Here is a 120,356-nt window from a genome sequence, read left to right as displayed (position 1 = left end):
ATTTTTGCGCTACGATGCACGGTTTAGGAGATGCAACCCTATAAAGATTTTTTTTGTTGTTTTTTTTTTCATTGTGTTTTTTGTATATTATTTTGGGGTTCCGTAAAGGGGAACGAAAATTTTGTTATTTTTGCGCTACCACGCACGGTTTAGGAGATATAGCTCTATAAAGATTTTTTCCTGTTTTTTTTTTTTGTTTTTTTTTTTTAAGTATTCATTACGGGTTTCTTAAAGGGTTTTTTTTTTATTATTTTTGCGCTACGATGCACGATTTAGGAGATGCAGCCCTATAAAGATTTTTTTTTGTTTTTTTTTTTCATTGTGTTTTTAAGAGATACAGCCCTATAATGTTTTTTTTTTTAAATTTTGCGTTTTTTTTTAATATAAATTATGGGTTGCATAGAGGGGAACAAAAATTTTATTATTTTTGCGCTACGACGCATGGTTTAGGAGATACAGCCCTATAAAGATTTTTTTTTTTAAATTTTGCGTTTTTTTTTTTAATATAAATTATGGGTTGCATAAAGGAGAACGAAAATTTTATTGTTTTTGCGGTACCACGCACGGTTTAGGAGATACAGCTCTATAAAGTTTTTTTCCTGGTTTTTTTTGTTTTTTTTTTTTAAGTATTAATTACGGGTTTCTTAAAGGGTTTTTTTTTAATTATTTTTGCGCTACGATGCACGGTTTAGGAGATGCAACCCTATAAAGATTTTTTTTGTTCTCGCACTTAAACTATCGTGAGACATATTTCAAAATATTTATCAGTACGGTTTTTACTCACTATTATTTTTAGTCGCTTTTGGCGACATGTTTCGGATTCTTTGGGAATCCATCCTCAGGCACGAGTGTCCGCGGCGGTTGTTCGTCGTGCACTGCCCGCGCCGCAACGCAGCGCAGCAACGAGCGACGAGGCGGGCGGCGCGGGCAGTGCACGACGAACAACCGCCGCGGACACTCGTGCCTGAGGATGGATTCCCAAAGAATCCGAAACATGTCGCCAAAAGCGACTAAAAATAATAGTGAGTAAAAACCGTACTGATAAATATTTTTTTTGTTGTTTTTTTTTTCATTGTGTTTTTTGTATATTATTTTGGGGTTCCGTAAAGGGGAACGAAAATTTTGTTATTTTTGCGCTACCACGCACGGTTTAGGAGATATAGCTCTATAAAGATTTTTTCCTGTTTTTTTTTTTGTTTTTTTTTTAAGTATTCATTAAGGGTTTCTTAAAGGGGAACGAAAAATTGATTATTTTTGCGCTACGATGCACGATTTAGTAGATGCAGCCCTATAAAGATTTTTTTTTTGTTTTTTTTTTTTTCATTGTGTTTTTTGTATATTAGTTTGGGGTTCCACAAAGGGGAACGAAAATGTGATTATTTTTGCGCTACGACTTTTAGGAGATACAGCCCTATAAAGTTTTTTTTGTTTTTTTTTTTTTTCATTGTGTTTTTTGTATATTACTTTGGGGTTCCGTAAAGGGGAACGAAAATATTATTATTTTTGCGCTACGACGCACGGTTTAGGAGATACAGCCCTAAAATGATTTTTTCCCTCTTTTTCTTTTTTGCGTTTTTCAATCTTAATTAGGGGTTTCTTAAAGGGGTTTTTTTAATTATTTTTGCGCTACGACGCATGGTTTAAGAGATACAGCCCTATAATGTTTTTTTTTTTAAATTTTGCGTTTTTTTTTAATATAAATTATGGGTTGCATAAAGGGGAACAAAAATTTTATTATTTTTGCGCTACGACGCATGGTTTAGGATACAGCCCTATAAAGATTTTTTTTTTAAATTTTGCGTTTTTTTTAAAATATAAATTATGGGTTGCATAAAGGAGAACGAAAATTTTATTGTTTTTGCGGTACCACGCACGGTTTAGGAGATACAGCTCTATAAAGTTTTTTTTCCTGGTTTTTTTTTGTTTTTTTTTTAAGTATTAAGTACGGGTTTTTTAAAGGGTTTTTTTTTTATTATTTTTGCGCTACGATGCACGGTTTAGGAGATGCAACCCTATAAAGATTTTTTTTGTTGTTTTTTTTTTTTTTCATTGTGTTTTTTGTATATTATTTTGGGGTTCCGTAAAGGGGAACGAAAATTTTGTTATTTTTGCGCTACCACGCACGGTTTAGGAGATATAGCTCTATAAAGATTTTTTCCTGTTTTTTTTTTTGTTTTTTTTTTAAGTATTAATTAAGGGTTTCTTAAAGGGGAACGAAAAATTGATTATTTTTGCGCTACGATGCACGATTTAGGAGATGCAGCCCTATAAAGATTTTTTTTTTTTTTCATTGTGTTTTTTGTAGTGATGTACCGACTATTGATTTGGCCGACTAGCCGACTAGCCGACTATTTGGCGCTCGGATGGCCGATTAGTCGGCCGACTAGTCGGCTAGTCGGCCAAATTCATAAATCATTATTTCTCTTTAAAGTTTACATTCAGATGGTCACTGCAGCAGCTTTGTCTAAGTTAGGATGCATTTGTAAAACAATTTTCTAGCTCCTTTCGTCGTTTTAGCTTTTTGCGCGTAATTTAATGCATTTTATTTCACATTTTAAGCAATTAAATTACAATTTAACCAAGGAAATGCATATGCTACAAGATATTACGGCATTTAATATTCTAATAAAAATGCATAAAGTTTGTATTTGAAGGAAAAATACAAAATTTATGCATGAATAAGCCAATTGCCATTTGAGCATTTTGAGCAAAATAGACTTTTCTTAAGAGACTCGCGTTTTGTGAGGTTGTTCAAGTAATTTAATTGAAGACGCCTCAAATAATAAAAATTACATAGGCACTGTAATAAAACGTTTGTAGTTGTCATTGAATGACAATATTCCATGCCATTGAATGACAATATTCGTATGCACCCTTAACAGGTATAAAGTATAATTAATTTAATTGAATAAAATGGAAATTTTATCAAATGTATTTGCTGTTTAATTAGTTTATGACCTGTTTTTCTGTAACTAATAAAAGGCCGACTAATCGGCCATTTTGGCCGACTAGTCGCCGACTAATCGCCGACTACAAATGTGGCCGGATAGTCGGCTTTCCCGACTAGTCGGCGACTAGTCGGTACATCCCTAGTTTTTTGTATATTAGTTTGGGGTTCCACAAAGGGGAACGAAAATGTGATTATTTTTGCGCTACGTCTTTTAGGAGATACAGCCCTATAAAGTTTTTTTTGTTTTTTTTTTTTTTTTTTCATTGTGTTTTTTGTATATTACTTTGGGGTTCCGTAAAGGGGAACGAAAATTTTATTATTTTTGCGCTACGACGCACGGTTTAGGAGATACAGCCTTAAAATGATTTTTTCCCTCTTTTTCTTTTTTGCGTTTTTCAATCTTAATTAGGGGTTTCTTAAAGGGGTTTTTTTTATTTTTTTTTGCGCTACGATGCACGGTGTAGGAGATACAGCCCTATAAAGTTTTTTTATTTTTTTTCTTTTTTTTCATTGTGTTTTTAGTATATTACTTTGGGGCTTCATAAAGGGGAACGAAAATTTTATTATTTTTGCGCTACGACGCATGGTTTAAGAGATACAGCCCTATAATGATTTTTTTTTGCGTTTTTTTTTAAATATAAATTATGGGTTGCATAAAGAGGAACGAAACTTGTATTATTTTTGCGCCACCACGCACGGTTTAGGAGATATTATATCTATATATATAGCTATAATAGCTCTATAAAGTTTTTTTCCTGTTTTTTTTTTTAAGTTTCAATTAAGGGTTTCTTAAGAGGAACGAAAATTTGATTATTTTTGTGCTACGATGCACGGTTTAGGAGATGCAGCCTTATAAAGATTTTTTTGTTGTTTTTTTTTTCATTGTGTTTTTTGTATATTACTTTGGGGTTCCGTATAGGGGAACGAGTTTTGTTATTTTTGCGCTACCACGCACGGTTTAGGAGATATAGCTCTATAAAGATTTTTCCTGTTTTTTTTTTAGTATTAATTAAGGGTTTCTTAAAGGGGAACGAAAAATTGATTATTTTTGCGCTACGATGCACGTTTCAGGAGATGTAGCCCTATAAAGATTTTTTTTTGTTTTTTTTTTCATTGTGTTTTTTGTATATTAGTTTGGGGTTCCATAAAGGGGAACGAAAATTTGATTATTTTTGCGCTACGATGGTTTAGGAGATACAGCCCTATAAAGTTTTTTTTTTGTTTTTTTTGTTGCATTGTTTTTAAATATAAATTAATGGTTACATAAACGGGACCGAAACGTTTATTTTTGCGCTACGACGCACGGTTTAGGAGATACAGCCCTATAAAGATTTTTTCCTCTTTTTTTCTTTTTTGCGTTTTTAAATCTTAATTAGGGGCTTCTTAAAGGGGAGCGAAAATTTTATTATTTTTGCGCTACGACGCATGGTTTAGGAGATACAGTCCTATATTTTTTTTTACAATGCATGTGCTCGAAAAGTGCGTTTCCTACGGAGCCATATCGTGCGGAAAGTACTGCTTTTCCGCACTAGTGCTTTTTGTTTTCAATTTTTTTTTACAGTACATATGGTGCTACTTTCTCGCACTAGTGCGGAAAAGAGCACTTACCGTGCATATGTCGAAAGTTTAAAGGGCCATATGTACTGTAAAACGTACGATACACGTGCGAATAGGTAATTCGCAACTCGTGTCGATTTAAAACACTCCTTATAATAATTAAACTTATTTGCCATGATATGTTTTTTTATTTACTCGCACAATGCATAGTAAAACATTGTATGATACACGTGCGTAAAGATGATTTCCGCACTTGTTGCATAAATAGCAATTTTTTTTATCAAAGAATGAAAGAAAGTCACGGTATTAATAACCAAATTTTACTTTAGTGGTACCTTTTCCCTATCACTGTCACAAATGTATGTGGCGTTCACGTAAACGCGATATTTTTAAGATTTCCCTGCGCAATGTTGCCAGCTCGCTCGCAAATCAAACATGTACTTACAGTTCTTTTGCATAATGGTGACATTGTACAATATCTATAAGTTTTAAATAGGTAAAAAGATAATTCGACGCATTCTTTGCTTGCTTGTTGCTTGTTGTTGTGTTGTTTGCGTAACTTCTTTGAATAAGTTGCGTTAATTTGGCGCACAGGCGAAGTAAACATGCGTTGCGTACGGCAAGGTCACGCCGCGGCCCCACCCTGCACGGCCTCCGTTGCCCATTCAGACCGCCCGCTAGCTTCGTTCGAACGCAAATAATATTTTTGTAATATTTGTTTAAGCAGTGGATGCAAGTGACACAAATTCATACATCTTATTTATCCCGCATTTCAAATTAATAAGATGTAAACTCTAATATCTTTAATATTTTTTTGTAACGGTGACAGCCTGTTACATAAAAATCATCAAATATCTTATGAAGCTATGCCTTAATAAGACACAAAATCATTTAATGGACCTATTTAAACGATGAAATTCGACCTAAGTATTTTTTTTTAACTCTAATTTTTTTTTGTGTCATTTAGAATATTATGACATAGTATCAGATTGCAGTGGACGTAATTGACACAAACTATGTTTTCACACTAAAAACACTATCCTAAATGCAACACAGTTACATGTTTTCTCTCGAATATTTTTTTCTCCAAAATAATTCAAAATAAAAAATAATTACCACAAAATAACAAATTACTAGAAAAGCAAATTATATATATGACACAAAACAAAATGTAAGATTTACATCTTAACAAAGTATTCATAAGCGAAAACAGAATTGACTTTAATATTTTTATAACCTAGGGGTCAAAATATAGCCAGCGGTACAGGTCTATGTCTCATTTTAAACATAGACTGAGAGAATCATACTATCTTTGTCTTACACTAGTACTAGCACCCAATAGAAAAGGATGAGTATAGTTTTCTTTGTCCTTATTTACTGACAAGATTTGCTTGACCAACTATAATTAGTTAACAACTTAAAAACGTCAGTCGACAAGTGACAGCTGACAAGTTATGCGTTGACGGTGTACGTGTTGTGCTGAAAATTTATTTAGCAAAAAACGTAGATTTTGTTAAATAATTGATATAGAAAATAATTTGTCTTCAAAATGAAGACTCGTTTTAATACCTACGATATAATATGCATGGTCACCGAACTACAAAAGTAAGTTATCTTCGTCTTTACAAAAAAAAAATACCTTATCAATAAAACATTACTCTGCTGCAATTTTAATGAAATACTTAACTGTTATCTTAAGTATTATACAGTAGTTATAATATAAACACTTTTCAGGCTACTTTTTCTTCGTATAACAGTTATTTTTATGCATTATATTGCTTTGAAAACTTATGTTTGAATTTGTTGTTGACTACGTTTTTTTGGCAAGGCTGGTGGGCATGCGAGTAAATCAGGTGTACGACATAGACAACAAGTCGTACCTGATCCGCCTGCAGCGCTCCGAGGAGAAGGCTGTGCTGTTACTGGAGTCGGCAAACAGGTTCCACACAACTCAGTTTGAATGGCCAAAGAATGTAGCACCTTCGGGGTTTACTATGAAGGTTAGTGATTTTATTTTAGGACTGCACATACAATTAAAATACAATGTACTTTTTAATAATGTAAAGGTAGTGGAGAAATAAAACTCCTAAATTTACCAATAATATGTGTTTTCAAGCAAAAGGTACCATATTGTCGCTTGTCATAAGGACGCTCTGGCAGGTCTTTCGTATAAAGATAAAAGCAATTTTCGTCGTTATGGTAAGCGACAATGTGGTACCTTTTGATTGAAATGGGATGAAATGTTTTTTTAAAGACGATTAAACATGACATGTGGTGCAGCAATACCCAGGAGCTTTTAGAGATAAATTTGAAAACATGATGAAAACAAATAACCTGGCCTTATTGTGTAGGTACCTTATATTTACCTCTTCATCTTTACGGAAAAAGCTTATTAAAAGATATCTTTACATAACAAAAACTCCCATATCTATAATATAACTACTGAACTTATCTTTCTTTCCAATGATTTGTTTAAGTTAAATATACAAAGGAGATTATTAAAGTGACTCAGTAATAAGCAATAAAGTTACCTTTACGCTTAATATTGTTGGTCGTTTTTAGGGTTCCATACCCAAAGGGTAAAAACGGGACCCTATTACTAAGACTCCGCTGTCCGTCTGTCACCAGGCTGTATCTCATGAATCGTGATAGCTAGACAGTTGAAATTTTCACAGATGATGTATTTCTGTTGCCGCTATAACAACAAATACTAAAAAGTACGGAACCCTCGGAGCACGAGTTCGACTCGCACTTGGCCTGTTTTTTAGTATAGATTTGTATCTCCAGTAATAACTATTACTAACTATTATTTTCCAGCTCCGCAAACATCTGAAGAATAAGCGCCTAGAGAAGCTCACCCAGCTGGGTATAGACCGTATCATAGACCTACAGTTTGGGAGCGGAGAAGCAGCCTATCATGTCATACTGGAATTGTATGATAGGGGAAATATAGTGCTGACGGACTATGAGTGGACGATACTCAATGTGCTGCGGCCTCATGTGGAAGGGGATAAAGTTAGGTTAGTAGAACATTATTTAAGTAATTTAGCTAAATGTTTTATGTTAGCTCTATCACTTCATATTGCTTGTGTTACTTCAAAACAATGATGTAAATTCAAGTATAAATAACCAAAAAAAAAAATTTGCTTAGAAATATTTTTTTGAGTCAAACATATTGCCCAGTTAGTCCTGTGTATTTGTAGGTATTATATAAATTTACTCTTTAATGCTACCATATACTACTATTAATTTCAAGGATAATTGTTTTAATAAGTTGTAGTGACTAGTGAATAACTTTGTCAAAAGTTAGTTATTAATTTTGTTTGTTTGTTTTACAGATTTGCAGTAAAAGAAAAATATCCCCTAGATAGAGCAAAGTCTAACTTTGATCCTCCAGACGCAGAGGGCTTGAAGAAAATACTGGCCAACAGCAAACCAGGGGACAATCTCAAGAAAATACTCAACCCTAACCTAGGTAAGTAAGTAATGTAATAGGGTGCAAACTTATTAACATTCTTAACTGACCTTAGTCACAAAATTGGTGGATCATTACAAATATTACAATTTGACGAATTGTCAGTTAATAGCATGCACGATGGATTCACATCAAACACGTCAAATGAACCTTCTATCTATTTAGTAATTACCACAGAATAAGTTAGTATTATCATACAGAACGGCCACGCACCGCCCCGCCTCAAATCGAATTACCTCGCCCTGTGACACCAGATTAACGAGCTTTTGGCGAATGCTCAGTTCGGTTTTTAAGCAAATTACTCACTCCATTACGCATTACGCGTGTACATACGTGCCGTTTAGACATAGAAACGCAAATGATTTTTGATGTATGGCGTGTCCGCCCTGTTCGATATTTAAGTGGCAGCGCCGGACCACGCTGTGCATCCAAAAAAATTTGTCACCGTTTATATAGTGCAAAAAAAGATATTATAAATGAAGTAAATTCGAAACCAATGGTAAATTACATCAGAAATTATCTGCCTTACTTTTTTTGTATTAAACACTTTCTTTGGTTGTGGTATTTCCAAGAATTAAATCACATAATGACTGCCTCTTATCATTAAAACTTACAGCATTAAAATAACAGAACTAAAGAAAGTGAGAGGATTATTATTACCAACAGCATCCTAGCCACAGTCGCAGACAGGATAGATGGCGCTTTCTGGCAATATTGGAATAGCCTACATGCGTGTGATAGAATAAGTTACATAAGTCATATAACATAGTTAATAGTATCACTAACATAGGTTAAACATTTTAGTAATAAGCTACTAATACATTATGGAAATTTATATTCCGTATATCATATTATATATAATATCATATTATATATAATACCGTATATCCGTATATATAATATCATATTAAAATTTAATTTAATTTAATTGTCTCATTCTATCTATATTTTATTACCACAGAATATGGTCCAGCAATTATAGACCATGTTCTCCTGGAGTCTGGCCTGACGGGCAACATGAAGATCAGCACGGAACCTGGCAAGGGTTTCTTTGTAGAACGGGATTTGGACAAGCTGCTAGAAGCCGTGAAGAAGGCAGAGGCGTTGATGGAGACAGCCAGGCGGGAAGTGGCAAAGGTAACCCTATTTTGCTTGTGGTACCTAAGCCTAAAATTTGCCTAATATAACACCTTTTTTTTATACCTATATACCTATAGTCACAATAAATATATTATGATTATGATTATGAATGTGTGACTTTCTACCAAAAAGGTACCACATTGTCGGTTATCGATAAGGTGGATTTCAAATTGAAGCCATATGGAATTAGCGCCTTAGTGACAACAAAAGAGGATATAATAAGATAGAGCGGTACTGTCATAGTTAATTTTGTAACCACTGTAAATTCACTGCCACCTATCGACATACTTTAAAACTAAAAATGAAGATTTATAAAAGTACGTTAAAATGTATTTAAATATGGAAAAATGATTTTTTTATTTGCATTAATTATTTTTATATGATTTTGACCCATGTTCTTTAACTGATATGCGTTAAAATTATAAATAACAAACGAAACCGTCAACACCCTCTATACGAGAGTAGGCCAAAGCTAGTGGCGCCATCTGATCGAGAATCAAATTTTCGTGATTTTCGAAGCACGTTTTTTCCTTAGACTGTATCCATCTATTACGGAGTTATATCTATCTTTGTTGACAACCGACAATAAGTACCGTTTTACTTGAGAATGGCACATATCGTAATCGTCTCTTATGCGCTTTGCGATAAAAGCTTTTTCACGACAAGGGAAGGGGGGAAAGGGGTGGGAAAGGGCTATAAATTAAAACAAAGGGCATTTCCTACTTTTATCGCATATCAGCCCAAACACGTTTACTGCTGGTTAATATTCCAAGTATATCTGTCACACCCGCTCTGCTCGATCTAACAGTAACAGCTGCAATCTCTAAAGTCCGCAAGGACAAAAGTTATACTGATTATGATATTTATCTTTTTTGTACCAGGGTTTCATCACCCAGAAGAAAGAGGAACGTCCCCAGCCCCAGCCTGGCGAGGATGCCTTTCTCCTCACCAACGTGGAGTTCCACCCGATGTTATACGCGCAGCACAGAGCGCAGCCCTATGCAGAGTATGACACCTTTGACAGAGCCGTGGACGAGTTCTGCTCGGCTTTGGAGGGACAGAAGATTGACTTAAAAGTAAATACTCCCTTCCCGTATAGCAAATAAAGTAAAGTAAACCTAAAGGGTAAAAACGGGACCCTATTACTAAGACTCCGCTGTCCGTCCGTCTGTCACCAGGCTGTATCTCATGAACCGTGATAGCTAGACAGTTGAAATTTTCACAGATGATGTATTTCTGTTGCCGCTATAACAAATACCAAAAACAGAATAAAATAAATATTTAAGTGGGGTTCCCATACAACAAACGTGTTTTTTTGCCGTTTTTTGCGTAATGGTACGGAAACCTTCGTGCGCGAGTCCGACTCGCAGTTGGCCGGTTTTTTATTAACAAATGCGGAGTTTGACCCGATGTACGATACTTTTGATAGGGCTGAGGATTAGTTATTTTCGTTGTTGGACAGAATATCGACTTAGAAATACGTTTATTAGTATTTAAAACTTAGTAGTCACTTTAAGCTATCTCTGCACCGATTTGACAAGCGACAGAGTATTCTTTATCACTGCATATTGTCATTTAATTATACTACAAACTAAAATGCAACAAATAAATTTAGATGTCTCAATAATATATCCATCTCCTTCCAGACAATCCAAGTAGAGCGAGAAGCCATGAAGAAGCTTCAAAACGTCCGCAAAGACCACGAAAAGCGAGTGAACGAGTTGGAAGACCTGCAAGTAACTGACCGGCAAGCTGCTGAACTTATATCAAGGAACGAGCCGCTTGTGGAACAAGCGAGACTCGCTATACAAGCAGCCATCGCCAACCAGGTGAGATAGATATATACTAGTGAGAGAGACAGCAAAGACCACGAGAAGCGAGTGAACGAGTTGGAAGAACTGCAAGTAACTGACCGACAAGCTGCTGAAGTTATATCAAGAAACGAGCCGCTTGTGGAGCAAGCGAGGCTCCCTATACAAGGTGCCATCGCCAACCAGGTGCGTTAGATATAGTAGTGAGAGAGACAGCAAGACCACGAGAAGCGAGTGAACGAGTTGGAAGAACTGCAAGTAACTGACCGACAAGCTGCTGAACTTGTTTCAAGGAACGAGCCACTTGTGGAACAAGCGAGACTCGCTATACAAGCTGCCATCGCCAACCAGGTGAGACAGATATACAAGTGAGAGAGACAGCAAGACCACGAGAAGCGAGTGAACGAGTTGGGAGAACGGCAAGTAACTGACCGACAAGCTGCTGAAGTTATTTTGAAGGAACGAGCCACTTGTAGAGCAAGCGAGGCTCCGTATACAAGGTGCCATCGCCAACCAGGTGAATTAGATATAGTAGTGAGAGAGACAGCAAGACCACGAGAAGCGAGTGAACGAGTTGGAAGAACTGCAAGTAACTGACCGACAAGCTGCTGAACTTGTTTCAAGGAACGAGCCACTTGTGGAACAAGCGAGACTCGCTATACAAGCTGCCATCGCCAACCAGGTGAGACAGATATACTAGTGAGAGAGACAGCAAGACCACGAGAAGCGAGTGAACGAGTTGGAAGACCTGCAAGTAACTGACCGGCAAGCTGCTGAACTTATATCAAGGAACGAGCCGCTTGTGGAACAAGCGAGACTCGCTATACAAGCAGCCATCGCCAACCAGGTGAGATAGATATATACTAGTGAGAGAGACAGCAAAGACCACGAGAAGCGAGTGAACGAGTTGGAAGAACTGCAAGTAACTGACCGACAAGCTGCTGAAGTTATATCAAGAAACGAGCCGCTTGTGGAGCAAGCGAGGCTCCCTATACAAGGTGCCATCGCCAACCAGGTGCGTTAGATATAGTAGTGAGAGAGACAGCAAGACCACGAGAAGCGAGTGAACGAGTTGGAAGAACTGCAAGTAACTGACCGACAAGCTGCTGAACTTGTTTCAAGGAACGAGCCACTTGTGGAACAAGCGAGACTCGCTATACAAGCTGCCATCGCCAACCAGGTGAGACAGATATACAAGTGAGAGAGACAGCAAGACCACGAGAAGCGAGTGAACGAGTTGGGAGAACGGCAAGTAACTGACCGACAAGCTGCTGAAGTTATTTTGAAGGAACGAGCCACTTGTAGAGCAAGCGAGGCTCCGTATACAAGGTGCCATCGCCAACCAGGTGAATTAGATATAGTAGTGAGAGAGACAGCAAGACCACGAGAAGCGAGTGAACGAGTTGGAAGAACTGCAAGTAACTGACCGACAAGCTGCTGAACTTGTTTCAAGGAACGAGCCACTTGTGGAACAAGCGAGACTCGCTATACAAGCTGCCATCGCCAACCAGGTGAGACAGATATACTAGTGAGAGAGACAGCAAGACCACGAGAAGCGAGTGAACGATTTGGAAGAACGGCAAGTAACTGACCGACAAGCTGCTGAAGTTATTTTGAAGGAACGAGCTGCTTGTGGAGCAAGCGAGACTCGCTATACAAGCAGCCATTGCCAATCAGGTTAGTTGTGGATACAAAAAAAACCTCAACCTACCATCTATAATAAGATTAATAAGTTCAAAATAGTAACTTCGTCTATGCCAACGGATTCACATTTACTCGTAAAGGCACCATGAACCACCTGAAGGGGTGCGGTGCCAATAGCACAATCAAATCATTTAATTAGTAATTTCGTGTATTATTCTTCTTCCTCGCGTTATCCCGGCATTTTGCCACGGTTCATGGGAGCCCGGGGTCCGCTTGACAACTAATCCCAAGAATTGACATGGGCACTAGTTTTTACGAAAGCGACTGCTATCTGACCTTCTAACCCAGAGGGGAAACTAGGCCTTATTGGGATTAGTCCGGTTTCCTCACGATGTTTTCCTTCACCGAGAAGCAACTGGTAAATATTCAATGATATTTCGTACATAAGTTCCGAAAAACTCATTGGTACGAGCCGGGGTTTGAACCCGCGACCTCCGGATTGAAAACGCTCTTACCGCTAGGCCACCAGCGCTTTGCTGTGTATAAATATCATATGTATTCATTTATTTACTTTTCTCTGTCAGTTACTAATTTTTAGGGTTCCGTACTCAAAGGGTAAAAACGAGACCCTATTACTAAGACTCCGCTGTCTGTCTGTCCGTCTGTCATCAGGCTGTATATCATGAACCGTGATAGCTAGACAGTTGAAATAAATTTTCACAGATGATGTATTTCTGTTGCCGCTATAACAACAAATACTAAAAACAGAATAAAATAAATATTTAAGTGGGGGTTCCATACAACAAACGTGATTTTTTTTGCCGTTTTTTGCGTAATGGTACGGAACCCTTAGTGCGCGAGTCCGACTCGCACTTGGACGGTTTTTTGCATTGGTGGATAACTTTTCCGTTAAGTATAGTATAATTAGTATATGGTTATAAAAATAGTTATAATAATTTTCGTACAGATGTCCTGGGACGACATAACGCTTCTCGTAAAGACGGCCCAAGAAAACGACGACCCGATCGCCTCCTGCATAAAACATTTGAAGCTCAACACCAACCACATAACGCTATCCCTCTCTGACCCGTATGAGGATGAGGTGCCGCCTATGTGTGTCGACATCGACCTGTCTTTGACTGCCTTCGCTAATGCTAGGAAGTAAGTTATCATTATCAAACACATCTCAACACGAACCACATCTCTGTCCCTCTCTGACCCTTATGAGGATGAGGTGCCGCCTATGTGTGTCGACATCGACCTGTCTTTGACTGCCTTCGCTAATGCTAGGAAGTAAGTCATCAAACACATCTCAACACGAACCACATAACGCTATCCCTCTCTGACCCGTATGAGGATGAGGTGCCGCCTATGTGTGTCGACATCGACCTGTCTTTGACTGCCTTCGCTAATGCTAGGAAGTAAGTCATCAAACACATCTCAACACGAACCACATAACGCTGTCCCTCTCTGACCCGTATGAGGATGAGGTGCCGCCTATGTGTGTCGACATCGACCTGTCTTTGACTGCCTTCGCTAATGCTAGGAAGTAAGTCATCAAACACATCTCAACACGAACCACATAACGCTGTCCCTCTCTGACCCTTATGAGGATGAGGTGCCGCCTATGTGTGTCGACATCGACCTGTCTTTGACTGCCTTCGCTAATGCTAGGAAGTAAGTCATCAAACACATCTCAACACGAACCACATAACGCTATCCCTCTCTGACCCGTATGAGGATGAGGTGCCGCCTATGTGTGTCGACATCGACCTGTCTTTGACTGCCTTCGCTAATGCTAGGAAGTAAGTCATCAAACACATCTCAACACGAACCACATAACGCTGTCCCTCTCTGACCCTTATGAGGATGAGGTGCCGCCTATGTGTGTCGACATCGACCTGTCTTTGACTGCCTTCGCTAATGCTAGGAAGTAAGTCATCAAACACATCTCAACACGAACCACATAACGCTATCCCTCTCTGACCCGTATGAGGATGAGGTGCCGCCTATGTGTGTCGACATCGACCTGTCTTTGACTGCCTTCGCTAATGCTAGGAAGTAAGTCATCAAACACATCTCAACACGAACCACAACGCTGTCCCTCTCTGACCCGTATGAGGATGAGGTGCCGCCTATGTGTGTCGACATCGACCTGTCTTTGACAGCTTTTGCTAACGCTAGAAAGTAAGTATAGTGTGTAAGAGTAGGGGGTAAAAATTACAGGTAGCAATTCTCAATCGATTTTCGTGTTTTTTTTTAGCAAGTTTCTATAATTATTGTTTGCTTAAACAAGACTTAGAGCCAGTTGCGTGAACTACAATTGATAATTCAATTTTTCCCCATACAATACAATTTAGTTTCTTGCGACCCTTAAGGATTTTCCACACTGGATGCGTTCTGCGGTCAGCGGTCAGTTCAAACCCGCATTATGTATGAACAACATTGACAGCCTTTGAAGTTGAAGTTTGACCTGATCGCTGCCCGCAGAACGCATCCAGTGTGGCAATTCCTTTAATCTCGTATAAATAAGCTTATTAAAAATTTAATATCATATGGACTCATTTGGTAAATTCAGTTTTTTTTTAATGGCTGACGGAGCTATGGTGGTTCTTGGTCACAAAGCCACTAGTTGTCTACCTTGTTTAATAATTTGAAAGTTTAAATTACAAGCATCACAAACTGGCGTAACCAGGGGGGGGGGGGGGGGCAGAGGGGGCAAGTGCCCCGGGCGCCATCCAAGGGGGGGGGGGGGGGCAAAAGGCAGGGAAACTTTTGTCAGTCGTCAGGGGGCACAAATTTAGTGACTGTCCCGGGCGCCATATCCTCTAGCTACGCCCCTGATCACAAATAAACTTTGAAATACCTGTGTTTACCAGATACTACGACATGAAACGCAACGCAGCAAAAAAGCAACAAAAGACCTTGGAGTCAGCAGACAAAGCCCTCAAGAGCGCCGAGCGGAAGACCAAACAGACCTTGAAGGAAGCGCAGACCATCAGCTCCATCAGTAAAGCCAGGAGGACCTACTGGTTTGAGAAGTTCTTCTGGTTCATATCCTCGGATAACTACTTGGTGAGTTGACAAAGACCAAACAAGACTTCAACTATTTGAGCTAAGGGGATCCCATGCCCCAATGACCTTCGATCTGAATCCCTGTGACGTCATTGTGTCATGTTTCATATAAATTAGTTCCAAAAAACCGGCCAAGTGCGAGTCGGACTCGCGTTCCAAGGGTTCCGTACATTACACAAATTTTAACAATGTACCTATTTTTTATGTGCAACGTGAGATGTCTTTAAATAATCCGTAGGGGTCGGATCAAAAACTAAGTAATTAAGTCCGACTCACGCTTGACTGCACATTTCTAATAGGTTTTCCTGTGATCTATAAGGTTAAGAGCTATTTTGTATATTTTTTTCAAAATAGTTTCGGAGCTCGGAGAATAATTGATGTGTAACACTTAAAAACTTTATTTTTTAATTTTCTCATTTACCTCCCAAAAGTGGCCCCCATGTTTAAAATTCATTTGTTTACGTTACATGTCCGTCTTTGGGTCACAACCTTTCGTATGTGTACCAAATTTCAACTTAATTGGTCCAGTAGTTTCGGAGAAAATAGGCTGTGACAGACGGACAGACAGACAGACAGATGCAGGAGTGACCCTATAAGGGTTCCGTTTTTTTCCTTTTGAGGTACGGAACCCTAAAAAGAAACTGATTTGACCAGTAGGAGAATACTTTATTGTCTGCAATATCTGTACATAAACAATTGTTCAGGTGATCGGCGGTCGCGACCAACAGCAGAACGAGCTTCTCGTGAAGCGCTACATGCGCTCCGCGGACGTGTACGTACACGCGGACGTGTCCGGAGCCTCCTCCATCATCATCAAGAACCCGGGCGGGCCCGTGCCGCCGAAGACACTGGGCGAAGCGGGCCAGGCTGCTGTAGCCTACAGGTATAGTTACCTCAATTGGTCGCTAGATGTCGCTGTACGGATAGAGGTGATGTCTGCATCGCGCTAACGATGTGTCGACGTAGAATCCATATGTAGCGAAAATGATTTTAGTAATGGGCTGGATTTATCTAGTCGGATTTCGAGGTTACAGGAACAGATTTCCATCACCAAAAGAAACCCCGGCCATAACTGGTAAGTCTGGTAAAGTGGCTATGGGCGATGTGTAATGAACCCTCATGGACGTCGGCTGCCGCTCCGTTGGTGGGTTGACGAACGGCAACCACCCAAACACGTAAAAAATGTTGATTGAAACTTTGTCAGTTTAAAAATGTCAGCCGGTGGAAAGACCGTCAGCTGATGCCCTGAAGGGTGTAACACAAAAGCCAGGCGTCAGGTCAGGTCCCTATTTGATCCCCAAAACATGTTCTTGTTGACAGTGTGGCGTGGGAAGCGAAAGTCCTGACAAGCGCGTGGTGGGTGCACGCGCACCAAGTGTCCAAGTCGGCGCCCACCGGCGAGTACCTCACCACCGGCTCCTTCATGATCCGCGGCAAGAAGAACTACCTGCTGCCGCAGCACCTGCAGCTGGGCTTCAGCTTCCTGTTCAGGGTAAGGTTCTTTATATCTAGCCTAGGAAGTGTGCAGATTAATTTTTCACCGACAGTCACATCATTTAAAAATTAACGTATTAAGTAAAGAGAAACTGATAAAAGCCTCCAGTACTAGAGGCAAGATTCGACCGCGACGTTTTAAGTATTTGCGACTGATAGTCATAGTCATAGTCATTTATTCATATAACAATATACATTGCGTTTGAATTTTACATTATATCACAATTACAATCCCTCTCAATCATCAATCTTGATGGCTTAAATCCTAGGCGGGTGGCATACGGTGACCCTCGTCCCAATATTCCCAATTTCCTGAAATACCCTGTAAATCCTGTGTCCCTTTCTAGAGTTCCAAAGGGTAAAAACGAGACCCTATTACTGAGACTCCGCTGTCCGTCTGTTTGTCACCAGATCTCATGAACCGTGATAGCTAGACAGTTGAAATTTTCAGATGATGTATTTCTGTTGCCGCTATAACAACAAATACTAAAAAGTACGGAACCCTCAGTGGAAGAGTCCGACTCGCACTTGTCCAGTTTTTTGTCTCAAACGTCTGATCTTATAACCAGTTTTTGAGAGCTGCGTCTACCCGTCCGCTACTATCTTTCCTAAAAGTCCTTTCCGACTACGTTAGCAGTAATTCTAATTACCCACTTTTCGTATACAGTTAGAAGACAGTTGTATTGAACGGCACAAGGGCGAGCGCAAATCGACAGTGCCTGAGGACGACGTCTCATCTATCGTGTCAGAAGCCACCACGGCTTTGACGATGGACGAGGGGGACGAGGAGATCGCAGTCTCAGAAGATGGTAAGATTCAATAAAGATATATTTTAGGTTAGATTACTGGCGCAGTCGGTAGGATGAATCGGGTGCCGCATCTTGCGTGTCGGAAGCCACCACGACTCTGACGATAGACGATGAGGATGAGGAGATTGCAGTCTCAGAAGATGGTAAGATTCAATAAGGATATAGATTGCAGTCGGTAGGATGTACCGGACGCCGCATCTATCGTGTCGGAAGCCACCACGGCTTTGACGATAGACGAGGGGGACGAGGAAGTTGCAGTCTCAGAAGATGGTAAGATTCAATAAAGATAGCTTTTAGGTTAGATTACTGGCGCAGTCTGTAGAATGTATCGGACGCCGCATCTATCGTGTCGAAAACCACCACGGCTCTGACGATAGACGAGGTGGATGAGGAAATTGCAGTCTCAGATGGTAAAATTCAGTAAATCAGTAAGTTAAGCATTTTTAAAGCAGAGAAAATATATATCTCACAATGATTTTGAGCTTTATTTCAAAGCAATGGGGTTCAATTTAGAGACCCGTTAAAGGGTTAAAAAAAATTCGTATCAGTGTTACTGGCACAGTCGGTAGGATGGTAAAGTACCTTTATATTTTACTAGCTTCTGCCGGCGACTTCGTCTTCGTAGAATGATGATGATGAACGGCAAAAACTATTCCATGTCCTTTCCCGAACCTTAAACTTTCTCCATACCAAAATTTCATTTAAACCCATATAACGGTTTAAGTGTGTAGGTTAAATCAGTATTAGTATGGATTAGCATAGTCAGTTACACGGACACAGAGTTACCTAATCCCGAATATGATTTAAAACTACTACGAAGATAGTAGCTTTGAAACCGTCTTCAAGGGAACGCAGTGTCAGAAGCATTTAAATATTTTCATTGGCAAAGTAATAGTGATCAAATTTGATCGAACCAATTGATTATGTTGAACAATATATGTGTTGTAGAAGGATCAGATGAAGACGACAAATCGCAAGAGAAAGAGGAGAGCTGTGAGAAAGAGCCGCCAAGCGATAAGCCCGCCTTAGACGACATAGAAGAGGACAGCGAAAGCGATGACGAAACTTTCCCTGACACGCATATCAAGGTAAACTGAGACGGAAGCATGATGGAAATAAACTAGAAATACCATTCGGTAATATCAATCGGTTCTGTTAGTATCCGTATTTTATATAATAATATATTATTGAAATTTAAGCACTACTTATAAAAACGTGTATGTAAAAAATAGTTCTCCATCTTGCACTAACTCTTTTGTCGATGTTAGAAGCTATTTGTCAGATGAATCTTCAAAGCTAACCAATTATGGTTTACGAGAAGAAACCCATTAAAATTTTATTATGAGGTCGATATTACCCAGCCAAAAAACCACTATGAAATTTTAAATTTATATTTAAACAAGCTGTTGCCCACGACTTCGCTCGCGTGGATTTTTTTCCCGATCCACACTTTGAACCTCGTTTTAACCCTATGAGGGGATGAATTTACAAAAGCACGATTTTATTTCTTACTTTCTTATATGTGTTTTCCTACGAAGTTCAGGTCCCTACTCAATTCGCCTCTGGTAAAAAATTTCAACTTCGCTGTAATAAGCTTTCATCTGTTTTAATAAAATAGCTATTTACGAAATTTCAAGCTCCTATCTTAAAATAAAACTTGAAGCCCATAGCCCATACAAATTTTCATCCCCTTTTTGACTCCCTTAGGCCCTTAGGGGTTGAGTTTCTCAAAATGTACACATTATAAATGTAAATGTAATTTCAACATTCTAGCTTTTGTAGATTCGGCTCTGCGTTGATGAGTCAGTCAGTCAGTTCAGGACACATGTATTAGCTTGACCTCCTACCTATAGTACTTCTTCAGTTCGATGAAATTTTAATCATATTCAATTGGAACAGTCGTTTTTGCTTTGTTTTGTTCAGTTTTCAAACAACGCCAAATTGAACTCTGTTTCCTACACTATAGGTTGAAATTTCAGTGGCAAATTTTGGATTTTACATTTCTTTGGCTCGAGCCTTAGGAGAATAAATTATTTTTCTTCCTGTCACAGGTCGATCACGGAACAGGAGAAGTTATAATGCAGTCGAAAACACGGACCATATCAGAAGTATCAAACAACAGTGAGTATCTAGTATAACTGGATCGGTCATGACGGGTGGGGGAAGTTACCGAACGGGATAATCTCATGTATCTTTCAGTAGGAGTAGCAGAGAAAGCACTGTTATTGTTTGTCCTTGTCACAGGCTCACATTTTTTTATTCCCCACCGTAAATTTAGTATGATTTATGGTGGGCTACAAATCCACTCGATCAATCATATAGCACGCGTATAGCTGATCTATGTAATGCTAGGGACTTTAACAGATTTACCAATAGGAAGCTGTTTATTGATCGTGGATGAAGAGCGGAAAGGGAACCCACAAATACTTAACGAACAAATATCTAACACGAGAATGTTTTATTATTCTTATCTTGTTATGTTTGAAACACATCAAACGTGAATTATTTATGCATTCAATCTAAAGTCGCACCAAAGTCAACAAGTTATTGTGAAATTAATACAACTATATCATGCATGTCGCTTAGTGAACGTTTTCAGGCAAAACGTACAATGTAATTTGACAATAAAGACGATATATGTGAATTTAAGTATCTTGCGTTTCAATAATGTGATATTATTGAAAAACGATAATGTACCTTTTGTCAAAAAAGACCCAAATTATTGTTTCTTACTAGGCGACGACAAGCCACTTTCATTCCCGTCCCTACCAAAGAAGACCGGCAAGAAGACACACAAAGAACAGCAGAAGAAAGAAGATAAAAAGGAGGAAAAGAAGGAGCCGGGCATGAAGCGCGGGCAGCGCAGCAAACTGAAGAAGATCAAGGAGAAATACAAGGATCAGGATGAGGAGGATCGCGCGCTCAGGATGAGCATACTGCAGGTGTAGTGATAACCAGGGTGCCTAGCCAAGGTGACTTGCGCTACGATAACGAAACGCTTTGTGTCTCTCTACCACTCTTCCATATTAGTGCGACAGTAACAGTTGCGTTTCATTCGCTACGGAGCGTAATTGATTGGCATGTTGGCTACGCACCCAGGGCCCGTACATTTCATGCCGTTGACGCAAAAATGACGTAATTTAACATAAGACAGGGAGTTTTTATAAGAACACTACAAGATTTAGGTAATCTGTTGACGCGTAGAAAAATAAATACTTGATACGTGTTGTTACTTAAAATCGAAGAGGATATAATAAGATAGAGCGGTACTGTCATAATAAATTTTGTAACCACTGTAAATTCACTGCCATCTATCGACATATTTTAAAACTAAAAATGAAGATTTATAAAAATACGTTAAAATGTATTTAAATATGGATAAATGATTTTTTTATTTGCATTAATTATTTTTATATGATTTTGACCCATGTTCTTTCACTGATATGCGTTAAAATTATAAATAACAAACGAAACCGTCAACGCTCTCTATACTATACTATAGAGTAGGCCAAAACTAGTGGTGCAATCTGATCGAGAATCAAATTTTCGTGATTTTCGAGGCACGTTTTTTCCTTAGACTGTATCCATCTATTACGGAATTATATCTATCTTTGCTTAAAATACATTTAAAAATTAAAAATATGTTTTTAATAACCTAAAAATATATTAGGTATTTAGTTGAGTGACAATAAAATGAAAGTCAGGCGTTTCTGTACCGATTGTCAAGAATCTGATATGAAGGAGGTTGACAAATTGTTAATTATTACGAAAATACTAATTGTAATCATACTCTATGTATAGTCCTCCTCAACGGTTTCGATGACGGCGACCTCAGCAATTATGGATTACGCCTATTATGGGCTCGAATGTGGCTGGCCAGGCCGAACCTGGTCTTAAAGACTCTATTGCAGGTGCTACAATAGTAGCGTATGTATGTAGATTGATTTCTGTGCCACTTCGTGCTTTGTCACAGTAACAATCAACTTTGCATAGGCATAAAGTGGCACAAAAATCAAATTCCTTGACCGTCAGAGCAGAATAATCAAATGTCGTATCGACTTGTCAAATCAAGTCATTTGGGTGTGTTCTTTGCTACATGTAATTAAAAGCGTTTTTAGGGTTCCGTACCCAAAGGGTAAAAACGGGACCCTATTACTAAGACTCCGCTGTCCGTTTGTCTGTCTGTCACCAGGCTGTATCTCATGAACCGTGATAGCTAGACAGTTGAAATTTTCACAGATGGTGTATTTCTGTTGCCGCCATAACAAGAAATACTAAAAACAGAATAAAACAAATACAATACTTTTTTTTCGTAATGGTACGGAACCCTTCCTGCGCGAGTCCGACTCGCACTTGGCCGGTTTTTTAATGTACTTTTCGATACCGTCGCGATCACAATTTAAAATTTATATATTATTTTTTTATATTCTCTTCTCCGTGAATTTAATATACTTTATTTTCCTACAGTCAGCAAACACCCTAAAAGACACGAAGAAAAGCCAAAAGAAGGCAGCAGCCAAGAGCGGCAAGCCCGGCAAGACGAAGGGACCGAAGATACCCCAGCCCGCTCCGCAGATCTTGGAAGCGGAGGACGAGGAGCCGGAGGAGCCTGAAGCGGATGCTGAGGTTTGATTTGTTTTTTTTTGTTTCTACATAATGTTGCAAGCAAAATTTGAACTATACCCAGAAACAAAAAACTGGTAAAAACATTTTTACATATCCCGAATTTTGTCTCGGAAGTTTCGGGTTTCGTAATCCGTCCAAAATAAGTCTTTAACGCGGTGTTTCGTTGTATTGTGACGTTTTCAACCAAAAGGTACCGCATTGTCGATAAGGTTCATTTCAAATTGAAGCTATATGGAAATAGCACCTTATTGACAACTGACAGTAAGAAATCTTTTGGTTGAAAATGGAATGTATGATCCTAACATATTTGGGGCATTTTCTATGAAAAGGGACCTTATTGTCGATGGCGCTTACGCCGCACAGCGTCACGCGGCGTTGTATTTATATCGGAGCATCGTTTATAATGGCGTAAGCGCCATCGACAATAAGGTCCCTTTTTATAGAAAATACCTCATTTGTTAAATGTTTAGCCGGAGCAACAAGGCGCGGATGTGGAGATATTGGACCAGCTGACCGGCTCTCCACTATCCGAGGACGAGCTGCTGTTCGCCATGCCCGTCGTGGCGCCCTACTCAGCTCTGCACAACTACAAGTAAGATGTTATTCTATATCAGGGCAACACTGCTTTCGTATGTCCGGCTGTTCTCTACAAGCCGCATTTTTGCAACTGGCCCCGTAGCCAACATGCCAATCGCTAACGCTACGTAGCGAACGAAATGCAACTGTCCCTGTCACACTAATATGGAAGAGTGATAGAGAGACAAAGCGATTCGATGGCGAATAATGATTTATTATGAACATTTTGTGCAGGTTTGATAATTTTATAGAATTTTATTGTCGATTTAGTTGTTGAAAATATTTTCAAAGACGGAGCTATGGGGGTTCGGGAGATCTACAGCCCACAGAGCCACCACTGGTTTTTGCCACTCAGTCTCAAGCATAGACCAGGGGTGTGGCATACGCGTTGCAAACCCTTAAAAAAAAGTACACGTTTTTTAAGAACCCCACACTGCAGTCCTTTGGAAAAACCGCTGCAAAGCTAATTCCACAGCCGGAGCGTCTACGGGAGGAGAGTCCTCTTCAACCGCACAGTGCGCGACCATTTAGGGTCCAGGGTGCGAGAATGAACACCCAGCCGACAGCGAACAGTACAGCCTCCGCCATGTTCATTCTAGAGCTAAATGAAGTTTAACACATTTCAACGTTTCAGGTTCAAAGTGAAACTAACCCCAGGTAACAGCAAGCGGGGCAAAGCGGCCAAGACCGCCGTCGTGGTGTTCACGCGCGACAAGACCTGCACCCCGCGAGAACGAGACCTGCTCAAGGCAGTGAAGGAGGAAAACGTCGCGAGGAACTTCCCCGGCAAGGTCAAACTGTCGGCGCCGCAGTTGCATAAGCATAAGAAATAAGGGAGGATGCTATTATGATCAGAACTCTTAGTCTTATGTCGCCCTAGTACTTTTATAACAGTCATCAGTGTTTTAAGCAATGTTTACGGTGTTTAATCCATCAACCAACTACAGTCTCTTACAGTTTTTCGGCTTTTCTCGTATACCTAAGTATATTTGAATACCACATTTGACATAAACCTTCTGAATTAATTCATACATTTTGAGTCTACAAAGCGATCTAAACCGCCGTCGTAGTTCACGCGCGACAAGACCTGCACGCCGAGGGAACGTCGTGAGAAACTTCCCCGGCAAGTTTAAACTGTTGGCGCCGCAGTTACATAAGCACAAGAAGTAGGAAAAAAATAGCCACAACCGAATACAGAACCTCCTTCTTCTATGAAATTGAAGTCGGTTAATAACGATCACGTAACTCTTATAAGCAATCTCTAGTAGGTACTTTTATAAGCAATACCTAACCTAACACAGTTTTAACGAAATTTAGCGTTTTTTATTTCATCAGCTCCAACTTATCCAATACACTCCCAAAACTTTATAAAGAGGAGCAGTTCTCAGAACTTTATTCTTTGAATTATTGTAATTACAATGTCCATAATTTCATCCTACATTATACGTATTGAAAAAATTAAACCAAAAAAGGGTAATACAATCAAATTTTAAGAATTTCGTTAATAGAGAAGCGAATCTGGTTTACGTATCCCAGAAGAAAACTTAAAGACAAATGATCTATTGATGAGTGAGATAGTAGATATAAACAACGCGCAACACGCGCAGAGATATTACATATCTCTGGTGTTACAGGCGTCCATAGGCTACGGTGACTGCTATCCATCAGGCGGGCCGTATGCTTGATTGCCACCGACGTGGTATAAAAATAAACAATTTTGATATTTGACGTAAATCTCGTTATCTCTATTTTAATAGATTTTTCACTATGTTATTGATATGATCATCCAATTATATGTTTTTCCTACAGCACTTTTTACACGTTTGATATGTCTCTACAATATCAATTCAATAGTTCTTATTTATGTATGGATTACAATACAATAATAAAATACTGATGATATCGATGTTTTTGTTGATAAGTTAAAATATAATGTTGTTTGAAAAAATTGTTTTATTTTAATAATACTGCACATTATTGAAACGAAGAATCACACAAATAAAAGTAAATAAATAATGGCAAGGGTCTCCAACGCCCGTTCCGGCCCGTGAGCCCTTAGTGTTGGCCTGCGGAATGGAACCCAACAGAAAGCCTACCGTCAACATCGAACATCGAAATCTCTGTCTTGCTATTGCCTAATGTCCAATGGGAGATGGAAAACCTCTGCCTCTATTGATCATGCATAATATGAGCGATATATAGACTCAGAGGAGGGTGTTCCATGTTTGCTTGCGAATAAACTTGGACGTGGCCATCGGGCCAAGTTTCGAGACGCCTGGCAAAGATAATTATAGACAAAGGAATACGAAGACTTATAAACACATTATTAGTCTTCCTCTTCATCGCCCTCCTCGCCGTAGCCCTCGCCAGCGCCCTCTCCCGGCAGCTCGGGGATCGGCGGCGGCAGCCGCGCGATGCGGTACGCCTGCACAAAACATTACTAATTAGGGTACCCAATCTTTATATCGGCTTTTTAGGGCCAAATTTTTTATTGCGATTTCGGCATTGGTCCCATAATAAAAGTTGTTCAGTATGACCCCTAGTCACTACGCAGTATGGCTGGTGGTAAAAATTTCACCAAGTTATACAGTGTAAGTACACTACGTAGGAAAAATAGCACTGGCGCAGTCGGTAGGCAACGAATCAGTTATATTGGGTTTTGTATAAATAAAACCGGCCAAGTGCGAGTCGGACTCGCGCACCGAGGGTTCCGTACTTTATAGTATTTGTTGTTATAGCGGCAACAGAAATACATCATCTGTGAAAATTCACTATCACGGTTCATGAGATACAGCCTGGTGACAGACAGACGGAGAGCGGAGTCTTAGTATTAGGGTCCCGTTTTTACCCTTTGGGTACGGAACCCTAAAAAACTGTGGTGTCTACTAACACAATAACAATTTAAAAAAAAGTATGTGTATTGACTGTGTCCGCGACGGTGGTGCGAATGTCATCTCTGCCGATCATCGTTTTAAGCCTACTAATACTATCACGTACTTCATACATAGCCTAATCACAAATTGCAGTGAACTTTAAAATGTACTGACCTCCTCGTCAGCAAAGGAGGGGTCCTGCATCTCCATGACCTCGGGCCCGACGGGGTACTCGTCCTGCGGCCGCGGCAGCTGCAGCGGGGAGAAGTTCGGCGGCTGGAACTTCAGCCCCCAGCCGATGTACATGCACTCCGAGTTCCTGGGAACAAACCCATAAATAAATGTAGACCCAGAGCCCAGGGCCCTACTACTGATCTCGTACTAATATTACGCGAAACTCTGCGTAGGCGCCACCACCCCAATCTAAGGGTCTATCGCGAAACAAGAAAATCGAAATTTCGTTATCTAACATCTCTGTCACCCTTGCATATTCGAGCGATAAAGAGGCAGATGGCGAAATTCCGGATTCGCGTTTCCCGGTAGGTCCTTTGTAAACAAACCAACTTTGATGCATCAATGTCATATTTTATTATCTCTGAAAACTTGTCAAAAATCTGTTAAAGGTACAGTATATATAAGTTTTAATAACAAAACTTCCGTGAGACACAGACATATTAAATATATTAATAACGGGTCACTCACGTGTTTTAAGTCGAAAACGCTCAACATGTTTCACTCCGTACCCCGTCGACGCAAGCTCCTGATGACGCTCCTCGGTACGGAGTGAAACATGTCGAGCGTAACTAAAAAATAACTTGGCCACTAGACTATCATGATCTTTTTAAAACTGAAGACGACAGTAGGTACTCTTGAAGGAGGAGTGTAGAAAACTTGTCCCCCTGTGTGAAACTGAGCTTATTTTTACTGAACTTACTTCCCGTCAGTGGCATAAGCGACAGCTCCGGGCCACACGTTGCTGCGCATAGTGACCACCGCCCGCTCGGGCGCCAGCAAAGTGCTCTTCCGTGCGGTCCACGCGCGCAGCCCTTCAACACGCCCGTCTTCTGACAGTGGGGACATGAGAGTGGGACCGGTCTCGGGCGCTACGGGAGGCGGCCCTTCGTCGTCCTCTTCTTCTAGAGCTTCGTCCTAAAAAGGTGGTAATACCTTGTATTGAGTATCAAAACGGCCCAGAATTATTAAATTTTTTGAACGCGCTAGGAAGCCGGCTTTTGGCTTTCATTATGAACAAAAATTCGACTGCTTAGAAAAAATAGCATTTGATAGAAACTCTCGCGGTAGAATGCATAGCTTTTGAGGTACACAGGGTGGATTTTTGAGATGGGGCACTAAAGGCAGTTACAAACTGGGCCAAAATGGCCTTAGGAGAAATTTTGGAAAAAAAATACAATCAGCGACAGCGACAAAATTGTTAATTTTGTCCTTTTTTTACGCCAATCAATTCTAATTTTGTCCAGGATCTTAGAAACCATGGTTTGATTGCAATCAAGGGTTAGGGCACTAGAAAACTCACCATCCCCGCGTTGGGGTTCCACCAAATAGTCCGTCCCTGCTGTAAGATGTGGCGGCCGTGGTGCACCCAGTACGTCATGTCCGGGTCCAGGAGGTCCTTAATGGTGTGCCCTCGGTAGAAGGGGTTCGGGTTGAACGCCATGTCTCCTAAAACAGTGACATGGGGTTATCATGATCAGATTTGGTACCTATATAATAAGAAACCGGTTGCTTCTCTGACTCGTCGGAATGATTGTTCAGGAATTCTTCCAGGATCTATTTTATTGTAAAAGTTTTTCCGAAGACCCGTATACGATGCTGTACTTGTACTTAGGTATATTGCCTTTGTATACAACTATACAAGGACATAGAAAAGGAAAGTTATCACTTAATTTCTAAGAGCCACTTGCACCTTCAATAACCTGGGTTTAACCGGTTAAACCCGGAGTTACCTTGGTTACCAGTACAATTTGACACTGGGTTAACCGGTTAACCCTGGGTTAGTGGAATGGTGCAAGTGGCGCTAACGAAGTTAATCAGATCTTGGTCACCTCATAATAGTGCCTAAAAATAGAAGTGTGTGATTTATATCGCCGCTATACTTACTCAACCTCGTATCTGCAACACTCATTTGATGACAAAAACATCCGTATTCCGAATGAAAGAAAAGCGACATTGCCATCAAATGATTGTTGCAGATATGAGGTTGAGTAGGTATAGCGACGATATATCAAACGTGGTTTAGATAAATACAATTCGACAATACAAAAAAGTTCGAGCATTAGGATGGCTTTGAGGACATGGACAACGAGTTAGGCTCTGTTCGGGGCGAAGTACTAGTTAAATATACGTACGGACACATATATGTATAGCTAAAGATGTTGATGAGGATAAGGAAATCAATTTACCCATGCCCTCTTCCATATCAATGTCCTCCTCCTCTTCACCAGATCCGAAGGTGTAGAAGCCCTGCGGGGAGATCGAGGTGGAAGCTTGGATGCGAGCAATTTGGGCGCGCAGGTAGTTACGCTCAGTACCCTCAAACGGCGGAAATGTTTGGATCTGCATGGGAACTCAGAGTTATTGCAAACTATGTAAGTACCTAGGTACCACCAAAGATAGATATAACTCTGTAATAGATGGATACAGTCTAAGGAAAAAACGTGCCTCGAAAATCACACAATTTCACCACTAGATGGCAGCGCAACTATCTATTTCAGCGCCATCTACTGACAGTAAAGCAAACTATTTAGGGTTTCGTTTCACTACATTCAAAGTTGCAAACTAGTTCGACATTACACCAATAGATGTCGCTATCACATATTATTTAACTACTGACCGCTAGATGTCAATACTAGAATTAATTTTACCGACAAATTCAATAAATTGGTTTCACCATTGGATTTAATAAATATTGTTCTACCACAGAAAATTGTCAACTTACGTGAGTTTAATACTATGTACGTACGTACGGTATGTATGTACCAAAGAAAGATATAACTCCGTAATAGATAGATACAGTCTAAGGAAAAAACGTGCCTCGAAAATCAAGAAAATTTGATTCTCGTTGAGAGGGCGCTACTAGTTTTGGCCTACAGTCGAATAGATGGCGTTGACGGTTTCGTTTGTTATTTAACAATTTTAACGCATATCAGTGAAAGAACATGGGTCAAAATCATAAAAATAATTAATGCAAATAAAAAAAATCATTTATCTATATTTAAATACATTCTATCGTATTTTTATAAATCTTCATTTTTAGTTTTAAAGTGTGTCGACAGATGGCAGTGAATTTACTGGGGTTACAAAATTTACTATGACAGTACCGCTCTAGTATAAGTTACTCTATGGTCTACAAACCACAAATCAGCAGGTGCTGCGTTCGAATAATGACCCTGCGACCTGCGACGTATACTGTAACTGTGGAACAATTTCCCCATTTTCGTCTTGGATCTGCTACTTTATGAACATTATATACTTATGTTGTAGCGAGTACTGCGCCACCCGGATCTAGTCCGGCGTCATGGTCGTCCGCGATACTACTGTAGTCACGTGATAGCTGCTGTACCTCCGTCTCCAGGTCCCCGGTCATGCAGCGCACAGTCAGCCGCGCCACCCGGATCTGGTCGGGCGTCACGTCCGGCAGACACGTCCATGCCTCTCCTGGAACGTTGCAGACCCAGTACACCTGTAATCGTATAAAGAGTAAACTCATCAAAAACAATATTAGCTTAGCACCCCTGCGTACATATTTGTATAAAAAAAGTACTTGACAAACAAAGCACCCATCACATTTCCAGTCTTCCAACGAACACCAAGAGATTTTCAACTCTTTAGAAACGCGTAGGAGTGTACCCTGTGTACCGTACTACAAACATTTTGACTATTCTCGTAATGATGACTCGATACGTATGACTCGTAATTCAATCGAATTACGGATGTTTAGGCACTGAAACGTACTGTAAATAAAGTAGCTAACGCCGCTCTGAGGATTCAATTTATCGGAACAGTCGAACGGATATACCTACCATCTGCGTCCTTGTATCGTCTACCAGTGATCAGTCATGTGAAGTACCTTCTTTTTTACACCTTGGCCAGGCCTCTCGACCGAGGGAGGGGGAGGGGCTGCCACGTAGGCTCAGGAATGAGCGTCAGTGGTGCCGGCTGCTTGCCTTTAACCAATTGTAGACCTTATTGAGAAGAGATAAAGTCTACCAGAGGTCAAATAAGTGAAGTACCTTCTTATTGACGCCTTGGCCGGGCCTTTCCACCGGGATGGGCGGTGGGGGTTGCCACGTGGGCTCAGGAACGGGCGGCAGTTTCGGAGGCACCGGCTCCTTGTTCTTGTCTTCAACAGCTTCGCCTTCGCCCTCTGGAGAGGAATTTTACAGGTTTTGCACATTATTTATTAAGTAGGAAGTTTGTGAGTAGCAATTACATGCAAAATCTTATTTTGCCCTCCGGTCGGAAAGCGTCAAGTTTCGGCCCGCTGCGCTAAACGAAGTTGCCGCTCTCCGGATCCGTCGAACAGAAAAATAGTGTACACACCTCCGCTAGTAAACAATAAAGCCTCAGAAATTTTTGTCACAATTACATGTGATTTGAAACAATTCTTACTTTATCGAGCGGGATATTGACCGTGATTAGGTGCCTTTTGTATTCTTTTCGAGCTCCCGATATTTCGATGCAGTTACGCATGCACCTTTTTCACGGGTAACAGAAGATAGCGAGTGCAATTTTGCTGCATCGAAAAATCAGGAGTTGGAAAATAATACAAAAGGTAATCACGGTCGATGTGTCTAGTGAAACTAACCGTGAATCATTCAAAACTGTTATTTCTTAGGTACTTTACTGCCCTAGGTAAGGTATGGTAATATACTATTACCCAATTCCTTGTGTTCGTCTGCGCCTTCCTCTTTATCTTCCATGTCCTCACCTTCCCCTGGCATATCTTTCATTTCGAATTCCTACACAAAGGTAAGATTAGATTATCCGTGCACGTAAGTCACTAAACTCAGACTGATTCAATTTTCCACCCCCTTAGCCTAAGACAAACTTGACAAGATCAAGACCAATTAAGTGCCTATGGGAAGTGCAAAGAAACCAATACCAATCTTCGCACTCAGTCCTTGCGAGACCAAGAAAGTAACTAAACGTCATGTTCGTAGGTCGGTAACCAGACTAAACTAAGTCTTCTTTGTCGTCACACTCTTGCCAGAATAGTCAAACTTAATAGGTGTACTTACGCTATCAAGAATCATTCAGTCAGTCTCGTATTAAAACGAAAGTTTCCTCCCTAGATATTAACATTGTTGAAAATATTTTGACACAATTTGTTGTATATCAACCACAGCTATAATGACCCTATGTTTGATTTTTACCGAATTTTTAATTATTATAAAAGTTAGGAGCATTTAAAAATTTGTATGAAATCCGTTTTTCGCTCCAAATTTTTGCTATAATCACAAAATCGAAAAAAGTCAAACGTAGGGGCAAAGATAGATATAACTCCGTAATACAGTCTAAGGAAAAAACGTGCCTCGAAAATCACGAAAATTTGATTCTCGATCAGATGTCGCTACTACCTTTGGCCTACTCTCGTATAGAGGGCGTTGACGGTTTGGTTTGTTATTTAACAATTTTAACGCATATCAGTGAAAGAACATGGGTCAAAATAATAACTAATAAATTATCCATATTTAAATACATTTTATCGTATTTTTATGAATCTTCATTTTTAGTTTTAAAGTGTGTCGATAGATGGCAGTGAAATGGTAGGGGCAATAGCTATGGTTAATATACATCAAATTATATATGTAAAAATATTTTCCATAATGTCAATATCCAGAGAAGAAAATGGGGACAACGTTTGTATGGAGAAGCGGTCATTCCCTTTCCTTTTAAAAATAGTAAAATAGTAAAGTATTCTTCAGCTTTATCCATTATGATTGTGGAAAGTAAGAGTGTCCTATAAAAACTTGCTCACTCTTATTCTTCGATCCAGCTCTTCTAAAGTGAGGTCCGTTTCTGCGACATAGTAGTTCTGTTTCGTGCCAAATATTTTACCGAAAAACCTGTTTCAAACATCAAACATTTATTCAGCAAATAGGCCACAGGGGCACTTTTACATGTCAATTTTTACAAACAATAAAATTAACCCAAAATTACAAAAAAACAATTACATAAATATAAATGTTAAATTACACAAGGAAAAAAACTAATAAAAACTATACAAATAACAGAAGTACTAAAATTGTTTAGAGATGTAAAAGTCTCTAGGTGTCAGAGATAAAATGTATGTAATAATAAAAAAGATCATCAAATTATCCAGAGATGTAAAGGGTCTCCAAGACTTCAATTGTTATTTAATTGAAAAAGACTGGAATTGTTGAAAAAATATTACCTATATGAATGAGAAAAACGCAACTTACAGTCTGGCAAAAAAGAGTAGAAATTGAAAATTGGCAACACTGTAGTGTCGTCCCGTTTTTTCTTAGATTGATTTGAACGGGACGACACTACAGTGTTGCCACGTTTTAATTTCTACTCTTTTTTGCCAGACTGTAAGTACTCTTTATGCTATGGACAGTTAGTGTGATCAAAAAGATTTAAGGGTCCCCGGCAAGCTCGGTTCTTGATACAAACGTAGTTCCGCTCACATGTTAAAACGACTAGCTAGATTGCTCTGAAATTTTGTACCTACAATAGGATAAGGTGTATCTATGTATGTAATTAGTTTATGTAGCTTCAGATACCATAATTAAAAAAATACAGCGAATTTAAGTTTTTCATACAAAACTTGTTTTTGCTCTATTTCGTTTGTTTTATAAACTGAAGCTATATAAACTAATTTCAGACCTAGATATACCTCATGTCATTGTATGTGCAAAGTTTCATTACAATCGATCACGTAGTTTTAAAATGAGGCGGAACTAAATAAATAAACTTCTTTGATAATGATATTTGAAAACTCAAAAAAAAAAGGTGGACAGATGGAACACCTGTCTGGTTGTAGATTACGATATTTTTTTTATACCACGACGGTGGCAAACAAGCATACGGCCCGCCTGATGGTAAGCAGTCACCGTAGCCTATGGACGCCTGCAACACCAGAGATATTACATGCGCGTTGCCGACCCTTTAAAAACCTGTACACTCCTTTTTTGAAGAACCCCATACTGTAGCCCCCTAATACTACTCTTTGGTAGCCCCTCGGGAAACCTGACACTGGACATTGTACCTGACATTGGACACGGGCTCCTTTATTCCCAGCATCTTCAACGCTATGAACAGAGCGAAGCACTCGCTAGCCGGCAGACCGTACCCGCCCTGTCAATAACGCCATTTTATTATACTCATAATTATAATTATAATTCATAATAATAATTCGCACCAATCTATAATATCATTTTGGTCGAATCTGCAACAGGCAACAAAAAATAAAATATTTTTTTTATATAATATTTTGGTGATGCATAAACTATTTAGATTTTTCATTTTTTTTATTGGAAAAGGTAAGCATTTGACCACAATTTCTCCACTAGATGGCAGCGCAACTATTTATTTCAGCGCCATCTACTGACAGTAAAGCAAACTATTTGGGGTTTCGTTTCACTACATGCAAAGTTGCAAACTAGTTCGACATTACACCAATAGATGTCGCTATCACATATTATTCAACTACTGACCGCTAGATGTCAATACTACAATTAATTTTACCGACAAATTCAATAAATTGGTTTCACCATTGGATTGAATAAAATTAGAAAATTGACCAACTTACGTGAGTTATATAGTACGTTACGAATGTTACGATACAAGTGCGGAAAAAAATAGGCTCAACGACTGGCGATAAATGGGGTTGGCCGGTCGAAATATTTAGCAGATGGCGCCAGCATAGCTTGCCCGGTCAATCTCTAGAATTGTCAAATTTTCGTTTTTTTTAAAGGAATTTTATGCCCTGGATGCCAGCCCTTTAAGTCATAGAAAAAGGGGCAAGCTATGATGGCGCCATCTATGCAAACGTTGCCAACCCCATTAAAACAAGACCAAAGGGAGTGTTTTAAATCGACACGAGTTTCGAACTATACCTACGTCTTTCTTATTAGAACGATAATTATTATACTTATGTACCTCTCGGAAATAATAATTGTGCTCGACGAGATCTGCGATGCGAGCTTTCCCTCCCTCCTCCTCCATATCCAACTCCTGCTCCTCCTCGTCCATCGCGTCCATATTCTCGGACTTGCTCGCCACCAGCTGAAGTAACGCCATTTTAATAAGTAATAAATAAACTAGTAAGTAAGGCTTGTGCATAAAAGCTTTATCAGTAAAAAAGGCGACAAATTTGAAAATGTACAAAGCTGGCTTGCGAGGATTTACATTTATGAATACTTGTCTTAACCACTATATAACGAATCCAGTCCGTCTTTTTGCGCGGACATCTCCGCCGCATGTAGCTCCCATTGTTTGATGTTATAGTGTTCGAGAAAGAGATATCGCTTTTTTGCTCTTACCTATAGATGCGTCGCACAATGACCTTGGTGGTGCGGTGCGACGGTGTGTTACGGCCTTTAGACTAATATAGGTAAATACTATACTATACATAAAACAGCGGTATTTATACCCGGTACATCTCCTCTTGCAACCGCACGGTGGCAAGTTGCGGCGGTGCGAGATACACGTCATTCAGCAAATCGAAGTTTGGCCGGAACTTGTCTAACTTCACCCCCCACGAGTACTGCTCGAAGTTATCCACGACGTCCGGTGGCTTTGTGGTCAGAATCTTATGCACGAGGTCTACCATGTGATCGTACCTGAAAAAATACGGTATGGAACCATGCGGAAGGTGGCGAGTTCCTTTAAATATGTACTCAGTACAGAAAACTTGGTTAAAACTATAAAGGGGTTGATTTAAACTCATGATTTTTACTCATTATTATTCAGGACGACGGGACTTTAAGCACGCTCCAGACTACGCGGCGCGAAGCCGCGAACGCGAGTGTAGAGTCAATTTCGCTAATTAGCGCCGCGATTCGCGCACGAGTGTGGAGGTGGCTTTATGTTTACGTGATTAAAGGTGCTTTGGCCAACGTTATCACAACGACGGGACCTATGGCCGTGACACACCATCGCACCGCACCAAGGTCATTGTGCGACTCACCCATAAGTAAGAGCGAGAAAGAGATATCGCTATCTCGCTCTTACTTATGGATTCGTCGCACAATGACCTTGGTGCGGTGCGACGGTGTGTTACGGTATAGGTCCCGTCGTTGTGAATAATAATGTATAAAGGGGTTGGCATCGATAGAGAACCGCTCTTTGTTAGTGAGGCCATAACTTGACCAGTTAAGCTGCTGAATGCCTAGAATAGTTATTGATCAAGGCCAAAGCACCTATCATAATAAATACTTACAAAGAGTCTCCTGTAGCTGCGCTCTGTTGTTTGAGGAAGTTCTTAGCTAGAATTAAATCGTTGTTAAGGTCTGGGAGGATATTTTCTGTGGCAGCTATCAGCTCCGGCTCGCACATATAAGGCTGAGTCATATTTGGATAGTTAATAAAACAGCTTTAATAGTTAAAAATACAACCCTTATTCTATTATTTCATTTAGAAATACGTTGGAATTATAACAACAACGGTATGAAAAAATATTAATGAAATTCAATACAATTATTGAAGTGTGTCACGGATGACGATTAAATTATTTGTTTTAATGTTTCAAATCAAAAAATAAGGTGGTTTAAAATAATCCGAATGAAAATAACGAGGTTGATTTCGAACGTTCACTGTAGTCCAATTCTGATAAGTTTCCGATCAACCCCTCGGAAACAGCTGATTGTCAATGTCAAATACATATGAATGAACTTCTTAAATTTTTGGCACGATTTTCGCGATATTTTTACCATTTACGAACAGTGTACATGTTTAAAATTACGTAATTAGCTAACATAATCTTAAACAGTATACTAAGTTCATGTCGTGCTGTGTTTCGGTAATGATTACTTGATTCCAGTGTTCAAATCCACATAACCTCAAAATCAAAACAAATCGAAATGGCAACAAAATTCAACCCCGCAGCGTACAATTTTCGCAAAAAATGCCCTTTCGTGAGCAAGGACCTCCTCCGCTGGTTCCCGGGGCATATGAACAAGGGCTTGAAACAAATGCAGAGGAAGTTAAAGTCGGTCGATTGTGTGATTGAAGTTCACGACGCAAGGATACCCTTTACAGGCCGGAATCCTATATTTACGAATACTTTAACGGGTGCTAAGCCTCACATACTAGTTCTTAATAAGAAAGACTTGACTGTAAGTTCATTAATACCCAGAATAAAGGAGCAGCTGAAGGCAGAAGAGGGAGTGCAAAATATAGTGTTTACAAACAGTAAAGACCAAAGTTGTCGCGGTTTGAAGACCTTAAGGCCGCTGATGGTTGATCTCATCAAAGATTCAAATAGGTAATTCTATATATATATATATATATATATTTTTATTAACTGATTGGTGATTGGCCCTAGTCAGTTAGTCACACCTGATGGAAAGTGATGACAGGGCCTAAGATGAAGCTCACCGGCTCAGTAAAAGCCTATACACTCGTGTTTAAAGATAAAGATGTCATATTAATCAGGGAATACAGATGGCAGGAGCGCATTCCATTCCTTAGCCGTCCATACCAAAAAGGAGGAGGCAAAACATAATTTATTGTAAAACATAGCCTTTCTTAGTAAAATATGTTTTTCGTAAGTAGTTTGAAATATTAATTTTGTTTCTCAAAGTTGTACTTACAGAGACTTTGTGAATGCAACATTATCAGTGCAAGTTTCAGTGATTTTATATTTCAAAATTTAAAATCTTAGCTTTCCAAAACTTCTCGTTTGATTGTAATTTCTTATATGCATGCCTTTGACCAAACTGATGACTACATAAGGGTAAAACTACAGAAACGAAATCTTTATAGGTATTTCTAACATACCTTTAATCTTCATAACTGAATAATATTGTTTATTAGGTACAACCGAAGCGAAGAGTCCGACTACAATGTAATGATCATCGGGGTCCCAAACGTGGGTAAATCATCCTTGATCAACATGCTGCGCTCAAGGAACATGGGCATCGGGCATGCGTTGCCTGTCGGTGCGGTGGCCGGAGTCACCCGCAGCGTCTTGATGAAGATAAGGATCAACAATAATCCTAATATATTCATGTTGGACACTCCTGGTGAGTCACAATAATATCCTGAAATATACAATACATTTCAATGCTTTTTTCTTAAACACTGTACAGAGTAGGCCAAATGGTTCCCTATTGTGTGTGTGTCGCCTTCTGAGTTATATCACTTAAGTATGATTCCAGAAGCTTAAGTTCTAGACCTCTAACTCCATAGTGGCGTAGTTTCCTGATCAGGGTGTCGTGATGTACACAGTCGAATGCTTTGGATAAGTCAAAGAAAACGCCTAGCGCAATCTGTGACCCCTCCCAAGCATTAATAATATGTAAAATACAACTAGAGAATTCACAAATCATACTGTTTCTCTATAATACACTATCTCTTTCTTGCTTGCCAGTCTAGGCCTTAATTACAATAATTACACTACATTACACAACACTCATACAGGAACTAGATAGTTGGATACATGCTGCAAGTGCGTATGATAGCCCTAATTAGAAGTGGTTGTAGTAATTATAGCTTTTAGTCTTCTGTAAGATTTGCCCCACTCAATAATCTACTCTACAGTTCCATTTAATAGAATCTGTTCTGTCATTTCAGGCATCCTAGAGCCCTCAGTGACGGACATAGAAATGGGTTTAAAGCTGGCCCTGTGTGGCAATCTCCAAGATCACCTGGTAGGTGAAGAAGCCATCGCCGACTACCTGCTGTACTGGCTCAACAAGCACGGCTGCTTCAGCTATGTAGACTACATGGGACTGCTGGAGCCCTGTGACGATATTAATAAGGTCAGTGTTATAGTACTATAACCCAAAACAGAATAGGAAAGAAAATTAAACGATTAAAAACGATTACCGTTCCAAAAACTTGCTATTTAACTGTACAGTGAATAAAATAATTTAAATAAGTTAAAGTGACGATACAAAGTTTGTGACTCCCCCCCCACTTGTCAAAACATGTCACATTTTCTTGACCTCCTCCCCCCTAAACGTAATGATGTAATTAATGGATGACCCCTTACATGTTCGTTTAACATGTAAATTAATTAAAAAAAAACATATTCAACAGGTACTAATCTCAGGTGCAGTGAAGTTCAACAGAATCCGTCGAACGCGGGACTACGACGGCACAATGCGTGACGTGCCGGATTTCCTCGAGGTCGCTCGGACTATGATTAAGGCGTTCCGCACCGGGGAGCTCGGCAGGACGCTTCTGGACATCGAGCTGCTGAAAGACTATAAGAAGAAAGAGGACCTTATGGCGTAGGAGTTAGAGTGGAGGTTTGAGCAATGAGCAACCAGACTTTGTTCAGTAGATCGTTTAGAAAGATTTCAAAATAATCGATTTTAATAGCCGTAACACACTACCGCACCGCAATTTTAATAGCCGTATTTACCGCACCGCACCAAGGTCACGGAGTGCCCCACCCGTAAGTGAGACCGAGAAAGAGATATCTGTTTCTCGCTCTCACTTATGGGTGCGACTCACCAAGGTCGCGGTGCGGTGCGGTAGTGTGTTACAACTTTAACATGAGCAGTGCGCTGCTAAATATTGACCTTGCAGGTAATACAAAAATGATTCAATGAACCTTATGGATTGAACGATAGAGTTGTTTCTTATCGGCGACACTTCTTGTTCTAAAGATTTGAATTAAGCTGCTTCAAATTTTTAATTTTTGACTAAGAGGTTTACGGGTTTTTCGAAAACCTTTTATTCAGATCAGAGTATGTTACAATTTTTCGAAAAAAGTAAGTTTCTTGCCTGATGCTAGTGATGCTGTTTTTTTTAAAGCGCGTTTTAATACAATTTTTGTTTAACGTGTGTTCAAATAAAATTGGATTAGGTACATAGAGATTTCGTGTAAGTAGTTGTCACATTTAAACATTACATATGTTTCCGAGTAAGTTTAATGTACATAAATATAGGTAATTTACTTTTAATATTGGTTGTTTTAGTTTATCGCTAATGTTACCACACGTGCATAATCATATATGTTAACAAACGGTAGTAGCCTGATTAATTTAATTATATATGCTTGGTTAATCTTAATCGTTACGATAAAGTACTTATGTAAAAACCACGCTTTTATAAATGCACGTAGTGCAAACACGACTATGATACGATATTCCATCATGGAATGCCAGTGCCTATCTTCCGGCTTCATCATCAGACCTTGCAACCTATCGTGGTCAAAGTTCATTACAAGACTTTTCTAACAAATCCAAACACTGCTATGATACGATGTTCCATCATGAAGTTCCAGTTCATATCTTCCGGCTCCATCATCAGATCAGTTCGACAGTACCATATTAATGTATTGTCATCAGAACTACATACAGCTGCCAACTTTCATGACGCTACGATCCTTGGAAGATGGTTAAATTAGTTACCTTAGATTCCATTACATAGTTACATACAGGTCGACCTAATAAAAGCGTGTTAATCAACAACATTCGTTGTCATGTACTTTTACCTTAGATTCCATTACATAGTTACATACAGGTCGACCTAATAAAAGCGTGTTAATCAACAACATTCGTTGTCATGTACTTTTACCTTAGATTCCATTACATAGTTACATACAGGTCGACCTAATAAAAGCGTGTTAATCAACGACATTCGTTGTCATGTACTTTTACCTTAGATTCCATTACATAGTTACATACAGGTCGACCTAATAAAAGCGTGTTAATCAACAACATTCGTTGTCATGTACTTAGGTACCAATCTATGGTCAAGAAGGTGACGGTTTTTCGGCTGCGGCCGCAGAATAATTAACACTACCAAAGACGAGTAAAATATAAAGAATGCTAATCGATTAAAGTAGCGTAACATGTCATCCTTGCTTTGGAATCTTTAGATGGTGTTGACGCAAATACCACGATTTGTATTGAAACCAAGCGTGCCGACTTTTTCATACAAAATTTACGCATAATATAATTTTAAAATTACTTATCTGTGATAGGAAATATGTTCTTGCCTTTGGGTGCTGCAACTTTTGGGCTGTTGCAGTTAATTATCATGCAACGAAGTATATTTTAAGTTTTCACGGACGTCCGGCTGCAACAACTGACGCGTGTAGACTGTAAAGAGCGACGGTCAACCTCGACGCTTGGTCGGGATTCAGAGTAGATCCATTTCCGTCTTCTATGGTATATTTATTTCTGTGGAAGATGCACAGATTCAATATGTGAGATGTCTATTTTACGTTATTTTTTCGTCTCGTTTGACTTAATGGTCAAGTGGTGGAATTTCATCATTGCTTAGTCCATAAAGGACTGCAACGTTTATCTGTGTGATACCTACAGGTGTAGTACTAGCTGTATCTCTCATTGTGTTCACCATGGCGTTTAGGGCCTATCTGAGGTCTAAGTGCTTTGCAAATAGCGTTGAAAAAACCGGGAAAATTGCGGGAAATTTTCAATACGGCTCGTGTTTTTAAAGTTTCTTTCGAAAAAACAATGAATTTTTTTATATACTTAATTAGGAATTTAAATATACCTATAGGTTAAGGTTGCATGTCTAATGTGTTTGTATATGGGACACTGTCATCACTCATCAGTGGCATTGTGTGTGACGTATTAAATTTTTCTGAATAGAACTGGAAAAAAACTATATTTTGTAAATTTTCCGAAAAAACATTTGCTTTTTTCCGAAATTTTCATCCCTATTTGCAAATCGAGGGCCCGAGTCTTCGTTATAAATCTTAATACTCACGGTTTTGTTTGCAGTCCTGCAAGAGCAGGCGGCAGTTACTGTCCGCGCGCCAATTCCGTGCATTCGGAGGTCGAGGAAGTGGGAGGGTGTGTGCCGCGCCCGTACGTACAAAATGACACTACTCGGTCATGACGCCCAACATTACTAACATTCCTCAGCCGTGCACGGAATTCGCGCGCGGACAGTATCTAGTAGAGGAAGTGAGTACAAAAAGGTAGGTATTATCATTACGTTTCCTAATGAATATTACGTACCTATCTAGTATCTTCACCAAATTGTATTTTAAATTTTAATAGACGTGGCATCTACAATAATGATGATTATTGCGCAACAATATAACGCAACATTATATAGATTAACCGTCTTTAATAGTACTAGTCTCTCATAGCAGTGGATCCAGAAACGTGATTAAGTCACGTTTCTTGATGTGCAACTTTTTTCTTCACGAAACTATTGACTCTCTAATTATTACTTGCAATGACGTAATTGTAGGTACCTAGGTAGAAATTACCTAGGTACCTTCGGACAATTTTACGGAAAGTTGAAGTGTCATGAATCCGGGCTCAACCATGGCTCGATTTAAGATTTAATTATTGCATATAATTTGTTTTAGGTCAGCCACGCGACTCTAACAGGATTTGGTTAGTGCACGAATTCAATTTTTAGGGTTCCGTACCCAAAGGGTAAAAACAGGATTCTATTACTAAGACTCCGCTGTCTGTCTGTCCGTATGTCACCAGGCTGTTGAAATTTTCACAGATGATGTATTTCTGTTGCCGCTATAACAACAAATACTAAAATCAGAATAAAATAAATATTTAAGTGGGGCTCCCATACAACCAACGTGACCGTGAACGTCCCATACAAAAAATTTGACAGTTCCGAAAAACTGACAGGCCGATATCGTCGCGGACTGGTAATTAGTAGGACCCTTAAGTATGGAAGGTAGAGGTAAGGAAATGAATCTTCATGTATCAAAAAGTGACCGCAAAACACAGTAAATAGGCGGCGCCACCATACACTGAAGTACCTAGACCATACACCTAGTATTTATATAGATGTGCGACCGTGAGGGACAGAACATACGCAATGCGACAAAATTAAAAACACGTTTTAACATTCCTGACAACATACCAGAAACAACCTACGTAATTTGGTCGGGTTATTTGCTGCCCCTCCCCTCCTTTCATCTCTACATTATTATACCTCTATGGTTCATGATATAGAGTCTCCTATATATTACAATACTCTTTGGTCTCAGAGCCTACCTAGCGCCACCGGAGAGATTAGGAACTATTATTTTAAGCTGAAAGCGGTCACTTTTGCAACAATTCTGCCATAAGAGATTGGCATCCTTTCTATACCATCCATACCTTAAGTATCAAAAAATGCTATTTGTCATAAGTACATACACCATAAACAATTTATTTTAAAACGTCAGTCCAAAGAGTATAATAGTATATGTATAGCGTCAGTCAATAAACTTCAATCAAACCACAACGATAAATATAAAAAAATATAATAAACATGAGGGTTAATAAGCCGCGACGATGCTAAGAATGTTAATACCTACCGAACTACATAAGAGAACCAATTGCCAGTAGAAGCCATTTCAGAATGAATCCTGCTGCGTATCTGCACAGCTTCGTCGTCTCAATCTTAGCGTATCGCTGGCTTCTAATCGTAGCCACAGAAATCTACCCCATCCTAATGATGTCTCGAATCCACACCGCGTAATGTCGTACACCAGATGCAAGTTCACCTACTTACCTAAACAGGACAAGGCGAATCAAACGAGTAAAGATTTTATGACCGTTCAATCCTCCGCGGTTTCAAACGCTACTCTCAGCTCTTATGTATTCGATCACTCAGTTACTGACACATTGGACATTATAGATAGCCCGTGGGTCACTGAATCTTGGAGCTCCACGCGTGAACTCTTTTCTATAGACTCCACAAATACAGGTTATCCAATATCAACAACAACATACGGTATTACTAGCCCATCTATACCGAGCGACATTCAAAAAACGGAACGTATTTGTGCTATTCTGGACGAAGTATCTTTTAATAGCTTGAGTTTGAATTACACTGAGTCTTCTCAGCTCCTGAATGCAAATACCTGGTTAAGCATCAGCTCGTTCCCCGATGACCGGTTCCTGGTGATTTCGAGTTCGTCCATTAGTTCAACCAGCGGAACCAGAAGACCTAGAAGAGCGGCATCGACACCGATCATTCCAACTAGTTTTAAAATACTGGACAGTATGAGTATACAAACGGCTATGTTCTAATTGGGGGTTATTCCCGCTAGTTACCACCAAGTTGTTACCAGTGGTAACTACTGGGATTTTTTTTCCACCTTTTACAACTGGTAACTACTGGGAAAAATAATTCCCAATAGTAACCACCAAACCGTGTGTTGTGTAAAAAAGATGTAACAAGGAAGAAATAATTGAAACATATAATACCTATGCATGTTTTTTCATTAGTCCTGAAGCCAAAAAAATTGTAAAAACACGTAATAACGTGTTGACGCTTACGAATACAATCCATAGTACTCATACTATAAATGCGAAAGTGTATGTCTGTCTGTTACCTTTTCACGCTTAAACCGCTGAACCGATTTAGATGAAATTTGGTACCTATGGACATAGTTTGAGGACCGAGAAAGGACATATGATGATGATTATAAAAACTATCCTAATTATTAGGAGTTTTTATAATCATCATCATCATCATTCCACGCAGACGACGCGGGCAGAAGCTATATAGTGGTTTAGGTATGTTAAGAACACCTCTGGACTGCGAAATTGTAAGGCCTGTAAGGGGCAATATGTGACACATCTATAGTTGCAGGCGCCCATAGGCTACGATAACCGCTTATAATCAGGCGGACTGTATACTGTTTTACCACCCAACGTAATATAAATAACTTTGTAAAACGAACCATCATACCTTCCACGTAAAGTTTAGGTACGTGACCTTCAACTTACCTACCAATGATGTCAATGTGTGCGTTACTTTTTTGGGTGCGACAAATAGCAAACAAAAATTGATATCCTTAACAAAAATGACGTTTTCAACCAAAAGGTACGACATTGTCGGTTGTCGATAAGGTTGATTTCTAATTGAAGCTATATGGAAATAGCGCCTTACTGACAAGCGACAATAAGTACCCTTTTGGTTGAAAATGGCACAAATATTCAAATTGCAATTTAGGTGTTGATCATTTGAACTTGAATCCGCGAGCATAAAACAACAACAAGGATGACGCATTTACAGTCGCCATCAGATATATCGGAGCGGCCGAGGTGATCAAAAATATCTGAACACGCACTAAAACCGTGTCCACCTTTAAAATTCACCTCCGTAAATTCATACTGGCTAAGCAAAAATGCAACACTTAGGCAACCGTGCACACTCAGTCACTCACACACAAATCGCATCGCATACACACTTACATACATACATACACACGAACATTCATAAGACTTAGGTATAGGCTAATCTTAATTAAGTAATTTGATTGTTATTTGTATTTGTTTGTATTTAAGCTTTCTCTTATTTATTTTTTACATTGTGTTCACTAGTCCATCGACTGGGCCTTATTGAAAATCAGCGTCGCGGAGTGTGCCATGTTGGCTCACACCGTGACACCAAGCTGAGTAAGGACCATTTAGCGCAACTTCATCCTGTGTAATTATTTCTAGTTTTAGTCTTATGTTGTGCTAATAAATGCTTTTTCTTTCTTTCTTAACGCCCTGACAATAGAGGCGTGTTCAAATATTTGTGAGCGCCTTGGCCGCTCCCATATATCTTGTGACGTCCTGCCTCTTAGGTAGATATTTGGGGAACAACAATAAACACATCCTATATTGGTTTCGAATGCACAGTTATGCACTCGTCCGTTCGGTGGCAGGGTCGGAGCGAGACTGCCTTTAACCCTACCCACATTATCGGCCGAGTGCTAACCGACATTCCATTTATTATATTATCTCATGACGTCACATCTCTTCCTTTTTATAATGATTTATGTTTATCTTATACTGCTAGGTTAATTTAGATTCTAATTCTGACATACTACTACCGGTTCGGAAAACAGCGTTAAACTCAGACCCGAGAAGAACCGGCGAAAGAAACTCGGCGAGTTGTTGATGTATTCATTTTGCAACAGTTCAACGATAAACATTTTTCAACAGTATCAAACCTTGGAATATTTACAACTATTCAATATATCTCTCTTAATTGCTTAGCGGTTAGCTGGAAGAGATCTCATAAAGAAATAAGTTCGCCTTTGTATACATTTATTGTATTATCTTATTGTTATTTTAATTTTACAATGTCAGTCCTTCTCCTTCTCCTTTTTTGCAGTTTTGAGTCTACTTTCTTTTATTCAAATTTATAAAAACTGAGGTTTCTCTTACAAGTATTAACCTATAGTATGACTACATAGTGCCTTATAATGGCTACACATTTCTAGGTATTTTCATTAGCATACCAGCTACATACATGTTTCACCAAATTAATACCTATTTCGTGAGTTTACAATAAAATTATATCATACAGGTCGCTTTCCAATAACATCTTGTATCTGTACAACAACTGATTGCCTTAGTTTTACTTGGCATATTTGATAATACAGTACATATATGTCTAGATATGATGCAATTTATAATATGCATAAATGGTCCAATGTTAAGTAAGGTAGGAATGTCACACTGCTACCGTTTACCGTACATACCACAACAAGCTGTGTAGTTTTACTTGTGTACAGGTATAATGTTATTTAAACAAACAATGGTATATATAAATAGATTTATATTAATTAGGTATAATGATGAACCTACATATTATGTATTTGACCGTTATTATTATAAATTGCACTGGACATATTATTTAGTTCTATAATTATAATACTTGTTGGATACAATATTGACATCAATTATATTCAAATACGGTATCTCGACTGTAATGTTAATCTAGCAACCTCAATTCACTATTTTTATTTTATTTTGTTGCCTCAACTAGGCACACTGTAATTTGGTGCAATCAAGATCAAGTCTGATCCGAATATTGTTCCTATTTGCTTATGTTTTTATACGTATACTTAATTAAAACCCATCTCTGTCTGGGTAATTGTCCGATATTAGCGCCATGGCTAGGCAGTCTGTTTTACGAACTCGGTTATTATGTACGTATGTGTGTTTTTCACTATTAGGAACAAGTCATATATAAAGTACCTCAGTGGCTTTCTCGCCGTGCAAGGTTTCACGCAACGCCACTGATTTTTACTTTGTTTTTTTATTTATTTTTCAGCATTTACTTTTTACCCAGCGTCTATTTATTTACCTCTGATTATCAATTTATAGAATTACGTGCTCTTTCGACACTAAAACTGATTGGCTTTAGGTAATTTATTCATTCTTGGACTTTTATTTAGTCGGCCCGTCGACTTTTATCGGTACTCTTTTAGTCCTAGTGCAGCTTTGCATTTGGAATTGGTCTTTGCAGACACATTTATCACATGCCGGCACCTTTTATCTTTTAGGGGAAAGGCAGCACCATTATTACAATCCTGTTGACCTGTTCGTTATAACGCGGACAACTAAGACATCATTGTAATACCAAGGAGAATATATATTAGGATAGACTAGACGGTTACTGTCATAGTAAATTTTGTAGTCACAGTAAATTTACTGCCATCTATCGACACACGATTAAAACTAAAAATGAAAATGTATAATAATACCAAAAATACAGATAAATTATTTTTTTATTTGTATTTACTATTTTTATATGATTTTGACCCATATTCTTTTACAGATATGTGTTAAAATTGTTAAATAACAAGCGAAACCGTCAACGCCATCTAGCCTAGAATCAATTTTTCTTGATTTCCGAGGCATGTATTTCCTTGGACTTTATTCATCTTATATGGAATTACATAGGTCTTTGGTAATACTATCCGTAATTAAGCACGGAACATGTGCGTTAGGTAAGTACCTTCTAACTACCGAGTTTCCATACTTAGCGAGTTATCGAAGTTATCTAACGTTTTTAACAACAGAACAGGTAGGCACACATACATAGGATTGGACCCCAAGACATACATTAAAATTCAACGAGTCTATGTGACAATTAGCAGAGTATCACTCCTTATCGTTAATAATAGGGTATTTGACAAATTTTTATTAATGGTATCAGTCGATCAGGTTTATTTTGAAAATCAAATGTCTATGCGACCCGTTGCCATAAGCAATACAATACAAGTCACAAATTATGGTCGAAGTCTGGCACCCGCACTTTACTGACGAAACGCTTCTAACAAAATGGCAATACGTCGTGACGTCACGATGTAACGTCGCTATTGCTTAGAAACCGTTTCGATGTATGGAAAACAAGCGGCGAAATATTGCATTTATGCGCCATACATAAAATGATACCATATTTTCTGTTTGGATGTTTAAAAACTTAAATTTTGAAACTGAGGTGTTTTTTGACTCTTCCCATTATTTTTCAAATTTAATTTTTTTTTTTTTTAATCATAAATTGTTCATTTTCTATCTATTAAACTAGATTTAGATTCAACATGAGTCACCAACCCTATTATCGTCACATAGTTGAAGAACTTATCAATTTCACTACATGGGCCGATATCCCATGCAGTACTCGCGAAGTTTTTCACTCCGATGGTATTTTTTCCGGGCTTATGTTCCACTTACGAAGTTTTCGCTCAAATTGTATTTATCTAAACGGAACTCATCTATTGCATAAACTGTACATTTATAGCTTTGTCTTTTCAGTCTATGAAACTCGACTTTGCTAGTTTTAATATTTATAGGTACTTTTGTGTTAATGTGTAGTTGTTTTAAATACACCACAGTCAGCATTAGCAATCCTGCCCCGCGTACCATAACCTCGGTAGTTGCATTTGAAAACTCGTTTAATTAAGGAGGACAAGGTAGACCATTTCATGAGTTTTCAAACTGCTGGCGTGGCAGAATTATTATAAGCATAACCATACCTTCCCAAGGCCCACGGTCCTACATGTAGTAGGTACCTACTTTTTAAGTTCGATGAAATTTAAAATTTTTACCTCATCTATTCGGAAAAGGGCTTTATTATTATTACTATTTACTCCTTAGACTATATTTTTATTTTTTTTATTTCTCAAATGAAAAGTGGAAAGCAGTATGGGTCACATGGTAGCAAAATTATTTTCACTGGCGTTGTCAACACTTGAATCCCTCACTACGCTCAGTATTCCATTTTAGAATTTCTCGCTTCGTTCAGGATTCAATGCAAGCCCTCGCCGTAACCATGACATTTTGCTACTTTGTGACATCACGTTTCACTAATGTTCAATGGAAGCAGAGTGGCATCTGCTTTGCTTTGTTCTATTTTAAAACAAAATAAAATTAACCCTATTTCCTATATTATCCTCGTGAGTCTAAATGTACATTAAAATGTACATATTCATTGCAATCTAATTTGAACCTTTTGATGAAACAAATAGAGTAGCGTTTCTTTTGTTTTACAGCGTTGTAAAACAAACGAAATTCGTTCCAATTTACTTATAGAATAAAGTTCAAATTAAAAATTTAAAAACTATATGGTGGGTCTTACGAGGTTAAAGGTTTAGATTTCATTAGCAAATTTCGGACTTTTTCCTTGTATGGCTGGGCCCCAGGAGGATCAGTGCAATCTTAACACAACATTAACAACCATAAAGGTATTTCCATGGAGAATAGGTAATTACTTGCTTTAACGACAAATTTCACCGACCGTATCAGTTTGTTTACTTATTTTTCTTTTTTACATTCTAGAAACAAGACTCAGGCAATAATGTGCTGATTTGGTAAACAATTAAAATTGATACCTAAATAGCACATGTTGTGCAGCTGATCAGTTGAGTTTTATTAAGTCTGACGCTAAATAAAGTCTACACTACAATTATGAGACACGTCCATTGTAAAGTGTACACTTATTATTTATTTAGATAACTTCTGGTTAAAACTATTATGTGAACTATTATGAAGCAGTTGTCGTTAATACCACATATTCGTGAGCTACTAATATATTACAGTCATCATTCGCTTGCCCTTGTCCCATTCATATGTCCCATGTATACTACAGTTGTACCTGGATCAACAACCGTTACGCAGACAAAAGCATTTAATAGTATTCAGACTAAATAAGACGTTGAAATATGCTTTATAGTAATCCTATTAGCGCAAAAGTAGTTCTTTTCTCGACCATACTGTAGTTTAAATACCAAAAGTGTACCTTACAAAAATTTTTATGTGCTCAGACTGCTTTGTGGGTAGTCATACCTGCGCTATTTGGGTCATTCTTCTCCTTTCCTTTTATTGAGAAGAATATAAAACTGATAACTTTTTGTCGGCCAGCATCATCTACGGCACCATGCCGCAAGGATATATTATATTTTTATTTATTGGAGTAAATTTCCAATATTTTTGTTTCTAGTTAAATACTGACTAGATTGATGTACACACTTATACTGATTGATACCCATGATTTTTAATCAGTATGGAACTTTCCGCCCTAAATAGGCCTTATGCATGTACATACCTATTTATATATTTTTAAAACAAAAATGAATTGTATATTCGTTACCCTTTCCGTAGTATTAATGTAACCTTTCCGTCCTTCTGGTCATCTATACTAACCACCTTATTAGTCGTAAGCCATAAACTACTGCAAAAATTTCGCCTTTATTACAATAGCTAAAAATTTGTGGAACAAAGATTAAATTTGCATCCATCTGTTCTTGTCAGAATGTGTATTTAAATAGTAACCCAGAAGTTAGAAAATAAGGATTTCGCAATGGCAGACGCCCGATTCGGGTCTCGCCATAGCCGAAAGGCTAATTATTATTGTTAGGTAGGTGTAATAGTACTTACTAGAAAGATAGGCATAGGCCAGCCAAGCCATTCTCAAGTGTTTAGCGAAATATTTCGCTTTTCAAAACTGTTCCGTCACCAAAGTTTAAGAACCGCTGGCATAGGCAATTATAATTTACACAATAGGTTTGATGTCCAGATGCGCCGCCGCAGCCTGGCCCCATACCGAATACGAATTGTTTAGGTATATAAGTAGATTACTTCCGTAACTAATAAACACGGCAGGTCTTTGTTTGTAATATTTAAATGTTTATTTTGAAGGCGTTAACATTTATCGGTAAAAGTTGGGTAACGAATTAACAATTCCTATAACCTTTTTGTGTACGTTTATGTACATCTCGTGGGTTCTTTATTTATTACATCGATATATTTAGCAATAAATAGCTTTAGTGGTGCAACTAGTTAGTAAGCTGCTATTTATATCCCTCTTTCTTATTTTTGAGACAGGATTTTCACTTATTTGGTAACTCGTCGCCACTGTGACGTCCTGCCTCTTAGGTAGATATTTGGGGAACAACAATAAACACATCCTATATTGGTTTCGAATGCACAGTTATGCACTCGTCCGTTCGGTGGCAGGGTCGGAGCGAGACTGCCTTTAACCCTACCCACATTATCGGCCGAGTGCTAACCGACATTCCATTTATTATATTATCTCATGACGTCACATATCTGATGGCGACTGTACAAGTTGGTTATTGACATGGTTTTATTATATTAGAATTTGTACTAATACAAATGGATATCTAGAAGAAACCCGATGAACAGAGGGCTTATTATGTAATTTATGTATGTGTATTACGTTAAGGTTGTGTTGTGATTAGCGTTTTTAAACAATGTGTTAACCTTTGGACGACAATGACCGATATATACGCACCGTAGGTTCAACGCCAAAGACCGATTAATCGGTCATAGACTGCAGAGCAACATAGACCTACGTGCATATGTATAAAGTTCAATTTCAGTTTTGACACTTCTGGATAACAGCTTTTGTGTTTGACACGGCGTCGAGAAGGTTATTCGTACACATTGTCGTTAAAGCATAGACAAAAAGTATTCGCTACATTATTTATCTTGGCACATGAACCCCACGACAGTAGGTAGGTATCTTGCCCGCGGTCTAGACTGTCTTTTTCTAACTGTAGGTGTTAATTAGAGAAGGACGGGTAGTCTCTGTCATGGCGCTCCTATGCTAAGCCTACTGGGGAACTGATAATAATGACAGCGCACACTATGGCATTAACGTGAACTTTGTGGCTATTTGACATTAAGCCAAAGGTCAAACTAATGTCGCCCAGCGAAAATGGACATTTTATTATTTTCCTCTCTGTTGCTTGAAAACACAACAACAATACATTTATATTATTATAGTGATAACATGACAATGTAAGATTATTACTGAATAAATGATATGATATGATATGATTTTTATAGCTCGCGACAAGAACCATAGGTATATTAAATTCATATGGTGCTTGCTCGCGATAAAATTATGATCGAAGTCTAATTAAAGGGTCCACTTTGTCGCTACCATAAGGACGAGATTTGCTTATATCGTTATACGAATAACCTGTCAAAGCGTCCTTGTGGCAAGCGACAAAGTGGGACTTTTTGCTTAGAAACGACACATACAGTCGCCATCAAATATATATCGGAGCGGCCTCTATTAGCAGATATATTTGAGCGCCTCGGCCGCTCTGATATATCTCGGAAATAAAGTATCGGAAATAAACAGAAATAATATTTATTTGAAACATTAAAAGCATTATATACATCTAAAACTAAACTGTATACAAATTTAAATCTTATTTTTACATAACTTTGCATTAGTCCTTGGCAAGACTTTCCGATGACGTCCACAGCCGTCTGTGGCGGTCAAAGGGTTCGTAAACCTAAAAGATATCTAAAAGGTAAAAATAATATTGAAAGACTGGCAAGGGCGTAGCCAGCCAATGAACTAGGGGGGAGGTAAGATGATATCGCCGAGGCATAGGGGGCCGGGGGGGGGGGGGCAGAGGCCGCAGAGGGGCATACATTATATGTAAGATATGAGCTCCAGGGGTGGGCGGTTGCCCCCCCCCCCTGCCTGTACCTACCTACGCCCATGATGACTGGGTAATAATCTAACCAGACAAACAGCATGCCTGCCACATAAAAATTACATCCTAAGCTTTGGGCGCATTGGTGATGCCAATAACAGACTTGTAGTACTTAGGTTCACTCAGGGAGTTTACCAGGAATGCCCCCAGGTCGTACTTGGAGATGGCTCTACCCGGAGACTTCTCCGGGTTCACTTCAACAATGACTTCCCTGCTTGGCTCATCTGTGTACAAACGAAATACAATTTTGAGGCACTTCTACAAATAAAAAAGATAAATATTTGGGGATAATCTTACACAGATTAATCTAACCTGAACAGATCCTTCAGGCAAACTGAATATTTGTCTGATACTTCTCCTACTTGTCTTCCTATCATACCCTAACTCAGCACTGCAGGTCTGGCTGCAGGGTAGCGGGGCTAAATCAACCCTTATATTTATTTATACAAGGAATTCCAACATCTATAAAATATTAGTTTAACTTTTTAAATAACAATACAGAGCCAATTAGAGGAACTCGCAAATAGAAACTGAATATAATAATATGTTACACAGTACACGCTATGATAACATTGCACAGTATGTGATTACAGTATAGGATATATCAAAATTAAAAGATTTTTTTGGGCCCAAGAGAAGGTTCTTGAGGCAATCTGTAATTTTTACAGGTCAGGTCAGGTTAAAGTTAAGTATCTAAATACATATAGTCATGTCCTTGATCAGTGACTTTTGAATTGACAAGTGTTATCACTTCTCAGTTTGAAGAAGTGACATTTTCAATAAAGTTGTACTTAAATAGACACATACAACAAAACCATTACCCAGTGAAATGCCAGGAACCTACGACAGAATACATTGATATTGTAAGTCAACAACATGTTGGTTATGTCCTTCAGCTCTTCCATTATGTAGGCTAAGCATGACAATGATATATCAAGGATAAGATTACATGAGATTAGATACTTAGGAAAGTTTGCCAGCAAACTGCTATACACTATGCAATGACGCAACAAGCAACGTAAAGTTGACCTCGACGCTAAAGTATGTTGAGTGAGGTAGGTGCATGATAATTATAATATAGGCCTTGACTATGATTGTTTAAACTTAGCTTTAGTTGTAAGTTTAGTTTTTTGCATGCCAGATGCTGGTGAAATATGTGATACTTATGTATAATATTGTCTGACCACCTTTTGTACCATATTTCATGCAAAATAAAGTTATTTTCTTTCTTTCTTTCAAACGCGACAAGCTGAAAGCACGCCAACCTGCTTCCATCCACTACCACTATGTGCTGGCTGGTGTGCTCTCAATGTGCGCGGGGGTTCACCTCGAAGATCGGCTACGTCAGTCATATTAGGGCGCAAGAGCGCCGTGCCAACAGTAACTGTTAGCTCTTAGTTACTAGGAGTCAAAGTGGTTGCCATGGTCGTAATCGGCCGGAAGGATCATCATCATACACTATGGCAGATTAGTGTCAATGAATATTTGTAACTTAAAAAAACTCACCAGCAATATGTGGAGGGAACACAGCAACATAGTTCAAACCACTGTCTTTAACCGCCTGGTACATCCTCTTGTGGTCCTCATTCAGATCCACAAACCTCGGGGGCACCTTGTCAGGCTCATAGAACAAGAACGCTGACAGACAGACTGACAAGATCTTCACACCCTTTGCCCGCATAGCTTCAATAATGTTCTTAGTGCCTTCAGACAGGTCCGAGGTAGGTTCTAGTTGGTTGTTAGTCCCCAGGGCTATGACTACTGCGTCCATGTCTTCAACGGCGTCATTGACCGAGTCCGGCTCAAGAACATTGCCTTGGAAGATTTCAACTTTGCCCTTCAGATTTTCTGGGAGTTTGGAAGGCGTGCGGACGAATGCTCGTACTTCTAATCCTAAAAACGTAGTTATGATCATTAAGTTATGATTTGTGAAATATTGAAAAAACAATTTTATTTAAGAAATGAATAGTATTGCATTTTTTTATACTAAAGACAGGTATTTGAAATTTATTTGTACATGACATCATTGTCATCCAATAATATGATGCTTGTAATAATTAATATCTTACCCTTTTTTACAGCAGCTTCCACCGCACAGAGTCCTGTCATTCCCGTGGAGCCGAATATCACAATTTTCTTCACCATGATGATTGCTAGTCACTACAAACAACCAGAAAAACAACTTGTTTTTAAAATAATTGGTTTAGACAGACAACAGGAAACGCTGAATTAAATAACAGGTTAAACTGGTTTAGCACCTAGTCTACGAGTGAAGTACCTTTATCTATATTGATAAATGCAGATAATTCACGACTTGCCCAACAAAAACTCCGATGCTAATGCACACGAAATAATACTGAACTCTAATTGAAATGATTTAGTGACGCACGATGCGCGTAAACGAATATGATTTTGGAATAAATTATTATGTTAATTTATTACCTTACCGGTTTTTAAACGCTTGCTTGAGAATGCAGTTCTGCCCCTCCTAATCTAATTGACTTGTAAATTGGTGTTTAAAACAAATTTCCTCAATTCAATGTAAGTTGTAATATTATATACCCGGCAGCCGGCTGTCAAAATATAACCTGGACAGTTATGTAATGCTGTAGGCATGTAATGAATGGCAAACATTTTTGTATTTTTTCATTTGGTCGGATTATAAGTGTGGCAACTTTTTTATATTTCTACTAAATTAGTAAAAAATTGGGTTATCTATAGTTTGTCAAAGAACTGTCTCATTTCAAACATAGACAGAGAGACTCATACTATCTTTGTCTCACACTAGTACTAGCACCCAAAAGAATAGTTATTTACGATACAAGTGCGGAAAAAAGGAAATTCGAAACGAGTGGCGATAAATTAAAACACGACCGCAGGGAGTGTTTTAAATCGACACGAGTTGCGAATTACCTATTCGCACGTGCATGACGTGTATCGTACAACGTTTTACAGTACATATGGCCCTTTAAACTTTCGACATATGCACGAAAAGTGCTATTTGACGCACTAGTGCGAGAAAGTAGCACCATATGTACTGTAAAAGTCATTTTCATGTGTCAATAATTTATACGGTTTATAATTAATTCATTGAAAGAAATAAACATTTTACAGGCAAACAATTATGAACTAGAGGTTAAAGGTTAGAGGTTGTGAGCAAAGGCTCACAACTCTGAAGCTCGCTCCCGACTACGCGGCGCGAAGCTGCGAACGCGAATGTGGTCGATTTCACTGATTAGCGGACTAGACTCCACACTCGCGTTCGCGGCTTCGCTCCGCGATTCACGGACGAGTGTGGAGAGCCCTATATGATTAAAATACATATTTGACATTTATTTGCAACAGTGCAATAACGAAACGCCATTATAACCTCCAAAGTTCGCGTGTAGTGTATACATCTGTAGAGTACTCATGTAAAATAAATAAAATAACCAATATAAAAATGACCGAAGAATACTTTCCTCGTGGCGGAAAAAAGCCAAATGTGACATATTTTAAGCAAAGCAGTAACGTAAGTACTTAATGCGGTATATATACCATCTCTGTTATGAAAAGATGGGTTTAATTTTCAATACCTTTGCATTAGTTTTTAGGTGCTGCAGAAAAAGGCCAAGGAAAGAAGAAAAAACAAAAGAAAAGACCGGAGAATGATGATGGATACTTGTCTGATGAAGCGGTTAAGGAGGTGGATCAGTCATACAAAATGTGCGCATCTGGGATTGGATATAAGGTAGTATGAATAATTGAATTCTAAGTTTCTTTTACGTATCTTGTTTATGTATACAAGGAAAATTATTAGTCTGACAAACATAATGAGTATCTTTTTAGGGTTCCGTACCCAAAGGGTTAAAACCGGAACCCTATTACTAAGACTCCGCTGTCTGTCTGTCAGCAGACTGCAACTCATGAACCGTGATAGACAGTTGAAATTTTCACAGATGATGTATTTCTGTTGCCGCTATAACAACAAATACTAAAAAGTACGGAACCCTCGGTGGGCACGTCCGACTCGAACTTGGCCGGTTTTTTATAGAAAAAGCCGCCAACTGAAAACGTAATGGAAAAAAAGTAGGAAAGGGAATTTTCTCATAAATGTGTAGTGACTTTCTTATTTTTTTAAGCTCCTATATTATAAACTTTATCTAAACTATTAAAGACATAGGTATATACAAGTATTTTGTTTAATTTGTTGTAAAATTATAATATTTCCAGACACTGAAACCGGGTGTGAATCTGCTGGGCCGAGTATGGAAAGTGCTAGATACAAAGCTGCGCATCACAATGCCTGGCAAGACAGAGGGCAGCGTCATGGCCTGCCATGTCAGTGAGCCCTACAACAAGATGCTGGAGGCTTATGTTAATGATGAGGTATTTAATATAACTCACAGTTTAGGGGTCCAGACACTGGCATGGGTCAGGTTCGCGTTGACAGACTGACTTTTCACAACTACCCCACTTTGTACCCAAATGTCAAAACCTACCCCCATTGTCTATACATAACATACCTCCCCCATTAAGAGAGTTCACTATTTTATAAAGTTCACTAACACTATTACCTAACCCTACACTATGCTACTGTTACACTACTTTAACACTTCAACTATTCTTCCTCCGTCTCTACATTTCTACATTCAGACAGTTCTGACTCACTACCACTATCGCTATCCGCTAGGGCTATTCTCTTATAATCGGGTGAGTCTGGGGGTGTGGTCTGTCTAGCACGTTTGTGGCTGCTGGATGCGGTATTTTGTGGGTTTCCGTGTATCGTGATGTCCTGGGGTCCGGACACCCCTATGATATCCGCCCAACGATGAGGCGAAGGTATCGCAACTCGGGTATCCTCGTCATCGTCATCCGTAGCATCATCGGTTACCTCAGGGACCTTCTGTTGTCCTTCCCCCCGCAACCGAGCATTTGATTGATGTGTCGTACTAACATCTTATCGTTCCATTTCACTAAGTATCTGCAGACCCCTAGCCGCTTTTCCACCGTCCCTTTCAACCAGCGTGGTCCACCGCAGTAGTTCTTTACGTACACTGACTGTCCAGTATTAAACTCCCTGTTCTTTGTCTCACTATTCTTCTCTATTACTTTTTCCTTATCAACACATCTGAAAGACAGGGGGTTTAACCTATCGAACTTAGTTCTAAAACGCCGCTGTTGTTCAGGAGCTCAGCCGGAGTTTTATCATTGACGCTGTTTGGTGTGGTACGTAAACCATACAGTATCGCTGGTAATCTCACTTCCCATGGTCCAGATGTTATTTTCCTTAATTTAGCCTTCACTGTCTGCACCGTTCTTTCCGCTTGACCGTTGGTCGCAGGGTGGTAAGGGGCGGACAGGACTTGTCTGATCCCTTGGGATTCTAAGTATTTACGGAACTCCTCTGAAACAAAACTTCTTCCATTATCACTTACAAGTACATCAGGAAGACCTTGTTCTGCAAAAACATCCCGCAATATTCTTATTAACGTAGAGCTACTCATATCTGGTACGATCTTGACCTCTGGCCACTTAGAATAAGCGTCAATTACAATTAAAAATATCTTTCCTTGAAATGGCCCAGCGTAATCCATATGTAGTCTAGACCATGCTTTATCTGGCTTTATCCAATGATGGGTAACTTTAGATGGCATATTTCGATTTTCTGCACACACGTTACAGCTCTTCACCATGTCTTCAATTTGCTTATCCATCGCAGGCCACCAAAAATAGCTTCTCGCCATAGCCTTTGTGATCACAATACCGTCGTGATTCATATGCAACTCCTCCAGCACTTTTCCTCGCATCTTCTCTGGTATAACCACTCTATTTCCCCATAAAATGCAATCTTTATACATGGAAAACTCGTCTCGCTTTTGCCAGTAAACCTTGTACTCGTCATTACTCTTTCCAGGCCATCCGTTACGTATCCAATATAATATTTTACTGAGACACTTATCCTTTTTTGTCAAGTTGGCCACTTCTATGGCAGAAAACTCCAATTCAATGGGTGTCTCCTCTATTAGTAGAATTCCTAAAAAATCCTCTTCCGGCGTTTGCGTACCTGGTGGACCCGGCCATCGACTGAGGGCATCTGCGTTTCCAATTTTTTTCCCCTGGACATATTGTATTTCATAGTCGTAAGAGTTCAGTAGGAGTGCCCACCGTAACATCCTAGGTGATATAATGTTGGGTATAGGTTTCTTTGAATCGAATATCCCCAACAAAGGCTTATGATCTGTCTTGATAATCACTCTTCGACCACTTATAAACTGATGAAATTTCTTCAAGCCAAATATTATAGCAGCTGCTTCCTTGTCTATTTGTGCATAATTACGTTCATGTGTGTTCATGGTTCTCGAGGCAAACATTACGGGTCTGATACTTCCATCAGCCATCTCGTGTTCTAACACTGCTCCCAGTCCGTACTGTGACGCGTCACAAGATAAAATAAGTTTCTTTTTTATGTCATAATGCACCAGAGTATCTTTACTGGAAAGCATTTTCCTTAGCTTCTCAAATGAATTTTGATGTTCTTTTCCCCATTTCCATTTCGCGTCTTTGTCAAGTAATCTGTACAATGGCTCAGAAATCGACGCTTTGTGTGGCAAAAATCTATCATAAAAATTTATCAGCCCCAGGAATGCTTGAAGCTCTTTCACATTACGAGGTGCAGGCGTCTTTTCAATCTCATTAATCTTCTCCTCGCAAGGATGAATACCAAATTCGTCAATCATAAAACCTAAAAACTGCACACTCCTGGCAGCAAATTTACATTTGTTTTTATTCACTCGCAATCCCGCTTCCTGTAACTTATGAAGCACCGCCTCGAGCCTCCTATTGTGTTCTTGCACTCCATTGCCAGTCACCACAATATCGTCTAACAGTACGGCTACCCCAGGGATACCAGCCAATAGCGTCGACATGAGTCGTTGGAATATGCCAGGACAAGCCTTTACCCCGAAAGGTAATCTCTTCATTTTATATAACCCCTTAGGGGTATTAATAGTTAGCAAATTCGCTGTCTCCTCATCTACCATAACCTGGGTGTACGCCCGTTCCAAATCTATCTTTGTAAATAAAACTCCCCCTTGTAATTCCGCAAAAGCTTCACTGAGGGTAGGTAAGGGGTAAGTGTCAGTATCCGTCACGGCATTCACTGTCGCCCTATAATCCCCGCACAGACGTACCTTGCCATCTTGCTTAAGTACTGGAACTATAGGTGTGGCCCATTCGGAATGTGACGTCGCCTCCAAAACGCCTTCGGCTTCTAGCCTATCCAACTCTTCGTAAATTCGGCCTTTTATTGCGAACGGCACCGGTCTGCTCTTAAAAAATACTGGCTTTGCTCCTTCTTTTGGCCTAATACACACTACATGCCCCGTATATTTCCCTAATCCTTCCTGAAAAACTCCTACATAGCGTTTCTGTATTCCATTTAGTGTTGTGGCCACTTCATCGCTGTCAACCTTTAAACTATTTACTCCTTGGACATGTATCCCTAAATCCCGGAACCAATTCCGACCGATCAAGCTTGGCCCGTTGCCCTTAGCCACAACTAAGGATAAGTTTTTCTTTATCTTCTTATTCTGAACCAAAACTGTCACTTTACCCATTATACATAGTCTGTTCTGTGTCCATGTCTTTAAAGAAACCCCAATATCATCAAATACTGGGAGCGAGCCCTGCCAAACTATCCTAGCGGTCTGCTCACTTATGAGACTGAAAGCGCACCCGGAGTCTACTTCCATATCTATTCTAACTCCATTCAGCATTATTTCCATCATATATGCTGGTACTGCACTATCTTGTCTCATATTATTAACTGCAATTTCTTCATATAATCCATTAAAATCAGATTTTGGTGTATTATTTCCTTTTAACTTCAAACCACAAACTGCCTCGATATGGCCCGTCTTGCCACAGCCATGACATTTGGTCCATCTAAACCTGCAGGGGCCTCTATGGGGTCTACCACAACGCACACATGACATCCTTTCTGTCTGCCTTTCATTCCTTTTGTTAGTCAATTTATTTACTTCCATTGGTACTTCTAAATCACCAGAAACTTGACCAGAAGAAGCCGGAACAATAATACTTGAATCAATCCCTGCCGCCTCATGAGATAAAGCAATCTGACAAGCTTGATCAAATGTCAATGTACTCTGTTGTAACAACTTCTTCTGTACTTCTTTGTCCCTTATACCACACACTAAGCGATCCCGCAGCGTTCGATCCAAATCTGTAAAGTTACAGTCGATGCTCAATTTCCTCAATTGTGCTATGAAATCCCTAATCTTTTCCCCCTCCTCTTGATACTTAGTATGAAATTTATAAGACTGGATAATTTCATTTGGCTTCGGGTGGAAATGATTGTTCAACTTACCCACAATTGTTGTAAAAGTAACCTCACTTATTTGAGTTGGTGCTATCAGTGATATAATCAGATCATACAAGTCGGAACCACACACAGCTAATAAATTAGCTTTCTTTTTACTATCATCTTCAATATCACCTGCCTGCAGACAAAAAGTAAACCGCTCTATGTAATTTTTCCAGCAGCCAAGCGCCACATCAAACTCCCCAAACTTGATGCCCATTTTGCACAGTGATACCTACTTTTATGCGTTTTTCACTCAAATCACACACTTTACACTGTAATTGCACACTATTGTCCTAGTTTTTCTCGTCGCCACTAATATAACTCACAGTTTAGGGGTCCAGACACTGGCATGGGTCAGGTTCGCGTTGACAGACTGACTTTTCACAACTACCCCACTTTGTACCCAAATGTCAAAACCTACCCCCATTGTCTATACATAACAGTATTGCTTTCTTACCATTAGTAAAAAACATTAAATCAAATGATTTATTTATTTATTCGTATGGCATAATTGTGACATTTTCAATCAAAAGGTACCACATTGGCGCTTACCATAAGGACGAAAATTACTTGTATCTTTATACAAAAAACCTGTCAGAGCATCCTTATGGCAAGCGACAATGTGGTACCTTTTGCTTGAAAACGACACAATTGTTCAGTCGTTGTAAGGTTCTCTATCCATAGGATTACGTCACTGTCGAGGGTAAACAAGTCTGCAGGGTTTCCGTTCCGTCGTATTTGTTAAGTGGGCAGTACTGAATGATGTGCTCGATGTCCTGCACAGGAGCCCCACAATCGCACTTTGGAGATTATCCATCCACATTTGTGCAGGAATGCTCGCTGCTCAACCTATTCAGTTGGCACCCTTCTTTTTTACGCAATGAGAAGCCAGGTGGTTTTACTGTAGGGCTGATAGTAATCCCAATATTCCCAATCGTTTTGGGGGGGTTATCATGTGATGTAAATAATCAATACTATAAATAGCTATACATCATCTAAGATTTAGTGTATGGCAATTCTGATAAACGTGTAGACTTGGCTTCAATAGCCGGGTCTACACATAGCGAGCATACGCGCGAGGCAATTTCCTCGCGCACAAAACGGTCAGTGTAGACGTGCTTCAGCCGAGGCGGCGCGCGCGAGGCACGTCTAAAATGTCGATACAACACGCGCGCCTCTGCCGAGGCATGTCTACACTGGCCGTTTTGTGCGCGAGGAAATTGCCTCGCGCGTATGCTCGCTATGTGTGGACCCGGCTAATCACATCACATCACCAACCTATAAATTACCCACTGTTGGGCACATGTCTCACATTTTACACAAACTCTTTTTTGTGAGTTAGCCCATGCTGCTCTAAATTCGGGTTTGGGACTTCAGGTTGAACAAAAACATTCTGAGTAAAATTACTAATATACATATTGGAAAATAGAAATTAGAAAAATGTTGAGAATGTCTCTTTGCCTGTAAAGTTTTCAAGCTTCCTTTCATGGTTGTCACTGCATATGTTTCCTTTCACCAGACAGAGAAAATGCGAGAATTATCAGAGATATTCAGCCCGGGACAATATGTGGCAGTCCATGTTTTAGAGGCAAATGGGGGCAGCGAAGGTGTCATGCTGTCCATGATGCCACAGCATATAAACTCGGGACGGTCACACTCTGACCTGCTGAAAGGTGTGTTACATAGAATTAGAGATAGAACTTAACTTTAAATGAAAAAAAATGTGATAGAACTTAAAACTATAGTAATTTTACAGTTTGACTCACCAATTTTTAGTCACTAAGCACAATTTCAATCAGTCATAGTCAAAAGCATTTATTTCAAACATATTACCCCATACTAATATTATAAATGCGAAAGTGCTTAAAGATACTTTACAGTACATATGGTGCTACTTTCTCGCACTGGTGCGTAAAAGAGTACTTTTCGTGCATATGTCGAAAGTTTAAAGGGCCCCATATGTACTGTAAAACGTTGTACGATACACGTGCGAATAGGTAATTCGCAACTCGGGTCGATTTAAAACACTCCCTGCGGTCGTGTTTTAATTTATCGCCACTCGTTTCGAATTTCCTCTTTTCCGCACTTGTATCGTAAATAACTATTTTATATTTCAATCCGATTTATTAAATAGAAATTGTGTTTAAAAGTAACTGCTATCTATGTTTTTGTAATAATTATCTGGTGTACATAATATTGTCTTCGGTTACCGCGATAGTTACTCATAAAATAAAACTATGAAAACGGATTATATCGCGTATATTGAATTTATAATACATCCCGACGTTTCGAACCCTTTACAAAGTCGGGATGTATTATAAATTCAATATACGCGATAAGTAAGTAGAGGGCACATCCCTATGCTGCTTAATTAATTTAATCCATAAGGCTGAAACTTGACCGGCAGCTTGATCTATCTATCTAGCCCTATTATTCTGAGTTAGAGTATGTCTCGTAGGTCAGTGTGCCGCTTGGCAAAGGCCTCCTCTAGCTCTTTCCATTGAGGTCTGTCATGGGCCACTCTTCTCCAGTTCGACCCCGCTGTGAGTTTGAGTTCATCCTCCCATCTTGTTCGAAGTCTCCTCTGGCTCCGTGTACAACCTCTTGGATACCAATCCGTTACTATTTTGCTCCATTTTTCCCGCCTGTCTCTCAACATGTGACCACCGGCAGCTTGATACTAATTAACATTTTTACAGGTGACATTCTTCAGGCAGCAGTGTCATCCGTGGAGGATCATGGTTACGTGATGGATATCGGTGTGGCCAACACCAGAGCTTTCCTACCTAAAGCTGAAGCCAACCCTGAGATTGAGCTTGGTGAGTGACATTGGATTTATACTTTTAGTTGTTACATGGGATCACACCGTTGCGTAAGATGCTTCTGACCTAAAGTTTGCTGCATTATAATTGAAAAAGCATCATTAATAGGCTATTACTTAAGATATTTTTATTTTGTGGGAAGGTAAACAAAATAAATTTGTAATAAGCTTACTTCAAATTATGATTAAAAACCGCGATAGTTTTCAATGTTTAGATAATTTTGTTAAATATTCCACTACTGTAAATATCTATAAATCAAGAAAGTAACGCCCTGTAGCCAGCCCACTTAATATTACTAGCTGTTAAGCCTTTGATTTTAATGTCTAAACTATCTCCTTATTCATAAACCTTAAGATTCCTCTTATATTATCTCTTTCCAACAAACAAATGACTTAGGATGATATTCTATGTCAATGTGTATTTGCATCTCACATTTTGCTTAATAAGTGAGTGAGACGCAATACACATTGTACAAAGAAATTAGACAGGTGAAAAACCACCTTAAGCAAATTATAAGGAAAAACTTTCTACAGCACACATCCATTATGACACAAAAATGTTCATTCACCCACTTATCCTCTTTTTAGACACGGGAATGTTGATCTGGACTAGCGTGAAGTCAGTAACTACGTCAGCAGACAACAGTATAGTCTCGCTGAGCGCTACTCCGGGAGCGCTACAGAAGATGCTGCGCCGTAAGAAGCCATCAAACCTTGAGAAGTGCTTGCTGCCCGGCACCGCCTTAGAGTTCATCGTCGACAAGGTGTGTGTATTGTATAGTAACATCAACAGTATAGTCTCGCTGAGCTACTCCGGCGCTACAGAAAGCGCCGTAAGAAGCCCGCGAGCCACGAGAAGTGCTTGCTGCCCGGCACCGCCCTGAAGTTCACCTTCGACAAGGTGTGTACATAGTGACGTCAACAGTATAGTTTCGCTGAGCGCTTCTCCGGGAGCGCTACAGAAGATGCTGCGCCGTAAGAAGCCATCAAACCTTGAGAAGTGCTTGCTGCCCGGCACCGCCCTAGAGTTCACCGTCGACAAGGTGTGTGTAATATATAGTGACGTCAACAGTATAGTCTTGCTGAGCGCTACTCCGGCGCTACAGAAAGCGCCGTAAGAAGCCCGCGAACCTCGAGAAGTGCTTGCTGCCCAGTACCGCCTTGGAGTTCACCGTCGACAAGGTGTGTATATAGTGACGTCAACAGTATAGTTTCCCTGAGCGCTACTCCGGCCGCGCTACAGAAGGCGCTGCGCCGCAAGAAGCCATCAAATCTTCAGAAGAGCTTGCTGCCCGGTACGGCCCTGGAATTCGCCGTCGACAAGGTGTGTATCAGTGTCATCAGACAACAGTAATAATCTCGCTGAGCGCTACTCCGGCGCTACAGAAAGCGCTGCGCCGCAAGAAGCCTGCGAGCATTGAAGAGTTTGCTGCCCGGCACCGCCCTAGAGTTCACCGTCGACAAGGTGTGTTGTACTAGCCATTCGTATACAGTACATATCTTATGTAAGTAACTATACTAGAAAGAGAAGCCCGCCAGAAGCCTATAAAAAGGCCGTCCATGGCATTGTATTTTGAACTATGTCATGATAAATCAAAATTCAGATTTTTCTCTCAATTCGGTCTCATGGTTCATTTGACGGAATAGCAAAGAAAGGTTTCTTTAATAAATTGATTGTTTAGTTCTGCATAGTAACGCGTGATACAAAAATTAGAGTAATTATTTCAGCCCCTGGACAACGGGATCGAGGGTCGCGTGTTGGACGCCACGGCGTATGTGCAGCGCTTTCACGTCGATCGCAATAAGGAAAAGAAGCCAACTCTTGGACAAAAGGTAAAGAGAAAAACAATTTTTATAAACTTTCTTGTCAAAATAACCTTACCTTACCATAACCATTACCACTACTAACCATTAACCGTCATTAACCGTGACCTTAGCCATTGGACAAACCCTGAAATTCCACGTAGGGTTACTTCTCAGGAATGCTCTAATGTAAATATTTTTTTAATAAGAACAAAAGATAAAAAAAAAATCTAACAAAAGTTATTTCTAATAATCGACGTCAAAAAGAAACATAGTATATTAATCATTGGCAATTTGTTTCAAAATATGCGGCAATGATGTCATTTGACAAAAGTCAGAATTTTATTAGTGTCATAAATATAAAAAGATAATCAAGAAGGTTTCATACTATTTATGACCTTAGGAGCTACTAACACATACAGGCTGCTCCAAAGTAAAAAATCGTAATTTGATAATTTCTTCGTAATCGCTACACCGGTTGTTATTATACTTTTTATACTGGTTCTAAATACCCTAATGCATATGTACATTTCGGCTTTGTCCAATGCCTAGGGACGTTCATCTGTTTTAGGAATTCTTTATTTTAAATATTGTTATGTTACTTATGTTACAGATTAGAGCTCACGTATTATACGTGATGCCAACACGAAACGCGCCGTTTTTGACGACCAGAAACATCTTTGAGAGCGCGCGACCTAATCTAGAGGACGAGATGAAGCTAAAGGAGGGCGACATTGTGGAGAAGGCACAGGTAATTTTATCATCATGTATCTTTTTATACATACTAATTGGCGGAATGAACTGGACATTAATTAATATTGTCTTCGGTTACCGCGATAGTTACTCATGAAATAAAACTATGAAAACGGATTATATCGCGTATATTGAATTTATAATACATCCCGACGTTTCGAACTCTTTACAGCGTTCGTGGTCAACGGGTGACTGAGGAAAAATTACAAAATGCAAAAATACCCACATACTAAAATAATGAACAATCATAGACTACAAACTTTAAGGCTGGTTGTACATGCAAAATCGGTTCATAAGGCTAGTTATACACTATAATTATTTTTCAAGTAAAGATATATATATATACGCGATAAAAAAAAACTATGCCGGCTCCAACCCTACACCACGGACCCGAGAAGATTTAATTCCCTCCTAAATTGTAGGAGGGTATCCCAATATGGGACCGGCAACAAACTCGGCGGGACACATCTTTTCAAAACATCAGAATGTCCAGCATCATCCAACACTACGGTCTCACAGTCTATGTCTCGCTTGCTCCTTTATCAGGTGGACTACAGGATCCCAAGCTGGTGGTAGAGAAAAGCCATCTTCCCTATTAAAGTTTGGATATTTCTTAATCTCAATGGCCTCGCGCAGCATTCTGGGTATGTATTATAAATTCAATATACGCGATATAATCCGTTTTCATAGTTTTATTTCATGGACATTAATTATTAATTCACCATTAATTATTAATTATATAACAATTTAAGTCTTGGAGACCCTTTACATCTCTGGATAATTTGATGATCTTTTTTATTATTATATACATTGTATCTCTGACACCTAGAGACTTTTACATCTCTAAACAATTTTAGTACTTCTGTTGTTTGTATATTTTTTATTAGTTTTTTTTTTGTGTACCTAATTTGACATTTATATTTATGTAATTGTTTTTTTTTTTAATTTTGGGTTAATTTTATTGTTTGTAAAAATTGACATGTAAATGTGCCCCTGTGGCCTATTTGCTGAATAAATGTTTGATGTTGATGTAGACACCTTTCTATTCCGGTGGGAAGAATCACTAAACACTGGAACACTAAAATCGTCTGCGCGTGTAATATCTCTGGTGTTGCAGGCGTCCATAGGCTACGGTAACTGCTCACCATCAGGCGGGCCGTATGCTTGATTGCCACTGACGTGGTATAAAAAAATCGTCTAGTAAAGAGAAAGCATTTTATAAAACTTCAAGTTACTACTTTAAAAGCCTAAAAGCCAACACTGGCCAAAACGCCCTCGCCCTTTACAGGTCCTGATAACTTCAACTTGTATATTGTGTTTAAATTCAATAAATTAATATTGTCTTCGGTTACCGCGATAGTTACTCATGAAATAAAACTATGAAAACGGATTATATCGCGTATATTGAATTTATAATACATCCCGACGTTTCGAACTCTTTACAGCGTTCGTGGTCAACGGGTGACCCGGGTTCAATAAATTAACTTAAGAATAAATAACATGCTTATGAATATGATATAATGGTTTTATATTTCCTTACTCAGGTACTGAAGATCGCAGGGCGCTCTATCCACTTCAAATTGGGCAAGAAATGTGTGGGGACCATGAGTCTCCGGCGCGTCGCCGTGCACGAGGACCTCACGGACGAGCAGGTCGTCGCGCAGTCCTACCCTATTGGTAAATAATTAAATATCATGTCGGGAATCGTGGGCGTATCACAGGTTACCGTCTGATATAAAGGATGTTGCATCAGATCCCATTTTTATAAGAAAACTCAAGTGTTTCCTGATCCAAAAGGCGTATTACTCGGTTAAGGAATTTCTGGAAGGTTAATTGGGATCACTCCTAACGTATTGGAACGGGGTATGATTATTTTATTGACAATTGAATTATTATTATTATTATTGTTATTCTAATGTTTAATGAAACCCAATTTTAATTGCACATATTTCTGACATACCTATTGTAAATAATAATATTAATAATGTAAATTACGCATCCATGACAATGTATGATTAATACAAATAAAAAATATGAATATGAATATGAATATCATACTATCGGGAGCACATCAGAACCTTCAATCGTAGGTGACGAGGGCTTTCAATGAAATACGATATTCATCAGTCTTTACTGCACAAGAATGTTTACAAATCACAGCGCGCGTTACATTTCTTATCCAAAGCAAACCAGTGGATTAGACCCAGGAACCGCCATGACGTCATCTTCTCCAGTTCGTTCTCATCTGAAGATTGATTGACAGCATCACTTCAATTGTTCTGGATATTATTGGTTTTTGATAGCGCACTCTATGAAGCCTTGGCGGAACTGCGTCGAACGCCACTCGGGTAACACCCTAGTTTGCTCTATTTGTACATATGTATTTCCACTTTATCTGTAATATTTTCAGGCAGCACCCACCGCGTCCGCGTGATAACCTACAACCTATCAGACTACATCTACCATGTGACCGATGAAACCAAACTGCTCACCGAGAAATACTTCTCCCACTCACAACTGAGTCCGGGGGAGCTGGTTACTGGCACCATTCGCACTGTGGCCGATAACCATGTCACTGTCACTGTGGGCCGGCTGTCAGGTAACATGTCACTGTCTACGATACTAGACATCTACCATGATTCCAGACTCACCAAAAAATACTCCTCCCACTCACAACTGAGTCTGGGGGAGCTGGTTACTGGCACCATCCGGACGGTGGCCGATAACCATGTCACTGTCACTGTGGGCCGGCTGTCAGGTAACATATCACTGTCTACCACAATAGGGTATTTTCCACATGTTGAATTTTATAATTAAATCTAATTAAATAGATAGAAAATGAGCAATTTATCATAATAAATTGCAACTTATAAAATATATGGGTTTAATAAATAAATAGAAGACATCAGTTAAAAAAAAAATTGTTTACTTCCAAATAGAAAAACAATAATGGTACCATTCGATTCCTTACATTTTATTTAAAAAAAAATTATATGGCAACAATATACATAAACGCAATATTTCACCGACAAAATTGCAATTTCCTTGTTTTCCACGGCTTCTAACTCTTATAAGCGATAGCGACGTTACATGCTGACGTCACGATGTAATGGCAATTTGTTAGAAGCGTTTAGTCAGTAAAGTGCGGGCGCCAGACTTTGACCATCATTTGTGACTTTTGTATTGCTTTAAGACTATGGGTCTCATACAGACATTTGATCCTCAAAACAAACCTGATCGACTGATACCATTCATAAAAAATGTAGAATACCCTATACTAGACATCTAGAGATATACAGATGTAGTGAACAATCCTTTACCATCGTATTTTCTCGGAATTTTTTCAAGACGCAATCTCAATATAATTATTGTTTCAGGCTACGTACCGCAATTACATCTGTCTGACGCGGGCGTCTACATCGATCCTAAGAAAGCGACCACCTCCAAGCTCACCAAGAAGAAGTATAAGGTCAGAATAATATTAAACATACAAATGGGTCAGCATCATGAATCTAGTATAACTGGCTAGATGACAAATGTTCATTGTCATGTCATGAGGGGCGGGGGGAAATGACCGAACGGGATAGTCTTATGTATCTTTCAGTAGGAGTAGCAGAGAAAGCGCTCTTATTGTTTGTCCTTGTCACAGTCTCACTTTTTTTTATTCCCCACCGTAAATTTAGTATCGTTTATGGTGGGCTACAAATCTTCTCGACCAATCATATTGTCGCATTGAGTATGTTCTGTCCCTTACGGGCGCACGCGTATAGCTGATCTATGTAATGCTAGGTCTATGGTCAGCATCAACAATTCGGTCCATCTTAACTATTTCGTTTCTATTGAGTTTATACTGCCGTTTTTTTATTTCCCGGATATCGAATTTTCAATGATGGGTTATATTGACCAAAACCACAGAATATATAATAGTACTACAGAACTACAATACAGAAAGGACACTTCCTACAAACCCGAAGTTTGACAGCGATTCAGGGTCGAACCATGCTGTCTCTTTCTAATGTATGGCACTATCCGTTTCAGCTACTTAGGGTTGTCAAAATTCAAATCATATTCATATTTGTTTATTGCATCCATGGTACACAGGTGTTACATATATAATAGTTTCACATGGGCCCTGGTAGGGCAAGGCAATTATCTTAAATCTAAAGATTAATTTATATATGTACAATATATTTGACAGTGTCTTATTTAACTTTTAATAATTTCATAGTTGTATTATATAATATATAGTTATTTCTAAAGTCAATAACTGATTTTATTTTACCAAAATTTATAAAATTAAATATACAATAATAATATACATGCTTAAAACGATCATTATCTTATCTGTGGTCGTGCTCGCAAAGACGTCAAGCTGTGCCAACACTTATAATTGCTCGGAGCCATGCTGAGCCGAACGGAGCCGAGTTTGACCGAAAGGATGAGTGTCCCACCACTGCCAAAACCGACAATAGTCAAGAGTAATCCTCTTGACTAAATACTTCTCAATCAAGGTTTCCTCTTCGAAAGGGCTAAAAGGCTTTTATAGTTCGTTTAGTCATTGTTATTTTACTCGCAGGGTCGCAGGTATGGTTACTGAGTGTTTGGGCTAATTCAAAATACCAACATTGAAAGTAGCGTAAATGTTATAACATTGAGATTATTTTGACAGGTGGGGCAAGAAGTAAACGCGCGTGTACTGTCCGTGGACGCTGCGAAACAGACGTTGATGCTATCACTCAAACCGTCACTGATAACATCTGATGCAGCGTTATTGACCTCATACGAGCAAGCTGAAATTGGCAAGGCCTACACTGGAGTTATTAAGGTAAGATTTATAACCAAGTACTTACTAGTAAAGGCCGTAACACACCATCGCACCGCACCAAGGTCATTGTGCGACGCACCCATAAGTAAGAGCGAGAAAGCGATATCTCTTTCTTCTTTTTTCGTATCTCGATTGCTGTGAAAGATCTTACATATACGAAATCTACATATTTGGGTTCGTCTTTGACGTCTCTAACAATTTGTCTAAGGTTTTAATTTTAAACTAATTAACCGAAAAGTTATGGCCGGATAAACTGTTTTTTGGCCTAAAATTGATCAACTTTGATGCCTAATATCTAGAGAACAATAAACTTTGATGTAAATATGGGTTACTATATTGCTTAAAGCCGTTGCTGTTAATATGATAAGCTACAAAAAATATTAGAAAACTAAGGGATTCAGATCGAAGGCCATTGGGGCATGGGATCCCCTTAACTGACGAACACGCATTGATCTTTTTTTTTAACAGAAACAAACATTTATCTATAAATAAATAAATATAGGACGTTCTTACACAGATTGACTAAGTCCCACGGTAAGCCCAAGGAGGCTTGTGTTATGTGTACTCAGACAACGATATATATAATATATAAATACTTAAATACATAGAAAACACCCATGACTTAGGAACAAATATCTGTGTTCATCACACAAATAAATGCCCTTACCGGGATTCGAACCCAGGACCATCGGCTTCACAGGCAGGGTCATCACTACCCACTTGGCCAGACCGATCGTCAAGGTTTATAAACTACATCATACACAATTTTTTCAGGTGGTAAAGGACTTCGTCCTAGTATCATTCCTGAACGATGTGATAGCCTACGTGCCGCGCAACCAAGTGTCCCGGACGCCCGTCACACACCTCACCGAGGCCTTCCATCCGGGACAAGTTGTGACATGTACGGTGCTGCAGGTGGATGCTCAGAACAGGAAGATGCTGGGTAGCTTGACTATAGCGCCTTTCTGGCCTGCGGTAAGTGCCAGTTGCACCATCCGCACTTGACAGACTGATCAACGTCACCCGGCGCGCCGCGGCGGTATACTATGAAACTTTCCATACAATAGAATTTAGCGAACTCTTTCACGATGACAAACAATTTTGTGCAACCGACCCTAAGTGAACCCAACTGTACTCGGCCTTTAGGATCCATGATCCCCCTCACCGTTACTTTTTTTGAACGAGTCTCTTTTGTTATGATCTACTTTTCTTTATAAATCATGACAGGAAAATAAAATAAGACTTCAAATCTGTTTTCCACGGTTAATTTTTTTCATGCATAGATTGTCGTTAATTTATATTTTTTGTTTTTACAGAAAAGAAGTAACGAACATCGCGAGAAACGTAAAAAAGAAACTGAAGACGGTGAAGTACCCAATAAAAAACGTAAAACCAGTGAATCTGAAGACATAGACACAAAGCCAATAAAGAAAAAGAAAGATAATAAAAGTAAGGCAAAAGAAGTATCAGAGGATAGTGATGCTGAAGACTTAGATCCTAAAAAGAAAAACAAAGATAAAAAGAATAAAAAGGACAAAAAGGTAAAAGAAGTATCAGAAGAAAGCGACGCCATAGAGACAGACATACATGAAGACAGTGACCAAGTACTAAAACCAGAAGACCTAGCTCTTATAGACTTATCAGACTGTGAAACAGCTAAGCAATGGAAGAAACGAGTAGTATCCTTAATGAAATCTATCAAATGTAGATTACACAGAATAGAAAGGATAGACAAAAAGATAATAAAAATAGAAGAACAAGGTTTATCAGCTAAGAATAAGAAATTTCACACAGCCATGCATCAGGAGAAGTTAGTTATTGAAGAGAGAATAAATAAGTTGATGGAAGCGATGAAGATTGCACAGGAAAAGTTAAAAGAATTTGACGAAGAAGAGTACAAAGATCCTAATTACAAAGAGAAGCAGAAACAGAAAAAGGAAGAAAAATTAAAAGCTTCAAAACCAGTTAAAGATTGTGATGATTCATCCGAAGAAGAGACAGTTCCTGAAAAGAAAAAGAAAAAGAAGGATAAACTAAAAGTGAAAGAAGCTGATAAACCTAAAGAAGATGCAAAAGCGGACAAGAAAAGGAAACATGAGAAGAATAAGGAAGTGAAAGAAGTAGTAGATAAGAGTAAAGATATTAAAGTGGTGGAGAGCTTAGAGCCGGCGCTCGAGGTGCCCAGCGCTAAGGAGTTCTGGGCGGAAAATGATCATCAGGCCAATAAGGTGGAAGAGTCTTCTAGCAGCAGTGAAGATGAGGTTTGTTCTGTTGCATTCATTTTCGAATTTCGTTCAAATTTGTAATACATATTCCGTTAACTCGGTGACCCAAAATGAGACTTGGCCTTCGACACAAGACAGTGCCACTTTTCTCGGTCCTGAGGTACCTACTTCTCGCATTGTTTTTCTTAAAATTCGGGTTGAATTCCTACGTTTCTTCCTGAATTGTTTGAAATTCTAAAAATTGAAGTTCTTTTCATACGAGAAAATGCACCAATGCGCCTTTAGATTATACTAAAATGAACATATTCCAATTTCCTAAGTCCCGTTTTATGTCACCAGGAAACCGAGCTGCCCAAAAAGAAGCGAAAGAAGCTAACAGCAGCCGAGAAAGTAGCAAAGGCCCGCGCCGAAGAAGAACGTGTTCGTGAGTTAGAGCGGCGCGCCGGCGAGAGCGAAGCCCAGCCGAGGAGCTCCGACCAGTTCCAGCGCGCGCTGCTAGCCAACCCCAACTGCAGCCAGCTGTGGATCGCGTACATGGCCTTCCATCTGCAGGTAAGAAAAAAATTGACTTCTGGGCCAACTAATCAAAATATACAAAATTCTGCGCTAATTGAAAATGTTGAAGTAGCTAGCAATTCCTAAACCCAAACTGAAGAGGAAGTCTTAGGAGGATACAGCTTTAAATTAATACATTCATTTTAATTTGTACCAGGGATGTTACGGAGCTCCGTTTCCGTTAAGTCGGAACTTCCGTTTGGTTTTAAACATCCGTTTCTGTTCCGGTTCCGTTACTTTTGAAACGGAAGTTATAACGGATGTCAATGCTTAGCGCGGCGGCGGGACATGAGCGACGTATATCAAAAACAAACAGGTTTATACTAGTCATTCGCTCGTCGCCCCGCTTGTCACGTGCTGCACTAATTTGTTGTTTGTTTTATTCGTGTTATTGTGTATAAACTACCCTATTCGTATGTGTTGTGCTGTGAATGTGTACCTAGTGACAGTACTGTCTAAGGCTCCGATTCTGGCTCCGGTTCCGTTTTCAGTTCCGATTCAGTTTCTGGTTCCGATAAAATAAATTTAAAACATCTGGGTCCGCTTTCGGTTCCGATAAAACCACATCCGTTACATCCCTGACTTGTACCTACATTTATAATATTGCTTTCTCCCTGGCCGCAGGCGACGGAGATCGACAAGGCGCGCGCGGTGGGCCGCAAGGCTCTCAACACTATCTCTTTCCGCGAGGAAGACGAGAAGCTCAATGTGTGGCTCGCCATGCTCAACGTCGAGAACCGTTTCGGCACGAAGGTATGTTACAAATTGAGGTTAAAAACTCACAGATTATAAATGGTTCCTGTTCCACAGATAATAAACTGTCAGAAGCCCAAAAAAGGCTTGAAAGACTTTGTTTCTTCGGATTTGACATATACATGTTTTTTTTTCAAACGATTGCAACACCATCTGCGTTTAGCATTGTGCGTTTACCCCCATTCATAAGAAAGTCGAACTTGTAAGGTTGCGTGCGGTGAACTATAGGGGGCAACACCTGCTTATTGGTGTGTAGTGTCAATACCAAGTTTTCTATTTAGGTGACAAGACGATGGTTCTCTAAAGCGCCCGGGGTCTATTTACCTTTAAAATATTTTCATAAAAATAATTCAATAAAAAGTCCTATTAGTTTAACCATCTTTAGCAAAACGATCGCAATGCCAAATTTTTGAAGTTCGTTAAAAATGTATGACATGCGCAGGAACACTAGCTTATGATCATAATAATTAAATATCTACAATTCGCATGTTACAGGAGTCCCAACAAAAAACACTAGAAGAAGCCCTCCAAATGAACGACACCTTCAAAGTGCACTCCAAACTCCTCGACATCTACGTGGACACCTCCAAGCACCAGGACCTATCCTCCCTCGTCGATCTCATGCTGCGGAAATACAAGAGAAATCCTACCAACTATATTCAGTGTGGGGCGGCTTGCTTCAAGTTAGCATTGGTGGATAAGGCGAGACATGTGATGCAGAAGGCGGTTAGCGTGCTGGAGAAAAAAGAACGTAAGTGTTTAGAGTATAAGGTCTGTTATCCCGTGTCATGCGAATACAAGAGGAATCCTCAATGTGCTTTCAAGCTGGGATTGGTGAATAGCCGGGTCCACACAGAGCGAGCAGAGAGCATACGCAGCAGAAGCGAGGCAATTTCCTCGCCCGTATGCTCGCTCTGTGTGGACCCGGCTAATAAGGGGCGACATGTGATGCAGAAGGCGGTTAGCGTGATGGAGATGAGAAGAAATAACGTAAGTTTGAGTCTTATGTCTGGGTGTAGGTTTGTTTATCCTGAGATACTTAGAGGAATCCGTGATGTATACAGTGACAGCTTGACTTTTGGTAGAGAAAGTGCAACATTTTGGGCAGTCAGCGTCTTAGAAAAAAAAAGTAATTTGATACATTCTGATCTGCAGGCGCTAACTTTGGCGTTATGCCACTGCAGAAGGAGCAAGTCCTCCAATTGTACAAGCTGTTATTTAGTTTCACCTGTCCCGTTGTCTGTCTGTCTGTAATCAAATCTTGCAAGAGTACTTTGACCCACTTCCCGGTTTCCAATGATGGTGAAAATTTGCATACATATGTAAGTTGGGTGACAATGCAATATTATGGTACCATCGAGCTGATCTGATGATGGAGACAGGTGGTGGCACTCTGTCTGGTGGTCGGAACTCTGTGATAAAACAACGCCAAATTGTGTTTGAGGTTAGAATTGTCTCGATGAGTATTAGTTGCCTGTGGAAAGAAAAGTTCATTCAGTCAGTGATATTTTTTTATGATATAGGAGGCAAACGAGCAGACGGATCACCTGATGGTAAGCGATCACCGCCGCCCATGGATACCCGCAACACCAGAGGGGTTGTAAGTGCGTTGCCGGCCTTTAAGATAGGAGTACGCTCTTTTCTTGAAGGTTTGAAGGTCGTATCGGTCGGTGTATCAAAAATGAAATTTTTGACATAAAACTTATTACTAGACTATGTCCCCTAGTAGATGTATTTGTTATATTTCTCAATGTGTATGTGGCAATAAAATTTGCGAACATTTCTTTCAGACGTAACCGTGCTAGTGCAGTTCGCTCTTCTAGAGCGAACTCACGGCGAGCGCGAGCGAGCAGAGGCGTTGTTCGAGCAAGTGCTCGCCGTGTACCCGCAGCGCCTCGACGTGTGCGCTGCGTACGCCGACATGCTGGCTAAGGACAGGGACATTCAGGCCGTCAGGTGCGTAGTCTTAACTCTTAAGCAAAGATAGATATAACTCCGTAATAGATGGATACAGTCTAAGGAAAAAACGTGCCTCGAAAATCACGAAAATTTGATTCTCGATCAGAGGGCGCCACTAGTTTTGGCCTACACTCGTATAGAGGGCGCTGACGGTTTCGTTTGTTATTTATAATTTTAACGCATATCAGTGAAAGAACATGGGTCAAAATCATAAAAATAATTAATGCAAATAAAAAAAATAATTTATCCATATTTAAATACATTTTATCGTATTTTTATAAATATTTATTTTTAGTTTTAAAGTGTGTCGACAGATGGCAGTGAATTTACTGGGGTTACAAAATTTACTATGACAGTACCGCTCTAGTATAAGTTACTCTATGCTCTTAAGCTACTTAATTGATATATTTAGCAACACTTAACACCCAAGTTTGCCACCTGAAAACTTTTTCTGTTCAACAGCTCGGAACTTTGCTATGTTTATAATTTTTTTCTGGAATCATATGTATCATTTCTTATGCGAACTGCCAAGGAGTGGAACGCCCTGCCCGAGTCTGTGTTTCCGCATGAGTACAATTTGGGGCTCTTCAAGGCAAGAGTTAATAGGTATCTCATAGGTAAGCGTGCTCCACCGTAGACCACATCATCACTTACCATCAGGTGGGATCGTGGTCAAACGCCTGCCTATTCATCATAAAAAAAAAACTTGCTTGGTTCTGAAATCGACATGCCTCCCTCGACGGTTTGCCTTTTATTATACTTCCTTGAAACCTTGATTGAGAAGTATTGGTCGGGAAATCTGAATGTTAAGAGGAAAGGGGACGGCTGCTTCTCCATACAAACTTAGTCCCAATTTTCCTCTGGGTATTAACATTATGGAAAATATTTTTACATAATTTGATATATATTAACCAAAGCTATGCCCCTACATTTGACTTTTTTTCGATTTTTTGATTGTTGTAAAAATTAGGAGCTAAAAACAGTTTTCATACAAATTTTTAAATGCTCCTCTTATAATAATTGAAATCTCTCTTATAATAAAAAAAAAACAAACGTAGGGGCATAGCTGTAGTTGATACACAACAAAATTATGTAACAATATTTTTAAATAATGTTAATATCCAGAGGAAAATGAGGACTACGTTTGTATGAAAAGGCGATTACGCGCGGGTCCTCCACTTTCGTCTTAAGAAGTTAGGGATTAAAATAATCAAAATGGAAGAGATCACTTTACAACCTATTATTTTGTAAACTATTCGGTGTGCGAATTTTTTTTTTTTTACATAATGTTAATGTACTTCCACAGACAAGTGATGGAGCGCATGACGTCTCAGAAATTGCCAGCACGTAAAATGAAGACGCTATTCAACAAGTGGGCCGAGCTGGAAGACCGCATCGGCGACGCCGACCGCGCCGAGCAGGTGCGAGAACGAGCCGTCAAATTCATGGAGACCGCCAAGTTCTAAACATCAGATGTTAGAATAACTTGCACCATTGTAACTTACAATATGTGATGTGAACTAAAATTATTATATACAATGTTGTTTAAAACTGCGTAAAATAAAGACGCTGTTCAACAAGTGGGCCCAGCTCGGCCCGCCAAGTTAAGCATAAATTCTACTATAGTCTGGCAAACAAATTTTGTTAGTAGTAAAAGGCGCGAAATTGTTGTGGGTACTTTTTTTCCGACGAAAACGGCTTGTCAGAATATAAAACATGTTACGCGAAGATTTGTTGACAGTGTTTACTTAAAATAATTTGTACGATTGTAAGTTACAATATGTGATGTGAAATAAATAAATTGTTACATTTTATGTTGTTTTATTTTAACAAGATTCGAACAACAAATATCAGAATCGTACAAAATATAATACTACAAATACTTAAACATGTATGTTTTGCTACTTTTTATTTTACTAGTATTGTTATTGTTCCAAGCACTTTCGTAAGTTGGCATCGGTGGGGGCGGTGGCGGCGGCGCGGCGCTAGGCAGCGCATGTTGCTCTGGCACTAAATTTTCTATCTTATGGCTACTAGAATTAAGTTTAGCATTGACTGGCGAAAACACACCATAAATGGATACTGGTGCGCAAATCTCATAATCTAAGGTGGCGTAGAATTTCTCTTGGCCCTTCGTTGATAGATGCGCCATTTTCAACTTTAGCACATTTCGACAATAATCTTCGACGTATCGCATTAAATAAGTACCTAATTTCTTTCCACGCATAGCTTTACTTATGACTACTGTTTCTATAAAACAACTTTCTGGAATACTGGGTATGGGTGTCAGTTTGCAGTGGCCTAATACTTCTTTCCTATCCTTGACTAAGATAAAGTTGGTAGGCAGGCAATCGCAGGAAGCTTGCAGCGACATCATTCTAACAGTTTCGCTTCTTGGCCATTCATCGTTGATCAGGTCGCAGGACGCTTTCAAAAATTCTGGGTGATGATGGATAAGCAGCACTTCCAGTGAATCCGATTCCATGATTAAATTTGATACCTGGTAATAAAATAGTAGAAATTAGAACATAGGTATGGTATCATTTATTTTAACTGTCACTGTCAAAATTGACAAAAGCGTCTCAATGGTCTAAATAATGAAAGCGAAACCTATGTGGATTTGCATATTTTTCGTCAAAATAAAAGCGTAAACATTTGAGTTTTTTGGATACCCACCTAAAGAAGATAATCTGGCAACTTATTAATCACATTTTAGCACTAGAACTGAGGTAAGTGTATTTATAATAATTAAAATATTGGCGCGCGACTTCGCCCGTGCGCGTTGAAGACAGAACAGAACTAACCGTCTAACTAATCTAACCTATTTTTAACTGTCACACGCATGCTACCGTTCTTGTCGGTTTAACTTTGATGCCGTAATGTTTGCGCATCGGGGTCGGTTAGGTAACGCGGAAGAAATGCAGTCGGAAGTAAACAAACTGGTGTTTACAAAGTTTTCAGGAGCAACATGATGTTAGAGTTTTGAATGATTCACGGTTAGTTTCACTAGACTTATATTGACCGGGATATAGACCTGCGTCGAAATATCGGGAGCTCACAAATAATACAAAAGGTAATCACGGTCTATATCCCGGTCAATATAAGTCTAGTGCAACATGATGTTATTATTGCCAGAAATGCCCGACACTTTATTGTGTAAGAAATAAATTTGTATAGACTAGGTATTTTAAATGTCTTACCATTTGATTAAAAGAATAAACTATACGGTTTTTTTTTGAATAATTTGTATCAGTAAACACAACCAAAACTTTTTTTTAAATAAGAGTTCCTACTTATTCTTAAAACATGAAATGACTTTTAGAAAAGATGGATGATGATGATGTGCCAGCGCTGTCTGCGGAGACATTTGCAGCCCTCCAGGAGTTTTATGCAGAGCAGCAGAAGAGACAGGAAATACTTGACAAGTTACAGGCTGAGGATAAGCTGAAGGAAAATATACTTTTTGATGAGAATTGGGTAAACACATATTTAATTCATACAATCATATTTATCATGAATGCAAGAGGAGCCATGTCTGTCTGTCACCTTTTTACTGTTAGTCTACTGAACCAATGAGTGAGACTGGTTCAATACTTAGAGGATACTAACCAAACGGAGTAGCCATTAACAGGCGTTCCCCTCTGTCGCATATAGGCGGCCAATGGCCATACACAATGTATGGACTGACGTTTATCTGACATGGCTTTTATTGAAATGAAATGAAATGAAATGAAATGCGTTTACGCGTTTATTACGTTACATATACATTTGATGTGCCCCTCCCCCGCAAAAATAGGCACTGTTTTGTACAGAAAATTACAGACAAGGCATCTCCGTTTGGTTATATCCTCTAAGGGTTTAATATTTATTCAATAGACATAATATATGGATGTGCTGTCTTATTTCTAGAAATCCTATCTGGGCCCCATTTTATGAAACACTAATACTACTACTACTTCAGTTAATAGCCAAACTTACTTTTTACTTGACTGCTGAAAGAGCGTTATTATCCGGGCCATACAGAGCGAGCATACGCGCGAGGCAATTTCCTCGCGCACAGAACAGCCAGTGTAGACGTGGCTTGTGTGGACCCGGCTATTAACTACTGCTATTTGTTATTTCCAGCAACTAAGTCAGTTCTGGTATGACGAGGCCACAGTGCAGGCGCTAATGAAGGTGGTGGACAAAACAATACTTGATGGAGGCAGGGTGGCACTGGTGTCCTGCCCCACACTCTTTGTGCCAGTGAAGCGACAACTTGGAGACCGCGCTACAGGTTGGTGCTATCTTAAAAAAAAAAAAAACTAGTTTTATTTCATTTTATTAGTGATGTATGATTTTTATGTTGTGATTTGACAATGCTTTAAATTAATTAGCTATTATTAATAGTGTAATTTAATCATTAATTGTTAATTATTGTAATGTATGGATCTTGTTATCCGAAATAAATATATTAAATAAATAAATAAATTTAATAAATAGGTCAAGCACTAATTACGTAACGTAACAACTTCACTTTTTCAGTATCCCTTCTCGAGTACGACCGGCGGTTCGAGGTGCACGCCCCTGACTTCATCTTCTATGACTACAACTTCCCTGACAAGCTGCCCCCGGACCTAGACCGGTACGACCTGGTTGTAGCTGATCCTCCATTCTTGTCTGAAGAGTGCATCGGGAAGACCTCGCAGACCATAAAACTGTTGGCCAAGGTAAGATTATTTGTCTATTTCGACGCTTAGACATTGATAATTTTGCGCTATATCACCCAAAAAATATACCTAAAGAAATTACAAAAAAAAGTTGTATCATTGTGACAAAGTAAATACGTTTCGGCCGCGGAGCTTGGATTTTGGCCAACGCAGCTATTTAAAAAAATCACACGCGAATCACGACTTAAAAATTTTTTTGTTTTTTTTTACCAAATTTTTAAGGTTTATTTCTTTTGCTACTCGTCATATTAACTGGAAATATTATGTTTATTTGACAAAGTAAAAAATGCAGCTAGAATAAAAACTTCCATAAATTACAATTACAATATAATGGCTAGAATTTACTAGTTGATGAATGTATACATCTGTGTCAGGAAACCCCGCTCTTCCGTTTGAGGTTTACAATGGCCGTTTCCGAAATAAACTACATATTTGCAAATCTATTATGTTTCAGGATAAGATCGTGGTGTGCACAGGGGCGGTGATGAAGGAGAATGTGGAGAAATTGTTGGATTTGCGAATGTGTGAGTTCCAGCCGCGCCATAGGAACAACTTAGCCAACGAGTTCGCTTGCTACGCTAATTTTTATCTAGATGGCGCTTTAAGATGATGCTGATTCATTGAACGTGTCAGGGCGTAGGCAAAATCCGTCGCACGCGTTTGCGCCAGTTACCAACGCTCATATTATTTTTCGTTAACCCACTCCGTGCAACCGCGCCAACTAGCGGACGCCCTCAGAAGGGCCAGATTGGAAAACTACGATTTTTTTTCTCTCCCCTTTAATCTGTCAGAATGTATTCAATGTATGTTGTTATTATTGAAGCCAAGTATGAATATTCAGCACAATATAAATAGGGTATTTGACTACTAGTCGAACCAGTTTCTTTTTTCGAACTGAAGCTACTATGAAATTTATATGAAACACTAGCATGTGACGTCACAATCAAATTACCTACTCTTTATAGTTTTATACGGGTTTTAAAATAGATATTGTGTCTAAAAATTACTGCTGTATACGTTTCTCTGTTAATCTTCTGGTGCTTTATTTCATGCATGGTGTAAAATAATTTATTATTTTAAAATAATTTAGCAGCAGAGGTAACTAAGCTGGACAGGTGTCCAAAATGATATGCAACTTATTTTCTTAACAACAATGTTATTTTCATATAATTTTGACAATATTTCACACTTAGCTACTTCTGCCGCTAACTGTACCTATGTATAAGTTACAGTTGGTCACAGCAATTTACAAATATGCATTAAATGCATAGCATATCATTAAGTCTTACGCCATTTTTCATTTTTAAACTACGTTTATTTTATTCCATTAGAGTTAAAAACTCAATTTAAATAACTGATATTGCATTTAGGGATTTTTGTTGGGCATACGTGGCAATTGTAGTGTTAAGTGTAATGTTTGTTAGGGTTCTGTACCCAAAGGGTAAAAACGGGACCCTATTACTAATTTAGGACTCCGCTGTCCGTCTGTCTGTCACCAGGCTGTATATCATGAACCGTGATAGCTAGACAGTTGAAATTTTCATAGATGATGTATTTCTGTTGCCGCTACAACAACAAATACTAAAAAGTACGGAACCCTCGGTGCGCGAGTCCGACTCGCACTTGTCTGGTTTTTTACTTTATTTCGCATGTCTTTAAATATATTTATACTTAATTGTAATCAAATAAAACGAATTGATATTAAAACACATTGCATTTATTGATCTCTTAACAATCGCACCTTGTTACATTATGCTGGTTAACTGTTCGTAAACTCTCGACCGTCAAACTGCCTTACCTTACAACTAGCTGACGATTACACTATTCGATTTCTTATATATTTGACTTCACTTTTATTATGTCCCAAAAAACTAGGTATAATTTCTCAAAGAAAAAAAAAAACTAATTCTAATCCATTCTTAAATATTTTGATTTGTGATATTGGGATGAATAGTATTGTCAGTTATTAATATGATACTTTAAAAAGACAGATTTTTGTTCTAATCATAATATTCACAATATATCAGAGAATGAAAAAAATATATATGTAAAAGTGAACCCAAATTTATAAATTATTAATTAATTATTGTGAGTCATCTACTTCAGTGAATATCAATTAAAATATCATTGTAATGGACAATAGTAAATATTAGAAATTTTGCTTACATATTAAAATAAATTATTCCACATTTAATGATTACAATTGATTAGGTCTGCAATTTAGTGTAAAATTTTGGTGTTATAATATAATACCTACACAGTAAATAATCATTAAAATTTAATACTATTGATACGAGACACCATATTAGAATTGATTAACATTAGTGAGTAAATAATTAGTTTGATGCTTATTTATTATAGAACAAAGATATACAAAACAAGTATGATAATTTTAAAAGTGGAAAACTTACTGCCTTGGGTGAGACTTGAACTCACGGCCTCTGGATCCAGAGGCCGTGAGTTCAAGTCTCACCCAAGGCAGTAATTTTTCCACTTTTAAATTTATTCTAAGCTTAATAGCATCGATCGCAGACGTTTCTGCTTGTTAAAAATTAAGTATGATAAAACCTTATAATATTGGTCGCATATAGGTCGTAAGCTTATAGGTATATAAGTATGTATACAGCCGTAATACCCGCACAGCTAAATGCAGACGATCCAGGTGTCTCCAACTAAATGTCTAACTGATTACAAACACCAAAATAAGTGAAAAAATATAATTAATGCTATTCTAATAGTGCGAAATTTGTACTAAATAAATTAACACATTTGTAAATGTTCACATGTAGAGTTAGTACCACACGGAATCCACACTTAAAATAAATTTAATTTTATTCAATATGTGAATTAGTTATCGCAATGCAACTTTGTGCATGGCCCTGTTTACACGTTGTAACTAAACGCAAGTAGCAACTGTACGAACTCTCACTAAACACTAATCAATGTGTAAACAGGCCCTAATGACATTTCTTATTGGAATGAAATGAAATAATATAAAACACAGAGTTAGTGTTTGATATATTTAGTTGAGATACGTATACATTTTCTACTTCTGACGTAATAAACAAAGGCCTGACTATCCAGATGGAATGTCGTAGTTAAAACGTTTAATATAGACATTGTGATTTCATAGCTCAGTCCATTTAGTAACAAATACCATAGAGGTAGATACATACCTTTAACTTGCTTATACCGTGTGGTAGCAGTCATTTAGTTAAATCAAACATGTAGAATGGGACAGTGCCTGTTCTCTTTCTTGTATCATAAATATCATAATATTCGACAGATATTAAATATGTACCTTAGGTACGGATTATTTCGGTACGTCTTCTTTTCTGGTAGCTTTCACGGAACAGAGCCAGTAATGAAACTGCACTTATGTTATATTGAACAACTTTTACTACTAAACTATTCCCGAAATAGGAAAAAAAACTAGCATTTTTTGCCATTTCGGGGTTAATTTCAAAGTAAAATTTGTTCAGTATGACATACATAACATCTACGTTGACAATATATAACGCGTCCTCAAGAACATTATATACAATTCATAAACCTAACTAATATTTATTTATTGGTCTATCTACAAAGGCCGTCTTTCTACTCGGGGTAGGCGCTAAAGCCGTTTTTTGTATTTTTATAAATTATTATAGTTTAAACAGATATAGGTACATTTTTTTGAGGCAAATCGCAAGTCACCACGTGATACTTTCTGAACAATGATAAGAAAATAGTATGAATATTAGTTATTTGACTTTTTACTTACACTCATCACATTTTGTCTCAATCTTATTTTAAAATCCCTTTTACGCAGTATGTCATCTCTTAATTGTATTGTTGACACCCTTTTTTCAAGCAAGATTATTTTATTCTATGTTACGGTGTGGATCTAAGAGCTAAGGGGGGGGGGGGGGGGGATTCCACCTGGCGATGCCCTTAAAAAGTAGCCAATTTTTGGATGCTTAATTAAATACCTGTGACTATAAGCAGTCTATTCAACTTCAATTAATAGAGAGAGACTTCCGCTTGTATTACAGGCGATTGTAAGTTTTATATAAAGGGGATTTTAAAAGTCAAATAATTGAAATCACTGTAAAATTATTATGTGCCATATCCTAGGAACATGGACCTAGGTAGTTACGTTTATATACAACAAAGCGTTATTAATCTTAAAAGATATTTAAAGACTATGACATTGTATGTCGTATCGTGCACTATGGTCCGTTTTCCGGACCGGACATACATATAGTATAGAGAAGGGATAAGGTGGCAAGCTCACGATGCTTGGGCACGCATGCGTAATGGCTTTAAGTATAAAAGCGCACAGAAGCGATGCCTTCGCGAGCCGCCGGGTTTTCGCAACTTTTAAGGCACATCTACACATTTTCAACTAAATTAAGACCAATAACGTGATTTTTTGTAAAAATATAGATCATCGAATTTAAACTGTTGTGAGACATACTAACATTAAATCATTTTACGGTTTAGACTCACTAAAACGCGCGCGCGAGTGACTAAAACAAGTGAGTCTAAACCGTAAAATGATTTAAATATAGATCATTTTACATATTTATAAAAGTGTATTTTTAAAAAGGTGTCTTTTTTAACAACCCTTTTAAAAAGACACTTCTCAGTTGTAGTTTATTAAAAAATCGTGCACCCAGATGGCGCTACACGACATTATACGTTTTATGGTAACTGTATTATCAAACGTCAGCTTCTGACATCCAGAACTACGAACTACCCCATAATTTGCGAGTTGTATAGCGACATCTACTTAGGCAGCCAAATTTGAGGCACAATTTTTTCTTAAACTATACCTCTTCTACTATTCATAACTTTTTAGTTTTAGCGTATCCAGGGGCTAAAGAACAAATAATTAAAACTATAAACGAATTAAATATCATATACAAAGGAAAAAAATGACCAATGCCTCAACCGCTCGGCAGGCATCTGTCGCGTAAACGGAGAACGCTGGTTCGATTCCAGCCCCGGGCACTGGAGGCCTTGGTCATTTTTTCCTTTGTACCTATATATGATATTAATTTCGTTTATGGTTTAAATAGTAGTGTAACTACTTGTAAAAACACAAATTAAAATATTTTCATAAGAAAGTAATTTGATTTGTTCTTAGAGAAATAATTAAAAGTTGCGAAAATAATTCACAATAAAAGTAACAAAGCACAAAAAGTTATGTAAATTGACGAAAAACCAGGTACAGTATAATTTACCTAAATATACAAATCAATCGAATTCATTTATGATTAGCATTTGTGCTAACGAATAAAATAAAATACATTTATATCACAACCATAGCTGTAGATGTATAATAACTATGTCTTTTGGGGTCACGAGTCCATTAAGCCATAGGAATGCTATTTAGGCAATATAAAAATACGATATATATTGATCGATTATCTATAAAGGACTATTGTAGCCAATTAGTATGTTTAGTTGCATATTTTTAATTAATATTCTTACCCACAGAGATTCGGAGAGCCTAGTATTAATTTTCAAGTTCGGCTGAAGTTGCCGGACTGCAGTTGCTTTCACCCATTGACCACAACAGCCAGAAGGCCTTATTATCTCATTTACACGAAATTTTACTTTACTGTAGACATTATACCTAGATTATATTTTTATAAAGGGGCCCACTGACTATCAGTCCGCCGGACGATATCGGCCGGTCAGTTAGAACAAAAATTTGAAGGTTCCGAATAACTGACAGGCCGATATCGTCCGGCGGGCTGATAGTCAGTGGGCCCCTTTAATATATTTTGAATAAAATTAATAAAATAACATGACGTTAGTGATAATGATTAGGAAACAAAATAAATATAATGTCCATAGTAAAAGGGCACCCTGTTTTATATTATTTTATTACAGTTTTAAGTTCAATTTGCAACATATATGCATATATATAGAATATAATACCACGACACACTTTCTCGCAACGCGTGTTACCTAGTTTGAATATTCACATATAAAATATAACGGGATTCAAGAGAAAAGAAATATAATAAAGACAATAGAAAATAGAAGAGTACTAATTGGACATCTGCTACGACACGAACTGTTCCTTAAGAACATAATAGAAGGAAAAATAGAGGGAAAGAGAAGAAGAGGAAGACTGAGGATAAAATATTTCAATTAAAAGAAAAGGTTCAGGTCGTGTCATACCAGAAGGTTAAGGAGTTGAGAGAGGACCGGACGAGTTGGAGATTGCTCCACCGACAAGAGCACAGCTCTTAAATATAAAGAAGAAGAGATAATAATGATATCTAGATGACAAATATTATTGTCAAAAATAAAGTGACAGGGACACAGTGAAGTGCAGTAATAAAAGTAACAGTGTTTAATGACAGGAAAGTGAACCTTAAACTGGAGTGTTTAAGTGCGGATTTACAACAGCCAGGAGCGAACATTGGGTCCTTCGAGCCGGATCAACAATGAATGCACATTCGGCCAGAGATATAAAAGTAAGGAAAGTGCTAACTCCATCCATACATCAGTTTTCTTACCAAAACGTGGATTTATCAGTACCGCTACTTGACACCAGATGTCACGAGTGTCGCGACTGACCAAAAATGTATTGCTAAAACAATTTACAACTAATATTACAAGCAGAGTTGAATTTTTTTTTCTCTTTTGTTGTTTAGTATGTATAGATATTTTTTTTGTTTGTGGTAGTTACTTTTTTTTTGTCTGTGTTTTTTGTTAGTGTCGTTGGCGTATGTGTCGCCACCAACTCATAGTTTTAAGTCAGGTCCCCACTGAAAACCAGCGCCGCGGGTTACCGCGGCATTATGCTGAGTGGGGTCCTATTTTAGCGTCCAATGTTTTTGTCTATATGTTTCCTTTTTTTCATATATGTAATCTGTTGTGGCGTTAAAAAAAAAAAAAAATAGAGTTCCGGTTATAATATTAGCTGAAAATTGTTAGCATATGACTTTTCGTTCGTCGCGACATCTATTGTCAACTAGCAGTACTGATACATTCGCTACTTGACGCTAGATGTCGACTACGAAAATAACTCGCGTCTTGGTAAGAAAACCGATGTATGGAGTTACCATTAGCACTCTTTCCATACTTATATTTCTCTATGGTTTTGGTTCGTCGTAAGGTCTATCAATTTCCACTAGCTAACGGTGTGTTTCCTAAAAAAAAGGGGGGCTAACGTGTGTTTCATAAAACAATTGAGTCGAGCCGGATGAACAATGTATGCATGTTCGGCGTAAGGCTTATATCAACTTCAACTCTGGGTCTCCCAGATTCATCGTGGTTCCTTAATTTTAATTTTTCAACTAACTAGAATATAAGTTGGTTGAAAATTTAAGAAATCGCGATGAATCTGGGAGACCCACAATTGGAGTTAATATAGACCTTACGTCGATCATGCATGCATTGATCATCCGGCTCGACTCTACTGTTTCAGGAAAACACACCGTTAGCTAGTTTGCATTTTAAAAAGCGATATCTAGCGATCAATTCAGTAACTAATTTAGAGTATGTACAATAAGGATGATGAGACATGTTTTAGAACTAGATCAACTCAAAATTGTTTATTATGCCCTGGTAGAGTCAAGATTGCGGTATAGCATAAGGTTTTGGGGAAATAGCTTTTTATATAATATAAACGGAGCCTTGATTGCCCAGAAAAGAGCAATTCGAGCAATGGTACACATTCCTTCTTTTGGTTCATGTAGAGTATTTTGAAAAATTGGGTATTCTCACGGGTCCCAGCTTGTACGTCCTTATTCTTCTTACCCAGTTTGTTAAAAATATTGCGAAAGATTGTACTGATGAAGAACAGGAGTCTCGCCTAGCCACAAGGACGAAAAACATAAAGGGTAGCTTCCTTCCGAAACTTCAGGTAGCCAAACATTGCGCAAGATACCAGGCAGTCACTCTATTTAATAAGCTCCCTACTGACCTAAAAGCCATTACGGATTGGTTTTTATTTAAGCGTAGGTTGAAGTCGTTCTTATTGACTAGATGCTCCTATAGTATTGATGAAATATTTGATAAGTCACTAATTTAAGGTATTTATAATTGTTATTTAGTATTAGTATAAATGTGTTTATTATTATTGTTATTTATAAATCGTATTTAATGTAATTTCTGACACAATGCTTGTATTGTTTAAGAATAAAATAAATGAAATGTTGGATTTTATAACAAAATCTAGTAAAATAGATAGCAAATGAGCAATTTATCACAATAATGTGGATGAAATTAACTATGAAAACGGATTATATCGCGTATGTTGAATTTATATTTATATAAATAATCCGTTTTCATAGTTTTATTTCATGAGTAACTATAGCGGTAACCGAAGACAATAATAAAAAATGTGGATATTAAAGTAATATATGGAAACGATAAAAAATACAGGACTTGAAAGTTACAAATAGGTTTTTTTATAAAGTAATGGTACCATTCGATTCCATACATTTTATCAAAAATAAGATTGTATAGCAACTATATACATAAACGCAATATTTCACCGACAAAATCGCATTTTGCGGTGAGATCGCGTAATTTTTATCCATTATTAGTATTTGATTGTGTGTTGCAAGAAAGTATGTCCGATATTAGAAATCTTATAATACCTAATTAACAGATTTAATTTGATATAAGTTCTTAGTAGAACGCTAAAAGCTCTTCCGCGCGAAGCAGCGGGAAAAGCCTTGTCTTATATAAAATTGACATGGAACTAAACTAATTCATGGTCAAAACTAATAGAAATTATTATCACATTAACAATACTATCCTATACATTAACAAACCGATTAGAGACTTGTAAGTGAATTAGTACAAATGCATTAAGGTTTCAAACCTAAATATTCAACATAAATTAAAGTCAAGTCAACATAATATGTATTTTGGGGTTTTCAGAAAAAATGATACCATTAACTTTTTTCGAAAAACAAAACTTTTGTGTTATTTCGACTCAGTCACGGGGACTACTGATTGAAACAATTATTTTCCCCAGTTTTTCATACAAATTTTGAGTGTCAGTTTTGTGACGGCCCATGCAAAATGTACGTGAAAATGCGTCACAAAACTGTTTTTTTTTTAATGGGACAATTTTTTTTTTGCTTTTTAAATTGATAGTCCTCGTGATTTTGAGTAGAAATGGTTTTTCGAAAAAAAGTAAATGGTACAATTTTAAGTAAAAATTCTCATTTGTATCTTATTGTGGTTAAAATTGGCATGCGTTTTGAGGTAACTCGGTAACTGGATGGTTCATGGTAAAACGTGCAATCGTTTGACAACCAAGTTACCTCATATACTTTAAGCGGGGGCATATACTTTGACTTTGAAGTCGACGTTAAAAACAATATACGGGAAGAGACTTAAAACGGGTTTATTTCAATTGAATGGACTAGCTTGAAATTACTTAGTCAGATTTTGTATGAACATAATGCCATCTGTACTAAACCCTCTCAATCGGTTCAAACAAACAATATTAACTAACTACATTTATTACTTACTTAACAATAATTGTTCTCTGCGACCAGAGATCAAACATTTACGGAACTCGCCACGTGCAAAAATATACTTCTCCAACTTTGGGTGCTTTATACAATAAAGTCTAATGTCTGAGTCATAAGATCGAATTTACATTGAGAATGTCCTCAAATGAAAAGATAAGAAGAGTTGAGTATTATTTAGTAACTTTGACAACGTTAAGTTACAATTGGTGGCGTGAAGAGGATTTTTAACAATACTTTACATGTCTTAGAAAACAATGGAAAACCAAATCTAACAGAATTGTAATAGGGTCGTGTTTCGCTTACATATAACAACAAACACAAAGGAAGACTTGCATACGCCTTAAAGTAAATTGCACAAAATATACAGACACAACATTATATGCCTAACGAGTCTAAGAATAAAATGGAAAATATAAGTAAAATGTAATTTGGAATCAGTTTAAGGACAATCCCGGAATGATACGAAGTACGCGGTAAAGTATGCTTTGTTACTCACGCCATAAGGTCGATATCTTAACAACGGCGACCATAAAACATTTTGAATATAGAAAAACTAAGAATCTCTGTTAAATTTTACTAAAGTTAAATACGTGATTTTCTTGCGATTTTATCGATTTTACTAATTACAAAGCATACAATACCATGTCCGATCGTTCTAACATAAAACATAAAGAACACAATTCCAAATCTGACCAATCGTCATAGTGGCCTGCACATTCAAAAGTAAACCTTAACAACAGCAGCACAGATCGCATATTGGTTCAGACTTGGATACTTGGACAACAAAGTATAAATAGGAAGGCACCCGTGGTCCGCGCCATCACTGCGTCGCGCTTGCTGCTTATAATTTTCATTCGACAAAGGGGATTAATATGTCTAGTTTCAAGAACATTGGAAACGGATCATGTATGGGAATTTCTTTTCTAATTCGTTTTCATTGCTTTTGAGCGGTCATTCATGGGAGATAACGCTATCTCTATTTAAATTAATGGTGCTCGCATGGCGTATGTAACCCGCGTATGTTGAGGCATTTTTGAGATTTATTTGTATCGCATGCGCGGTCGCATCGCGGGCTACTATAAATAACATGCATAACAAGTAGTCCGCGCCAGTTAAATGCGTGATTGTACAGTCAAGGGCATAAATATATATACATTCCCAAAGTTTCAAAAATATGTGTACGCTCTTACACCTTAGACAATAAAGTCGTGTTCACATATTTTTGAGCCATTTGTCTGGATCGATATTTTTGCTTTCGACTGTATTTTCAGCCGCAAAATTATTTACTTCATGATTAAATTCGTTAGTTGAGTACGTTCGCATATGTAGCCCGCGCCGCAACATGCGCAAGTTACATGTGCAGTGTGCAAGAACCATGAACTCAGTGCTAGTCGTTACCTTGCGCAGTAAACTTTGAATAATCCCCTGTCACCTGCCGCTACCTGAGGCGGCGGTAGAGCATGTAGAGCAGCAGCAGCAGTAGCGCTAGCGCGTGCGCGAGGAGTAGCGCGAGCGCGGCGGCCCCGCGCAGCGCGCACGTGAGTAGCGCGCGCGCACAGGCGAGCTCCGCGCGCCGTCAGCCCGTGCCGCACTTGCCCGACTCGAACACGCCCTGTTCACACATTATTTATATCAGCGATTTGAAAACTTTTTTGGCGACGGAACCGTTTTGGAAAGCGAAATATTTGTTGGATCCCCAAATAAAAAATTTCGTTCGTCACTATTTAACTGCAGACCAGAGATATAAAAGAGCTGGTTATTGATTTGTTTTTGGTTTTTCTCGCGGAGCCCCCGCAGAGGCTTTGCGGAGTCCTAGGGGTCCGCGGAGCACACTTTGAGAATGGCCGATTTATATCAATGCCCCCGCCGGGCACAAATGGGAACAGGTGCGTTCGTATGGCGGTCCCGTGGGGCGAGTACAAATGGAAATACACCACATCATTACCTATGCTATGCAGTTCACATGAATACTAGCAAACTCCGGGGTACAACGCTCAAAATCCTGGCGGCACACCCCGAGCCAGGAAGAAACTCGGCTACTCATTTCTTCTCGAGTAAACCATTTAGAGGAGATATTGTATTACAAAGGCTGCGGCTTCGTTGATGTAACAAAGAACACGTCATGTAGACCACGTATACTAAAGACATAGCATAGTCCCGCTACCCCGTCTGCCACGCATAGGGTAGCTTTACTCGATAAATTTTCGAATTTCGAATCACGCCACCAATCCTACTTCAGTCGACGGACCACATGTCTTTGAACGGACCAATCACGGCACGGGACTCGCTCAGTATCGGTTTCATGAAATAATTGCTCTATACGAGTTCTTTAGAGATAGGTGTTCTGTGTGATAAAGTTACTCACCCGTCGGAAGAAGGGCGAGAAGGAGACGAGCGCATGCGGCGTGAGCGGCGCGCAGTGCAGCGGGCAGCGGCGGTCCTCCGCGCACACCGTCAGCAGCCGCCGCAGGAAGGACATGAAGTTACTCACCCGTCGGAAGAAGGGCGAGAAGGAGACGAGCGCATGCGGCGTGAGCGGCGCGCAGTGCAGCGGGCAGCGGCGGTCCTCCGCGCACACCGTCAGCAGCCGCCGCAGGAAGGACATGAAGTTACTCACCCGTCGGAAGAAGGGCGAGAAGGAGACGAGCGCATGCGGCGTGAGCGGCGCGCAGTGCAGCGGGCAGCGGCGGTCCTCCGCGCACACCGTCAGCAGCCGCCGCAGGAAGGACATGAAGTTACTCACCCGTCGGAAGAAGGGCGAGAAGGAGACGAGCGCATGCGGCGTGAGCGGCGCGCAGTGCAGCGGGCAGCGGCGGTCCTCCGCGCACACCGTCAGCAGCCGCCGCAGGAAGGACATGAAGTTACTCACCCGTCGGAAGAAGGGCGAGAAGGAGACGAGCGCATGCGGCGTGAGCGGCGCGCAGTGCAGCGGGCAGCGGCGGTCCTCCGCGCACACCGTCAGCAGCCGCCGCAGGAAGGACATGAAGTTACTCACCCGTCGGAAGAAGGGCGAGAAGGAGACGAGCGCATGCGGCGTGAGCGGCGCGCAGTGCAGCGGGCAGCGGCGGTCCTCCGCGCACACCGTCAGCAGCCGCCGCAGGGAGGACATGAAGTTACTCACCCGTCGGAAGAAGGGCGAGAAGGAGACGAGCGCATGCGGCGTGAGCGGCGCGCAGTGCAGCGGGCAGCGGCGGTCCTCCGCGCACACCGTCAGCAGCCGCCGCAGGAAGGACATGAAGTTACTCACCCGTCGGAAGAAGGGCGAGAAGGAGACGAGCGCATGCGGCGTGAGCGGCGCGCAGTGCAGCGGGCAGCGGCGGTCCTCCGCGCACACCGTCAGCAGCCGCCGCAGGAAGGACATGAAGTTACTCACCCGTCGGAAGAAGGGCGAGAAGGAGACGAGCGCATGCGGCGTGAGCGGCGCGCAGTGCAGCGGGCAGCGGCGGTCCTCCGCGCACACCGTCAGCAGCCGCCGCAGGAAGGACATGAAGTTACTCACCCGTCGGAAGAAGGGCGAGAAGGAGACGAGCGCATGCGGCGTGAGCGGCGCGCAGTGCAGCGGGCAGCGGCGGTCCTCCGCGCACACCGTCAGCAGCCGCCGCAGGAAGGACATGAAGTTACTCACCCGTCGGAAGAAGGGCGAGAAGGAGACGAGCGCATGCGGCGTGAGCGGCGCGCAGTGCAGCGGGCAGCGGCGGTCCTCCGCGCACACCGTCAGCAGCCGCCGCAGGAAGGACATGAAGTTACTCACCCGTCGGAAGAAGGGCGAGAAGGAGACGAGCGCATGCGGCGTGAGCGGCGCGCAGTGCAGCGGGCAGCGGCGGTCCTCCGCGCACACCGTCAGCAGCCGCCGCAGGAAGGACATGAAGTTACTCACCCGTCGGAAGAAGGGCGAGAAGGAGACGAGCGCATGCGGCGTGAGCGGCGCGCAGTGCAGCGGGCAGCGGCGGTCCTCCGCGCACACCGTCAGCAGCCGCCGCAGGAAGGACATGAAGTTACTCACCCGTCGGAAGAAGGGCGAGAAGGAGACGAGCGCATGCGGCGTGAGCGGCGCGCAGTGCAGCGGGCAGCGGCGGTCCTCCGCGCACACCGTCAGCAGCCGCCGCAGGGAGGACATGAAGTTACTCACCCGTCGGAAGAAGGGCGAGAAGGAGACGAGCGCATGCGGCGTGAGCGGCGCGCAGTGCAGCGGGCAGCGGCGGTCCTCCGCGCACACCGTCAGCAGCCGCCGCAGGAAGGACATGAAGTTACTCACCCGTCGGAAGAAGGGCGAGAAGGAGACGAGCGCATGCGGCGTGAGCGGCGCGCAGTGCAGCGGGCAGCGGCGGTCCTCCGCGCACACCGTCAGCAGCCGCCGCAGGAAGGACATGAAGTTACTCACCCGTCGGAAGAAGGGCGAGAAGGAGACGAGCGCATGCGGCGTGAGCGGCGCGCAGTGCAGCGGGCAGCGGCGGTCCTCCGCGCACACCGTCAGCAGCCGCCGCAGGAAGGACATGAAGTTACTCACCCGTCGGAAGAAGGGCGAGAAGGAGACGAGCGCATGCGGCGTGAGCGGCGCGCAGTGCAGCGGGCAGCGGCGGTCCTCCGCGCACACCGTCAGCAGCCGCCGCAGGAAGGACATGAAGTTACTCACCCGTCGGAAGAAGGGCGAGAAGGAGACGAGCGCATGCGGCGTGAGCGGCGCGCAGTGCAGCGGGCAGCGGCGGTCCTCCGCGCACACCGTCAGCAGCCGCCGCAGGAAGGACATGAAGTTACTCACCCGTCGGAAGAAGGGCGAGAAGGAGACGAGCGCATGCGGCGTGAGCGGCGCGCAGTGCAGCGGGCAGCGGCGGTCCTCCGCGCACACCGTCAGCAGCCGCCGCAGGAAGGACATGAAGTTACTCACCCGTCGGAAGAAGGGCGAGAAGGAGACGAGCGCATGCGGCGTGAGCGGCGCGCAGTGCAGCGGGCAGCGGCGGTCCTCCGCGCACACCGTCAGCAGCCGCCGCAGGAAGGACATGAAGTTACTCACCCGTCGGAAGAAGGGCGAGAAGGAGACGAGCGCATGCGGCGTGAGCGGCGCGCAGTGCAGCGGGCAGCGGCGGTCCTCCGCGCACACCGTCAGCAGCCGCCGCAGGAAGGACATGAAGTTACTCACCCGTCGGAAGAAGGGCGAGAAGGAGACGAGCGCATGCGGCGTGAGCGGCGCGCAGTGCAGCGGGCAGCGGCGGTCCTCCGCGCACACCGTCAGCAGCCGCCGCAGGGAGGACATGAAGTTACTCACCCGTCGGAAGAAGGGCGAGAAGGAGACGAGCGCATGCGGCGTGAGCGGCGCGCAGTGCAGCGGGCAGCGGCGGTCCTCCGCGCACACCGTCAGCAGCCGCCGCAGGAAGGACATGAAGTTACTCACCCGTCGGAAGAAGGGCGAGAAGGAGACGAGCGCATGCGGCGTGAGCGGCGCGCAGTGCAGCGGGCAGCGGCGGTCCTCCGCGCACACCGTCAGCAGCCGCCGCAGGAAGGACATGAAGTTACTCACCCGTCGGAAGAAGGGCGAGAAGGAGACGAGCGCATGCGGCGTGAGCGGCGCGCAGTGCAGCGGGCAGCGGCGGTCCTCCGCGCACACCGTCAGCAGCCGCCGCAGGAAGGACATGAAGTTACTCACCCGTCGGAAGAAGGGCGAGAAGGAGACGAGCGCATGCGGCGTGAGCGGCGCGCAGTGCAGCGGGCAGCGGCGGTCCTCCGCGCACACCGTCAGCAGCCGCCGCAGGAAGGACATGAAGTTACTCACCCGTCGGAAGAAGGGCGAGAAGGAGACGAGCGCATGCGGCGTGAGCGGCGCGCAGTGCAGCGGGCAGCGGCGGTCCTCCGCGCACACCGTCAGCAGCCGCCGCAGGAAGGACTCCAGCGCCCCGCGGCGGGACCGCGCCACGGCCTCCGACTGCCACAGCTGGCGGGACGGGAACGGGATCGACGCCACCTGGACATTATGTATAAATCTCATCAGCTGAGCCACCTTCCCTTTCAATTAGTTTGTAAGCATTATCGTGTACTTTTTTTATGTACCTATGTTACAACTTCTTGAATAAACGTCTTTTATTATTATTATTATCATTAAATCTGTAGTGAAACATGTTGTGATGAGTATGCAGGGGCGAGCGAGAGGAATCTAGCGTCCGGTTCAAAACCAGGGATCTTTGCCGGTATAACTTAAAATCAAAATATCACGTAGCATTCGAAATATTTCTTTGATATTGTAAAATGGTATTTAGATAAGGACGATGAGTTATCCGATCGCCTAAATGAAATGGAAAAATATACATAAATAACCGAGATACCAAAATTGAATACCGGTTTATTTGTATGAAAATTATACCGGTATTCGATCCCTGCTTAAAACGACATACAATTTACAACAAAAAAATCTAAAGCTGGTCAAGCGCGTGTCGAACGAAGAGGAGTCGAGAGAGGGAGAATACAAGCAAGCATCAGAAATTAAGCGTTTGCTCCGGTTAACGCTTTTAATGTGCCATTCTCAATCAAAAGGGTACTTATTGTCGGTTTTCAATAAGGCGCTATTTTCATATAGCTTCAATTTGAAATCAACCTTATTGAGGAGCGACACTGTGGTACCTTTTGGTTGGAAATGTCAAGTTTTCAACCGACAATAAGTACCCTTTTGGTTGAAAATGGCACAATTATTAAGAATTTCTTAACACCTAGGGTCGGGTGCACCAATCCGTCTATCACCGATAAGGCGTTCGCTAAATTTGTATGGGAAGATTCATAGTTAACTGCTGAGTGACGTCAGTCATTCCGCTAAATGTGGTTGGTGCATCTGGCCCTTAGACACAGGGCGGACACGCTATACATCAAAAATCACTTGCGTATCTATGTGTGAACGGCACGTCTGTACACGCGTCATGCGTCATAGTGTGAGTAAGTATTAAAAATAGTACTGAGCGGCCGGCAAACGGCCGTCAATCTGGTGTCGCGGGGCGAGGTCATTCGAGTCGGGGCGGGGCGGGGCGTGGCCGTTCTGTATGATAATACTATTAGTTATTCTGTGCCTTGGAGAAGGATAGCAAGCAAGTAAATGTACCTTGTGTCCGTATGTCCGGCGCATGGCCAGGTAGAGGTCCCGGAAGCGGCGGTAGCGCCGCAGCAGAGCCCAGCGGTGCGCGCCGAGGCGGATGCGCACCTCGTACTCGTGGTGCGTGGACATGTAAGCCTGTGTACGTGTGTACCTTGTGTCCGTATGTCCGGCGCATGGCCAGGTAGAGGTCCCGGAAGCGGCGGTAGCGCCGCAGCAGAGCCCAGCGGTGCGCGCCGAGGCGGATGCGCACCTCGTACTCGTGGTGCGTGGACATGTAAGCCTGTGTACGTGTGTACCTTGTGTCCGTATGTCCGGCGCATGGCCAGGTAGAGGTCCCGGAAGCGGCGGTAGCGCCGCAGCAGAGCCCAGCGGTGCGCGCCGAGGCGGATGCGCACCTCGTACTCGTGGTGCGTGGACATGTAAGCCTGTGTACGTGTGTACCTTGTGTCCGTATGTCCGGCGCATGGCCAGGTAGAGGTCCCGGAAGCGGCGGTAGCGCCGCAGCAGAGCCCAGCGGTGCGCGCCGAGGCGGATGCGCACCTCGTACTCGTGGTGCGTGGACATGTAAGCCTGTGTACGTGTGTACCTTGTGTCCGTATGTCCGGCGCATGGCCAGGTAGAGGTCCCGGAAGCGGCGGTAGCGCCGCAGCAGAGCCCAGCGGTGCGCGCCGAGGCGGATGCGCACCTCGTACTCGTGGTGCGTGGACATGTAAGCCTGTGTACGTGTGTACCTTGTGTCCGTATGTCCGGCGCATGGCCAGGTAGAGGTCCCGGAAGCGGCGGTAGCGCCGCAGCAGAGCCCAGCGGTGCGCGCCGAGGCGGATGCGCACCTCGTACTCGTGGTGCGTGGACATGTAAGCCTGTGTACGTGTGTACCTTGTGTCCGTATGTCCGGCGCATGGCCAGGTAGAGGTCCCGGAAGCGGCGGTAGCGCCGCAGCAGAGCCCAGCGGTGCGCGCCGAGGCGGATGCGCACCTCGTACTCGTGGTGCGTGGACATGTAAGCCTGTGTACGTGTGTACCTTGTGTCCGTATGTCCGGCGCATGGCCAGGTAGAGGTCCCGGAAGCGGCGGTAGCGCCGCAGCAGAGCCCAGCGGTGCGCGCCGAGGCGGATGCGCACCTCGTACTCGTGGTGCGTGGACATGTAAGCCTGTGTACGTGTGTACCTTGTGTCCGTATGTCCGGCGCATGGCCAGGTAGAGGTCCCGGAAGCGGCGGTAGCGCCGCAGCAGAGCCCAGCGGTGCGCGCCGAGGCGGATGCGCACCTCGTACTCGTGGTGCGTGGACATGTAAGCCTGTGTACGTGTGTACCTTGTGTCCGTATGTCCGGCGCATGGCCAGGTAGAGGTCCCGGAAGCGGCGGTAGCGCCGCAGCAGAGCCCAGCGGTGCGCGCCGAGGCGGATGCGCACCTCGTACTCGTGGTGCGTGGACATGTAAGCCTGTGTACGTGTGTACCTTGTGTCCGTATGTCCGGCGCATGGCCAGGTAGAGGTCCCGGAAGCGGCGGTAGCGCCGCAGCAGAGCCCAGCGGTGCGCGCCGAGGCGGATGCGCACCTCGTACTCGTGGTGCGTGGACATGTAAGCCTGTGTACGTGTGTACCTTGTGTCCGTATGTCCGGCGCATGGCCAGGTAGAGGTCCCGGAAGCGGCGGTAGCGCCGCAGCAGAGCCCAGCGGTGCGCGCCGAGGCGGATGCGCACCTCGTACTCGTGGTGCGTGGACATGTAAGCCTGTGTACGTGTGTACCTTGTGTCCGTATGTCCGGCGCATGGCCAGGTAGAGGTCCCGGAAGCGGCGGTAGCGCCGCAGCAGAGCCCAGCGGTGCGCGCCGAGGCGGATGCGCACCTCGTACTCGTGGTGCGTGGACATGTAAGCCTGTGTACGTGTGTACCTTGTGTCCGTATGTCCGGCGCATGGCCAGGTAGAGGTCCCGGAAGCGGCGGTAGCGCCGCAGCAGAGCCCAGCGGTGCGCGCCGAGGCGGATGCGCACCTCGTACTCGTGGTGCGTGGACATGTAAGCCTGTGTACGTGTGTACCTTGTGTCCGTATGTCCGGCGCATGGCCAGGTAGAGGTCCCGGAAGCGGCGGTAGCGCCGCAGCAGAGCCCAGCGGTGCGCGCCGAGGCGGATGCGCACCTCGTACTCGTGGTGCGTGGACGCGCCCGCGCCGCGGGTCACCCAGCCGGGGATGCTCACCACCGAGTCTGTTTAACAACAATTGTGACGTTTTCAACCAAAAGGTACCACATTGTCGCTTGTTGATAAGGTTGATTTCTAATTGAAGCTATATGGAAATTGCGCCTTACTGACAAGCGATAATAAGTACCCTTTTGGTTGAAAATGGCACATATCATTACAAACTGTACTTTTTTCGGAAGTATTGTTGCTAGAATGGATACCACCATTGCCGACATAAAGCCCCTTAAATAGATAATATTGTCTTCGGTTACCGCGATAGTTACTCATGAAATAAAACTATGAAAAAGGATGTTTTTTTTTTTATTATTATTTATAGGTGTACCTTTTTGTAAATTCTATTTAAGGGGACGGATTATATCGCGTATATTGAATTTATAATACATCTCGACGTTTCGAACCCTTCACAGCGTTCGTGATGTCGTGTGTGAAACGTCGGGATGTATTATAAATTCAATATACGCGATATAATCTGTCCCCTTAAATAGAACTTTACTTTTCTTTACTTATTAGTAAATGTGCTGGCACTTTGGTGGTTCCTGTCACCAAATTATTTCAGCAGTCTATCAAGGAGGGAAAGGTTCCGCAAATCTGGAAAACGGCGTGGATTACACCTATACCCAAGGGTTCTATAAGCCAGGACGTGGAAAAATATAGGCCTATCTCTAAGTTGTGCCAATTCGGTAAAATATTAGAAAAAATTGTCACTGATCAATTATCATACGCTGTACGGCGTCATATCAATCCGAGTCAGCACGGGTTTTACAGGGGTCGAAGTGTGAAGAGTAATCTTTCGTCCTTTAGTGAAGTCATACGAGATGCAATGGATAATAAGCATCAAGTCGATGCAGTCTACACAGACTTCGCCAAAGCGTTCGACAAAATTTCTTACAATACGCTTCTGGTGAAACTCTGGAACCTTGGCATCCATGGGGATCTTTTTCGATGGGTGAAATCTTATATTGAAAATAGGTCCCAAAGTGTTGTACTCTGAGGTTTTTCATCGGCTTTCAAAATAACCACCTCAGGTGTCCCTCAAGGGTCCCATTTGGGTCCATTATTATTTATATTACATATAAATGATATCACGGAGTGTCTGACAAATTCGAAAGCTCTTTTATATGCTGATGATACTAAAATATTTCGAGTCATTGAAACAGACGCTGACTGTTCCCTACTGCAGGATGATCTAACTAGTTTTGAAACATTTTGTATTGAAAATAATCTGTTTTTAAATAGTGATAAATGTTCAGTTATTACTTTCACTCGGAAAAGGGATCCCATTGTATTCAGTTACCGGCTGTGCGGCAGTACTCTAACACGACAACATATTATACGTGACCTAGGGGTGTTAATGGATGCAAAACTAACGTTTAACCCTCATATAGATCATATTTTAAACAAAGCATACAAACTACTGGGTTTCGTTCTTCGTGTAGCAAAACCTTTTCGAAGACCTCTCACTTATAAACTTCTTTATAATAGTTACGTTCGCAGTAGATTGGAATTTGCTTCTGTAGTGTGGAATCCTCTCTTTAATGTCCATAAGACCCGAATTGAAAGACTCCAGAAAAAATTCGTTAAAGCACTGGAATTTCGAGTGGGTCGTAACTATGTAAATTACGCTTCCTCGGCTACACATCATAATATCCAGCCACTTTCACTTAGACGGTCCTGTACAGATTTAGCATTTTTATTTAAAATTATTAATAATGTTGTAGATGCCCCCGATTTATTACATAAAATTTGCTTTCGTGTCCCCCGTAGGAATGAACGTAGTTGTCGCAGTAAGGCATTATTTAGCATTCCTAACAGCAGAACAAAACACGCACGGCATTCGTATATTGGGCGCGCGTGTAGGCAGTACAATGAAAAGTGTATGGACGCAGATTTGTTTAGCAGTTCATTAGGCTTGTTTAAAAGAACTGTATATTCTTTATTAAAATAAGGGTGAAATGTTGCAAGCAACCCGATAGTAAGTACTTGTAATCTTAGTAATTTAAGTCTAAGTAAGTGAAAAGTGTAAGTATAAGTCTTTTCTCTTGTTTATACATTTATATGCTATTGTATTAGTTGGTATACTATTGTTTTGATTATGTACAACTACTAGGTACTACAAGTTTGCACTATTTATCATTACTTTTTAATTGTACCTCGATATGTGAATTAGGAAACTATAGGTCTATAAAAAATCAATTTGTAGCTATTAGCTAAGTTGCTTATGTTTACTTTAAGACTGTTTGTTTCTCAATAAATAAAAAAAAAAAAAAAAAAAAAAAAAAAAAGGTGCAACATAGGTACTTCATTAATTAATACGGCAAAACCAAGACTGTTGACTGCTGTTTTTCCTAAAACTTAGATATCTTTTTACAAAAATAAATGTAAAAAAAACTTACTAAAATCGATGGGGTGCATAAGACCTACTGTGGCCGTAGGGTCCTGGAACAAATGAGAAAATATATAATCAAAAATGTTCCTAATTGTTTAAACAACGTCTCAGGCCCAGAATTCCGCCTTCTCATAGTTAGACGTACAGTCTTAACTAGTGGAAAGTGGACCTTATGTCTATACAGTAAGGTGTATAGTGTAACTCACCGGTAGAGAATCATCTACTATAAGCTCGTTGCCGTTAGGCTCGGGTTCTATATGCGTCCTCGCCGCACGCCGTAGAGGGTCGTCGATGCCGTCCCGGGACCCGGGACTCTGCCGTCTCGTTGGATGTACAGCCTTGAACCTTATGTCAATGCAGCAAGGTCTATAGTGTAACTCACCGGTAGAGAATCATCTACTATAAGCTCGTTGCCGTTAGGCTCGGGTTCTATATGCGTCCTCGCCGCACGCCGTAGAGGGTCGTCGATGCCGTCCCGGGACCCGGGACTCTGCCGTCTCGTTGGATGTACAGCCTTGAACCTTATGTCAATGCAGCAAGGTCTATAGTGTAACTCACCGGTAGAGAATCATCTACTATAAGCTCGTTGCCGTTAGGCTCGGGTTCTATATGCGTCCTCGCCGCACGCCGTAGAGGGTCGTCGATGCCGTCCCGGGACCCGGGACTCTGCCGTCTCGTTGGATGTACAGCCTTGAACCTTATGTCAATGCAGCAAGGTCTATAGTGTAACTCACCGGTAGAGAATCATCTACTATAAGCTCGTTGCCGTTAGGCTCGGGTTCTATATGCGTCCTCGCCGCACGCCGTAGAGGGTCGTCGATGCCGTCCCGGGACCCGGGACTCTGCCGTCTCGTTGGATGTACAGCCTTGAACCTTATGTCAATGCAGCAAGGTCTATAGTGTAACTCACCGGTAGAGAATCATCTACTATAAGCTCGTTGCCGTTAGGCTCGGGTTCTATATGCGTCCTCGCCGCACGCCGTAGAGGGTCGTCGATGCCGTCCCGGGACCCGGGACTCTGCCGTCTCGTTGGATGTACAGCCTTGAACCTTATGTCAATGCAGCAAGGTCTATAGTGTAACTCACCGGTAGAGAATCATCTACTATAAGCTCGTTGCCGTTAGGCTCGGGTTCTATATGCGTCCTCGCCGCACGCCGTAGAGGGTCGTCGATGCCGTCCCAGGACTCTGCCGTTTCGTCGTTGGATGTCGACACGTTGTCGGATGCTTCGATTTCTGTGTTCGTTAACCTGGAGATAAAACATTATGTCAAGTCATTTATACACATGAAAAAGTGCTACAAGAAAAAATCTATAGGGACCGTGCGCGTTGGAGGGTCTGCCATCTTGTGGCCTAAATCGGAAACATAAACACGGCACCATCTCTAGATGGACTTTACTACCGTAATATAGACTTTATTGCCAAGTAATAAAACATATTACCTGTCGTTGGGCAGGTCGGCGAGCACATCGCTCTCGCTGAGCGTGAGTGAAGGCATCTCATCAGTCATCAGTCACCGTGGACCCTTGCTCTTACATCAGTCGCACCATCTCTAGACGGACTTTACTACCGTAATATAGACTTTATTGCCATGTAATAAAGCACATTACCTGTCGTTGGGCGGGTCGGCGAGCACATCGCTCTCGCTGAGCGTGAGTGAAGGCATCTCTTGTATGGGAGTGACCGTGGACCGTTGCTTTTACTTACTACTGTACTGATTTTACTACCGTAATATAGACTTTATTACCATGTAATATAGCACATTACCTGTCGTTGGGCGGGTCGACGAGCACATCGCTCTCGCTGAGCGTGAGTGAAGGCATCTCTTGTATGGGAGTGACCGTGGACCGTTGCTTTTACTTACTACTGTACTGATTTTACTACCGTAATATAGACTTTATTACCATGTAATATAGCACATTACCTGTCGTTGGGCGGGTCGGCGAGCACATCGCTCTCGCTGAGCGTGAGTGAAGGCATCTCTTGTATGGGAGTGACCGTGGACCGTTGCTTTTACTTACTACTGTACTGATTTTACTACCGTAATATAGACTTTATTACCATGTAATATAGCACATTACCTGTCGTTGGGCGGGTCGGCGAGCACATCGCTCTCGCTGAGCGTGAGTGAAGGCATCTCTTGTATGGGAGTGACCGTGGACCGTTGCTTTTACTTACTACTGTACTGATTTTACTACCGTAATATAGACTTTATTACCATGTGTGGTGACTACAACTCCACACTACCAACTTCTCCAGCGGGCCCGAAGTCAGGCGACGGCGAGAGCGGCCGGCAGCCTGGCGGTCCCTGGCTGTGACGTCACGCCCCCACCGCGGCGCGGCCGCCCGGAGCTCAGTGCGTCGCCTGCGCTTGAACAGAGGCTCCCAGAGATTCGCACTAAACGCACGCCGCTTTTCTCCGCGTTTTCGCTAGCCTCTGCTTGCGCGCGTTACGCTAACAACAACTATAATAATTGTACATAGCTTCTTTCTGTCGCCTAAACTTCTTCCGCTCTTTGCACGCGTTTGTAAACTACGTTTCTTAATTATTATAAACTTTATATGGATCTCCGAGTTTGATTTCTACACCGCTGAATAGGAATCCATATTGGTGACCGCGCGACGTTTTAATACGCGATGTCGGACACGGAGCGCGAGAAGACAGAGGAGACAGCGGGCGGGGCAAAGGTTAAACCGCCGGGCAAGAAGGTAAACGTGGCCGCGGCTCCCTCGTCGGATAATGACGTCGCGGAACCTTTAGTGTACGGCGCAGTGAATCGAGTTGCTGTTCGTTTGCCCCCGTTCTGGCCAGATGACCCAGAAATTTGGTTCGCCCAGGTGGAGGCGCAGTTTGAAGTTACGCGTACGAAGACCGACTCCACTAAGTTCTACACCGTGGTCCAACAGCTAGATCAGAACGCTGCCAGGGAAGTACGCGACATCATTACAAATCCACCCGAGAAAGACAGGTATGAAAAATTAAAATACGAATTGGTGCGGCGGCTATCGATGTCACGTGACGAGCGCTTACGGAAACTTCTAGTAAAGGAGGAGCTAGGCGATCTAAAACCGTCCCAGTTTCTGCGTAAATTACAATCGCTAGCGGGACCAGGAGTGAGTGACGAATTTTTAAGATCGCTGTGGTCGAGCCGTTTGCCCATTAATGTGCAGCAAATCATCGCTTCGCAAAATGTAAGCCTCAGTGACTTAGCAGATTTAGCTGATAAAATAACGGAGATTTCACCGCCTAATAATATGCTCCAAGTAGCTAGCACCAGCTCAGCGACCGTTCCGTTGTCATTTGAGGGTATGCTTTCAAAAATGGAAGAGATGATCACGAGCCGTATTAAATCTGAAATTACCCAACAGATATCTCAGCTGAACATTCGAGAACGACGGAGCCGCAGCCGCACGCCACAGACACGTGGCAATCGCCTAGCCCGGTCTAGAAGCAGGGGTCGTCAACATTCGCAGAGCCGTACTCCAGGTATTTGTTGGTACCATAATTTATTTGGTGATGACGCCGAGAAATGCACAATCCCGTGTAGTTATAAATCTTCGGGAAACTTGAACGACAGTCAGTAGAGGCGGCAAATGACTGTCTTAAATCTACCAGCCGCTTATTTGTCACAGATAAGAATACAAAGGTGCAATTCTTAATAGATACTGGCTCAGATCTTTGCGTTTTGCCACGTAGGTTCGCCCGGGAGAACAGAAGGCCAACCGGTTACAGCCTGACTGCTGCAAATAGCACAGTTATCAAAACTTATGGGACACTTAAGCTGCATCCAGAGTTAGGCCTGCGACGCGACTTCGCCTGGAATTTCGTAGTGGCTGACGTAGATAGGCCGATCATTGGCGCTGATTTTCTTTCATTTTACGGGCTGCTTGTTGATTGCAGAAACAGACGCTTGTTGGACAGCTTGACCTTATTGTCAACCACCGGCGTAGTCAAGACCTGCCAGCCGCCGAGCATCAAAGCTATTTCGGGTAACACAGAGTACCACAAACTTCTGGCGCAGTACCCGGACCTCATCAAGCCATCCGGCATCATGAGAGAGGTAAAGCATTCGACTGTCCATTATATACGCACTACAGCTGGACCACCCGTCTTCTGCAGACCTCGACGATTAGCACCCGACCGTTTGAAGGTGGCAAAAGATCAATTTGACGAGATGCTTCGAGACGGAACAGCAAGGCGCTCAGATTCTCCTTGGGCATCTGCATTACACCTGGCACCGAAGAAAGGGGACTCCTGGAGGCCGTGCGGCGACTACCGTGCTCTAAACGCACGCACGGTACCTGACAGGTACCCTATCAGACATATAGAAGACTTCTCGCTCAGACTAGCCGGTTGTAAAATATTTTCGACACTGGATCTGGTGAAGGCTTACAACCAAATCCCAGTGTATCCTGAAGATATTCCCAAATCCGCCATTACGACGCCATTCGGTTTGTTCGAATTTCCGTACATGTCATTTGGGCTCAGGAATGCGGCTCAATCATTCCAACGCTTCATGGATGAAGTTCTACGGGGCCTAGATTTCTGTTTTTCCTATATCGACGATATTTTGATTTTTTCCCAGACCCACGAGCAGCACCTAGAGCATCTGAAGCAGTTGTTTCAGCGCCTGAGCGAGTATGGCATTCTATTGAACGAGTCCAAATGCAGTTTTGGTGTAAGTGAAGTCACTTTTCTGGGGTACTGCATATCAGCAGAAGGCGCACGTCCGCCGGAATCGAAGGTCACAGCCATCCAGCAGTTCACGGCACCTGAAACAGCAAAAGGTTTGAGAAGATTTCTTGGAATGCTCAATTTTTATAGGCGTTTCTTACCCAAGGCTGCAGAAGAACAGGCAGTTCTACACGGCATGTTGGCTGGTTCTCACGTCAAGGACTCTAAGGTCCTGACCTGGACCCCACAGCTTCTGAACGCCTTTGAAAGATGTAAGTCCAGTTTATCAAAAGCTACTTTACTGTCTCATCCTGTCCAAGACGCTCCGCTAGCTCTAGTCACAGATGCTTCCAATACAGCCATAGGGTCGGTAATTGAGCAGCAAATAGCTGGACAGTCGCAACCTCTGGCGTTCTTTTCAAAGAAATTGAACAATGCACAGAAACAGTACAGCGCTTACGACCGTGAACTGTTGGCGATTTATGAGAGCATAAAGCATTTCCGCCACATGATCGAGGGACGGCATTTCGTAATCTATACGGACCACAAACCGATTACGTTTGCATTCACACAAAAGGACCGTACCTGTTCTCCTCGTCAGTTCAACTACCTCGACCTAATTTCTCAATTTACAACAGACATTCGGCATATTTCAGGAAAGGATAATCTGACTGCCGATGCCCTCTCTAGGATAGAAGCCATTTCAACACCTGTCGACCTGGAGGAATTAGCACGCCGGCAGCAGAACGATGCCGAGTTGCAGAACCTTATGTCGAGCGGTTCCTCACTACAGCTAAAACGTGTACCAATACAAGGTATGAATGTTTCCATAACTTGCGATGTCTCTCAGTCGAAGCCACGACCGTTCATCACAAAGGAACTACGCCACCAAGTGTTCCAGTCTGTCCACGGAATGAGTCATCCAGGCGCGAGAACTACGACCAAACTGGTAACAGACAGATTCGTTTGGCCCTCCGTGCGCAAGGACTTGCGAACCTGGGTCCAGAGCTGTGAATCATGCCAACGCGCGAAAGTCCAGAGACACACTTCTGCACCCCTGGGAAATTTCGAACTGACAGGAACCAGGTTTTCTCATGTTCACATAGACCTCGTGGGACCCCTGCCATCTTCGTGCGACTACCGATATTGTTTAACCGCTATAGACCGATTTACACGCTGGCCGGAAGTCGTACCGCTGCAAAACATCAGCGCTGAGACGGTAGCTAAGGCATTTTGTAATACATGGATTTCAAGGTTTGGTTGTCCACAGATCGTGACCACTGACCAAGGTCGGCAGTTCGAATCCCATCTATTTAAAGAACTCTCCAAGCTGTGTGGTATTCAACTCCAACGCACCACAGCGTACCATCCTGCTGCGAATGGAATGTGCGAGAGGCTGCACCGTACTTTAAAGGCCGCTATAATGGCCCACAATGAGATACGATGGACAGACGTCCTACCCATCGTGCTCTTGGGCCTACGAACGGCGTGGAAGGAAGACTTACACTGTTCAGCGGCAGAAATGGTCTATGGTGAGCCTCTGAGGATACCTGGTGAGTTTTTACAACCACATTCTGCAAATAAGGTCCAGCCAGTAGATTTCGTTTCCCAGCTGAGGCAGCACATAGCTAAAATCAGACCTGCTCCTGTTTCAAGGCACGGTACGAAGTCAGTTTTTGTTCATAAAGACCTCAAAACCTCTAGCCATGTATTTTTAAGAAAAGACCATCTCAGAGGGTCCTTGGAAGCTCCGTACACAGGTCCACTGAAAGTCTTGAAGCGAACCGATAAAACTCTTACTCTAGACCTACAAAGAGGACCAGTGACAGTTTCGATCGACAGAGTCAAACCAGCTTATGTGTTGACAGACGACAACTCACCTCAATCCCAAGTTAACGTCTGCCCGTCTCAACCCGTCAGGACAACACGCTCGGGCAGAAAAGTAACTTTTCCTGATTTTTATGTCGCAGGGCCATAAATCTCCAAGGGGGGTGGTGTGGTGACTACAACTCCACACTACCAACTTCTCCAGCGGGCCCGAAGTCAGGCGACGGCGAGAGCGGCCGGCAGCCTGGCGGTCCCTGGCTGTGACGTCACGCCCCCACCGCGGCGCGGCCGCCCGGAGCTCAGTGCGTCGCCTGCGCTTGAACAGAGGCTCCCAGAGATTCGCACTAAACGCACGCCGCTTTTCTCCGCGTTTTCGCTAGCCTCTGCTTGCGCGCGTTACGCTAACAACAACTATAATAATTGTACATAGCTTCTTTCTGTCGCCTAAACTTCTTCCGCTCTTTGCACGCGTTTGTAAACTACGTTTCTTAATTATTATAAACTTTATATGGATCTCCGAGTTTGATTTCTACACCGCTGAATAGGAATCCATACATGTAATATAGCACATTACCTGTCGTTGGGCGGGTCGACGAGCACATCGCTCTCGCTGAGCGTGAGTGAAGGCATCTCTTGTATGGGAGTGACCGTGGACCGTTGCTTTTACTTACTACTGTACTGATTTTACTACCGTAATATAGACTTTATTACCATGTAATATAGCACATTACCTGTCGTTGGGCGGGTCGGCGAGCACATCGCTCTCGCTGAGCGTGAGTGAAGGCATCTCTTGTATGGGAGTGACGGTGGACCGTCCGTTGCTCTTGCCGTTGTCGAAGAACGAGTATTGTAAAGCCATCTCTAGACGGACGTACTTCTTTTGCAGGTCTTGGAGCACCTGACACAGAAAAAAGAGATTCTGAAAACCACTCTTTAACAAATGAAACGAAGGCTTTAACTAAGAAGTATACTGCAAAATAATTCGACTTTTGTAAACTATGTCGGGAGCAAGCTACACACAACAACTGAAAGCGAAAGCAAATGTCGTGTCTTACAGGGACCTAAAGAACCTGGCCGAGGACAGAGAAAACTGGCGCATACTCCACCGACAAGAGCCATGCTCTTAAATTATGATGATGAAACTATGTCGGTGGTAAATAACCATATTGCCCGCTTGATTATCAAAGACGCTTTGCAATGCAAATCCGATCCTTAGAATTCATTCTGAATCTTTTGAACGCCAGAAGGTTGATATTGGGCTGTAGCCGCGCGCGTCATTTGACGTCTTTGGCGGTCAAAGTGTAAGGCCTGAGTGGACCATCTGTCAGTATACTCACCGCTATCTGCCGGTTGAGCTCCTCCTTGGAGCAGTCGTTCTCGAGGGAGGAGATGACGAGCATCTTCTGGGACGCTATACGAGAACACAGTCTCTGCATCGCGCGCAACGCTTCTGCCTCGGTCACCTGCCGCCGACCGGATTTGCCATCCGTCGCTAAACAGACAGAAAATAAGGTAAGTATATTAAGGCCGTTCCATCGGTTTGCCGCTGTCACTGTCACATTTCGTAAGAAAGAACGGGAAAGACCATACGCGCCAAGTGTCAATTTTGATCGAATTTTGTCGATTTTTATTTATTTTAAAAACGTTACCTTACAATATCGAAATTCGAAAGCTATGAAATTACTATTTAAGTTAAGATTGTTTTTTCTTCTTTTTTTGTTTATAGTATCACATAATAAATAACCGAAGAAAGTAGGTTTAAAAGACCGAGTTAGAGGTTACTTTGGGAATTAATTGTATCGAGCGAAATGTCATAATTCGTGTATCGGAAGCTATGATGTTAAAGATAATATAGTCAAGAACTACATATATTTTATGTAAAGTTCTTGCTTCAGGGGATGATTCAAGCTCTCAAGTTTCCGACGAAGAAGACTTTATTTATAAGAAAATGTTCCGATTGCCGCTCTGCATATAATAATATATGTTCCGATATAGTTTAGGCTATTTGTGACGTTTTCAATCAAAAGGTACCACATTGTCGCTAGTCTATAAGGTTAATTTCAAATTGAAGCTATATGGACATAGCGCCTTATTGACAACCGAAAATAACTACCCTTTTGGTTGAGAATGGCACTTTATATTCGCAGTAAAACAACTTTTAGTTTACGGTTGAAAATGAGAGTTGTTTAAGATTCTTTGAATGCATTTGTTTCTTATTTCTAAAATAATCTTCGTAGTTCCTACGAACAAAACTAGCTCTATCTTTTATAGTCTTTGATTTCCCGATACTATATTACATACATACATATTTATCATGAATGCAAGAGGAGCCATGTCTGTCTGTCACCTTTTTACTGTTAGTCTACTGAACCAATGAGTGAGACTGGTTCAATACTTAGAGGATACTAACCAAACGGAGTAGCCATTAACAGGCGTTCCCCTCTGTCGCATATAGGCGGCCAATGGCCATACACAATGTATGGACTGACGTTTATCTGACATGGCTTTTATTGAAATGAAATGAAATGCGTTTACGCGTTTATTACGTTACATATACATTTGATGTGCCCCTCCCCCGCAAAAATAGGCACTGTTTTGTACAGAAAATTACAGACAAGGCATCTCCGTTTGGTTATATCCTCTAAGGGTTTAATATTTATTCAATAGACATAATATATGGATGTGCTGTCTTATTTCTAGAAATCCTATCTGGGCCCCATTTTATGAAACACTAATACTACTACTACTTCAGTTAATAGCCAAACTTACTTTTTACTTGACTGCTGAAAGAGCGTTATTATCCGGGCCATACAGAGCGAGCATACGCGCGAGGCAATTTCCTCGCGCACAGAACAGCCAGTGTAGACGTGGCTTGTGTGGACCCGGCTATTAACTACTGCTATTTGTTATTTCCAGCAACTAAGTCAGTTCTGGTATGACGAGGCCACAGTGCAGGCGCTAATGAAGGTGGTGGACAAAACAATACTTGATGGAGGCAGGGTGGCACTGGTGTCCTGCCCCACACTCTTTGTGCCAGTGAAGCGACAACTTGGAGACCGCGCTACAGGTTGGTGCTATCTTAAAAAAAAAAAAAACTAGTTTTATTTCATTTTATTAGTGATGTATGATTTTTATGTTGTGATTTGACAATGCTTTAAATTAATTAGCTATTATTAATAGTGTAATTTAATCATTAATTGTTAATTATTGTAATGTATGGATCTTGTTATCCGAAATAAATATATTAAATAAATAAATAAATTTAATAAATAGGTCAAGCACTAATTACGTAACGTAACAACTTCACTTTTTCAGTATCCCTTCTCGAGTACGACCGGCGGTTCGAGGTGCACGCCCCTGACTTCATCTTCTATGACTACAACTTCCCTGACAAGCTGCCCCCGGACCTAGACCGGTACGACCTGGTTGTAGCTGATCCTCCATTCTTGTCTGAAGAGTGCATCGGGAAGACCTCGCAGACCATAAAACTGTTGGCCAAGGTAAGATTATTTGTCTATTTCGACGCTTAGACATTGATAATTTTGCGCTATATCACCCAAAAAATATACCTAAAGAAATTACAAAAAAAAGTTGTATCATTGTGACAAAGTAAATACGTTTCGGCCGCGGAGCTTGGATTTTGGCCAACGCAGCTATTTAAAAAAATCACACGCGAATCACGACTTAAAAATTTTTTTGTTTTTTTTTACCAAATTTTTAAGGTTTATTTCTTTTGCTACTCGTCATATTAACTGGAAATATTATGTTTATTTGACAAAGTAAAAAATGCAGCTAGAATAAAAACTTCCATAAATTACAATTACAATATAATGGCTAGAATTTACTAGTTGATGAATGTATACATCTGTGTCAGGAAACCCCGCTCTTCCGTTTGAGGTTTACAATGGCCGTTTCCGAAATAAACTACATATTTGCAAATCTATTATGTTTCAGGATAAGATCGTGGTGTGCACAGGGGCGGTGATGAAGGAGAATGTGGAGAAATTGTTGGATTTGCGAATGTGTGAGTTCCAGCCGCGCCATAGGAACAACTTAGCCAACGAGTTCGCTTGCTACGCTAATTTTTATCTAGATGGCGCTTTAAGATGATGCTGATTCATTGAACGTGTCAGGGCGTAGGCAAAATCCGTCGCACGCGTTTGCGCCAGTTACCAACGCTCATATTATTTTTCGTTAACCCACTCCGTGCAACCGCGCCAACTAGCGGACGCCCTCAGAAGGGCCAGATTGGAAAACTACGATTTTTTTTCTCTCCCCTTTAATCTGTCAGAATGTATTCAATGTATGTTGTTATTATTGAAGCCAAGTATGAATATTCAGCACAATATAAATAGGGTATTTGACTACTAGTCGAACCAGTTTCTTTTTTCGAACTGAAGCTACTATGAAATTTATATGAAACACTAGCATGTGACGTCACAATCAAATTACCTACTCTTTATAGTTTTATACGGGTTTTAAAATAGATATTGTGTCTAAAAATTACTGCTGTATACGTTTCTCTGTTAATCTTCTGGTGCTTTATTTCATGCATGGTGTAAAATAATTTATTATTTTAAAATAATTTAGCAGCAGAGGTAACTAAGCTGGACAGGTGTCCAAAATGATATGCAACTTATTTTCTTAACAACAATGTTATTTTCATATAATTTTGACAATATTTCACACTTAGCTACTTCTGCCGCTAACTGTACCTATGTATAAGTTACAGTTGGTCACAGCAATTTACAAATATGCATTAAATGCATAGCATATCATTAAGTCTTACGCCATTTTTCATTTTTAAACTACGTTTATTTTATTCCATTAGAGTTAAAAACTCAATTTAAATAACTGATATTGCATTTAGGGATTTTTGTTGGGCATACGTGGCAATTGTAGTGTTAAGTGTAATGTTTGTTAGGGTTCTGTACCCAAAGGGTAAAAACGGGACCCTATTACTAATTTAGGACTCCGCTGTCCGTCTGTCTGTCACCAGGCTGTATATCATGAACCGTGATAGCTAGACAGTTGAAATTTTCATAGATGATGTATTTCTGTTGCCGCTACAACAACAAATACTAAAAAGTACGGAACCCTCGGTGCGCGAGTCCGACTCGCACTTGTCTGGTTTTTTACTTTATTTCGCATGTCTTTAAATATATTTATACTTAATTGTAATCAAATAAAACGAATTGATATTAAAACACATTGCATTTATTGATCTCTTAACAATCGCACCTTGTTACATTATGCTGGTTAACTGTTCGTAAACTCTCGACCGTCAAACTGCCTTACCTTACAACTAGCTGACGATTACACTATTCGATTTCTTATATATTTGACTTCACTTTTATTATGTCCCAAAAAACTAGGTATAATTTCTCAAAGAAAAAAAAAAACTAATTCTAATCCATTCTTAAATATTTTGATTTGTGATATTGGGATGAATAGTATTGTCAGTTATTAATATGATACTTTAAAAAGACAGATTTTTGTTCTAATCATAATATTCACAATATATCAGAGAATGAAAAAAATATATATGTAAAAGTGAACCCAAATTTATAAATTATTAATTAATTATTGTGAGTCATCTACTTCAGTGAATATCAATTAAAATATCATTGTAATGGACAATAGTAAATATTAGAAATTTTGCTTACATATTAAAATAAATTATTCCACATTTAATGATTACAATTGATTAGGTCTGCAATTTAGTGTAAAATTTTGGTGTTATAATATAATACCTACACAGTAAATAATCATTAAAATTTAATACTATTGATACGAGACACCATATTAGAATTGATTAACATTAGTGAGTAAATAATTAGTTTGATGCTTATTTATTATAGAACAAAGATATACAAAACAAGTATGATAATTTTAAAAGTGGAAAACTTACTGCCTTGGGTGAGACTTGAACTCACGGCCTCTGGATCCAGAGGCCGTGAGTTCAAGTCTCACCCAAGGCAGTAATTTTTCCACTTTTAAATTTATTCTAAGCTTAATAGCATCGATCGCAGACGTTTCTGCTTGTTAAAAATTAAGTATGATAAAACCTTATAATATTGGTCGCATATAGGTCGTAAGCTTATAGGTATATAAGTATGTATACAGCCGTAATACCCGCACAGCTAAATGCAGACGATCCAGGTGTCTCCAACTAAATGTCTAACTGATTACAAACACCAAAATAAGTGAAAAAATATAATTAATGCTATTCTAATAGTGCGAAATTTGTACTAAATAAATTAACACATTTGTAAATGTTCACATGTAGAGTTAGTACCACACGGAATCCACACTTAAAATAAATTTAATTTTATTCAATATGTGAATTAGTTATCGCAATGCAACTTTGTGCATGGCCCTGTTTACACGTTGTAACTAAACGCAAGTAGCAACTGTACGAACTCTCACTAAACACTAATCAATGTGTAAACAGGCCCTAATGACATTTCTTATTGGAATGAAATGAAATAATATAAAACACAGAGTTAGTGTTTGATATATTTAGTTGAGATACGTATACATTTTCTACTTCTGACGTAATAAACAAAGGCCTGACTATCCAGATGGAATGTCGTAGTTAAAACGTTTAATATAGACATTGTGATTTCATAGCTCAGTCCATTTAGTAACAAATACCATAGAGGTAGATACATACCTTTAACTTGCTTATACCGTGTGGTAGCAGTCATTTAGTTAAATCAAACATGTAGAATGGGACAGTGCCTGTTCTCTTTCTTGTATCATAAATATCATAATATTCGACAGATATTAAATATGTACCTTAGGTACGGATTATTTCGGTACGTCTTCTTTTCTGGTAGCTTTCACGGAACAGAGCCAGTAATGAAACTGCACTTATGTTATATTGAACAACTTTTACTACTAAACTATTCCCGAAATAGGAAAAAAAACTAGCATTTTTTGCCATTTCGGGGTTAATTTCAAAGTAAAATTTGTTCAGTATGACATACATAACATCTACGTTGACAATATATAACGCGTCCTCAAGAACATTATATACAATTCATAAACCTAACTAATATTTATTTATTGGTCTATCTACAAAGGCCGTCTTTCTACTCGGGGTAGGCGCTAAAGCCGTTTTTTGTATTTTTATAAATTATTATAGTTTAAACAGATATAGGTACATTTTTTTGAGGCAAATCGCAAGTCACCACGTGATACTTTCTGAACAATGATAAGAAAATAGTATGAATATTAGTTATTTGACTTTTTACTTACACTCATCACATTTTGTCTCAATCTTATTTTAAAATCCCTTTTACGCAGTATGTCATCTCTTAATTGTATTGTTGACACCCTTTTTTCAAGCAAGATTATTTTATTCTATGTTACGGTGTGGATCTAAGAGCTAAGGGGGGGGGGGGGGGGGATTCCACCTGGCGATGCCCTTAAAAAGTAGCCAATTTTTGGATGCTTAATTAAATACCTGTGACTATAAGCAGTCTATTCAACTTCAATTAATAGAGAGAGACTTCCGCTTGTATTACAGGCGATTGTAAGTTTTATATAAAGGGGATTTTAAAAGTCAAATAATTGAAATCACTGTAAAATTATTATGTGCCATATCCTAGGAACATGGACCTAGGTAGTTACGTTTATATACAACAAAGCGTTATTAATCTTAAAAGATATTTAAAGACTATGACATTGTATGTCGTATCGTGCACTATGGTCCGTTTTCCGGACCGGACATACATATAGTATAGAGAAGGGATAAGGTGGCAAGCTCACGATGCTTGGGCACGCATGCGTAATGGCTTTAAGTATAAAAGCGCACAGAAGCGATGCCTTCGCGAGCCGCCGGGTTTTCGCAACTTTTAAGGCACATCTACACATTTTCAACTAAATTAAGACCAATAACGTGATTTTTTGTAAAAATATAGATCATCGAATTTAAACTGTTGTGAGACATACTAACATTAAATCATTTTACGGTTTAGACTCACTAAAACGCGCGCGCGAGTGACTAAAACAAGTGAGTCTAAACCGTAAAATGATTTAAATATAGATCATTTTACATATTTATAAAAGTGTATTTTTAAAAAGGTGTCTTTTTTAACAACCCTTTTAAAAAGACACTTCTCAGTTGTAGTTTATTAAAAAATCGTGCACCCAGATGGCGCTACACGACATTATACGTTTTATGGTAACTGTATTATCAAACGTCAGCTTCTGACATCCAGAACTACGAACTACCCCATAATTTGCGAGTTGTATAGCGACATCTACTTAGGCAGCCAAATTTGAGGCACAATTTTTTCTTAAACTATACCTCTTCTACTATTCATAACTTTTTAGTTTTAGCGTATCCAGGGGCTAAAGAACAAATAATTAAAACTATAAACGAATTAAATATCATATACAAAGGAAAAAAATGACCAATGCCTCAACCGCTCGGCAGGCATCTGTCGCGTAAACGGAGAACGCTGGTTCGATTCCAGCCCCGGGCACTGGAGGCCTTGGTCATTTTTTCCTTTGTACCTATATATGATATTAATTTCGTTTATGGTTTAAATAGTAGTGTAACTACTTGTAAAAACACAAATTAAAATATTTTCATAAGAAAGTAATTTGATTTGTTCTTAGAGAAATAATTAAAAGTTGCGAAAATAATTCACAATAAAAGTAACAAAGCACAAAAAGTTATGTAAATTGACGAAAAACCAGGTACCTAAATATACAAATCAATCGAATTCATTTATGATTAGCATTTGTGCTAACGAATAAAATAAAATACATTTATATCACAACCATAGCTGTAGATGTATAATAACTATGTCTTTTGGGGTCACGAGTCCATTAAGCCATAGGAATGCTATTTAGGCAATATAAAAATACGATATATATTGATCGATTATCTATAAAGGACTATTGTAGCCAATTAGTATGTTTAGTTGCATATTTTTAATTAATATTCTTACCCACAGAGATTCGGAGAGCCTAGTATTAATTTTCAAGTTCGGCTGAAGTTGCCGGACTGCAGTTGCTTTCACCCATTGACCACAACAGCCAGAAGGCCTTATTATCTCATTTACACGAAATTTTACTTTACTGTAGACATTATACCTAGATTATATTTTTATAAAGGGGCCCACTGACTATCAGTCCGCCGGACGATATCGGCCGGTCAGTTAGAACAAAAATTTGAAGGTTCCGAATAACTGACAGGCCGATATCGTCCGGCGGGCTGATAGTCAGTGGGCCCCTTTAATATATTTTGAATAAAATTAATAAAATAACATGACGTTAGTGATAATGATTAGGAAACAAAATAAATATAATGTCCATAGTAAAAGGGCACCCTGTTTTATATTATTTTATTACAGTTTTAAGTTCAATTTGCAACATATATGCATATATATAGAATATAATACCACGACACACTTTCTCGCAACGCGTGTTACCTAGTTTGAATATTCACATATAAAATATAACGGGATTCAAGAGAAAAGAAATATAATAAAGACAATAGAAAATAGAAGAGTACTAATTGGACATCTGCTACGACACGAACTGTTCCTTAAGAACATAATAGAAGGAAAAATAGAGGGAAAGAGAAGAAGAGGAAGACTGAGGATAAAATATTTCAATTAAAAGAAAAGGTTCAGGTCGTGTCATACCAGAAGGTTAAGGAGTTGAGAGAGGACCGGACGAGTTGGAGATTGCTCCACCGACAAGAGCACAGCTCTTAAATATAAAGAAGAAGAGATAATAATGATATCTAGATGACAAATATTATTGTCAAAAATAAAGTGACAGGGACACAGTGAAGTGCAGTAATAAAAGTAACAGTGTTTAATGACAGGAAAGTGAACCTTAAACTGGAGTGTTTAAGTGCGGATTTACAACAGCCAGGAGCGAACATTGGGTCCTTCGAGCCGGATCAACAATGAATGCACATTCGGCCAGAGATATAAAAGTAAGGAAAGTGCTAACTCCATCCATACATCAGTTTTCTTACCAAAACGTGGATTTATCAGTACCGCTACTTGACACCAGATGTCACGAGTGTCGCGACTGACCAAAAATGTATTGCTAAAACAATTTACAACTAATATTACAAGCAGAGTTGAATTTTTTTTTCTCTTTTGTTGTTTAGTATGTATAGATATTTTTTTTGTTTGTGGTAGTTACTTTTTTTTTGTCTGTGTTTTTTGTTAGTGTCGTTGGCGTATGTGTCGCCACCAACTCATAGTTTTAAGTCAGGTCCCCACTGAAAACCAGCGCCGCGGGTTACCGCGGCATTATGCTGAGTGGGGTCCTATTTTAGCGTCCAATGTTTTTGTCTATATGTTTCCTTTTTTTCATATATGTAATCTGTTGTGGCGTTAAAAAAAAAAAAAAATAGAGTTCCGGTTATAATATTAGCTGAAAATTGTTAGCATATGACTTTTCGTTCGTCGCGACATCTATTGTCAACTAGCAGTACTGATACATTCGCTACTTGACGCTAGATGTCGACTACGAAAATAACTCGCGTCTTGGTAAGAAAACCGATGTATGGAGTTACCATTAGCACTCTTTCCATACTTATATTTCTCTATGGTTTTGGTTCGTCGTAAGGTCTATCAATTTCCACTAGCTAACGGTGTGTTTCCTAAAAAAAAGGGGGGCTAACGTGTGTTTCATAAAACAATTGAGTCGAGCCGGATGAACAATGTATGCATGTTCGGCGTAAGGCTTATATCAACTTCAACTCTGGGTCTCCCAGATTCATCGTGGTTCCTTAATTTTAATTTTTCAACTAACTAGAATATAAGTTGGTTGAAAATTTAAGAAATCGCGATGAATCTGGGAGACCCACAATTGGAGTTAATATAGACCTTACGTCGATCATGCATGCATTGATCATCCGGCTCGACTCTACTGTTTCAGGAAAACACACCGTTAGCTAGTTTGCATTTTAAAAAGCGATATCTAGCGATCAATTCAGTAACTAATTTAGAGTATGTACAATAAGGATGATGAGACATGTTTTAGAACTAGATCAACTCAAAATTGTTTATTATGCCCTGGTAGAGTCAAGATTGCGGTATAGCATAAGGTTTTGGGGAAATAGCTTTTTATATAATATAAACGGAGCCTTGATTGCCCAGAAAAGAGCAATTCGAGCAATGGTACACATTCCTTCTTTTGGTTCATGTAGAGTATTTTGAAAAATTGGGTATTCTCACGGGTCCCAGCTTGTACGTCCTTATTCTTCTTACCCAGTTTGTTAAAAATATTGCGAAAGATTGTACTGATGAAGAACAGGAGTCTCGCCTAGCCACAAGGACGAAAAACATAAAGGGTAGCTTCCTTCCGAAACTTCAGGTAGCCAAACATTGCGCAAGATACCAGGCAGTCACTCTATTTAATAAGCTCCCTACTGACCTAAAAGCCATTACGGATTGGTTTTTATTTAAGCGTAGGTTGAAGTCGTTCTTATTGACTAGATGCTCCTATAGTATTGATGAAATATTTGATAAGTCACTAATTTAAGGTATTTATAATTGTTATTTAGTATTAGTATAAATGTGTTTATTATTATTGTTATTTATAAATCGTATTTAATGTAATTTCTGACACAATGCTTGTATTGTTTAAGAATAAAATAAATGAAATGTTGGATTTTATAACAAAATCTAGTAAAATAGATAGCAAATGAGCAATTTATCACAATAATGTGGATGAAATTAACTATGAAAACGGATTATATCGCGTATGTTGAATTTATATTTATATAAATAATCCGTTTTCATAGTTTTATTTCATGAGTAACTATAGCGGTAACCGAAGACAATAATAAAAAATGTGGATATTAAAGTAATATATGGAAACGATAAAAAATACAGGACTTGAAAGTTACAAATAGGTTTTTTTATAAAGTAATGGTACCATTCGATTCCATACATTTTATCAAAAATAAGATTGTATAGCAACTATATACATAAACGCA

The 120,356-nt window shown here is 40.4% G+C and overlaps 10 protein-coding genes across 15 annotated transcripts; 6 read left to right on the top strand and 4 right to left on the bottom strand.

Moving 5' to 3' along the window:
* The first annotated feature begins 5,958 nt into the window (after positions 1–5,958).
* Positions 5,959–24,971, top strand: LOC134748152 (ribosome quality control complex subunit NEMF homolog). The gene is made up of 18 exons (XM_063682860.1): positions 5,959–6,112; positions 6,336–6,507; positions 7,325–7,527; positions 7,846–7,982; positions 8,944–9,119; positions 10,004–10,198; positions 10,769–10,951; positions 13,545–13,738; positions 15,457–15,652; positions 16,357–16,535; positions 16,973–17,144; positions 17,814–17,955; positions 18,904–19,043; positions 20,007–20,076; positions 20,692–20,897; positions 22,423–22,581; positions 23,052–23,173; positions 23,792–24,971. Exons 1-18 carry the CDS (start codon positions 6,057–6,059, stop codon positions 23,988–23,990), a joined length of 2,901 nt encoding a protein of 966 aa, XP_063538930.1. The 5' UTR covers positions 5,959–6,056; the 3' UTR covers positions 23,991–24,971.
* Positions 24,972–25,421: 450 nt separating this feature from the next.
* On the bottom strand, positions 25,422–35,736 carry LOC134748144 (radial spoke head protein 6 homolog A). 2 transcript variants are annotated; one of them, XM_063682851.1, is made up of 14 exons: positions 35,458–35,736; positions 34,669–34,858; positions 34,176–34,301; positions 33,283–33,371; positions 32,029–32,116; positions 30,928–31,009; positions 30,306–30,414; positions 30,118–30,142; positions 29,611–29,730; positions 28,451–28,604; positions 27,565–27,710; positions 26,965–27,179; positions 26,205–26,349; positions 25,422–25,582 (listed from the first exon to the last, which is right to left on the bottom strand). In XM_063682851.1, the coding sequence occupies exons 1-14, from the start codon at positions 35,586–35,588 to the stop codon at positions 25,484–25,486; spliced, it is 1,719 nt and encodes a 572-aa protein (XP_063538921.1). In that variant the 5' UTR covers positions 35,589–35,736; the 3' UTR covers positions 25,422–25,483. The 2 variants fall into 2 exon arrangements, with proteins under 2 accessions (XP_063538921.1, XP_063538919.1); XM_063682849.1 differs by lacking the exon at positions 30,118–30,142 and having other exon boundaries at positions 25,424–25,582; positions 30,281–30,414.
* Positions 35,737–35,868: 132 nt separating this feature from the next.
* Positions 35,869–39,078, top strand: LOC134748202 (mitochondrial GTPase 1). Its single transcript, XM_063682916.1, has 4 exons — positions 35,869–36,501; positions 37,053–37,261; positions 37,812–37,999; positions 38,280–39,078. The coding sequence occupies exons 1-4, from the start codon at positions 36,098–36,100 to the stop codon at positions 38,475–38,477; spliced, it is 999 nt and encodes a 332-aa protein (XP_063538986.1). The 5' UTR covers positions 35,869–36,097; the 3' UTR covers positions 38,478–39,078.
* Positions 39,079–51,580: 12,502 nt separating this feature from the next.
* LOC134748197 (flavin reductase (NADPH)) lies at positions 51,581–54,475 on the bottom strand. 3 transcript variants are annotated; one of them, XM_063682909.1, is made up of 4 exons: positions 54,399–54,475; positions 54,021–54,111; positions 53,458–53,844; positions 51,581–52,175 (listed from the first exon to the last, which is right to left on the bottom strand). In XM_063682909.1, exons 2-4 carry the CDS (start codon positions 54,094–54,096, stop codon positions 52,018–52,020), a joined length of 621 nt encoding a protein of 206 aa, XP_063538979.1. In that variant the 5' UTR covers positions 54,097–54,111; positions 54,399–54,475; the 3' UTR covers positions 51,581–52,017. The 3 variants fall into 3 exon arrangements, with proteins under 3 accessions (XP_063538979.1, XP_063538981.1, XP_063538980.1); XM_063682911.1 differs by having other exon boundaries at positions 54,394–54,414; XM_063682910.1 differs by lacking the exon at positions 54,399–54,475 and adding an exon at positions 54,230–54,301.
* A 9,587-nt stretch (positions 54,476–64,062) lies between these two features.
* Positions 64,063–77,821, top strand: LOC134748138 (protein RRP5 homolog). The gene is made up of 14 exons (XM_063682842.1): positions 64,063–64,180; positions 64,866–64,970; positions 65,554–65,691; positions 67,238–67,370; positions 68,104–68,292; positions 69,071–69,162; positions 70,363–70,518; positions 71,293–71,493; positions 71,835–72,779; positions 73,083–73,295; positions 73,923–74,051; positions 74,547–74,802; positions 75,842–76,007; positions 77,317–77,821. The coding sequence occupies exons 1-14, from the start codon at positions 64,103–64,105 to the stop codon at positions 77,474–77,476; spliced, it is 2,961 nt and encodes a 986-aa protein (XP_063538912.1). The 5' UTR covers positions 64,063–64,102; the 3' UTR covers positions 77,477–77,821.
* On the bottom strand, positions 77,810–78,798 carry LOC134748140 (N-alpha-acetyltransferase 80). Its single transcript, XM_063682846.1, has 2 exons — positions 78,687–78,798; positions 77,810–78,510 (listed from the first exon to the last, which is right to left on the bottom strand). The coding sequence occupies exon 2, from the start codon at positions 78,493–78,495 to the stop codon at positions 77,884–77,886; it is 612 nt and encodes a 203-aa protein (XP_063538916.1). The 5' UTR covers positions 78,496–78,510; positions 78,687–78,798; the 3' UTR covers positions 77,810–77,883.
* Positions 78,584–82,540, top strand: LOC134748139 (EEF1A lysine methyltransferase 1-like). Of its 3 annotated transcripts, none has more exons than XM_063682845.1 (5): positions 78,584–78,739; positions 79,333–79,487; positions 80,136–80,286; positions 80,535–80,719; positions 81,174–82,540. In XM_063682845.1, exons 2-5 carry the CDS (start codon positions 79,338–79,340, stop codon positions 81,327–81,329), a joined length of 642 nt encoding a protein of 213 aa, XP_063538915.1. In that variant the 5' UTR covers positions 78,584–78,739; positions 79,333–79,337; the 3' UTR covers positions 81,330–82,540. The 3 variants fall into 3 exon arrangements, with proteins under 3 accessions (XP_063538915.1, XP_063538914.1, XP_063538913.1); XM_063682844.1 differs by having other exon boundaries at positions 78,590–78,745; positions 79,338–79,487; XM_063682843.1 differs by lacking the exon at positions 78,584–78,739 and adding an exon at positions 78,864–79,006.
* Positions 82,541–104,508: 21,968 nt separating this feature from the next.
* On the top strand, positions 104,509–105,908 carry LOC134748136 (uncharacterized). Its single transcript, XM_063682840.1, has 2 exons — positions 104,509–105,358; positions 105,773–105,908. The coding sequence occupies exons 1-2, from the start codon at positions 104,509–104,511 to the stop codon at positions 105,796–105,798; spliced, it is 876 nt and encodes a 291-aa protein (XP_063538910.1). The 3' UTR covers positions 105,799–105,908.
* Positions 105,909–109,100: 3,192 nt separating this feature from the next.
* LOC134748556 (kinesin-like protein Klp98A) lies at positions 109,101–109,870 on the bottom strand. The gene is made up of 2 exons (XM_063683343.1): positions 109,711–109,870; positions 109,101–109,271 (listed from the first exon to the last, which is right to left on the bottom strand). Exons 1-2 carry the CDS (start codon positions 109,807–109,809, stop codon positions 109,101–109,103), a joined length of 270 nt encoding a protein of 89 aa, XP_063539413.1. The 5' UTR covers positions 109,810–109,870.
* An 835-nt stretch (positions 109,871–110,705) lies between these two features.
* LOC134748554 (EEF1A lysine methyltransferase 1-like) lies at positions 110,706–113,696 on the top strand. The gene is made up of 4 exons (XM_063683342.1): positions 110,706–110,711; positions 111,290–111,440; positions 111,689–111,873; positions 112,328–113,696. The coding sequence occupies exons 1-4, from the start codon at positions 110,706–110,708 to the stop codon at positions 112,481–112,483; spliced, it is 498 nt and encodes a 165-aa protein (XP_063539412.1). The 3' UTR covers positions 112,484–113,696.
* Positions 113,697–120,356: the final 6,660 nt, after the last annotated feature.

The sequence above is a fragment of the Cydia strobilella genome, chromosome 16 (genome assembly GCF_947568885.1).
Source record: "Cydia strobilella chromosome 16, ilCydStro3.1, whole genome shotgun sequence".
NCBI lineage: Eukaryota > Metazoa > Arthropoda > Insecta > Lepidoptera > Tortricidae > Cydia > Cydia strobilella.
This window is presented reverse-complemented; position numbering and strand designations above follow the sequence as displayed.

Excerpts from the sequence above, each read along its gene's own strand:
- LOC134748144 (XM_063682851.1), bottom strand. The coding sequence starts at position 35,588 with ATGACTCAGCCTTATATGTGCGAGCCGGAGCTGATAGCTGCCACAGAA. Across the intron at positions 34,302-34,668 it reads TGCAAGAGGAGATGTACCGG|CTGGTGGCGAGCAAGTCCGA; the intron begins GTATAAATACCG and ends GCGTTACTTCAG. Across the intron at positions 29,731-30,117 it reads GCCAAGGTGTAAAAAAGAAG|GTGTACTGGGTCTGCAACGT; the intron begins GTACTTCACATG and ends ATACGATTACAG.
- LOC134748197 (XM_063682909.1), bottom strand. The coding sequence starts at position 54,096 with ATGGTGAAGAAAATTGTGATATTCGGCTCCACGGGAATGACAGGACTC. Across the intron at positions 53,845-54,020 it reads GGAAGCTGCTGTAAAAAAGG|GATTAGAAGTACGAGCATTC; the intron begins GTAAGATATTAA and ends CTACGTTTTTAG. Across the intron at positions 52,176-53,457 it reads GTTCCCTCCACATATTGCTG|ATGAGCCAAGCAGGGAAGTC; the intron begins GTGAGTTTTTTT and ends GTTTGTACACAG.
- LOC134748556 (XM_063683343.1), bottom strand. The coding sequence starts at position 109,809 with ATGCAGAGACTGTGTTCTCGTATAGCGTCCCAGAAGATGCTCGTCATC. Across the intron at positions 109,272-109,710 it reads AGCTCAACCGGCAGATAGCG|GTGCTCCAAGACCTGCAAAA; the intron begins GTGAGTATACTG and ends TTTCTGTGTCAG.
- LOC134748136 (XM_063682840.1), top strand. The coding sequence starts at position 104,509 with ATGTCGGACACGGAGCGCGAGAAGACAGAGGAGACAGCGGGCGGGGCA. Across the intron at positions 105,359-105,772 it reads TTCGCAGAGCCGTACTCCAG|AAACAGACGCTTGTTGGACA; the intron begins GTATTTGTTGGT and ends TGTTGATTGCAG.
- LOC134748140 (XM_063682846.1), bottom strand. The coding sequence starts at position 78,495 with ATGGAATCGGATTCACTGGAAGTGCTGCTTATCCATCATCACCCAGAA.
- LOC134748139 (XM_063682843.1), top strand. Across the intron at positions 79,488-80,135 it reads TACTTTTTGATGAGAATTGG|CAACTAAGTCAGTTCTGGTA; the intron begins GTAAACACATAT and ends TGTTATTTCCAG. Across the intron at positions 80,720-81,173 it reads CCATAAAACTGTTGGCCAAG|GATAAGATCGTGGTGTGCAC; the intron begins GTAAGATTATTT and ends ATTATGTTTCAG.
- LOC134748554 (XM_063683342.1), top strand. Across the intron at positions 111,441-111,688 it reads ACTTGGAGACCGCGCTACAG|TATCCCTTCTCGAGTACGAC; the intron begins GTTGGTGCTATC and ends TCACTTTTTCAG. Across the intron at positions 111,874-112,327 it reads CCATAAAACTGTTGGCCAAG|GATAAGATCGTGGTGTGCAC; the intron begins GTAAGATTATTT and ends ATTATGTTTCAG.
- LOC134748138 (XM_063682842.1), top strand. The coding sequence starts at position 64,103 with ATGCTGCGCCGTAAGAAGCCATCAAACCTTGAGAAGTGCTTGCTGCCC. Across the intron at positions 71,494-71,834 it reads TAGCGCCTTTCTGGCCTGCG|AAAAGAAGTAACGAACATCG; the intron begins GTAAGTGCCAGT and ends TTGTTTTTACAG. Across the intron at positions 74,803-75,841 it reads CGTGCTGGAGAAAAAAGAAC|ACGTAACCGTGCTAGTGCAG; the intron begins GTAAGTGTTTAG and ends CATTTCTTTCAG.
- LOC134748202 (XM_063682916.1), top strand. The coding sequence starts at position 36,098 with ATGGCAACAAAATTCAACCCCGCAGCGTACAATTTTCGCAAAAAATGC. Across the intron at positions 37,262-37,811 it reads ATTCATGTTGGACACTCCTG|GCATCCTAGAGCCCTCAGTG; the intron begins GTGAGTCACAAT and ends CTGTCATTTCAG. Across the intron at positions 38,000-38,279 it reads CCTGTGACGATATTAATAAG|GTACTAATCTCAGGTGCAGT; the intron begins GTCAGTGTTATA and ends CATATTCAACAG.
- LOC134748152 (XM_063682860.1), top strand. The coding sequence starts at position 6,057 with ATGAAGACTCGTTTTAATACCTACGATATAATATGCATGGTCACCGAA. Across the intron at positions 13,739-15,456 it reads GCCTTCGCTAATGCTAGGAA|ATACTACGACATGAAACGCA; the intron begins GTAAGTTATCAT and ends TGTGTTTACCAG. Across the intron at positions 20,077-20,691 it reads ATCAGAAGTATCAAACAACA|GCGACGACAAGCCACTTTCA; the intron begins GTGAGTATCTAG and ends GTTTCTTACTAG.